The sequence below is a fragment of the Tauraco erythrolophus genome, chromosome 6, assembly GCF_009769465.1.
Source record: "Tauraco erythrolophus isolate bTauEry1 chromosome 6, bTauEry1.pri, whole genome shotgun sequence".
NCBI classification, from domain to species: domain Eukaryota; kingdom Metazoa; phylum Chordata; class Aves; order Musophagiformes; family Musophagidae; genus Tauraco; species Tauraco erythrolophus.
Window position 1 is genome coordinate 60,957,131 of NC_141470.1, and position 121,896 is coordinate 61,079,026.

Consider the following 121,896-nt stretch of genomic DNA (forward strand, 5'->3'; position numbering starts at 1 on the left):
ACCCGCTGGGTGGAGTTCATCCTGCGAGGACCACCAAGATCCATCAGGCTGGTTGGGCCTGGTGCAGCTACAGAGGAGAGAGTGAGATCTGACAGAAACAACAATGCACACAGCAAGGTCAGTGAAGATGGAGCAGGAGGAAGTCTGCTGGAGCTGAGTACCCTGCACATGAGACAGCAGGCTGCACCCCTGCGGCTCGTGGAGATTAATGGAGCAGAAACCCACCTGCAGCCCATGGAGGACCCATGCCAGAGCAGATGGCTGCGTTCGAAGGAGTTCACAGAGGACTGTTTCCCATTGGAAAGGACCCCACGCTGCTGGAGATTAACAGTGGAGCAGAGATGCATCTGCAGTCTATGAAGGACCCCACGCTGGAGCGGGTGGCTGCACCCTAAGAAGCCGTGAGTCTGTGGGAAGAGCCCACACTGGAACAGGCTGATGGGTAAGGACTGGATTCTGAGGGAAGGACTCATGTCAGAGAAGTTTGTGTACAACTGACAAAGGGATGCCGTGCTGGAGCAGGGAAAGAGCGTGAGCAGTCCTCCCTCTGAAGAGCAAGGTGCGGCAGAAACGACGTGTGACAAACTGACTGCAACCCGCGTTCCCCATTCCTTTGCATCGCTGGGGGCAGGAGGTAGAGCTGGGAAGAAGGGAGGGGTGGGGCAGGGTGTTTTTAAGATCTGGCTTTGTTTCTTATTATCATCTCTGATGTGATTGGTAATGAATTAAATTGATTTGTCTCCAAGTCGAGTCTGTTTTGCCTGTGATCGTAACTAGTGGTTGATCCCTCCCTGTCCTTGTCTCCACCCTCAAGCCTTTTGTTATATTTTCTCCTCTCCACCTCACTACGTGGGAGGAGTGAGCAATCCGCTGCGCAATGCCTCCTTGCTGCCTGGGGCTAAACTACAACAGGACATAAGAACATAGAGAAGAAACCTGTCAAGCAGTTTGAATCTGTGTCTAGAAAACAAAGCCAAACAGTTTAGCAGCCAGCACTGCAACGATCGAGAAATAAGCAAGCCCACTTAGACTGATGAGAAAGGAGGTTGCTCCCCATAAGCCAGTTCAAGAAGCAGACACCCTTGGAGTAAAACACATACATACTACTGGGTACTGACATGGATAGTTTAGACTCCCTGGCATGAGCTCTTCTTTTAATGATCAGACAAAGCCATATTTTCTCACCATTCCTTCTAGCAGAATGGTTTAGATCCCTGAGTAGCAAACAAATGACACTTCTGCTACTAGGGATAGCTGAAGAAATTTTAAGCATCAAGGAGGAGATTTCGGGAAGTAGAACCATGCAACAATCTGGAAGATGCACGAAGCAGAGCCACCAAGTCAGAAACATTCAGGAAGCAGTAGCGAATGAGCCAGTGTGGATACTGTCTTACTGTGCTCTGCGGATGTTGCTAAAGCTGATACAGCTGCCTAACAGATTGATGCTGTAGGAGACAAGCAGTGTGAACTTCCAGCATTTCCCCCATAGACTTTAAAGAGTAAATCACTAGGGCATATGACATCCCTGGTGCTACTATGAACACCTAACCCATATGATTAGCCTATATACTTACCCAAATGGCAAAAGAAATGTTGATGCTGGTAGCATGTTCAGCAGAAGTTGAAACGACAAAAGCCTTCTTAGAATCATAGAATCATAGAATGGTTAGGGCTGGAAGGGACCTTCAAAGGCCATCTAGTCCAACCCACCTGCAAGGAACAGGGATATCTCCAACTAGATCAGGTTGCTCAGGGCCTCATCCAACCGGGCCTTGAACGTCTCCAGGGATGGAGCATCCACCACCTCTCTGGGCAACCTGTTCCAGTGTTCTACAACTCTCATGGTAAAAAATTTTTTCCTAATATCCAACCTGAATCTACCTCCCTCTATTCTAAAACCATTACCCCTTGTCCTATCACAACTGGCCCTCCTGAACAGCCTCAGGTTCTTAACTCATTTGAGAAGAAAACGTTGGAGTCCAACTGCCTTTTGCACAGTGTTTGCATCTTGAACAACCAGAAAAGAGAAATACCCTGAGAAACACATCTCTAATTGAGAAAACCAAGGTATCCCACACATAGGCTTGATCATTGGGCATAACCTTCAAATGTTCTGCACAACTGAAATGAGACTTTGGAATAAATCCTCAATAGAGGAGAGGCAAAATGCAATATATTAATTGCAAAAGATCTGCAAAGCATTCTCTTTGATCAAGAGCACTTCCTTATATGCCATAGGCTGAGCAGCAAGGAAAGGAGCAACAGCACACCTCTACCAATATTGCAAAGACAAAATTTTAGATCTTGAATGCCTGGGCCATAGCAAACCCATCGCAATAGCTAACATTGACCCATTTCAAGAACGAGTGGTTCAGGGACAGATATTGGTTAAGACCAGAGGGCAAATCTGGGACTTCGCTTTTTTCCCCCAGCAACAATAACCTTTGAGGTAAAAAGTACAGCCTCTAAAAAGGTTGATTAGGCAGTAAATGTAAACAGCAGTGCTAAATATGAAAGATTTTTTTGAGGGGCCTGATTCTCAAAAAAACCCCAAAGATTTAGGCCAGGTGCCAGACTTAGAAGGGCAAACATAAAACTGGGGACTGTTGCTCATCAAAGAGACTATTGGATAATAGGGAAGTAACAGGAGGAAAGCCTAATTTACTGCAGCTGATTCTTCTTCCCACAAGGTAAACTGCATGTCTGTTCTTTCCATAAACCACAACCAACATACCATGCCTAAAACATTAAATTGTTCAAAGGAATAATAGCACACATTTATTTTTGGTTGCACATAGTATCACCCTAAAAACTGTCCCATGTCAATGCACATTAGGAATTCAGCGCTTAAATAGCACTGAAAAAGTAAAGAGTGCTAGATCGCTATACTCGATCACACAAAACCCCAGCCCAGATAACTTTTGATCTTTGAATGTGTCCAGCTGCTCACTGGTGTTCAAGGTCCTGCTCCTTATAAACAAGGTCAAAGCAGAAACTGTCATTAATTTCAATAATGCAGGATCTAATCCTACATGTAACACTAGACAAGAGACTGTCATATTTTCAGGCAGATCTTTAGTCAAAGGCTATTTGCTTAAGGACAGTATTTTTGCAAAAATCCTGTGTGAACATAATAAAGAGTTATGCAGAAAGATTTAAAATGAAAACACTTATCAGTTCTTCCCGCTTTTATCCGTATTCATATCATATATCCTCAAGAAATAGTGAATTACTTAAACAGTTGCAGCTGGTATAGAATGCATTTGGAATAACCATGAATTTCTGCAGATTCAGCAGCACATGCTTTGGCTTAAACAGTCAAAAAATGGCTCAAATTCCACTCATCTCTTCCTCTAATAAGTGCTTTCTACCTTGTGTGAAAAAAATTACTAATGTGCCAAAGTAGGAAATTAAACAGTTTGGGATTTAACAAAGGATTGTAAAAAATATGAACTACGTTTGATCTGATCAAAAAAGTAGAATGATCAATTAACTGAGTTTCTACACGAACTTAAAAGTTTGATGAACACTAATTGGCTTAATTAGTTCAATTCAGACTAAAAGCATATGGACAGAATAGGAGGAAGTATTATTGGTGATAAAAATTAGCCAGGACAGTCAAATTTAAAATTTACTGCTAGCATTTGCAGAAGAATTGTACTGTACTGAGCAACAGGAAATAAAATTCATTAACTACAAAGACAGTATCTCTGACTCTGGAATTTCCTGAACTGCAAACTGCTGGAGCTGGGGAGAATATTCTGACAAAGTAACAATACATGACTGCCTTGTTCTAACGTTTTCTTTCCAACAGCATTTTATTTAACCAGTGTTGGAGACAGGAAACTGGCCTAGAGTAACCTTTGGTCTAACCTAATATAATCATTCTAATGTTTTCAAAATGGATAATGGATGCATAAAATCAATAAAGGCAGCATAATACATAAGGTGAAAACATATAAAAAGATGATCTCTTAACTATTATCATAACGAGAGGTGGTCTTGGGAGTCATTATGGATGATTCTTTGGAAAGAGCAGTTCGTTATGCAACAGGATTCAAAAAGGCAAACAAAAGCTACTAGGAAAGAGACAGAAATAATTCTGAGACAACAGAAACCTACCATGTTCCCAACATCTACAAAGTATGCAGTTCTGACATCCCATCTCATTTAAAAAAAAAAAAAAAAAGACCCTACAAAACTATAATTTTAGTTTCTAAAAAACTATACCTTCTATGAAACTATAGAAAGAGTATCAAAGATAAACAGAAGTACGGAACGGCTTCACAAAGAAGAAACAAAATACACCAAAATGTTTCACTTAAAAAAAAAAAAAAGCAAAAGATGACTAATGTCAATGTTGAGATGACTAACGTCATTAATGTAATTAAGACAGATAACGGAGAAGAATAATCTGTTGTTTGTTACTCTGCAAATAATAAGGCTCATCAAACAAACTTCTCACATAGCAGGTGAGAGGCAGTATTAAGCTAGATGGACCTTTGGTCTCATTTCATGTGGCTGATTTTATATTCTAAATGACATGAAATGAGGTCAATAAGTTATATGCAAATATTCTTATGGAAATAATATAAATACAGTGGATGTTCACAATTATTATAATTATTTACATCCATTTAATGGAAAGAGCTACTAAAAGTTGAAGCAGATTAGCAATCAGATTTCAAGAAAAGACCAGTCACAGCTGTTTCCTGTAAAATTCTTACACCACCTTTTGAAAGCACAAATATATCGGCCATTTTCAGAGACAGGATACAGGACCAGATGGAATTCTTGTATTCAGATGAACATAAAGTGCAAGGCTTTGAAGTTCTAATTTTTCTCAATTTCTGAATAATTTTCATTTCATAGAGCCACAAATTATTCCAGACAATACATTTATGAGGTCTCGTTTATTGTTCTGTATTGTCAATGTTTCTCAAACCTATTTCCCAGGACTATTTCTTTAAAAATGTACTACTTGTCATGTCCCACTGCCCAAGCATACTCAAGTTTTATTTTTTTTTTAAATTCCAAAAAGACTTAGGCACACTGAGTAAACAGATTTAATAAGCTGAACTCAATCGTGACTTCTCCAGTTACATTTTTTGGCAGAAAATGCCTTTCTGAGTTTCTATTTCAGTAAGATTCACTTAATACAACCAAAGCTGAGTAGGCTTTGATCCACAATTACAAAGTTAAAATATATGGAGAAAGAATAATGCTGGGAAAATGCTCTCTTGGCAAATAAAAGCTGGAACAAATTAATCCCACCAATTTCCCACCTTTAATGAGTTCAAATCTTGCCATCGTTAATAATACTGAAATAATTATTAACATTTATATAAATATAATTAGAGAAGGTCTTTGGACCTGCCAGTAGGATCGGAAGCTATTGGAACTTTCATCACATGAGCAAGATCAAAACCAAAGCAGCTATATTCCTTTTTTTCTTTTGCATTAAGTACTTTTCATAGCCCAAGCATCTGACTATCGTCTTGACTTGAAGTACTTGGCTATAACCCAAAGACAGGTTCAAATAAGGTTCTGTGATTCCACACACATGCACATACACACATTCTTTCAGTCTGACCTCCTTGCATGCAGGAGTCAACAGGAGTTACGGGTGGTCAGTGCCTCAAAACATGATCAGCACTTTGCAGGATTTGGCCCTTTATCCTTATTTGCCCGCTTGTACTTGCTTAGTTCTCTTTTTGCCAGTTCTACTAATAATGTTCCTCTGCAACAAAAAATGCTGTCCAAAACCCACTGATGCCTACTGTCACCTGTCCTTGAAGTGCTATACAATCTATACGCCCAAGTTATTAAATGTAGTTTCTACATCTTATGCCATCAATTTTAGAAACTAAGATAATTCTGAAAAACAGGACAATAAAATTTTCACTAAAATTTGCAAGACTGGAAAATTCTTCAGTAAATACAGTCACAATTTTTCCCTGAGATATTATTCGATTGTAGTCTATAAGGAGATCTCTATTTATTTTAAAACATCACAGGACTGAATTCTCCTGGCTTGTGATCCTAAAATGCGGAGTAGAGTTTACCCTTGTCATCTAGCTCCCCTGACTTTGTTCAGATTGGAAAACTGTCCAGACTGAAAACTTTCTGCCTCTATCTTTAGGTTCCCATTCAACACAAATGACAGCATTAGACTGATTGGGAAACAGGAATGATATACACCTAGATCTTGTTCTGACAGTCACTTAAGACGCACATCCAGGAGCCCACAGATACCATAGTACAATATAATAGTTTACATACAGAAGTATGTAAAGAACTCAGAAAATTCATGAGTCTTCTGGACTTCATTTATGTATCATCAAATGAACTACTAAAATTTATTGCAAATCAGCCATTAGTGCCTGAAAGATGCATTCATGTTTAGATTCCAAAATAAAAGTAACCTGAACCTTTTGGAAGATACTCAGCAATTTGACTGTCAGCCTATAAAGGTGTTAAGGAACCACATTCTAGCACCTAAGCTTGAAAATATTAGTTCGAATGATTTGGACTTTATTCTTAGAGATCATACTGCATTTAACTATGTAAACATTTAGCTTATTAATTCCTTAAAATTTCTGTCATGAAAGCAGCAATACTAAACTTCCCACAAAGTTTTAGAGGAGTCAAGGTGGAAGATTATCCAATTGGAACCTGAATTGTGGAAACAGCAGTGCTGAAGGATTCATTATTGGCTTGTTAATCAGAAAACTCCTAACTTCAAGGAGCCACGTAAAAGGCAGAAGTCGTCCTCTATTTGAGAGACAAAGGTTGTCTAAAACTTTCGAGTTTTTTGCTGTCTACGTAAGTCAGCAAAAAATCACTTTGTGATTTGTTTCCAAGTAAATGAAATACGAATTGAGTTTTCACATCTTTCCACAGCTCCATTAGTAGCTATGGGAAGAAAGCACTTATCAAGACAGGTAAGAGCACACCTACTGTATTATTTGCCAGGTTAACATGTCCCAAATTCTTTAATGGATCTTCTATGTAGTGTTTGACAGTCACGTCTCCTTTGAAGGCCTCTGTTTAGTCATCTATAAAACAGATATAAAATCCTGATCAGAACAATCAGATGTTTACTTTATTAGTATTTGTTAAATGCTTACAGATTCTTAGATTATTGGCACTAAATAAATCAAAGATACTGCGCACAACTTGGAGACTCCTTATTTAACAAGTCTTATAAGGTAGTTTATTAGCAAATAGATTCTCAGTGAGAAAATGAGAACACTATCTACATATTAATGTATAAATTGAACATTTTAACAATTCCATTCTTAGAAATATTTTTTTTTTTTAAATCTGGCACTAGAAATTGTTAGCAGCAGCTTCGCTATTGGTATTTGCATTATAATCTATGCCTACTGCTTCATTAGTATTAATGCATTAATAAATCAGGATGTATTTTTATATTAGTAAGATATAGTTGATGACTCTTCTGTGCTTGTCAAAAAAGTTATAGTGTGCACACCAAATTGTACATTACAGAGGTGGAATGATATTACAGTATTCCAGTACATTGCATTAAAATACATTCTAGAATAGGAACTAAAATAAAAAGATGAGTTGAAATATCCTGTATAAACACAACTTTCCCAAAGTCTATCTTTTATACTGTGATAACGTTTTCTATTTTTAAGTGCATTTTAAGAGCTAGAATTCTACAATCTGTTTTAAAAGACTTAAAAGACAGATGTTAATGTTGCTTATTACAGAGTTTTGGAACTAAACAAGCTTTCGAGGCAAACAGTAAACCTGAATGGTCTAACAGTTCTTTTTAATCAATAAGTTAATGTCCTTATTCTGTATAAGAACTGTATTTTAAAATACTCCACAGCTCATTCCTTCCAATAAATCAGTCATAGGAATCATAGAATCATAGAATCATAGAATGGTTAGGGCTGGAAGGGACCTTCAAAGGTCATCTAGTCCAACCCCCCTGTAAGGAACAGGGATATCTCCAACTAGATCAGGTTGCTCAGGGCCTCGTCCAATCTGACCTTGAACGTCCCCAGGGATGGAGCATCCACCACCTCTCTGGGCAACCTGTTCCAGTGTTCTACAACTCTCATGGTAAAAAATTTTTTCCTAATATCCAATCTGAATCTACCTCCTAAACATGATGAGCACTCTCTTCTCAAATTTTATATTGTTGCACTATTGCTGATCTCAAAACATGTAACTGATCAACCTTAATATAAACGTACTTTTCAATCTATACCACTTAAAAAAATTATTGGTGAGTCACATATTTGTCACTAGTTTAAATATAATCAGTTTCCAAACAAAAGGCTATTTTCACACCCAAACACACAAAAAAATTCAGCCGAAAGCAATCACAAGAAAATAAAAATAGAAATATTTAAGTCTGGAATGAAAACCAGACATAAGTCCTAGACACACATATCCAGAATACCTAAGGTTATTAGGTTGTTAGAATTTAAAAGCAGATATTCTTTAATCTATACAGTTTCCCTCATTCTTGATACCACTCAGTTTTCAGAATTCTTCTTTGGACATGAAATAAATTCTTGTGTTTCACTGAAATCACTAAGGAATTCAAGCAATGAGGAGTCAATTGAGGGAAAAAAAAACCCCTGTGCATTTACATAATCTTCAAATTATATTAAAAAGATTAAAACAAAATTTAAAAAAAAATAGGTACTCAACGAAATATTAAGGGAAGTTAAAATATTAACATTCACAGAAAGAAAAACAGATGTTGTAACCAATAGTCCAAAAGGCACCTGATTCTTCATTTGCTGACTGGGTGTACGTACTCAATATTCACAAAGATAATAAAACAAGGAATGAAAGGGTAAAGAAAACACAGTAAGGATCTGATCTTGGAGTCCTTATTCAGGTGGTTTTCTTCTACTGATAAAATTTAATGGAACAGACATTTTATTAAACATCTCCTTTAATAAGTCTGCTACTCTAAGACACTTTTGGGGTCACATTTTGTGGTCCAGTCTACTCTTACTACATTGCTTGAACATCAGAAAAAGACTGGATACCTCTCTCTAGATAGAATTTTCCTGATCACAAAAATCACTCCCAACTGGCTGGATTCCAGTATAACCAGTTCCTACAGTCTAAGTTAGTAACTAGACGATCTTTAAGGTCCCTTCCAACCCAAACCATTCTATGATTCTATGGACTGGAAGCAAGCTCAGAACATGGGCAAAATAATTCCAGCTGATGGACTGCCTCGTGTGGATCATAACTAGGGTAAGGAGTTTGAATGGTCCCCTTTTTGTACTGCTGCAAGGGCTGATGTAGAAGTGAATTTAGAATCTGAAAGTTCTAAGTATCTCCCTGCTGGTCCTTTGCCATGAAAACCAGTCCATTATCATTACGTGCTGTGAACCACTGTTTCAATGGTTTTATCACACAATTCTTACACAGGCATTGTTTGCAAATCAACTTGGTTATCTACAGTAGCAAAGCCCAGATGCCTAAAATCCTCCCCTTGGTCCCTACTCAGGCATCCTCTACTTTAAAATACTGCTGATTCACAATTCCACTGTGGGGTTTTTTTTTGTGCAAATCTTACCTGCATTAGTAATTAAAAATAAAAGATGCTGTTTCTATAAGTAATACCAGCACTCTTCTACAAATCTCAGTATTTTTTTTAGAATGCTTTGGTAACTCTGTTAATGCTAATGAGAATTCTGCTTGTGCAAGGACAGCCATGTCAGGGACTAGTCAGGAATACGGAAAAAGCAGAGTACTGTGACTAATATTGTTAATGCCTCTTTACACAAGATTACAGAATCACATTCTCAAATCCTGAGGGGAATTTGGCTTAGTAGCTCACCCTCTTTGATACTTTTAAAGAACAGAATGTAAGGTGCTAAAAACATTTAATTGGCAAGAAAACAGTCTGAGACATTTCTGAGGGTAAAATAATTTCACAGTAAGTAGGTCCAGTCATAGAAAACAGTTTGGAAGGTTAAGAGGAAACTGAAGAGTGTTGTGATTAACAGACAGAATGACAATATGGAGACATGTTCTTCAGTCCTCGAAAGAAACATGATCAGTAACTCACTTTGAGAAACATGTCATGCAGTATCTACTTAACTTACTTCATTTGAGTAGTAAATTACTTAGAAAAACGATATTATAAACAACAGACATTTAATGAAAGAATGTAGAATCTTGTGGGGTTTTTTTAAATCTGGCAAAAAAAAATATTAGTAGCAATGAGTTTGGTTTAGAACCAAACAAGCAATCAAACACACATCATATAAGATCATTATTTAGCTAAATATTTTTGAAAGTACATTTGACTAATATTGCTAATTCCTCCATGCACAATCTGTATTCTCAAAGTGTAAAGAAGAATGTAGAATTTAATGATTGTTTTTTAAAGATATGTCAATGAAGAATAGGTATTCCGTCCTGAAGAAAAAAGGGATAAATTACTCAGAAAATTTAAGAATTAATATTACTTTAGACTATTAAAACACTACCGCACTATTTGGTTTAGGCAAAACAATCATTATTCTTAAAGCATTTAGTCCTGTCACACTTTGTTACCAGTAATTTTTGTAGCACTGTTTCCCAGGAGAGAGCTGTTCAAATACAGAAAAAGGCATTCCCTGGAAAAGCTGGGTGACTCCTCTGTCTGGTAGCACTTTTGTTACACAACATTTTGACCAAAATATTTATAACTCTTTCTTAATTTAGGATTTTTTTATTTCGCATCTGTTTGATTTGTTAACTTATTAAAATACAAACAGGATCTCCCACTCCAAACCAATCTACGGATCACTTTAGTACCATGTCCTTCCAGCTGTAGTCGGCAACTTCTATTCCAGAGAAAGCCAGTAAAGAAATATGCACCTAGAAATTGTGTCATTTACAACTTGAAGAAACAACTTCCCCCTCATGTCTAAAGGTTCTCAGCTTAAAACATAAGTCATGAAATTTAACAGCAAATGGCTCCCAGAGCCAGAGTACAAATTATTTTCCTTTTTCACAATGGTGAGGACTTATTCTCTTACATAGTCCCAGTGCAGCAAATAAGACTACTGATTTTTTATTTAAGTGGCCATGTTCTGGTCTTCTGTTCTACTTGGTAAACTAATAGTTTTGTCATTTCATACTACTGAAGTACGCAATATTATTTAGAATCATAGAATCATAGAATGATTAGAGTTGGAAGGGACCTCAAAGATCATCTAGTTCCAACCCTCCTACCATGGGCAGGGAAACCCTCCACTACACCAGGTTGCTCAAAGCCTCATCCAACCTGGCCTTGAACACTTCCAGGGATCAGGCATCCACAACTACTTGTGTTAGCACAGCAGAAAACAATAATAATTTTTTTTATTTAAAAGATGAGAAGTAGGGACATAGCTTCTTTTTCAATATCACGAGTCAACTTCTCTTTTCCTCATATAAGATTTGAAATCTCTTCATCAGAGTATATACCAGCCTGTACCCTATGTCTGTGCTGAATTCAAGGAGGAGCTATACCTTTCACAAGCCAAATTCTGATTTATACCAAATCTAGGGACATTTTTCTAAAAGATTGCAAAGTGAAAAAATTATTTTTTTCTCACAAATTACATTAAGGTGTACACTGAAAACAGTTTAATTTTCAAAAATCACAGCAAATGAATTGACACAAAAAAATATACCATCATATAAAATACATTATTTAGTGATAAAATTTCTTATCTCTAGCTTTTCTTAGTAAACACTTTTTTTTCTGATCTTGTATTGCAGGAAAGCACAAGGATCTTTTATTCTAGAAAGATTAATCAGTTGACAAAGAGTCTAACTTGGCAGAGGGATTCTGCTCTCTATAGCTCTACATTATGAAGACTACAGCTACACTTCATTGTACTTTACTGTTCAAATTTTTTAAGGCTCATGCATCCTACTCAATTCAAATAAATTCTCAGCACATGCTTGTATGATCTGTCTATTCAATTTATATTAAAAGTAATTCCTAATACTTTCCAGGTGTTTAGCTTGGGCAGAAATACACATAACAGTAAGTCAACACAGAGTTTTGTGTCAAATCTAAGGTGACAGTAACTGAAATCAGGGAAGACAGATTTTCAGATTTGTTGTCATAGCCACATACAATGGTCTGCTTTCTCTAACTTGAGATGTCAGGGCCCTTTTTTAAGACCGATTGCTTCCAGATGTATGGGATAGTGTCAGTGGAGAGAAAGAGAAGGCATACTTCCCACCGGCGTACTGTAATTGTAGTAAAAAAGTAGCCTCCACAGATCAAAGTCAATCTCTCCAATGTATGTTTCTTCTGTGCTCTATTACATACTGAAGTTTTCTTTCTTATGTTTTCAGTCAATCACCAGAAAAACAGAGATATTTTGCCTGTGCAATTTCTTAGCCAATGCAGCAGGACTCTGTTTGCTGCCTTATTCAGGGCAAGACAACATCCATATTCACACTGAAGAACACCTGCCCTAATGAATTGAATTCAGTGAAGCCATTTGTTAAGTGATGTCTTCACCACATGAAAGTTCTAATATTCTAATCATTGCATGCAGCATGCCATTGTACTGCAACAAGGGCTGGTTCGTGCGGTTATCAATGGAAATAGAGTACGACTGTGGCAGATGCAAGTTCACATTCTCTGCATCATTAGTGTGTAACTATTGTCTGCACGCAACATTATAGCTCTTTGGTGACCTGTGAGAAACACATCTGATGATTTTATTTCCTGTATTTCTTTACAGATTTCTATTAGAAGAGAACACTTTACCATTATTGTACTCTTTTTGTGCATATCAGCGGGCAGCCTAAATTTTAAATGAGTACATAAAATGAACCACGTTGTAGGTCAGCAGAGAAGGATATTATCCGAGGAGCTTTGGCTATTCTTCCTGTGGTATTTGTCCTGCTGATTCAGTTCTGCAGAGCTAGCAGATAATAGATAAAAAAGTTTGTGTTTATAACAGAGCTCTTCTAATGTCTATTCTATACTTCAGTGAAACACTGAAAAAAACACTGTGCTGGAATCCTAACCAATAAACCATTAGACTACAATGCTTCATAGCCAAATACAATATTTTCAAATGTTTCACAATAATTCTTAAATTCCTATACTTGTATTTAAGGTAACACTCTTGCAATTATGAACTTGTGAAACTGTAAATTATAATTAATATTTGGTTTATTGTACTGCTTCCGAAGAAAATTTTAAAAGGTTCCCTTTTTGAAGGCAAAATATGTTCAAAGAAAACACAACATATTCCAAAAAACACTGATAGAGTCATCAAGTGAGTATGTGTTTTTCAGTAACATAATATCCAATTAATTTGGTTTTAGTCAACAAGAATACTAAGACACACAATAACCCATATAACAGTAAACTCCATCTTCTTATGCCTTTAAGTTATTAGTTCTAGATACACAGAATCTAGAAACACAGAATTCAAGAGAATCAGGCAAGTAGAAACAGGAAGACAGAGTCATCCGGTGGTACTGACCTACTGAAGAGAACGTGGAGCTATGATCAAAGTTTTTTCACTTTCTACATCACAGGCTTATTTTAACATAAGAGATAAAGAGCATTATTTTGATCACCTATGATGTAGGGCCTGTCTTCATGCAAAGAGTTTAAAGCCTGTCACTAACACAGTTCCCTTTCACGGATCCCCCCAAGCACTTCCCCCACGACATCTGAGCATTATTTTCCCTGACATTTTTCGTTTTTATTTATCTGCAGAACACACACAGCAGAAGCAGAAATTCTCAGACTTCTCTGAATTTCCCATTGACAATGCTCAACTTTCAGAGAAGAACCAGAGGAAAAAGGATGATTCAATCTTCACTGGCTACTCAAACATTGTCAGCAAAGTTACTGGTTGGTGTTTTCCATAGTTAGCCAACCTGCGATGCAAACTTCTACCTATATTTTTGAGGGACTGGACACATATGGTTAACTCATGAAACACAGTGCTATGATCTGCCACTATATCATATTTTGCCACTAGCAATGTGAACTGGAATTAAGCTGATGAATCTGAAGGAAAAGGCTCCATAACTCACCACAAGCCCCTAAATAACACCTTACAAGTGCAGTAACAGCTGAACTCTTCACATGGCAATTTTAAAATAACACTGTTCGTTGCATAGTTACATCTGACCCTTAGTGGGCCCTACTTATACTAGTAATAGTTTTTACTGACATTTTAAAAAGTTATTTTCTTATTCAAGAGAATTGTTTCTTGACTAATTATTGTTCTGTGACTACAACTATGTTGTCACAAATTTTATGTTTTCACTCTGCAATTTACCACTACAGTTTATACCATTATAGCAAACACTGCTCAAGGGGATTGTGGAACAGAGACAAGACAATGACTTCTCTCTGTACGCATGAACTCTCCAGATCAAGAGTCTCCTTCAGCCCAAGTGCAGATCTCAGAGCAAAAAAAAAAGGTAATCAAATATTTTGCAATATAAATTGAATGCTAGGAAAAAGAACACTGCATTTTTATGGTTTTGCTTTTGGTTTTTAAGGACAATTCACATAAAAATTAAGAAAATATGTACCTTTAATTCTTTCTACAGGTATCAGAAAAACAACTTGGCACAATAGGAACGAATTGTAAATTACAGTAAGTTTATAAAGTACAAGTAACTTTTATAAATTCTTTAACACGTATCAATCTCAGTATAACCTCTTTAGTATCCAGTGGTTATATTTTATGGTGCATTAAGTGGTAACATTCAAAACCATCTCCTAAACATGTTTGCTAACTGTCTGGGTATGGAGAAGGGAAATTAAAGCATTGTTAAGCTATCCACACAGTCCTCTAACTGGACCTGATACACAAGTGAGCTGGCTGGATGTCAAATAGTCTTTGAAAGTAAAATCAGAACAATAAAAACATCAACATGTTCATTCCCATCTGTTCTGCTCGTCATTTGCAGAAATCGCTCCATATGAAAAGCTCGACATATGTCTTTAACTGGGTCTTCTCTGTTTCCTGCTTCCACTTTGCCTTGGATTTATGGGCCATGTGTGAATGGGAAGCATCATAATCTCTTTATTCCCAAAACACATTATGAAATACTTAGATAAAATTTCTTCAAAATGTGTCAGAGTATTAAAAAAAAACACAAACACAAAAAAAAAAAAACCCACACCATCAAAAAAGACAACTCTCATAGGACTTTTTACATTTCCAAACTTCCAGAGGAGGAACATTTTTAGAGGACAAGTGAGAAATCATTTAATTTTTTGTAACATCTATCTTCATAATAAGAAAATACATCTTCAGTCTAGACTGAGGTAGGTAAGTTTGAAAAACTCATGCATTGAAATCATAGAATCATAGATTCTATGATTCACAGATTCTATGAATCATAGATTCATGAAATCTCAGCGTTTATTCTCTTATACAAAATTTTGCCTTTCTCTATCTTACCTTAAGTTATACACTGGATTGTTGACATTTCAAACTGAAAAATGAAATTTATATGCTTGTGGATACCACCAACTAGAGACATTCTCACCATGAGTTACATTTTAGTGCCAGAGTTCAAGGGAAGACTAAAAACCAACTAGTGATCCCACCATGTTAAATGACATACCTATAAAAAAGCTTCCATAGCAGAATACAACTACGTAAGCTTGACAGTCTGGAAAATCACAAGAAATCATATATATACTCTGTTTTATAGTCACATGAAAATATATGTAGTGCAGCTGATGCTGGTGGTGAAGTATATATTATGATCACATTGTGTGCATTATTTGTTTAATTATTCCTCGTTATTTTGTGTAAAACGAAATTCTGAATTTATAAACAATAACGTGGCCAACCTTTTCAACACACAGAAACCGAGTCACATTGATGCAGATTGAGACTTGTGTTAACACACATTGCCACTAGAGGACAGTGTTGTCATGTTACCATGCACACGCATGAAGTACATAAACACCTGAAATTACTGTAAAGTTCAAGTTGCTTATTTTGCAAAGCCAGCAGAGAAAAAGAACATCTATATTTCAGTTAAGGATATTTTTACCTAACAAACCTTGAAGCCTTTTTTAAAATAAAAATGAGAAAAATCACATGGTACAATTGCTAATTAGTTTGTGTTTAGTAACAATGTTTAATATGCTATATTCTTTCGAGTAAGGGAAATGAATTTACCTCAGGCTGAGTGTGCTACCTGAGAATCTCTTGGAAGGAGACAGCCCTTGTGCAGTGGTCTGACATCCAGCAGGTAGCTGAATTTTATTGTAGAGGTGCTGGAAATACATGATCTATTTCTGAGGTGTCTCGGAGATGTGATGCAGATCGTGGCAACCTAAGATGGTCTCACTACTTGCTGCCACGTCTACTCTCTTGACCTGTGCTCTCCCAGGCTCTGTACTGAACCCTTTCAGCACATGCTTTAGTAAGTTTTCTGCCATTTGAGATCTCTAAACTGACTCACCATAATCAAGCAGGTAAGGCTCAGCACTGCCCTAGAGATGCAGCAAAGTCACTTAAAATTAAACTGCTTTGTAATCAGACTCTAGAAAAAGTGCTTCTCCACTTAAAAATCCATACGTTTCTGCTAATACAGTAAACCGATGGAAATAACCAATTTTTTATTGAGTTTAAAAATTAATTACAGAAATACCGACTCCAAAAACAGGTATAGATCCTTTCAACAAGCATCATATACAATAAAAAAGGTCTCTTGAAGAAGCTTACCTCCTTAAAAGGTTCAACATACATCTGGATGAAATGCCCGTGCGATTCTGTGCTATTCAAATTGTCTTTGTTTTGGCCATCTTAGCATGTTCCCACTTCAATGTAGTATTAAAATAATTTCATTTGCTTGATGAAAAGTGAGGCTATTGGTAAGAGTTACAGGTATCAGACTTGAAAATTGACTCACAGTCTACTGAGGACTAGGAACGAGATCAGGCCAAGCTCAGGTATACTCACTTATGGCAATAACAGGGAACAAGAAACTTACTCCTGGAATACATTGCTTACACCTTTACTTGGGCAAAGCAGAGATAAATCAGCTGCAGATTTCAATTAAAACATGCAGATGGAACTTAGAAAAAAAACTTGCACAAGTTCAAGGAACACGCTGTGTCAAACAAAAAGCCATAGTAAATGCTGTCATGAGCAATAAGAAAGGAAGGAAAAGAGAAGAAATGATCCCAGTCATCCCCTGCAGCTCTACCTGAGGCAGGACAGCTGTAAGTTTTTCCATGTGCAGAATAAGACTTCTGATTCCTGGGAAAAAAAAAATCAAAGTTTAAATTTAGTCTGGTGATCATGTGGACATGCTGCTTCAACTGAAAGCCAGAACATATTTTACACACTTGTTTTCAGCGACTGAAATCTACAGTGGAACACAGTCAGCCCATTTAGATCTATGCTTGACACATTGAACATTATACTGGTCAGAAAGAGAGAGTACTTTTCCTTTTCCTTTCCTTTCCTGTGATTTTTCCTTTCCACAGCAGCTTTCCAGTACTTAAAGGGGGCCTACAGGAAAGCTGGAGAGGGACTTTTTACAAGGCCGTGTAGTGAAAGGACAAGGGGCAATGGACTTAAACTGAAAGAGGGCAGATTTAGGTTAGATACAAGAAAGAAATTTTTTACTCTGAGGGTGGTGAGGCACTGGAACAGGTTGCCCAGAGAAGTTGTGTATTTCCCATCCCTGGAAGTGTTCAAGGCCAGGTTGGATGAGGCTTTGGGCAACCTGGTGTAGTGGAGGATTTCCCTGCCCATGGCAGGGGGGTTTGGAACTAGATGATCTTTAAGGTCCCTTCCAACCCAAACCATTCTATGATTCTATTCTATGATTCCTTAATGTCTAGTACTTGTTCACAATATGTGTTTATATTACTAACATGAAATACTTAAATTTATGTGTCTATTTATTCAGTTATTTTGTATTGCTTTAATTTAAAAAGTCACTATGTTTAGCAATTGCTAATATTTACAGAAGAGCTCCATCCAGAGAAGAAAACTAACAGTAAAACTGGCTTAGAAAATGAGACCTACAAGTCACCTGTCAGTGACTATGACCGGATTTTTCATGTCAGGGCTGCAACTGGCTTTTCTAGTTCAGACACTCTTTGCATAACCTAAAGAATGAAAACAAGAACATTTAATATCCACCTTATTTCCCACCTCATCTTTAATATAAAGGCTGTATCTGAGGTTGAGTTGGACTTCAGGATTTACTTACACCACTAAGTCAGTGAGGCTTGTGAAAAATATCCTTCTGAATGAGCTAGTTGTGTTGGTAAAAGCACTACAGTAGGTGTAGTAATACTAATACCAGTATTACCATAGTTTGCCTCACTTGAAGAATTAGAATAAGCATGACTGAAAAAAAATCTCCTCCTAAACCAGTTTATGATCCATCTGTACCTGTTCATGTATACACACTCTTCAGAGTTTCTTACAGAAGGATGAATAATAGAACAGAAAAGGCCTTGATCCTGGTCCTGAAGGTCAAAAAAACGAGCAGTCAGACCAGCAGGGAGACCAGTGTGTAGCAAATTCTTAGAAATTCTGTAATTCATGCTGTCAGTAACCTATGAGGCATTGGTTGCCATAGCTATAGCTCCTCAGTCCCTGTGTACTGCACAAATACAATCTTGAAGCCACAAAGGCATGAAAACTGCAGAGGTCTGTATCTGATACAAACAGCCAAGTCTTTGGGTGTTTTGGCCAGCAATACTGATATTAAAGATAAAAAAAATTTAAAAATCACAGATTTAAAAAGAACTTTTATTTTGCAGATATCTTGGATCAAGGACTACACCTGCATGTCAGTTTCTCCCAGACACATAATTAGTTTCCTCATGTATACAAACTGTCCATTCTAAGGGAAAAAAAAAACAGCAATACTTGGAAACAGCAAGACTTTCAGAAACATTGAGAACTTATCAGCTAACACTGTCTTGTTTTGGCTGCAGGCTTTAATTCTGACAACTTTTCAGATTATATTGTTCAGCAATTTAAAAACAAAACAACTTCCCCAAATGATAAGACTATAAATCACGGGTTTGAATGGCTTAAGTTCTAATGCAATGATTTTATTGTGCCTGGTGGAGCTGTTTATTAAAAATGTTAAAACACTGTCCAAACCACACAAAATTATTGGGATATTTTTGGCCATTTTTCAAGCACTGACATTCCCACTGACTTTGATGGAGCTGCATCAATTTATATCAGCATTCAGCTCCCCTAAATCCAAAACATTACCTTACGAATTTCATAGAATTAAGTGATTTATATTATAGTAGTAGATTAGTCTAGTTGTGTTAGATGTAATAAACTATGATACAAGTTACTCTTTTTTGCTTGGACTCCCTCTTTTGCAAAGGTATTTTGATGCAGTGATAAAACTTATTAATGTAGTACAGATTCTTATGCAAAAACTAAGTGACATTATACTCATGGATCAATTTTAATGTCACATCATATGTTTTAATTTCTTTTATCCCCTAAAACGGAAAACACGAAGCAACTTGCCGTGGCTACTAAAGACATGTTAGAGCTCAGAAGCTAAATAATGCTCAGACAGCTCGTGCTGGAAGAACTAATAGCAACATAAAAGCTAGCGCACAATCCATGAATACATTATTAATGATGTTTTCTTCTGAGATCAGCAGACGGACAGTTAACAGCTCAAATGACTGGTAACAGGATACACAGCTTTTCACCTCAGAGTAACCAATTCAGATCTGCCTCATGTTGATCATAACTGAAAGTTGCTATTTGACAGGTATTCAACAGCCAATACATACTAAGAGGTCTTAGTCTTGCTTTTCCTGCACAATCTGGTTAACAAAGCTGGCATGCAGTTTTCAAACTCTGGGTCAAGTAGGCCAGAAGACTTAACTATCCTTTTATGCCTAAAAGTTCGGCCCCTAAAAACAAGTTTGAAACTCAGCTGCAAGTGGGACAATGGACTTAGGACACACTACACTTATTCAGTGGTCAGTTTCCATTGGTGTCCATCAGGTTTTTCAATGACTAAGTTAATTTTTAAAGAAAAAAATAAAGAGAATAAAATCAATCTGAGAAGAACAGAAATAACTAATGCAATGAGATAGACCATTGCCTTCACAAAGCCTGGCATGAAGGACACAATGTGTTCTTCTTTCGTACACTCAAAGCACAAGAATTGTCAGTAGTGGTACAAACATGCAATATGGTTGCAAACATTTGCATTATCAAAAAAGTATTAATAAATTGATACGAACCAAGCATTGTAACTCTCTTTTGCAGGAAGCCTAGAGAAGGCTGGCAGCTACTCTTCTCAATAAAACTTACCCTATTCAGTGGTCTCCATGAACATTTAATTTGTTGTGGGTTTTTTTCACGTTTACTGAACAGAACAACACTTACATTTTCATGGAGCTCAACTGAAATTGGTAGGGTTTCAAACCAGACCCAAAGGTTGCTTGTATCATCTGGAACCTGACAGCAAAATTGGTCATAATGTAGAAGCACTTTTCCTTTGAAAAGAAAAATACCATCAGGGTGTATTTGGAGTAAGCCTAGCAATAGTCATCTGAGAAATAATTAATTAGTTGTTTTCAAACATAAGGTCAGTGTCATATAAAAGTGTTTTTAATTAGAACGTTTTTGAAAATGTATCAGGCCTGAAAGGGAATTATATGTGTAAAAGAGCTGCAGACATTTAGCTGTAGGTCATAGAGTTGAGTCAGAATTGTTAGAAACGCAACTATATTACCTGCTTGACATCCATGGATGTTATCTTCAAGACTAACTTCTCCCAGCTCAGTACAGAACAGGAAGATTCATAGATTCATAGATTTCTAAGTTGGAAAAGACCTTAGAGATCATCGAGTCCAACCGTCCCTAATCCCCATTAAACCATATCCCTAAGTAGATCATCCACCCTATTCTTAAACACATCCAGGGATGGTGACTCAACCACCTCCCTGGGCAGCCTATTCCAGTGTCTGACAACCCTTTCATAGAAGAAATACTTCCTAACATCCAACCTGAATCTCCCCTGATGGGTGCTAAAGACAGCTCTCTGACAGGATTCAATCCTTTAGACGGCTGAACAAATAATTTAAATCTGTATCACTGTATACCTATACAAACCCATTACAATCATACTTCAATACAATGATTGAAATGTACATTGTATTTAATATTATTTGTTATCACTGTCATTAGAATCACAGTCAAGATTGCCTCCCTCCTTTATTCTAGGCACTGCAGAGACCAATTGCAGTAAAGATAAACAAGAGAGATAAAAGATGTGAAAAACACTCAGAAACACAGAGATTAACTTGCCAAAATCACACTGCAAATCAATGGTCAAATTAAGAACAGAATCCAGATCTTTCAAATCCCAGTCCTTTGCTGAGCTCACAGCGTATTCCCCCAGGCTTTTTCTAAGACATTTTTGTTAACCATCAGTGTTTACCAGTAGCAACTAGTGTTAAACCATAAAAAGACCTTTTAAACACAAAGCAACTGAACTTACCATCTCTCAGAAACCCACTTCCTCTGCAACATTTACAGAATAGTCAAAAACTCGGCTAAAAAGCTCTTGAACATACCTACTGTGCCATATATATTCAAGGTTCACTCAAGCCTCCAACAGCCTGCTGGGCTAGCTGGGTACAGCATACCTGCTCCTGTGGCCAACAGCGTGCACGGGAACACAACAGCCAACATCATAAATCATCAACTCTGCCTCTTCAGGCCAAATGACACAGGACCTGTACACGGCTAAGCAGCCTGGAAATGCACAGTCACAGCTTGAACTCGCACATCTGAGCAACTACTGAGCCTTTGCATCTCATATGTAATGCACACACTGTGAATTATTTTTTTTTATTGTACAGCTTTTGATCATCTTCCTCTCATTCTGGCTTCAGGCCTACAACTTATGCACATAGTTAATTTAGCATTTAATTGAATAATACTATTTGTGAAGCATACCATTACAGAAGTACATAGCAAATCCAGACCTTTCCGTGAAAAGGACATTTCCTCACTAGCACTTCATATACGGTGCCATGACACTTTGGTCTTGAGTTAAAACCTCTGATTGGTTCCATAATACAAGTAATTTTTTTAAAAAAGAAATCTTAAAAGATTAGCTATTAGTTCACCTAGTTTCTAACATTTTAGATAAATATTAAAATGCCTTAACATATTTAGCAGAACTAAAATTCAAATCCAACTTAGTAAAATAGGTTGCAAAAATCCAATTAACTAAGGGTGAGGTGTAGGATTTATACATAAATGTATGTAAATATATCTTTATTTATATACCTTACATATATCTTACTTACCTTATCTCATTTATTTACATATTTTATTTATCTTATTACCATTATTCTCTTTACGTGTATGAAAAGAGCTTTAAACTTAAAGAGCCCTGGGAATTATGGACAGGCAGTTACCAATCTGCTTCATTTATATGCTAATAACAGGGATTTTCAATTTATATTGAAAAGCAGTTAACTTTAGTTCAAGTGCCTGCTAATTCCTTCTCTGAAACAAAAATAAAGGAGTCCATTGAGTTATTCTATAAGCTAAAAACCACAAGATAGGTAAAGGGCTGCCCATACAACTATCTTGGCAGCCCCTGTGAAAGGAATAGAAAACCAGCTCTCACTATTGATTCTTGAATTAATGATACATCAGAGAGTCTCCTGATAAAGTTGGAAAGAAACACCTAGGATAGCAAAAAAAAACCAAACAAACAAACAAAAAAAACAAACACAAAAGCAGAGACATAAAGCATGCTGGAGACACGAGCTGTTTTGTGGAAATGATAATCTGCAAGAACAGCTGTGATTAATCAGCTCTGCTCACATCAACAAATGCCATTTTCACAGACAGGAAAAAAACTGTGGACAGCAAGAAAGAGCATAAGGTTAATAAAAACATGAACCTTTTTGCAAAGGGAATGCATCAAACATACAGATCATGTGTCATGCTTCCATGGAAGGCATGGAAGCAAAAAAATCTGTACCAAAGGCCTTGTTTTTTGACTTCATGGTAATTGTCTTCCCATGTTACTGTCTCTCAGTACTTTTATTCACCTGCCTAGTGTTCAGAAGAAATCCTAACATGCCTAAGAAATGATGATATAAACGTAAATACAACTCCTACCGATGTAGAATTTTTAAAACAAATACTGAACACAAGATGCAGACAAAGCTAACTTTGGGGCAAAGTCTGTACAGGCACACCAGACAGTCAGTACGCAGCATGATGTAAATACAGATGGAGGAGAAATCTGTAGTTAAGTTTGCCTAACGCTTCCTATTATAGGGTTCTACTTCGAAAACATCCCGTAGAATCCACAGCTGAATTACAGACCAAGGCTCCCAACATAACACGTGAGAAGATTCTGAGTGCACCTATACTATCAGTTTGAATCATCACTTGTTCTGCTCCCAAGTCCTCTTCATCAGCATGCTTGATTATTCCTGGAATATACTTTCACAGAAAATAACAAGGCCTGCTCTCAGACGAAACTTAAGCCCTTAGGTAGCTAGATAGCTCTGGGAAACGGTTTGAGTATGAAGTCTCCCTCCACTTGGTCCAATACTCCAACGACATCCCTGCAAGCTTTTTGCCTGGCGTGCCCCCAGAACATGCCTCTCTGGTAACACGCTGTAGCAGCAGATATGGGATATGCAGAAAGCGTTTCTCTCTTTACCTTGGACAAACAAAAAAGGGTATTAACTGTTAAAGAATCTTTCAGAATCGTTGAAATGTCTCATATGCAAACATAAACTTCCAGGTGCCAAGAGGAGGTTTGTGTGGCAGAGGACTCTAGGCTACCACAGCCCTTGAAGAAAGGGGAATCTTCACAGCAGGAATCACCCTGGCTACCAAAAGAGATGTGGTAGGGCTGCTTGATGCTGAGGAATTTCAGTGTGGCCTCAGGCAACGATACTTCAAAACAAACTTTATCCATCTTAAGGTACACAGTAAAAACCAGCATGATCACAGGATGTGGGCATAGCAGAAGAGTGGTATTTGTGCTGTGTACATAAAAAGGCTGTGGAAAGGCCTGGAGAAGACCACAGGATCCCTCCAACCTCCGCACAGTGTAGATGCAGGCAGCCTGCCCTGGGGGTAGCAAGCCAAAAGCCGCATTGATGAAAGCTACTCCTTCCTTTCTGACCAGGAGGCACAGATTGCTCCTGAAGCAGATCACAAATCCAGCATATGCATCATCTGAGAAGCTGGACATTTCTAAGCATACTCAGAAGCAGACTCTCACACATGTACAAGCTTACGGTATGCGCAGGGTTAAGTCCTGAGTATGCCTTCTGAGTATGTCTTTCAACTCTTCCCACACCGAGATAAAAATATATAGCTATATTAGCTATGACAAATCCCCAAAAAGGCAGGAAAAAAAAAGTATGAAGTGTTGAAAGAGAAAATCTTGTATGACATCAACAGGAGGTACAATTAATTGGATCTCTTCATTCATTCTATAAATACCAACTGAAATATGATGAAAATGAAAATGCAAGAGTCTTAGCTGCAGTCACCTTTATGTTACTAGTCTCACTCATCTGATACAAAATTAATCTTCCCTTTGATATCATGTGGGAAGAGGGAATGACAGTATGACTAAGAACATCGCATTTCATGCAGCAAAAGCCTGGAATCAACAAGGACTGCTAAAAATTGCACCAAAACACACCATAATAAGACTCAATTTGGATTTAAAAAAGAGAGGAACTATCAAAAATAAACTTGTCCCTTATATCCTCTGAATGCTAGGCACATCCAATAAAATTTAAACAGATTACCGCATCGTATTTTAAAGCATTTCTCAACTAAATATAAATACAAAAAATAAACCCACAAAAATTAGTGGAAACATGAAAGCAGACATCCTAATTTCATCTATGTTACCAGCAGAGGTGCACCTCTTTCTTTGAGTTTATTTTCCCAGAAAGATCCAACTACATGACATGCAGCAAAGTCTTCTTTTATGATCTTTTTATTTGCTTCACTGAGGCAGAAGAACATCAAGTGACTTGTACAAAGTGTTTTACTGTTACTATTTTTGTAATTCCCATCTCTATGGAATTTGGGTACCAGCACACATGTGCAGGCGCTTTTCACAGGAAGCGGCATGCTGGATAAGACAAACGGTTCATCTGGCTTAACAGCCTGTCTACGACTTTGACCATCATCCGAATTCCCACATGTAGGTCATTTTAATACTTAATAACCACTGTGCAAACCATGGCCACAAGCAGACACAATATTTTAAATCAGTAGATATTATTAGATATGTTTGTTACACATCATTTGTCCAGAGTATTACTGAATCTCAGTAATGATGCGTATTGTGGCTGAACCCCAGCAGGCAGCTACGCACCACGCAGCCACTCGCTCTCTTACCCCCAGTGGGATGGGGGAGAGAATCTAAAGGGTAGAAGCATGTCATTTCACAGGTTGAGATAAAAACAGTTTGTTTTTTTTAAAGAAAAGAAAACAACAAAGGGGGGCTGGGGGTGGGGAGAAAACCAAGTGATGCAAAAAAACCTCAGACAACTGCTCACCACCAGCCAAGTGATGCCCAGCCAGTCCTCAGGCAAAGGCAGCCCCGGCCAACCTTCCCACCTCTCCATCCAGTTTTACTGCTGAGCACGACATCACACAGTATGGACTATCCCTTTGGTCAGCTGGGGTCAGCTGTCCCAGCTGTGTCCCCTCCCAACTCCTTGTGCACCCCCAGCCTACTCGCCAGTGGGGTGGGGTGAGGAGAAGAAAAAGCCTTGACTCTGTGTAAGCGCTGCTCAGCAATCACTAAAACATCCGGGTGTTATCAACACTGTTTCCAGCACAAATCCAAAACACAGCTAGCCCCACGCAAGCTACTTCGAAGAACTGTAACTCTATCCCAGCCAAAACCAGTACAACGCCTCAGTAACATTCTGTGCGAGTTCTCCATGCTCATTATTTATGTTTTTCACGTGCATTTTAAAATTAAGTTGGCCCAAACAGAAATCCAGAATCAATGTGTTAATGAATATGTACAATAGCTGCTGGCAGCATCTAGTACCAGGTCAGTTACCAGCCGCACGTGACAACATTTTCAGGTGGTCCCAGAGCTCTGTTTAAGCCCTGGTCTGGGCACCCAAACCTGGACTGTTTTGTCATAATTGTATTTGCTCCCAGCTCTGTCTCCTTAAAGCACGACTTATCGAATGAGCTTCCTAGAAAGGCCTCAGGCATACATTGCAGGTAGTCTTGCCTCCGGTCCCAGTTTCCCAGATGAGCCTTAGACCTATGTTATAAGCAGTCCTCTCTCTGGGCTCATCTCCTGTAAGGTCGGACTTGCATTACAGGCAGTCTTGTCTCCATCCTTGTCTTTGGCCCTGTCTCCTGCTGCTCCTGAGTGGATTTCTTGGATAGACTCCTGACTTGTTACCTTGCCTTGTCTCAGACCGGTGACTGCTGCTATCCTGACCCCAGGGATGGTTCCCTGGTCAGTGAGGTCCTGCCTTTGCTCTTTCTCTCTCATGGAGCAGCCCCGCTCTTGCTGCTTCTCAACAGAAGAGTCACAAGCAAGCTGGTTTTTGGTTTTGCCAATAAGCCTCTGGGAGCTTAGTGAAAAGGGAGCTTAACAGGAGCTTTCACTGCTTAACTGAAGGAAAGAGAGTGCTGAATTTTCAACAAAAGTGACAAATCTCCTTGCAAACAGTTTTTATAATGCTATAATTGCCTAAACAACCGATGTTATTCACTACATTCAAAATAAAATCTTATCAATCTTTTTAAACTTAAAAGGCAAGAAAGAGAATGGAAAGTTTTAAGAACAGGCAAAATGAAAAGAAATCTGTATTTCAATGCAATACTTCCACATAGTCACTGAAAATTCTTAAAGCTGACATTTAGATAATATAATTAATCATACATGAGCATTTTTTTCTTTTTTTCCTAGCTCAAATTTTGCAAAAATATCAAGTAATACGATAGCTAGAAGGTATCCAATACTGACACTGCCACACATATGTATGATTAATTATGGTCCAGAATGTGCACTGTTGGTTCTGTGTTAAGTGGTGCCAGTAACTGCCATTTGTAACTATGTGGTCACAGACAAGGCTGAAATATGTTGTTTAGATGCATGAAGCTCTAAAATTTTACCTGTTACTCATTACCTCAAAAGAGCCTAACTTTTATACAGCTTTGAAATTATTTTTTAACCTTTACAACAGAGTAGATCATGACAGCAGGGCATCCAACACTAATGGATAGTGAAAGAGCTGAGGAGAATTAAAGCCTTACACTTCAGATTGAGAGCAGCCCAAAATGATTTTATGTAATTCAGGGTAGGCAGAATAAATCCATGCCAGTGGAGAAGGTTTCTGAAAGAGGTTTAAGAGTTTTTGTGAAGTTGAATACATCGCCTTTGTAGCTTTTGACGCTAGGTTGCATAGAAGCAATAACAGGTGCTGATGAACTCGTTTATTCCCTCAGTTAGTTCTTTCAGACATTATCTGGCAGTTTCGCTACGTCCGACAGGAAAGTTACCTTAACTAGTAGTTTGGCCTGCACAAGCACGGAAAAATTGCTTAAATTTCAATCCAGCTATTCCCGTCTCTTTACTGCCAGTGGTGCTTCAGTTTTCAGTTCTCTTTTTACACCTGACACAGAGTGCCAGAAAACAGAAGATCTGCTTCAGCCAATAAAGAAGCGTTTCGGGAAACAGCTTGTCGATGTACAACAATTACGAGTTCACTGGCTTCTCAAACCTTGTCCACAAGTGCCGTTGCAGAGCTTCAGTTGAGCCAAACTAACAGCTTGCTAGCAAAAGGTCTCCTTGTCTCCCGTCTTCCCTGCTGTAGGGGAGTGTAAAAAAGCGGACGCGCGAATGCCAGTTGGGTCCATGGATTGAATGACTTTCCATTGATTAAGTAACGCTGCACTGATCGGTTGTTCCAGTTTTGCTTTCTCAGCCAGTACGCAACTGGTGATTTGCTAGTTGCAACATGGAACGTGAGAAGAGGAGAACCTTGCATGCAGCTGGACGGGACACAGGGTTTCAGAGCTGGCAGAACAGATGGGACGGTTCTAGTCCCAGCTCTGTACTGTAAGGGCACCCCAGTCGAAGATGGGACTATAGCTCAGCGGATGGACTGGATACAATGTTTCAGAACTGATGGAGCAGGACTGCCACTTCCCAGAACTGAGTTAGCAGAAACTTGGAACTTTTGGCAAACAAAGAGAAAGCAAATGTGCAAGATGTGAGAAGAGGAAGACTTAGTGAGAAAGGCGGACCACCAGGGCGACCCCTCAGCTGCCGTGCACAGGCACCAACAGTGGGCACCTTATCTAACAAAAAAGACAGAGTGTTGTCCCACTCCTTCTGCCATGTATGGGCCCTGCATGGAGGGACGAAGGGTGTAACACAGCCCACGCAGGGGTACAGGTTGAGATGCACTCCATCATCGGAGTCGCCGCAGGGATGCCTGTGACGTGGAGTGCCTGTCAGCCTCCACCCCAGAGCGCAACAACATCCAAGGGTCGACCATGGTCATGGCATCAGGAGCCGTAGTGCTAGCAAGTCTGTGAGTGATTTGGGTTAGAACAGCAAGTGGGCAAACTGCTTGTAGGATTTTCAGGTGCGCATATCTATATCTATATCTATATCTATATCTATATCTATATCTATATCTATATCTATATCTATATCTATATCTATATCTATATCTATCACATGTAATCAATATGCCTCTTATCTCTTGTATTCTGTCCTGTCTGTGTGTGAGTGACCGAGACGTACCTACAGTACAAAGCGAGTCTCGACCCGCGGTTCTGTTCTCCTGCGAGGGAGACAGCTGGAGACGGACGAAGCGATGGAAATATAAGAGCGAATGAGTGATTTTGTTGACTAATAGATAGTGCTGGTATTGAGCTTTACCACGTGTGTCCGTCTCCTTGCTGAATGCTTGAACCTACCCGAAACACCTGCTCAGTTACTTTTCTGCCATTTTAGCAAGCTGAGCTGCCGTACCACCCAATTAAACTAGAGAGAGAGCACGGAAAGCAGGAAAATCATACAACTGGGGATAGAAAATGTTATCCCTATCACAGTGACAGTGATCTGTTCAATAAACTCAGGCCAGAGCATGACTACTCAACCACTGTAAGGGGATTCAAACAAACAAAAAGAATATCCAATACAGCTGGAAAGCACTAACTGTGTAAATATTCCCTTTTCATTGGCACACTGGACACTTGGCTCTCCTATTAAATTTTATCCAGGTGTTTTACGAAAGACTTGAAATTATTTGGTGATTTAACTTTTGCAAGTTTAGACAACTTAATGCAGTAAAAAACCGCAAACTGGTAGCTATACTACATGCACTAGTTTTTGCTAATTTAATTACAGAGATAGCCTAATCAGTCTGAATCTGTCCTGGTTTTTGAAAACCTCTAGTTCGCATGAAACATGTTCAGAAGTCAATCCAAATATTAATATAGCCACATTCACACTCATATTACGTCGCTTTATTTACATCATTAATTCTACTCTGTAGCAGAATAATTATGTCCACAATGACATACCACTGTAGTAAAAATAAGATTTCATCTTAGTGCCGCATGAAAATGTAAGTCACTTGTCTTATTCTCATATTTTATGAAGACACTAGAGCATACAGATGGAACTATTTTTCTTGTAAACCACCTCCACCCACTGATTATTTCATATAATACAGCAGCCCTTGAAAAACACAATTGCTTTCTGTTACTGGTGAATGAGACTCTTTCCCCAGCAAGTGAGGTGAGGGGGAGTCAAGTTTTCACAAGCGTTTCTACATCTGTGGTCACAAAGAAAACCTAAATGTTAACTGAGTCAGTGTCATCTTTTTGAACCTGTATTCAGCCTGATGTATTGATTCTAAGGTTTCCCAACTAACAGAAAAATAAGGACAGACAATTTTTGCTGCTGCTACTTGGGTAACAACAATATTGACGGAGTTTTTCCATTATTTGGAAAAACTATGAGCACTAGCAAGCACAAAGGAGGCCAAGAGCCAATGAGAAACTCATTAAGCTGCTTAAACTGATCTAAATCTAGGCTGTTGAGGTCACATCCCGCCCCCGCTACATATTTCCACCCACTTCCTCCAGCCAATGCTAGTGTTTACAGAAGCAGGTGGTTGTGTGCCAGTTCAAGACAAAAAATAAAAAAAAACCAATACATTACTTTGCAGGGAGAGTTTTCAACCTGATCAGTTCTATGAACTGATTTAAGGAGCTGCACAGTACCAGCAACCGTGCAGAGGAGGGAGTTAGGAACACAGCAGCTAGGAATTAAGAGCAGTTTAAGCTTCTGTGAACCTGAAACCTAGCAAAGAACTGGAAGCTCTCGAGTTTATCTTCAGCTGTACAAAACCTTTCATACACTGATCAAACTCCAAACTACAGGTGGAGGTAGATTTCTTTACCTTACTGTTTCTCAGTATGTTCAAAACCCATGTTGTTCTGTTGTTCAGAAGTCTCATTTAGTAGCAGTAGTAATTCATTCATGACTGGCTCCTAATGGAAGCAAAATAGTGATAACTGCACCTCATTTCTAAATCCTCAAACCAGAGAAGATTAGGGAAAGGATAAAAGGCAGACATAATTTGTTTTCTAGCACTTAAGAAGCAGGAAAGGAAGGAGACTGAAGCAAGAGGAAACAGCTCTCCATCGTCAGTATACTTCTTTGCAGGGCCCGGAAAGGGGAAAGTTTCTTTGTCCTTACACCACAGCAAAAGCAAAGTGTTCAAATATAATGGATGCCAGCTGATGTTAGATATCATCACATCAGACACAAGTGGTTATTAGAAATCCCAGTTCCTAAAAATGAGAGCACAGCTGCTTGCTCATGTTGGCTTTAATATTCACAGATTGGGTAAGGAAGGAGACCAATTTCACTTTTATGCTGGTATTTATTAGGCTGTAATTTTTCTATCCTATGGTAGCACAGCATAATTAGAATTTAATAAGTACATCCAACCTAAATTTTAAATGCTTTATGTCTTGGCATTATTATAAGTATCAAGACTCCTTGTGCTTTTTCCTCAGCTAAGAATAATTTGCAGCTCAATCCGGCAGCGTGACAAACAGAGTTTGCAAATTTTCCAGATGAAGTATATGCATCTTTCTTCTTTTGTCTAAGATTGTTTTGATTTTTGCATTCCGGCTTTGAGAGACTAAAGAGCGATTTGTTTGAAAAAAACTATCGCTGGCACAGGTGGGCATCATGAAAACAAACACACCTGCACCCAGGCTTTTATAAACAAACAAGGGAGAAGGATACTATCACAAAAACAGGCTGCAACTACGCAAAGCTCACCTTTTCCTTATGCATGTACTGCAAGCATATATCAAAGTCCTCAAACAGATGATGGCCACACTGGATTTGCACGAAGGGGCCAGTATGCTTCAGACAACCCCTATATCGCTTTTGGTTTTTTTTCTTCTTTAAGCATTTGCCGCTCTCCAGCGAGAGGCTCCCGGACCCTACGCAGCACTCCCACCTTTCCCCGCATCCGCAACGGCGGAGCCCATACTCCTCACTCAAAAGCGGGCTCCGGTGGGCAACTCGGGCTCGGGGAGCTGCAGGGACCTCTCGCGAGGTGCTGCCGGCTGAGGGAAATCCTGCCGGACACCCGGGACGCTGAGCACACCTCAGCCCGCCCCGCGGCTTCCCCTCAGACAGGAGGCGGGCTTGGGGGGCCGGGGAGGAGCAGCTCCGCCTGCGCGGCCCACCCCGAGGCGTGGCTAGAGCCGCGGGGCCCGCCCCGCAGCCCGGGCGGGGCGGGGCAGAGCGGGGAGGGTGCGGGTCTGGGCCCGGCCCCGGGCCCGGCCCCAGGGCCCGGCCCCGCCGCCGCGGCCGCCGCTCGGGAGCGCGACAGGCGGGGCGAGGGGCGGGAGGCCGCCTCGAGCCCCGCCCGCGAGGTGACGCTCGCGAGGTGACGCTCGCGCCCGTGGCTCACGTGACGCGGGCAGCCAATGGGGAGGCGGCGGCGCGCTCACGGCGGGCGGGGGGCGGAGGAGGAAGGCGGTGGGGGCAGGGCCGGGGCTGCCGCTGAGGCTCGGGGGCAGCGGTAGCGCAGCGCGGGGTGGGCGCGGAGCGGGGCCGAGCCGAGCCGTTGGCGGTTGCGCCTCGCTCGGCCGCGGCGCGTTGGGCGGCCATGCCGAATAAAAACAAGAAGGAGAAAGTGAGTTGAGGGGGGGGAGGTGTTGTGGGGTGCAGGCCCCGCGGGGAGGAGGGGCCTGGGGCAGAGCGCGGCGGGGGGCGGCAGAGGCGAGCGGAGCCTGGCGCCGAGGGGACCGGTGGGGCGCTCCCTGCCATGGGGGAGAGCCAGGCGAGGGGCAGCCGCCTCCCCTCACCGCCCTGTGCCGGCCCCCTGCCTTCCCCCGGGAGCCGGGTGCTGGAGAGGGGGCAGCTCCCGGTGGGGCCTAGTCCGAGGGGTGCCATGGCGGCCGGGGGGTGTGCGTGTATCCTGATACCGTCTCGCCGGGCCACGGCGGTACGCCCCGCCGAAGCGGGGGCGCCGAGCCCGCGGCGGGCGGGTGCGGAGTTGGGGGCAGCCGGAGGGAGGGAGGGAGTCGGTGAAAAGAGGCTGTAGCTTTGGCGTGCGGGGGAGTGCTGGAGGGGAGGGGATGGGAAACGTGTCCTCAGCCGAGCCTGGCGGAAGGGTGAGCTGGGAGGGGGTGTCCTTTACTTCGGGGCTGGCCCGGTTGTGTTGCGGGGGGGAAGGGATGTTCTTCATGGCGGCAGGGCTAGGGGCGCGGGGGTGGGTCTTTCCCCACAGCGTCTTGCCCGGTCCCCGTCCCGGGAAGTTTCATTGCTGCGTGGCTCTGGCTGCCGTTGAAGTTGTGCCCAGGGGATCATCATGAGCACTCGAGGAGCACTAATCGCTGCTCGAAATCTTTTCACCTCCTTTTTCTGACAATGGCAGAGGATCCAGCTTTGGCCTCGCTTTGCCTCTTTCCCCGGCGCTCCCTGGAGTGATTTGTCTGGCAGCCGCGAAGGGGGCTTGCACAAGTAATGGTCACAGAAAACTTATAAATCCAACGGAAAGTTAACTGGATTGCACTTTATTTTGTGTGATAGACAATTAGCCGTATGAGTGGAAGTCAGGAACAGCGAAGTATACTATCTGCCTCATTCCGCTGCTATCCCTCTGGACCTTTTCTGTTTGATTGATTTCTGATTGTCTTTTAGTTTTCCAACATCGTTTTAAAATTAGATGTAGAGAGATTAGGTGTTACGGTTTATGAGGGTTGGGTTGTTTGTTTGTTTTAACTTTTCCCCAGTTAAAAGGGTGAGGAATGCAGGTTAAGTACCATGCTGAAGAGTTGTGGGCCTGCTTCTGATACTAGATGTTCTAGCCCCTAGAACAGACAAAATAAAGTGTAAATTGTGTGCTGTACTCATGCTAGTTTCAAACCTAAACTAAATATAAACTATTATATTCCTGAAGCTAAAAACCAAAGGCACCAAGGGTAAATTCTTAGATGTAGTTTGCATCACTTGCGTTCTTTGTCCCTGCCTGCTTCCTATACAAAAACTTATCTTTATATACTTTATGGGTGAATTTTGAGGCATAAATAAAATTCCAAAACATCTCTGCGGGTGAAAAACATTTAAAGCAGCTTTGTAGAGACTGATAGTTCAGTATTAAGATGTTCCAATAAAACAGTATCATTTTTGTCCTGTCAATTTTCATATTCTTAGTATCTAAAAAACTGCTCATTTCTTGACTTGAAAAAATCTATCTAGATCTCCTTTTCAGAGTAACTGAGATTTCAAACTCTTTTTTTTTTTTTTTAAAGGAACCTGCAAAATCCGCCAAGAGTGGAAAAAGTGGCAAAGATGGACAAGATAACCAAGACCATGAGGTAAATATTACTAAAATATGTAGGTTTTTCCAGGTAAAATTGTCAAGACAATTAAGTGGTTTAAATTTTTCTAGATTGTTAAAATTTTGATATGACGGGCGGCTGTCAGGAAAGTGATTGTGGAACTACTGCCCTGGTATTTGACAAAAAGAGTTTTTAAGGCTTAAGAGAAGATGCTTTTGAGGAAGTTAATTTTATTTAGAGTAAATAAGTGCTTGCTTGCTGCAGTTTTAAATATTCATCTATGTTCTTTCTGGTTATGAGATCTACATCTGTCTTATTTTCTAGTCTTATAGTGAGGTTTTGGTCTTGTCTTCTACTTGATCATTGCAGTTTTTATCATTCTCAGTAATTCTCAGCTCTCTTGTCTCAAACTGTCGATTTTGGCATGTCAGTTAAGTGTCAGTAGCCGGTTATATTGTCAGGAAACATTAGGCTTAATCAAAGGCTGCCAGTTGTTTTGTTGTGTGATTTCTTTTTGTAGGTATACAATAGAGTGTTCTGTTTCTGACTGATTATTCTGTTGTTGATGCTGGTTTATTTTTAACTATTTTTTTCCCCTTCTGTAGTGCTCTGTTTTGCCTACCAACAAGGTGCAATGACTTGAAAGGGAAAGCTCTTACAATGAAATAAGAAATGTGTCAGTGTAAATGTTTACAATGGTGTAAATGGGCATAGTTTATTGCGATATGTTCTGTCTTTACAGTATATTGTTGTGATGTTAAAAGGAGTATTAATTCTTGGCTGTAATTTTAGTTCCTGTGCAATTCTAAGGCTTGTCGTTAGCAGCATCTTTGCGGTACACTTGTTGAGTGTACTTTTTTCCTCAAGCTTCTGAATGACAAGCTGCTGAAACGAAAACCGATTTTTCTTATTTCTTCTTGGTACTTCAGGATAGAGTGTAAAGCTCCTGTAGTTAATTAGTGGAAAGCTTTGAATGTTAACTGAAAATGTATATGCAGCTTTCTTTGTAATTTCTTTCTGCGTTTGCAGATCTAGCTTTTTTTACCTTAAAACATAAGAGAGATGAATCTCAACAAGAGAATAGTGTTCATGTATTTTTCATTTTCAATTGTCCTTCAAAGTAGAATTCCCAATGAAAAGTACAGTTTACTTATGTTATCTATGATATTTAATTGTATGTGAGCAGAGGCAGACTGGGAAAGGGACTGGAAATATGACTGCCACATATACTATGATTGCCATTCCCAGTGGGCATTATTTAGTCTCCATACAATTTTGAACACCTCTGTGCTTGACTCATTAACTTAATTAATAGAATAATTGCACACAAATAGTAATGTAGACATTGCATTCTAATGTGGCTGGCTGTAATTGTGATGTACGTTAGCTCGTGCTTATATGAGCAGAAAGGAGGCTATTTGTTAACATAATGAAGATGACTAAATATAGAAATATTCTGGAACTGTTAATATGGTTTTAGGGTGCTTTTTTTCTTTAAAGGAGGATGTTTTCATGTTTCCTTGTATATGTGTTTTAATATGGCTTTTTAAAAATCTAGAATATGAGTAGATTTGGAAATATGCTGGTTAATTTCTTTTATTCCCTTCAAAATCCATTTAATGTGTATGCGTTTAATGCAAATAGCAGATTGTAAAGACTAGAAACTGTCTGCTATTCAAGGAACAGGGACAACACAAGCAGCAGCATCCCACAAATACTTTATTTATAGACACTTTTATAGCACTTAACTAAATTCATGATGCCTTGGACTTCTATAGATAAAAAAAAGTGCAACAGATCTTAATATTTACAAAAACGAACAAGTGTTTTTCCTGTCTTGCAGTCAGGGAAATGAGATTTTAGTTGAGTGAAGCTGTACAGCAAGTTTGAAAAGGAATTGAGATGATTTCAGGTATGCCAGGTCAGGATGCCCATGCTGAAAGGGGATGAAAGTGACTTAAGCTGATGCTTGTCGTGGATTGAAAACTCAGCAGCAGCCCATAAGCACATACAGAAGTACTAAATAGTAGCTGCAGCACACAGGTGACCTACTGAAGTAAATGCCTGGTCATTTAAATGTCGAAAAATCTCATTGTAGTTGTGTTGGAAAGCAAGGTTCATCTTGCCTATTTTCCTATTTCCAGTGTTCCCATGAAGCAGGTGTTTAGGGGAAAGAATACAAGATGATTCTTCTTGCATTACCTGTGCCTTGGTTACTCAATGTAATACCAAAAGAGCCATGCTATATAGGAAGAAAGGTCCATGTTACTTCATATTTGCTGTGTGGTTGGTAGCTAATGCTCAGGAAGAGAGATTCAGAAAAAAAAAGTAGACATATGGTCTTCTATCCTGGTGTGCTTCTCTTTAAGCTACTATGTGGCTTAGAAGGTTGCTTAGCTGAGGTGTTGTGTAAAACTTTTCATATTATTAACGATTTGATTGACTTTTTTATATGGCCTGTATTGATTTATTTTTTCCCCCCAAGCCCTGCGTAATCTCCCCTAGGTGGGAGAATTTCCATTACTTTGATTGTCCTTCTCTGTTTCCATATTCTGTTCTCCTTTTGTGACAGAGCTGCCACAATTTCACTGTATGTATGAGGTGAGGGCACCTTGTCGTTCTGTACCCTAAGGCAATTATTCCAGTTTCCAATTGCACATGTTGTCCACTTTTTGAACACTTAAGAGCTAATATGATTAAGCTCACATCTAACTGTAGTTTGTAACCTGTTAATGAACATTAATGAATTAGGCAAATTAGTTACTGAAACAGTTGAATCTGTTCATTTTAGCGTAACCTCTTAGTTCAGTAATTAGTCCAGGATATTGGTGTCTTCAAGTTATGAACAAAGGCTTAATCTGTTGTGTTGTTGTGTATTGTTTTTCCTCTGTGTGGGAGTAGTGTCTCCACTCTGGTAAAATACTTGAGGGGTTTGTTTACCAGTGCCCAAAACCTATACTTAGAACACAAGTAACACATACACACAAAAAAAACCAAACATAAAAAGTGCTGGAGTGTGAGGCTTGGCCATGGCAACTGTTAGTAACGTGTGGACGTGTTCCCTGCGACCTCACTGGCCTTTGCAGAAGTTACTTGCCTCACAGATAAGCTTTGTTGTAGAGCTCTGTTTTGTCACAGGGGTGTGGAGGTCTCCTTTTGAGTTAAAGCAGTAGTGACTTACGGTCAGCTTAATTTCTTTAGAAACAGGTGGCTTGGTAGTAGTTGATTGTTGAGAAACATTACCTTTTTCTATCCTTACCTAAAACCTAACACTTCTGAAAATTCAAGTGTTTCTTACATTACTTTTACAGTAGTTTTCAAATACAGCCATAGGGGAAGGAAGTTAAGATTTTAACCCTATAGACTCTCTATTTCTGTCTGGTTTGCCTGTGGGAATGTATGTGCTAAAACCTGCTCTTTTCACCAGTCACTGCAATTGTCTAGGAGCACTTGGACAATTCACTGTTGTGGTTCACCTTGGGGATAGAAGGGTCAGAAGCAGCTGGTAGCCTTTCATCCAAGGCAGTAGTAGGTGACTGGGAGTGATAGTATCTTCTAGCTGGACTGGTTTAAGAAGGCATGAAACTTCTAAATATAAAATTGTATTCATTTTTAATCTAGATGCTGAGTAGTCTCTAGAAGGGAAAGACTACTTTTGTTGTTTAAGAAAGTATTGGCTTCATAACTTTAAAGAAATGGGAACAGAAATCATAACTCTTTCTTCAAGGTCTTCTGCCATGCAGAACAGCAAACGGAAGACTGATGTGGTTTGAGGAGTGTGTGTGTTTGTGTGTTATCTCATGGTTTCTGTGTGCTGTTCTGGTTGGTTTTTCCTACTTTAAAGGTGATGTGTTTTTTTTTAATACAGACAAATCAAAATGTAATAAAATACAAACTGCATTGACCAGTTTTCTTGCTGTGCAAGAAATTGCTTTGTTTATTGACAACATGTTGCTAATGTCAGACTAATCACTGTTGAAACAAATTTAAAAAAAAAAAGTTAAAAAAGCTTTGTTAAGTACTGATCCATGCTTCTGTCCTGCTGCTGTCTTGCAGACACCACTTTTCAGTAGGCTTATTAAACACTGGAAATAGCTTCCAGTGTACCAATTTTGTCAGGCTTTTTTTCAGAAGTTTTTCTTCCCTGCTTTGTGAAGCCTTTTTTATTTAAAAGTTAATTTCTTAAGACATTCAACATAGTAGTAGTATTTTTTCAGGAATGGTAACAAATTACATAAATCCATGTTTAATGGACCATCTTTAAAATGCTTCAGCCAAATTACAGATTTTTATCTCTCTGAAAGAACCTTGAGAGTTTTCTGTGATCACCTTTCCTATATTAGCCAGCACACAGTGGGGAAAGACAGTCAGTATTCTCATGACTTCTTTTACTGACTCCTGATTACACGTGCACATACGATTGCCACTTTACTTAAAAAGTCAAAAAGGGATGCAGAGTAGAAGTGGTGCTGATGGTTCTGCTTGGGTTTATTAGCAGAGATCATATGTAGAAGTATCCTAATGTTAAAAGGAAAACAAAAGGAATAAATCCAGTGGTTTTTGTGTTAACAGGTTCCTGTGATCAGTAGCAGAAAGTTATTTAGAAAGCTGACTCCATATTTTCTATATACTGTTGCTTGATTTTTTTCTCATGTTTCCTGTTTGTGATTTTTCATTGCAATGCTATTTAAGGTACTGTACCAGTTATTAGTAACTCTGAGAAACAAACATACCCAATCTGATCCTGAAGGTGGTATGTGGAGACTGTTAGGCACTGTCTAGCTTGTGATTAGATTTTTCTACTTCAGGCTTTTTAAAGTTATACTTCAGAGTCTTAGCGCAGTTCAGTACTGATTAGGCAACTCATTAGGGACTGCAGCAGAGGAGCTTGAGGTTTGGGGGTTGGAGAGGGCAGAATACATTTCCAAAAGTTCTGGGGTAGTTTTCCCCTCCTTGTTCACATGTATTAGGACTACAATTGCTCCTGAATAATTTCTGGAAATATCTTCTTGCCACAGAACGTTCTTTCAATCAGCTGAGATTATCCTGGTTTAATTTTTTAGTATTCTAATTTGTACCTCCATGTGATTCAGTGTATATATATTGTCACTTCTATAAAGCATCTGATTTAGCTCTTTTCCGTTACTGTTGTTAGGTGAGTGATTGCTCTCACTCAGTGGCACAGCATTTTGGATGCATTGAGTTCAGCATCTTTGTAGTATAAGATTCTTCTGTATTTCTAGTTCTTCGTGGAAGCAGATGTCTTACAAAGATATATATTTAGCATAGATCAGATTTATCTTTTGATTAATACCTGAATGTAAGTATTTATTTATAACATAAAACGGTGTTTTAAGAGTTTTGATAGTACTCCTTGCTGTCAGTTTGATGCCAGTTACGTAGCCATCTGTATCAGGAAGGACTGATAACCTGTAATAAAGCATCCCCAAACCCCAAGTTTTCAGTTGGCAAAATCAATAAGCTATGTTTGTCTGGTCCATACAGTGCATAACAAACCCAGCTGTTTCTTCAGTATGTGTTCAGTAATGTGTTCTAGCTGGACTGATAGGCAGAGAATAGCCAGTGTTTTCATGAGTCAGATCCATGAAGTAGATAAAATTGATTTGGAAATTGGAGCAATACTCGTATTACAAAATAAAGCTGAAATTTGAACAACTAGTCCTCAAGTTTGAATCGTAGAATGGCTATAAACAGGCAGTGCTAGACTTTATGTTTTCTGAAGCTTTCTAGGGCTACTGGTTTGGCATTTTACTTCTAACATTAGTAAAACAGGACGTTCAACCAAAACTGCATATAAGATCAGGATGGATTTTTCTCTTATATCAGCTATGTCAAAGTCTGTGGGCTTTGGTTTTTTTCTTGTTTGTTTGTCTTTAAACTGGTGTGCCAACTTATTTTTGTTCATGGCTTGTAGTTCTGATTTTCCTTCCTAGAGAGAATTTTTAATGAATTGGTAGCAAGTGAATATACCCTTAGTACTAAATGAGGTGCTATTTGCTGACTAGAAGGTTGCACTATGTGTTACTCTTAAAGCAGCTATGCAATTTTTTGATTGTTTTTAACTTCTGTAATTTCCTATTTCCAGTTTTTATTGACATCTTGCCTTTTTGTGTTTGGGAATTGGCAGTTTCTTCTGCATCCAAAGCACATATAGCTTGATACTGAATAGTAGAAGAGGTTACCTTAGCAGTGCTTGTTATGTAACTTTAATATTACACTTTTAAAACTAGTAGAATCGATTAAAAAAAAATGTACGGAACACTGCTGTATACAAGTGTTTCATTACCTAAAAGGAGATACTTCTGAAAACAGGATCCTGTTGCCCTCCTAGTTCTTACGCAAGGCTGACAACTACTTGGGTAACGTATGGGGTGTGAGGTCTCTGGTTTGTGGTTTGTTTTAGTACTTGCTATCCTCTACTTCCTAATTGTGCTTTTAAGCTCTCTGAATCCTTCCTGAATAGAAACACAGCAACGAAGGCAAAAGCAGTTCTAACTGAAAGGAGCAAAGTGATCTTCAGAAATGTTTATCAGCAGTTTGTAAACAGAAAATATCCCTTTCATCTTTTGTTTCAAATCGCTTCTCTTATGTTTTTTCATAAAGAGTGGTAGGCCTTAACTCTTAAACTTGGAGAGGACTCAGGTGTTCATTAATGCATGTGTAATAGATAATTATTAATATAGTTATCCCATAGAGAATACAAATAGCGTGGAAAACAAAGTAGCCATTGAATCCACCTGTATGTTTACAGACATTGTCTAGTTTGGTTCCCCCCCCCCTCCCTCAATTTCATTTAAAGTCCGAATAAATTTGTAATTCTGCAAGTGGGGTGGTAGGCTTTGGGTTTTTGTTTGTTTCCCTGACTCTCCAACAGGCTTTAGGGCCCCAATTGAAGGGAAAAAAAAAAAATCTGGGATAAATATCCTGCCTTATTCCTGAATATACTTCTTAAAAGATGACTGCCAAATATTATAATTTGCTACACCTTTATAGTCACTGATTTAATACACCTCCTCATCGCTGCTCAGTTTAGCAGTCTGAAGTACTGAAAAGTAAACTTTTCTAGTGACATGTAAAATAAAAGCATGATGAGAGCCAAAGATGAAGTGATTTGGTGTAATAGTTCTTTAGAAGTGGTCAAGGTTATACTACTAAAACACCCAGGAACCTTGTCATGGACTGTAGCTCTCTTTTATAGCATCTAATACAGATACCAAATTGAGGGGCAGGGGGTGCTGCGAAAAAGATTTCAATATGAGCGTGTGAAGTGAGAAATTGTTATGAATGGATCAGGGAGCACAAGACAACAGACGACATTGGCAAAGCCACATACACAGTAGCCTTAGCTCATCAGTAACTTTATGTAATTAAAATCTACAGCAGAGTGTAGGAGTTGGGGCTTAATGCAAATGGGATGAGTGTGTGTGTGTCTGCCTGCCTTCCAATGTGGGAACCTTACACGTGTGTATATATATGTTTGTATATGTATTAAAAAGAAGCACAAGAATAGTCTTTGGGTTTTTGAAAGTAAAAAGAGTAGTTCAGGCTGCTCAGAAAGAAATTACAATTGAAAATCAAGAATTAAAGTAACTTAAGCCAGGCCATCTTTTATTCAGATTCTTCTGATGTACAGATCTATGTCTTTATATAAATGTTCTGAAATAATACTGAGGCCGTTATCTGGCTTTAATCATATTTAATTAGCTAACTGATGGTTGCAGGTAACAAATTTTACTTTTCTGAGGGCATTTGTTTCTTTGAAGTTTCATTATAGAAGATGCATTAAGAAACAAATGTTCCTTTGCTGCCTGTGTTTGTGAAGTACCAGGTGCTCGCGGATGGTGGTGTTTTAGCAAACACAAAACAGTATCAGCCTGTGTACAATCTTTGCCAATAGTCTACAACCTCAGGCTGCAGACCTGATCTCTGCCTGAAAGGAATCAAATACCATTTTTTGTCTGGAGTAAGCTAGTTAAAATTAAGTTTACAAGGAGCAAATGGAAACCAAGCCTTATGCTACTGATATTTAAGCGTGAATTTAAAATTACAGTGCAAGAATGTCAAGGATGCACTATACCAAGCTGAGACATCTTTGGCAATTGTCAGAATTGGTTTGATGTGTTGCAAGTCAAGTCTGTTGCACAAAGCTGTGATGATATGCACAATTCAAATTTTATTTTCTAAAGAATTGTATAAGCAGCTAACAGGAAATACAAGCAATGCTTTGTGTTGTGAAAAATGAACACCAGCAAGAAAGGCGGAAGAGCTTCAGCAAGTTGTAAATCGACTAGAATGGTCTGTGACTGTAAAACTTCCGTGGGCACCCCTCCACGATGTAGAGGGTCAGATGACCCTTCAGTGCTTGTAGAGAACTTCCCAGTCACTGATGTAGTTCAACAAACTCCATGTTTTCTGACAAAACACTAATGGAACTTCATAGTTAGACATCAAGAATAGCCAGCAGTAGCATTGCTATATGTAAATGCAAAATCACAGTTGCTGAACAAGTACCACAAGGTAAATCAGTGAGTGCTGATTACAGTGTGGTAAAATATAGAAACTTTATCATCACTACCCTGTTGAAAAGTTAATATTTTTGTTTATCCTTACAATAACATGGATCCTCAAAGCTTTAGGATGTAGCTCTTGCTATCTTACCAATTAAAAACACAGTAAGTTATGCTGAGACTGCTGCTGTACTACGTGCAGTGTGTCTCGTCCACAAAGAGAATCTTTAATGATAATAAATGTATTTGCTAGAAGGGCAGCTGCAAAGATCATTCTAACAGGCTCATCCAGGTATCATTCTGGCAAATGTTTTTTTTGAGGAAAAACAATAGAAATCTAACTTGTGCTCTGTGTGAAACCAACCAAAGCCTTCAGCAGCATAAACTGGACCTCCATAAGTTGTCTGGCCAAACAATCTTGTGGTGGTGAAACTAGTGAACAATAGTGGCATAAGTAGCAAGAATCCTCAACAAAGTGAGAACCCCAGAACTGTTTGCCATCCAAAATGATACCCAACAAGCATGTTGTTTCCCTGCTTTTTTTAACTGGACTGTTTATGGATCAGTGCCCCTTTTTATGTGTCCTCATGATTAAGAATCCATATAAAGCTTTGTATAGTTTGCACTGAGCCTGTGTAGAGTGAAGATACTGATGTTAAAGATGGTAGCTAGTTGTTCCATAGCAAACTCCTCACCAGTGATTGGGCACTACTTGCATGAGCTAGGATTACTGCAGACTCTCCAGATAGCTCTGTCAAGCTGTATACTGTAATAAAAGAGTTTATTCTGATGTTGTGCTGTTGGAAGGCATGTTGAACTGGTGGTGTTAACACAGCATTGAAATCAGCTGACAAATATTGCTCTCCTGGTAGCATGCTGTCTTGAACAACTTGCCTCAGTCCCAGCTGCTAATTTGCCACCACCAGCCCACCTCCTGCAGGTGTGCTGTGGGTACATTTACCAGGTGGTTGGCTACTGGGCCATATACCAGATGTGATGTGTCCCTGTTCCCACCCTCAAAACAGAGCAGTAAATAAAGATCTGCAAAAGAGAGAGCTCTGCGGCAGAGTTCAAGATTCCTGGAGTGTTCAGAGATTTTCATGCTACTTTGAAGTTACTACAGTGGGGGAAAAAACAGCATGGAAGGCTCTTAACTGCTCTCCACCCATTTTGACTCCTTGATCTTTGATTTCAGTTCTTGTCTCAAGAGAGTAAATTAAGTTCAATTTCTCACGCTAATTACATTGATTATGTATTGGGCCTCAACTTCTAAGGCAAATTATTTTGATTACATAGTTTTGAAAACAAAGTTGTAAATGTCCCTTTCATATTTTCCTCATGTTCTTTGTTTAGTTTTAGTAAATTGTCTTTCAATTTCATTGTAAGTATATTTTAGATTTAATCGAGAATGCTTTCATAGCCCCTTCTGAGGCCGCTTTGGCAAGAAATGAGCCCTTCTGGGTGCTACAGATCAGACCTCTATTTATCTTAATGAAAAATAAATCCATGGAGGCTACTTATTGTACCAAAAGGAAACAAAGGAAGGGATTAAATCTGCATGAGTATAAGCATTCTCCCTCTGTTCTCAGATTCAGACTGATGATTCTCATAAAAAGTGTTCTGTGCTTTTTTTCTTCTATGTACCTGCATTTCACAAGGAGTCTTTATTATGTGTTAATTGGTACAAATGCACCTATCCAGATCTTGCAGTCTAGTTCAGAGTTTTTTATCAAGGTTTTTGCTGGTGTGTGGCTTGTTGCTGCCCATCCTGGGATGGTGTACACACTGGTATAAACTTTAATTCATTGATGATGCTCATTAGAGGGAAGAAATGTGTGGATTAGTGTTAGACTGATCTGTGTCAAGAAACACCATACAGGATACTGCGTAGCACCATGTTCTCTTCAGGCAGACAGAAGGAATCTCTGTTAAATTGTGCTTAGGAGGTGATCTGATTTCTGTCACTAGTAAGCTATCCTTTTTTTTTTTTTTTTTTTACTCTTGAAGGACAGATGCATCCAGGTGATTTTATTGTCATCTTGAAATCCTTACTGTGCTCTGACCAGTTTATCTTAGAAAGCAGTGTGAAAGCTTGCTGCACTGTTACAGAGTTGACCTCACTGTAGGCTTGGCTTGGAAGCCCTCTTGATTTTGTGGAGCAGAAGACTTTGTGTGCTTTGGTCTAGTTCAGTTACTAGTGAGTGTGCTTTAAAAAGTAAGGTCGGAGTTTTCCTGATTGCCCGTTTTTGGTCAAGGTAGCTTGAATACCAGTTTTTTAGGGGAGTCTCAGAAAGGGAAGAATATGGTCTTCTGAAGGAGCTCTAAGGTAACAGACAAGCCTTGCAGATGCAAATTGATAAGACTTGCTGACATATGTGGGATCCAGGGTGGACCCTCCTTCCAGGTCCCAGTACTCTCTCTCTTATGTCTTAGCTGGCTGGCCAAAAGTAAAAGTTGCCATGTGGGTGGTTTGATTTAATTTGGAAAAAAAAAATTGGCTGTAACTTTAGATGTCCTTGATCTACTCATATCTTTCTTTGCCTGATCACAAACTTAGTGTTGTGCTCTGATTTATACTTGCCTGTTTACGAGTTGGAGAGTGAAGGATCCAACTTTGTTCAAAACAGTGATGTTAAGACAAAAAATGCACTGCTTTCTGCTTGGTGCAGGAGGACTCAAGGGAAGAAGGGATGTAAGGACCATCTGTATTGAGCTGTTGTGACTGGCAAGAAACCTCCTTGTCTCCTACCTGCCTTTTAGTCTCTTGAATTCATTTTAAGCTTATACAAGGGAACTAAGGAACATAAACTGTGTTTTTTCAATTCTTGAAAGCAGAAGTTAAGTCAAGAATCATACTGGTCTTGATTGTCTTAATGTTCAGAGAAGTATGTAAAGCTTTTAAAAAATAAACTTACCAGAAAACTCGAGGATTGTGTTTTTAATTATGATCTGAAGAAACACATTCTCAATCTGGTGTTTTTTTTCAGGCTAATTTCTACATGTTTTTAGGGGTTTATCAGCACTTTTGGAATTCACTGTGTCTATAAGTATATAAATGTTTGGGTAGGAGGGAGCTCTTTGCCAGAACAAGGGGAAAAATAGGTATTTCCCATTCCAGTCACAGACAGAGAATTGATAAAAATATGTCACCAAGAGCCTACCAATCCTTGTACAGTTCACTGACTGTTCTCTGCTGCCGCTGTTTCATGTGGACACCAGTGATGCAGCCAGGAGCAATCTGAGAAGTCTGAGTGCCTCTATGCAATCACAGGTAGCATGGGGAATAAATGAGGAGTTAGAGACATGCGCATGCCTGCAGGGCTGTGATTTTACTGGCATCATGGGATGTGGTGGGATGAAACCTGTGTCTGCAGTGTTGGAAAGGAAGGATACAGGCTGTTCAGGAAGGAAGGCAGGGGAGACAAGGAGGAGGTGTTGCCCTCTATGTCAGTGTCCAGCTGGAGTGCATGGAGCTCTGCCTGGGGATGGATGAGGAGCTGACCAAGAGCTTATGGGTCAGGATTAAAGGAAGGGCAGAGATAGATGACATTATAGTGGGGAGTCTGCTGCAGGCCACCCAACCAGGAAGACCAAGTGGATGAGGCCTTGTATAGACAGATAGGAGCAGCCCCACGTTCACAAGGCCTGGTCTTCATGGGGGGACTTCAATCACCCTGATATCTGTTGGAGGGACAACACAGCAGGGCATAAGAAATCCAGGAGGTTCCTGAAATGCACTGGTAACTTCCTTCTCCAAGTGATAGAGGAGCCAATGAGGAAAGGTGCTATGCTGGACCTTGTTGTCAACAACAAGGGCTGATGGGGAATGTAAAGCTCAAGGGCAGCTTTGGCTGTAGTGACCACGAAATGGTGGAGCTCAAGATCCTGAGGACAGCAAGGAGAGCACATAGCAAGCTCACTACCCTGGCCTTCAGGAGAACGGACTTTGGCCTCTTCAGGCATCTGCTTGATAGAGTATGATGGTATAAAGCCCATCGTAGAGAGAAGAGAGGCCCAAGAAAGCTGGTCAATATTCAAGGATCGCCTCCTTCAAGCTCAAGAGCAAACAAAGAGGAAGTTGGGCAGAAGGGCCAGGAGGCCTGCATGGAGGAACAAGGACCTCTTGGACAAACTCAAACACAAAAAAGAAGCCTACAGAAGGTGGAAGCAAGGACAGGTAGCCTGGGAGGAATACAGAGACATTGTCTGAGAAGCAAGGTATCAGGTTAGGAAAACTAAAGCCCTGATAGAGTTAAATCTGGCCAGGGACATCAAGGGCGACAAGAAAAGCTTCTATAGGTACGTTGGTGATAAAAGGAGGACTAGGGGAAATGTGGGCCCTCGCCAGAAGGAAATGGGAGACTTGGTTACCCAGGATATGGAGAAGGCTGAGGTACTCAATGACGACTTTGCCTCAGTCTTCACTGGCAAGAGCTCCAGCTGCACCACCCAGGTTGCAGAAGGCAAAGTCAGGGACTGGGAGAATGAAGAACTGCCCACTGTAGGAGAAGATCAGGTTCGAGACCATCTATGGAACCTGAAGGTGCACAAGTCCATGGGACCTGATGAGGTGCGTCTGCAGGTCCTGAGGGAACTGGCGGATGAAGTTGCTAAGCCGCTATCCATCATATTTGAGAAGTCATGGCAGTCTGGCGAAGTTCCCACCTACTGGAAAAGGAGAAACATAGCCCCCATCTTGAAAAAGGGAAAAAAGGAAGACCTGGGGAACTACAGGCCAGCCAGTCTCACCTGTGCCTGGCAAGATCATGGAGCAGATCCTCCTGGCAACTGTGCTAAGGCACATGATGAAACAAGAAACGTGATTGGTGACAGCCAACATGGTTTCCCATGCCCCATCCCCAGAAGTGTTCAAGGCCAGGTTGGATGAGACTTTGATCAACCTGCTCTAATGGAAGGTGTCTGCCCATGGCAGGGGGGTTGCAACTAGATGATCTTTAAGGTCCCTTCCAACCCAAACCATTCTATGGTATCTGTAGTTTGACTGTACTGATGTCAAATAAGTTGAATTGTTCACTGATGTAGCAGAATGTCTATCAGTTTTTCTCGGGAGTTGTGGTTTCTGACTTACTTGGTTTGTTACTGGGAGGAAGAAGTTAAGCTTGTTTGACTGTTTCATCTGAACTAATGAACACTGTACCTTCATAAAAACTTAAATATGTTACCTTGAAGTCCTCAGAAAATGAATACACAGAACTATTAGTCTGAAGTTTTCTTTTTAGACAGGTGGTTAAGATTGCTGAGCTGTGTGGCTTAAGTTGACTTAACTGACTTTCTTCAGGTGCCCTTCTATCCAAGGGCTGATTATCTCCAAGGTCTGGAGGCCAGTTATCTTGTGATAGCACCGTAGTGCCACTTGCAGAGGTCATTTGGTACAGCTGTGTAGTTTAGTATTCAAATAATAATGAACTGGAAACTGTTTTGGTAGCTTTCTGGTATGTGCTGTCTGAATGACTGGAGCTTGTCTGAAAAAAATGGGAATCATCACGGTTGATGGTAGGAAAGAGGAGGAAATCTGTTGGTTAGATTGGCCAGTGATTCAGGGCTAGAATTACACTGGAGTCATCACTGCTAGAGGGGAAGTTGCCATAGCAACAAAAAAAAGCAGCTTTCTTTTAATGTTTCTAATTAGAAATGTCACCCATCTTCTTAAATAACCATTTTTGGCTAATTTTAGAATTTATCTGCAATTTAGAATACTTGGTTCCTGGAGGTGCGTGCTTCCTTAGGACACTGTAGTGTGCGCATGCGTGCAGGCACATGTGAGCGCTTGTTAATTCAAAATTGAGAATTTGTCTGGGAATAGAGGAAACAGGAAAGCGGCTTTTCCTGTTCCAAGTAAAGGACAAAAAACAGGTGGCAGTGGAAGATGGCCGGTTCAGAAAAACACCATTAGACTCAAGCACAATATTGAAAATATAGAATCCTAAGCAGTAATAGTGTTTATAATTCATCTTAATTAGCTTTTATCATTTAATACATGGTAAGTCATTGCTTACTAATCTTTAGTGCTGTTTTTCTTTCTGCTTAGTCTATTCATAAGTTCATGTGAAATCCTTTTTTTTTTAACTTGAATTAATGGATAGAATTTAATTTACCTTGCAGATCACGTGTATTTCAGCAAAAATAATTTTAAGCGTTTAGAGTTTGGGATTAAAAAATGAAATAGTCTGAAAATGGCAATGTAACAGGTATTAGCTGCACATAAATGCTTTTAACTTGCTGATATATGCTGTTTTTACTGTAGTTCTGGAGTACTTTTGGTAACTTAAGTCTTCTGGCATTCAGTGTATTGTCTCCACTTATTTGATCTATAAGGCTGTAAGGAGTTTTGCTCTTAGAATATTGAATTTGCAAAATGGTAATCTTTAATGTTCAATGAAAACTGAATGCTGCTTTCAGTCGTATCTTCAATATATTAAGTACTGTGTGTATAACACAATTATTAATCTCTTCTTGAAGCATATACATTTCTCTCCTAGTTATGCTACTAGAACAAAATTTGAATAAGATTACTGTCTTAGGGATTCTAAATGTAGATAGATACATTTATGTATGGTAACATTTCAATGTGTGCCGAATTTGTACACTCCCAGACCGTATGGAAGTTGCTGATGAATAAGCTATTCTGGAAATCTTTTCTAGAACTTGAGGAAAAGTGGTTTCTGTTGTTCTAGCTATATCCCTATGAAAATACCATTGATGTTATTTCTTGCAGGAATGAAATACTGGTTTCATATCTACTATGCTAAACAAAACTCTAATTAAATCCATTCAAACTGCCAAAGTAGCAGGATTACAACTTGATTTCCATCCTGAATTCCATTCCCATCTGATTTTTCCAATTTCTTATCATGTGGGCACTTTCTGAAAAGGAGAATATGGTCTTCTGTGTAAGAGAATAGTGCCTAGGTATATTTTCAGATGTGTGTGCTAATTTGCAAACTATTTTACACGGAAGCACACACATCTGCTTTTACAGCAGATTAAGGTCCTGTAAAATGAATAATAAGACTTGCAAGTAAGATTTCCTGCTCAGCTGTTTCTATATTCTTAGTGTTGGTCACCTCTGGATGTTTTATCGTTCTCGTGAAGAACGTCATGAAATTATTCATATATAAAAAGTTAGCTATTACCTACTTTAAACCTGCTTTTCCTACTTAAAAAAAGGAGCGAGAAAGGCAGCATCACAAGTTCTGACAGGCTTTTGTTAATGATGCATTTATTCAATTTGAGAGAGAGCCCTAACAAGTGTAGTCTGGGAAACAGCAGCGAACTGGAAAGCTGTAAGTGGGAACGATTTTTCTGGTTTTATATTATTTACTTCATACAGAGGTACAGTGACAATCTGATAAGGATTATTACAGCAAAAGCAACTTGCTCTGAGTAGGCAGTAAACTGCTACAAATCTTCATGTATGTTTTAAAAGCTGATGAACCTACTACAATGACTTGCTCCTTTAATTTTATATCAAATCCTGAATGTCCTTAGCCAAGCTTAGGATGCCAGCAATAAGGCACAGTACAAATAGGCAGTGAAAGGTTCACCTGCTGTAAATGGACAAGGTCCTGTGATCCCTTTGAAGCTGAAGTTAAACAGCCAAATACCTTGGAGACCTGGACTATCCAGGAAAAAGGTTGAGAGTAGCTGAGGAACTACACTATTTGAAAATTTCTTTTCAATTGGCCGGTAACTTCAAATAAATGGACTAGTACATGTAACAAGGTGATCTATTCCCATCTGTATGAGCTGTGGTACGGAAATGAACACTGAAAAGATGGAACAGAAGAATGGATAGCTGTATGTTCAGAGGATGATTAATAGAGCATTATGATTAAAAGCTTATTTTGCTTAATTTATTTCTGTAACAAAAGTAATTTTTAGAAGATTTTCTCTTTAAGTTCAGCTGCAATTAACTGCTTTAATTTCTTTTTAAACAGGTGTCAAACAAAAAATCAAACAGCACTCCTCCTCCAGCACAACTATCTAAAATCAAAGTACCAGCACCACAGACAGTACTGAAGAAGGAAAAGCGGCAGAGTTCTTCAAGGTTTAATGTTAGCAATAACAGGGAGCTTCAAAAACTGCCAGCTTTAAAAGGTATGTCTTTTTAAATTAGAATTACTCTTGTAGGGAACCTTGGGCATGAGACAGAGAAATATGTCAACTATTATATTATATTATATTATACTACTTGTATCTGGAAAACGTGCATTATATATCAAGTATAACGTGTGCAAACTTGGACATACTCACATGCTCAAGCACACTGCTATTTTTTTTTTTCTTTCATTCGTTGTATGAGGACTTGCAGTGTGGTGCCTTCTTGGCAATCAGTATAGGAAATATCTATAAGTTTCTTCAACCCAGAAATGTCTATGTAAAAGTATGTTCACTCATCTCACGTAAAAGCAGAATATTTGGTTGCTCTATGCAAAAAATATGTCATCTGTCCTCAGTGCAGCATGCTCAAACCGTGCTTTGTTTGTACTAAATTATCTTTTGGTCTTGTGAGAAGACTTGGTCTCTTGCTATTTGTTGGTCCGGTTTTCCTGAGCATGGGTCAAGTGGAGGGGTCTCTTTTTAATGACTATGAATTTTTCTATTGTCAATTTTAAGCCTTTGTAATCTTTTAGAATTATATTTGCAGCCATCTGTGATGAAAAGATGATGATGATGCATCTTCTCTTACTAACGTGGCTTTTATCATCTTTATTTTAGCTACTGTCTCTTATGTAGATACATGTTTGCATAGTGTGCTTATGGTAGCTTGTAGTAGTGTTAGGATTGAATTTTCCAGGTGTGGTCAAATGTACTGATCAATTGCTTATAAGCAACTGATTTGCTCTGAAGGTTTATTAAAAACAACACCACAAAACAAACAGCAAAAGGAAACTATTTTGAAGTGTGAAGCATACTGCTTTCTAGTGTTCAAAGTTTGGAGTAAAAGCCTAATAGATTACTGAAATGTTGAGTAGTACTGTTGTAGGCAATGTGGAAATGTCAAGGCATAAGACTTTTTTCCTCCAGTCATTGTTTTCCTGATATAAAGCATTAGTGTTTTTTAAAAATAAGAAACCCAGCTTCTCAGTCTGTGTGAATTACACTGCTTTTCATACAGATCAAATTAGACTGCAGCGTTTTTCTCTTATGAAATATTGTGCATCATGTTAGTATAGCAGTCTATATACAAGAGGCTGCTAAAAATTTTTCAAGACCTAACTCCTGTTTATTTAATAAGTGAACTTCAATCTATTTTATCAAATTTGTAAATAAGAATATTTAGCACCACAGATTATGAATAATATGTCCCGTCTTCATGCACAAGCTGTCACATCCAGGGTGTGACATAAGCAAATGACACTAAATTAGTGATTTTTATAAAAAAATTGTGCATATAGCCTCACTGACAGGCATAACCTTTTGTTCAAAAACTCAGCTGCAAAGAAAATTTGTTTGTTACTTGGTCTGGAACCTCTGTTTTGTCCTATTTTAAATAGTATGTTTCTGATAGTGCCTGGGACTGTTAGCTTGGGGAGACTAGAACTGAGGGCTCGGTTAGAAGAGGGGGGCAAGTATTTTACAGTGAGTGAGGTGTCCACCTTAGCTCTGTTGCAGTTTATACTAGTAGGCCGTTGAAGGGCAGAATAGTGCCTGCTTGGACTTGAGGGGAAAAAAAAGATGTAGTTTTTAATTTTTTTTTTTGTTTTACTACATAAGGTGTGTTCTGAGTGCGTTCTGGTGTTTTTGATGCAACACACCTAGCTGGCAAGGAATGGTGCAGGTATTGTTGTGCATATGGATTATATTTGCCCTTCAGTCTGCAATCACTCCTCCTGCTCTCAAGTGAAAAAAAGAGAATAGAACTTTGAGCTTATCTCTGGTGGATGTCTGATGCTGTATGTGTGTCAACACTGATGCTGTCGAGGGTCAAACTCTGTTATGAAACACTGGTGCAATTGCTGATCTAGTACTGGGTGGTAATTAACTACGTGTTCTAATAAAACTACGTCCAGCCTCATGCATCGTAGCAGGTGTCTGTATAGTTGCTGTGCTCCCCACACGTGCTCTCTCGTGACTTAATTCCTACCTGTTAGGGTTGACTGGGAACGCTGTTGGCCAGTCATCCTGTTGTCCTAATGTGTACATATGTACGTGACTTGATGTGTGTTCGTTTGGTGGGTCAAGTGAAGCTGGGAAACCTTCTTTTTTGACAGCCATAAGTGTGCTTGCTGTTTAATGTCCGTGTCTGGACAGGAGTCAGAGCGGACTGGCAGGCTGTAATTTAAAGGACTGAGATGATGAAGGCAGCTTTGACTTTTATGAAGTGCTGAGAAGAATGTGACGTTCCTTCAGGTTAGTTGTGTTTAACCAGCTTCCAGCTTTCAAACTCCAGTTACTTGTTAACGGGTGGCTGTGTTTCTATGGCTGCAGTACCTGGGAAACCTTTCTTCTATGTGTAGTAGACCAAGAAATGTGCATAAATATATATAAATTTTGAGCTGACTACTGTGTGATGGGATGTACTTTACATGAGATTGTGTTTTAAACACAGCATATGGAATGGGGTTGTCTTCAGTCTGTAATAGGTCTGTGAAGGCTTGTAACTGGTGAGCTCTAAATCTCCTGCAGTATTGCTGCGATAACCACCTTTCTTCTGTGCCATTGGGCTGGAGTCGAGGTCAGCAGATCCCTTGAAATAATGGGAAGGGGAAGGAGGAGCTGCCAAAGTGGGTTTTCATCAAGGTTTCTTGTTTAGGAAATACTTTGCCCTTTAATCTGAAATAATCTCAATTTTTGGTCTTTGGGCATGCTACGAACTTTCTCTTGGGTGTTGTACTGAAGTGCTGATGATAGGCTTCCAGCAATGTTAGCCCTGGTGACTGGTGTTAGTGTGGTATGATTTATATTCGTTTGAGCAGCTTATGATTGACATTGTACATCCTCAGTTTATTCAGGAAATGGAAGAGCAGTATAGCTCAGATAATGCAAAAAGAGAAGGAAATAAATTTTGAGGTAAGAGACTCTAAAAATAGAGATAAACATAGAAAAGTCTCTGATGCAATCGGTTTGTGGAGCATCGAGATCCATGTGTTAGCAAAGCTGCAAGCTGATGAAGCAAAGTGCAACGCAACGTGATTTAGTTCGGGCAGACAAGCTACCTGTTCTACCCACAGATAAGCCAGAAGTATCTCTGGAGAAGTGCTGTCAGAACTATGTCAAATGTCTTGAAAAGACCTTACCTATTTTCACCAATGTTGCGTTAATTTCTGCTTATCTGGTACTCCTTGTCAGCTAGCATTTGTAGTACAGGTACTTCAGTTACAGAAAATGTATTTTTGTCTTCAGTTGTTTATTGGAAAAAAATTACTTACTGGCCTTAAAGGTGTGTTTTGTTGTATTATGATTTGAAAGCTTGCAGATTAATGCTTTGGTTACATCATATATAAATGGCAAAGCCATTGGTTTCAGCCTTCAGAAACTTAGCAGTTTCTTTATTTTTTGCTTTCTTGAGAAAACAGTTTGTAACTTAAGATATATTGAAATTGTTTACAGATTTAAGAATGTGCTATATGAGATAAACGCGTAAGTGTTCAAGATGAATATTTAATAAATATATTTTGAAAGTATCATATCTGAGCTTGTATGTACCTGACCACTGACACACTGAAGGTAGTTCATAGATTCATAGATTTCTAGGTTGGAAAAGACCTTAGAGATCATCGAGTCCAACCATCCCTAATCCCCATTAAACCATATCCTCAAGTAGATCATCCACCCTATTCTTAAACACATCCAGGGATGGGGACTCAACCACCTCCCTGGGCAGCCTATTCCAGTGGCTGACAACCCTTTCAGAGAAGAAATACTTCCTAACATCCAACCAATGTTTGTGTTCTTTGCAATTGCTCACTTCAACTTTATACAAGAAGCTTGAATTCATTTTTACGTTATGGATAATTTTTCAGGGTTAGTTAGCAAATAATTTCACAGTGTCTGTGATTTAGTTTGTTGTGTGTTGGCATTTGTTTCTGGTGATGTTGATGGGTCATCTTCATTTCAGTTCTTGATTCTAGGTTACCTGTATGAACTTCTGACATTCAAATACGTTATATACAGGAAAAAGCTCTAAAGATTGAGTGTGTCGTGTATGTGTGCTACTCATCTCGCTGTGTTCACTCAGTTTTGAGAGGAAGCTTTTAAGAGTGTCTTGATGTGGTAGGAATGGCATGCTTGTTGCTTGTGTGCTTGATGGCTGCAGAAATACATTTTCTTTTCAGCTCTCATGGAGTTAGTATCCAAAGACCATCATACAGATCAAATCTCTAACATTTTAAACAAAAAATATGACCTGGGTTTAATGCTGAGGGAAAGGAATGATATCTTTTACTTTATTTCCCCAAGTTCTTTTTTTTTATGAGGTAATTGCATTTACTTCTAGATCTAGCTGCCTTTTTTTTCTCTTCTTAAACACATTAAGAAAACTTTACTAAATAAACATTGGTAAATTCTATCAGCTTATTTTACTATCTAAACCATTAGGCAATCAGACTTACTGTTTTCTGAATTTTCTCTGAAATGTTTTTTGCAACAATTGGGTTTTGATTTTTTAAAAAAAAAAACTCTATTTTTCCTCTGATTTTACAGAGAATACAGTTGTTCCTTACCAAATGAGAGTAGTGTGTGAATGTTGACATCTGCAGGACTCAGGTTGCTGCTGTGATGGACTCACTGAGTAACTGACCAAGATCAAAAAGCAACAAAAAATAGAACAGCCAGCAGCATGGCATTTCATAACTGGTTAACCAGCAACCTAAATGTTAATGTATTTCACTTCTATTCAACAGTATTAGAAGTAAAACTTAAGTTGAGTGATTCCAAATGTAGATGTTGTTAAAAATGACAATTTATATTGATAAGAATTTTTTCCCCATGGTACAGTCTTGCTAAGTATGTATTTCTAAGATGCTTCCCTGCCCATTATGTACATTTAGTTTATATGCTACAAGGGATTTTTAACAGTGCAAACAGGTGAGCATACTTGTATCGGTACACGTTATTTTGCAGGGATTGCTGATTTTAGTAAACTGTGGAAATGCGCAGTGTTTGGATGTAACTGTTGTACAAAGGAGTGAGATTTTTAAGGATGTGGTCTGAATCTCTACAATATGTAAGAGAATGTTGCAATGAGAATTTTTAAATACAGTATTAAGATGCCCTGGCTGGGATAAAAGGTTTTATGCACTGTCAAATACAAATCTGTCACAAATCTAACTTTAACCTGAAAGTAATATTCATTAAAGGATAAAGTTCTCTGTCAGTCCTGGAATAAAAAATTTGGAAAAAAAAAAAGGCAGTGCTCCTTAATATTCTGAACTGTTGCAAAATTTCCTAACGAACATGTGTTAGTCATGCATATGTAAATTTGGGCATGATTCAAAAATATGCTTTCTTGTAGCATTTCTGTATATGTATTTTAAAGCTGGGTAGAAATCCTTTTATAGCCTTACAGAGAACTTCTATGATGCCAGTGTTGTGGTTTCGTTTGTGGGTTTGGGGTTGGGGTTTTTCTCTTTTTTTAGATAAAAGTGAATATTATTTTATGTAATCTTCAAGATCACAATTGGAATTCACCTTTTATTTTCAAATACAATTCCTAATTTATTTCCAGAATTACTGTTTACCTCTTGGAATTGGATTTTTGATCTCAAAAATGTGGGTACAATATTTTTATAAAGATATACATTGAGGTAGGAAGAAATGAGCTACATTCACAGATGTGGATATCTAGACTAACTTTTAGTACTGAGAAACATAAAAGAATATGGAATACTGTGCTGTTTTCTTAATGTAGAATAACTGGATGTGATATGATTAAATAGATTCTGGTATTCTGTTGTTGAAGATCGTGCCGTGCGTGTTGATCAGCCCTGGTTTTCGCCTTCTGGTGGAGATGTCAGTGTCTGTCTTAACATGATTTCAACATTAAAAATACTGTCAGGTGTATCTATAAAAAAAAAAAGAGAGAGACAAAAGGACAAAAAAGAAATAATGAACATGACAGGTCATAAGGGTGCCATTTTTATGAGCACATTTCATGCCAAGTGCATGGTTTCCTTTTTTTTTTTTTTCCCCCAAGCAGAGACTTCAGCGCTATGCCAAATTCTGAGTCTGTGCTGTACAAAAGGAGAATGTCAGGGTGGTGTCTCAACTTGCCTGCCTGTGATAGAGGACTCTGATAGGGAGGCAAGCATTATTAAAGCTTTCCTAATGTTTTTAAGTCATAAATGGCTGTCTAGGAGATAGCTCTGTTTTCATTGTCTGTACAGTATTAAAGTGTGATGAATCAAGATTGCAGAAGAGGTGATTCCAGTTTAAGATTCTGATACTTAAGAAAACAATTGGACCAAATTTTCATTGATAAAACTGTTGTAACCATGGGGAAGGAGGAAAAAGTGAGAATTTCTTGAGGTCAGAAATGGAAGGTTATAGTGTGTTTCTCTCAACTGTAGAGTACAGATAAGTAAGCAAAACTGATACCAAGGTAAGTTAAAAAGCAAATAAAGAATTGTTTTCTATGTTGCAGAGAAACTGAACTATGTATGTTGGTAACTTTCACAAAGTCATTATCAAAGTAAGTTCAGATTCAAGCAGAGTGTGTTACCTGTTCATTTAAAACTAGCATCTGTTTTCATGATACAGAACAGACTGATGGGATAAATGCAATATAACTGAATTTATGGGAATCATAGTGATAATGGACAACTTTGGGGTTTTGAGGAGCTCTTTTCTTAAAAGCTGCTGAGACTGCAAATCTCAATGTTTAATGTCACTTTTATTGCAGAAACCTACTCCTGACAGTTGTAAATAATGTAGAGAACAAAGGTGTAGTACTTCAGCCTTTCCAGTTTAATCATGCTTCTTGTGTGCATGCATGGCAGTTAAGGAGTTTTGTCCAGCTGTAAGGTGGTGGCATCACTGTTTAGCTAAAAGTATTTTATGCAAAGTGAGATAGTAGATTAAACAAGATAATGCTCCTATAAAAGATAATTTGCCCTAAGATGTAGTGCATTTGAAAGGCAAAACACTGAGGCAAAACAAATTAATTCCCATGCAAAACATTGATGAATACAGTTTTGTGAAGCAGATGATGCTCCTCTCTTGCACACAAACTCAGTACCCTAAATGCTGTCTTTCTGGTCCTGGCTGCATTGATGCTTTTGTAGTATTTTTGGCAGCCCGATATTGTATTGAATTTATTGTAGTAAAGGACTGTACTGCAGAAGCTCGCTCTTTCCTACATCTGTATGGTTAAACGTCATTGTACGTATTGTATCATGTGAGAGAACTGTGGAGACTTTCTTTGCCATGTTAATTTAGTAACTTTGGGTTTGGACTTTGATCTTTAAAACATTATCATAGTGTTGCATAAACAGACTTTCCTGTATTTAGTTTTCCTTTAAAATGTTTAGAAGAATTACTAACATGTTTAAGCATATAAATTTCTTAAAGCAAAAACTCGCAATTGTTTTGTGTTTATCCAGGAAAATGTGAACTGTCAAATGAGTAAATGTTTTAATATTTAATGATTATCAAATCATTAATATTAAAGTATTTAGGAATTATCCAGTCTGAATTAATTTGTAACATTTGAAAGATTAAGAAATGTGACAGTGAGAGAATAACTATGAAAAAAAGGTTACAGAGAAAAATACTTTGCTTGAGCGTGTGAATTTTTTTCTTTAGCTAGCTTTACATGAAATCATAGGCTTGGATTAATGAGCCATTTTTCATTTCAACTGCCCTATCAAACACCTACTCATTAGTCAGCAGCTGGAAGTGTTAGAAAAATGCTCTACATCTGTCTCTGGCAGCATTTCCTACCAAACTTGTTTCCACTGAAGCTTGGATGGAATCCATAAAAATAGGATTTTAAATGTGGTATTGTCTTATTTTCTAGATTCTAACCTGTCTCTTCTGAGTTTAGATCTCTGTTTTATTAGACCCTTATTTACAAAAAGAACATTTTGTTCCATTGCACAAGTCTTCATTATAATCAGACCTAAACATTTTTGCTGCTGCACTAAACTTATCCTGTCCTAAGACCTGTACTGATCAAACATTGAATGCAATATTTATACATATAAGTCAGTCTTTGGATAACTAGCACACTCTCAAGTGTTTACTCTTAAATGTTATTTTTTATGCTTCATTTCTTGAAAATGACATGTATGACCTATGTAATAACGCCGCAGATAGGAGTGAATTTGGTGGTATACATGTTAGCTTTTATACTGGGCTTGGTTAAAATAGTGTGCCAGTACTTGAAACGAGCTTCTGCTATTTGCCCTGGGAAATAGGTTTTTGTACCAGATGCTATCCCCAAAATATATTTCTTTTAAGGTAACTAATGATTTTTTTATGTTGTACAGCCTTCTGAACTCAACAGATATCTGCTGATTTCTCCCCCCCGCTTACAAAACCGTTTGAGTATATACTACTGGCTGAAGGAAAACTTGGCACTGTTGTGTCTGCGCTACAGTGACCATGCAAATATTAGGAAATCCAGATAGAGACAAATCCAATCACAAGCAGATGATTGCCAATTCCACTTTTAATCAGTTTTCTCCTGTACTAGAAGTGGTAAATATTATCAGTTTCTCAATGTGGAAGATTGAATAGTATCTTTTGCCATCCTTCAGTCTTGGGAATTCTTTAAGGAAGCCAAACAATAGTCCATACCTGTTTCATGTGTCCAGGTAGGGATTTTTTTCTTATCTGTTATTTCTTTTGATAGCCAGGTATTAACATGGTGTTTACTGCTTCTGTTTCCTTGAAGAATTTTCTCTTGGCTGTCCTTCGGAATCGAGTCAGAACCTTGTAGGAGAAGCCCAGTATCCTTCCTATTGCTGTGGTTTCTTCTCCAGAATGTGTAGTATCCAATGCCTTTTCTCCCCTAAAACAGGTGTTTTCCTCGAGTAACTCATTGTTCAGGGTTGTGAAGAGACCCTTATTTTCTGTAGCCTTACATCATTTGTGAGAATGGTAAGTTTCGCTTAGGCTGTAATTGGAGGGGAAAAAAGTAAATTAGGTTGGTCCTACTAGTAAAAACCAAGTCATGTTTATTCCCACCCCTTTTTTGGGTGGCTGGCTGGTGAACCAGATAGTGGAATCAACATGGCTCAAACTAACTCTTTTCCTTCTCATTTTAACTCTGCTCAGTTTCCTAATCTCTTTCAACCATGCAACTGCACAAGCCCTTGTACAGCGATTTCAGAAGGTTGTGCGTGTGTGCCTCAGAAGAGGTGGGATTGCAGCAGTAGCTCATATAGACTTAGCTCTGTGTAGTCTGCTGTGGAACGCAGTCTAAGTTAACACAAAACCAACCTCATAATAAAGTAAGTGGCTTTCTTTTGGATTAGTGGACTAAAACAACTCAGCCATGGGTCTGATGACCACTGAAGCAGATGAGAGCAAAATACAGCAGAGGGGAATGCAGGAAGGGGACTGAAGCAGTCTGCAACTAGGCTGGCTTAGGTTGCTGAGGAATAGGAACTTCAGCAGTTGTGGAATTATGCTTTTAGTTCCCTTAGAGTTCAGAATAAATAGCTCGCTTCTCCCCCAGACGAAAAATGAAAACTCCTCATATAGTCTGAGAGGTAACCAACTTTGTCCGAGGTGTCTTCATGTAAATAGAAGTTCAGGCAATTGTCATTATTTTGTATGTTGTTGAATCTGTCACTATCAGTTAGAATAGTTCAGAATGGAAGTAAAGGCAACCTGTTGGGAGGGTGGGGTTGGTTGTTTTTTACATCGGAACCCAAATGGAGTATTTGTTTTGAAAGAAATCCTACATAGCCTCCCTTGTAACGAGAATTCACCAGCTATAGTGCTGGATCCTAAAGTAATGCATTTAATTATATCCTGAGAACTTTATAGGATTTTCCTTCATTCCCATCATCAGGAAGTTAGAAGTGATGAGCAGAGTTCAGAGGAAACCTGTAATAGCTACAGTTTTGCTAACCTGTCAATATGGTTTTTTATTCATTTAATTCTAAAAATGGGTAGCCAAAGTTAATGTTTTTTTATTCTCTTGCAACAGCAATGTCATAAATTTGTTCAAGTAACCTCTTCCTCCTTCCATTGATATTCATTAGCTCCATTCCACTTGCCCTAATATCCTTTCCCTTCCCATTAGTAAGTCAATTCCTAACTTAATTTTCTTTGCCGTTTTTTTCCCAAATGAAGTTGCTCAAAATAATTCAACTTAAGTAAATATTTTCCTTTGGTGGTAAACCAAATATTTTGAGACTGAAGCAAAGGGAGGGTATACAAACCTCCTGAGCAGAATATACCTCTCAATCTGTACAACTAGTGAGAAGATACCAGATTTTGTTAATGAGCAAAAGATCCTATAGGGATTGAAGTTCTTCAGCTCCACTAGTGTCCTGTGAGAAGCACACAAGAAATGTACTGAATTATGGCTCTTTGAACTAGTTTCATGGTAAGTTTACTAAGTACTGGCCTCAGATGTAACAGTCCTGCAAAGACGAAAAATGAACAGGAAATTATGTGTATCTTGCAAGAGAAAATGTGACTTAGTGCTCTGCCAACACTACTGCTAGCACTGCAAATGTCATATTTTATATCTTTAGTGAAGAACAGTGTGGGGGAGGTTGACTCTTAAACCATTAACTACAATTTGCTAATGAATCTCCAGCTGTTCAAGTGATGCCTACCTATAAAATAAGAAATGGCACTGTAACTACAGTAACACTCCCTTTTTGCTCTGTTGTGTTCCAATACGGTAGTTAGGTTGTGTGCTGTCGTACCAGCAGTCTTCATATCCATTTTAATCTTGACAGGGAGTTTCAAAGAGACAGAAGCAGCAGTTGACCATTAAAGCAAAGATGTGAGTACAAAGGAAGAGAGAGAGAGCAGCTGCCTCTTAAAGATGCGGTTACCAGATAAACTGGAATTTTAAACCTAATTTTTGCTGCTTCATACTGCAGCTTATCACTGTAGAACAGTCTAATTGTACTTTAGGTGGAGAAAAGAAACAGAACTTGCTTACAAAATTCTGCATATGAAAATATTGGAAAAAAACTGTGCTGTTCTTCAAATTTTTTTTTGTTTCATCCATCACAATCTTGTAGAAAACTTTGTTTGAGGTTAGTCTTGGTTTTGTTTTTAAATCTAGTTTTATTAAAGGCATATCTCTAAAACTGCACAGGCAAGGTATACCCAAGGGATATACATATATAAAACCTGACATTTTTGAGAATACGCCTCCCCTGTTTTTGCTTAGACTGGAAGGACAAATTATGTGAATTTCTGTAGTCTTAGGGAAAATGTTTTAAAAGGCATCAGAAGTTCACATAGCCCATTTTGATGTTCTCAAAAGCAGAATCAACTGCATTTATGTCACTCATTATGTTTGGCCATTTTTTAAATTACTGGAGAGAAAGTTTGCAGTGTCTTATTTTGTTTTACTATGCTTATTGCGAGAGGATTTCATTTAATATCTAACCTAATCTTCCTTGATGTAGGAGGAGGAATTTACTGTCCATAGTGAATGTAGAAAAACTAATTCTTTCCATCTCCATAATTACTTTTTAAAATACTTGGATATTCTCAATCTAGTCCTTTCTGTCAAAAAAAAAAAAAAACCCACACAAAAAAAACCTAAACTGAAACAACACAACCAAACAAAACAAACAAACCTACCCCCACACAACCCACACCAAACAGAGCAGCTTTATTTTTTTTAACTAAGTAATATTTTCTAGATTGGTTGTCTTTGGGCTTTCTTGTCAGATTTATATCCTTCTTCGGCTGTGACATTGAAGAGGTAGTATTCAAATCAGGCCTTGTCAGTAATCAATATATCCAATTTATTTCTTCTTGTGTCTTGTGGTTAATATTTCTTGGTTTTGTATCCCAATTAGTCTTTTCTCTTCATCCAATTCAGTAATATTCAGTACAGCTCTGACTTACCTTTGACAGTGTATTATTGTAGTGCAATATAATTTTTCTAACCAGGTATTCATATGCCCTATAATTTGTTTTTGCTCCACATTTTCATCAGTAACTTATCTAATTGAAAAGTCTCTTCCTCTTTTTTCTGATGTACTCCTTTTTTGAGTAGATGTGAGTTAGGACAGTGTCATAGATTAAGTAATCTAAATGGTTAAAGGTGACATACTGGTACAAATAGTATTTGGGGAGAAGCACAGATTTGGAGATGGTACAAGTATAATATTGCCTGTTTTCTGAACATCGCTCCCAGAGGTGCAGTAAGTAGGAGGCAAAATGGTCCTTCAAATAGCTGCTTATAAAAAATGTTACTTCAAATAGCTCATTGTCAAAATAAATGTGCAAGTCTCATATGATGAAGAAAAGGTTGCTTACAGTTTTGTTCCAAATACCATAAGTAGTTTAAAAATTTTGGAAATGTTTATGCTGTGCTTTTTTTTGTATTTCTGGGGTAACAAACAGCAAAACTGTTTTCATATGCCTGTATATTGGTTCTTAGTGCTGCAATACTTTAGCTTTTAATAATAAGTTACTTATAACTTCTGAACTTTCTAGAAAGAAAAACCTGAGTTTTGCAATATCCAAGTTTAACAACATTAAGTTAAACTTAAGATACGTCCCTTTCTAGATTAGAAGAAATATTCAGATGATCATGAAACATGAGGTTTCAACTCTTGAATGTCATATATGTGTATATTTTTTTATTCATAACATACGTATTAGCAACCAGTCATAGAATACTTCATGGCAATACTTACAAGGTTTTGTATTTATAAATCACTACTACTACTAATTCTTACTATGAATCACCTTTTAATATGGCTTTTGAAAGCCGAAGTTGTAGATGTTTCTCTTAACACTGTCTTTTTCCGTGGTTGAGTTGAACTGCAGTTTGGTAGCTCTTGGCAACCTCACTGAAGGAAAGATTAAGCTTTTGGCTTTTCCAGGAAAGAAAAAAAAGAAGAAAAAAAAAAATGCGCGCGTTCTTTCTAGCAGGTGCGTACCGAGTATTATCTGTGGGGGAAATAATAGCGCAGCAATGAAGTAATCCTGGTTTAAAAATAAGTAAATAAATAAATTAAGGGGGGGGGGGGGGGGGCGAACAACCAACGAAAAAAAACCACGCAAAAGCCCCGGCAGCTGCAGGGGCCGCGGTCCGCCGGGCGGGGCGTTGCGCGGGGCGCAGTGACAGCCCCGCAGCAGCCCCCGCTCGTTTGCGGCCTCTGGGTGTCATTTGAAGTTGCTGCCGTTAGCCAATGGGGCTCCTCCCGCCCGCTGACATCACTGAGCAGCCAGTTCCCTCCAGCTGCAGAGCGCTTCAGTTTCTGTCTTTTTTTAAACTAAAATGGAGGCCGGTTTCTTGCCTTAAGGAATACACTGCCGTGCCTGCTGGAGCCTAGATGTTGACATGTAACAGAGCTGGCAGCAGGATGGTGGTTGACGCAGCCAATTCCAATGGGCCGTTCCAGCCTGTGGCCCTTTTGCATATCCGAGGTGAGTTATTGTGCGCGAGAGTGAATCGCGACCCTCCGCCGAGCTAATAAATGGCTATTGTGGCGCTCGGATACGGGGAGCAGGAAGCCCTTTGTAGCCCGGTCCCCTTCAGCTTGGTACAGCCGCGGAAAAACCGGGGCGGATCGCAACCCCTGTTGTATTAAATGCGTTTTGGGAAGATGTAAGAATTCGTCAAGGCATTGCATGCATAGTTAAAAGCAGGTTTTACTGCTTTCTGCTGTAACTCTCCCATCCCCCTTCCAAGCTGTGCTGATGTCAAAGGATGTGAAGTCACTACCCCAGAAAGGTGCTGAGTGGGGGGAGGGAAGAGCCAAGTTATCACTATACAGTTTCTGTAGAATAAGGGCGAATGTGTGGTGTGCTTCAAAGCCTTTTTTGTGTGAATCGCTCAGATGGAGCTACTTTAAAACCCACTGCAGCTTGTGAAAGAATTGGGAGTGTTGTTGGAGAGGAAGGGGGGGGGGGGAGAGATGTGACATTTATTATGAAAATATCCTTTATGTATTCAGAGAGCATTTCCTAGGAGAGATGCGGTTCGGCTTCAACAAGCAAGCTCTTATGTGCCTATCACTTTGTGCAGTTTTGAATGTTAAATTTCTTCACAGAACGTGTTCTTTCGGGTTTATAGAATTAGTGTGTTGCAAATCTACGCTTTATATATTCGTTGGGAAAATACATGTCGATATGACGCTTCGGCATTAATACTCAGAGCGTATCTCTTGTTCTGTATTTTTGCAGTTAGTAAAATTTTGCATTGCTATGGGGGTGGTTTGGTGTATTTTATTTTTTTGTTTTAGCTGACTGTTAACAAGCCAAAACTGCCTTTTTTTTTTTATGTCTGTCTTAAGGTGGTTTTGGTTCAGAACTTTTTAAGCAGAACATGTATTAGCTGGGATCAGCACACCTTGAACAATGACATTTATATGCAAAAAACACAGCTGATACCTTTCTCAATTACCTTTGCTTCTTGGCTTTCGCTGGCATGGGCCAGATGTTAGTACTGAAAAGAGTATTATTTTCGCTAATATTCCGTACAGTGAAAAAATTTTGCTTTAAAGGTTTAAAAAACCCCACCTGTTCAGAAGCCTGCTCCTTTAAGCAGTAGCACTGGTCTTCATGTATTTCTCTGTACCTTTTAAAAGAGCCATATCCTCCTCTGTCTGAAGTGGGATTGAATGTATTCTAGAAGACTCTTTTTGGTCTGAGTGGGGGGGAAATGCGATAAAATTCCCTTGAGTTAGAATAGGGACGGTGCTTGTTTTCAAGGGAATATAAATGCAACCTCCTGACCTGTAGATAGGCCTTCGCTTTTCACTCTGCATAAATCACCTTAATTCTCTGGTAGATGCTGTCTTTTGGAAGGGGAGAAGCACCATCTTTTAGAGGTGCAAGTCAGGAAAACAAATAAAGATTGGCATCAGAATGATGACATGTTATAATGATGAACCTAAATAATCCTTTGTCTCAATACGATAACAAGGTTCCTGTCAGTGAATTTATTATCCCTGTTGTTGCTCCAATCAAATACGTAATTGTGGAAACAACACATTTTAAGAAACTCTTCTGAAATTTACTTTCCTAAGACCTTAATTTTTGATGGACTGGATAATACGATAGTAAAGTAGCTTTTAAAGGGTTTTGTGGTTTTGTTTTGGTGTTTTTTATTTTAAACTGGTGATGAGAGTGAACTTTCTTGTTAGCTATTAAGGAATAACTGGGAGATTGTTTTGGATTTTTCAGATGGCAGGAAATTAGATGGTTTTCTGGTATTACAGCACAGAGGAGTTTCTTGGTGCTGGGAGAGGAAAAGCATCTCTTCCATACATATATGTATACAGAATTTGCTTGGGTTTTTTGTGTGTTCCTCATCTCACTAGATGCTCTGATGTTACCAGTACTGATCTGCCTCCAAAATTAAGCCTGTCAGAACAACACATGCAATATTAATAGCAGTAAAAATGAACTGGTAACTCTGAAGCCTAATGACAAACGCTTACCATTTGTCCAAATCCATGCTACTTTTACAGTTGTCCTTTTACATCATCTGTTGCAATATAGAATTAAATTTCTAGTAGAAGTACTCCTCTTTGCAGCTACAAGAGCTAAAACTTGAACGTCAAAGGGCACAAGCCCCTCAGTTGTTGCTAGTAGATCTAGTTTGTAGTAATGGAGAAGATACTGCTTTATCAACAATTTCATATAATCTTTAAACTAAAATTTTGAGATGATGTATTGTGTTATATGTTACCCTTATATTGTAGCTACCATATTTGGCCTTATTTAAAAAAAAAATATATATATCCGTGAAGCCGTGTAGGCTATGCTATCAGGACTCTTTTGAAAATAAAAATTGCAATCTTGCTTTTACAGTTAATTTTAAAGCACTTTTGGTACCTAGGTCAAATGGAGTATGTAATGTTTGCAGAATAAAAATAGAATCTTCTGATCTGACATAGAATGGGAGCTTGTTCCCTGTCTTCCTCTCCCTCCTGAAATGCAGACAGTTTTATTGTCTGGGCTACTTACAGCTTTGCCTAAACAACATGATTGGAAAAAATAGATGCAGGTGTTTTTTTAAAATGATGTTACGAGTCTTGTGAGAAGGAAATAAAGGTGTCAAAATTTTATTGACTTCTGTTACTGTCACTGGTATCTGCACAATCATCCATAAGGAGGAGCAGTAGGTATTTGTTAGGATAGGAGGTGTCAAGGCCCCAAATACCCTGTTCATTCCAACAGTTCATTTAGTTGCCAGTGCTCAAGGTCATCTTGGATGTGGTGCAGCCATGTAACCTTGAGTCAGACTGCTGTGGAAGGAGCTGTGAGAAGTCTTGTCGGGGATCCCCTCTCACTCAGATGTCTTGAAGCTCAGGCTCTTGGCTTTGGTGGTTGCCTCAGCTAGGTTGCAGCTACGTGGCTGTCCAGCCACATACCTCGCTGATCAGGATCCTGATGTGTTGACTACCCAGCTTGGTGTGCCTCTTCACTGTGGACTTGTTCAGGAACCACTGGACTGTTGGCTGGCCCTGATTATTGTCAGTACACTTGCTCTCCTTTCCTCATTCAACTACTGTGAGACTATGCCCTTTGTCACAACCATAGACTGTTGGCAGTTGTTCAAGACTGATGTGTAGAAATCAGATCTGCAGATGATGACTTTGTCCTGTTTTTGGAAAATACCAAGCACCAAAAGAACCTAATCTACACTGAAAGCAAGTGGTGTGGAGCCATTGATGTATGCTATTTGCTTGTGTTGAAAGCACTGGCTCAGCGAGAGCGTCTGGCCTGCTGGGGTGGTGAGCCTTTGGTCATTCCACTCACAACAGGCTTTCCAGGAAATCCGAGTTACACTCCTGCTGTGTTGATCTTTCTAGAACACAAAGATGGCACATATTGGTCATCTGAGCTGCTTGTCACTGGTTATTGTGGTGAACTGAAAACTTACCTTGTATTGGAATGATCCAAAGCATCCAAGAAAACTACAGTTTCAGTTTGAGCAGCCATTATGGCCATAGAATAACTACTGTGGTTGGTGATCCTGGGTTGAGGCTTGAGCTCGTAGCTGGCTGTGAAACAAGTGGTGTAGCCAAAACAACTGATCGTGGGATATCTGCATGGAGAGCTCCTTTAGAATCTTCATGCATAGACAGGTCACCAGCTGTGAAGATGACATTAGGACAGCACGTAGAAGAGGGTTATTACATATTATGAATTTAAGATTTTTACAGCAAGGAGAGAAGCAGAGCACTGAATGGCGTTTTCAAAATTTGTCATTCTCCTTATGGAGCCCTTCTGGCAGCTAAACCCAGAGGGTGAGGGAACTGCACTCCAGGCCCTGACAGGAGGATCCACATAAATGAAGTGAGGCCTAGGGGAAGGAATTGGGACCTTTTGATTTCTATCTCAGCACTTCAAGCAAAGAAAGCAGTTGTAAAAGGAGCATGGATTAGCAAAACCAGTAAATGTTCGTCACTAGGCTTCAGAGTTACTAGTTCATATTTACTGTTGTGAGTTGTTTTCCTGAAAACTGCAGCTGTAGTACGGAGTGTGGTTGCAGGTGGAAAACAATCGTAATTCATTCTGTAGGCAGATTATAAATGTTTATTCGTTGTGGGTGTGCACACATTTTAAATTAGAAATACAATGCAATGCTGCTAAGAAAAACATCTTAATACTGTTTTATCAGTAACATAGAAGTAACCCAAATGCCAGTGTTTTTATGAACTCAAGACACAGCTATTTGAACAAAATGTAGGTAAAACTCTGCTCTGATCTACAATGGCAGAATTAGCAGAATACAGAGGTTACTTCAGCGGCTTAGATGCAGACTGCCTGGCATTGGTGATGTCTGTTCATGCTTTTCAAAAATGGTTTTCATAATGTTTTGCAAGGCAGACTGAAAGTTGTGTGGGAAGGAGAGTGAGAACACCCTGATACTGTGTCAGCTCAAACTGATGCTTCCCGTAGGCCGTAACCTGTTTCAAATATCTCATTCTCCATCCTTCTCCTCTGCCTTCCAGAGCAGCAAATTTTTTTTGACAGATTCAACTTTGTCATTATTTAAGTCACTTCAGATTTTATGAAAGATGCTTTGACTTTTTTCAGAGACCGTGTAAGTGATGTTAGCTTTGTCCAGTCTTTCTGTGTGTTCTTTGTACGTACGGGATCATGGAAGCTAGTTCATATTCTGTCTTCACATAGTGCTTTTCTACAGGATATGGCTAAAAATGTCAGTGGTAATGTTTTTGTGATGTAAATATCTGAGCATTTAGATATTTCCATTCTTGTCAAAGCCCATTGAAAGATGGGTTGGGTTAGGTACTACTATAGCACCAGGCACCAGTCGGTGGTGTTTTCCCTGAGCTTGGGCCACCTTTGATCTGGAGCTGAAAGGTTACCTGATCGTCATGAACTACTTTCAGGTTCTTAAGCAACCAAGTGCTGTCTAGCTATTGCAAGGTGCATTTCCACTTCGTTTATGTTTTCGTACTTGGCCATGAAAGATCAAGTCCCTTTTGACAATGTGTAAACATAGAAACAACTTTTAAGTGAGCTGCATACTGCATTTAAACCTAAAGTATGCAATTTATTTCTTAAAGGAGAAAAGCTTGATGTTTTCATTTTAGAAAGAACCCAGCATGTAACTCTTTTTCTTGAAAAATAGTTGACCTGAAAATTCTTTTGTCTAACCATACTTGCTAAAAATCATGAAGGCTCTTACGTTACAGGAGTTGTTTCTGAGCTAAAAAAAAAAAAAATCCATTTTGTAATGAAATGGGAAGCAGAGACCAAAGCTCACACTTCAGAAGTAATACAGACCAAATTCAACATTTAGAATAGTAGCAGTTAATCTCATTATGTACAAAAGGAGGCTGAAAGAATTGGGTTTATGTGGCTCGAGGAAGGGAAGGCTAAGGGGAGACACTGTCAACTAACTGATGGAAGGGTATAGAATCATAGAATGGTTTGGATTGGAAGAGACCTTAAAGATCATCTAGTTCCAACCCCTCTGCCATGGGCGGGGCCACCCTCCACGACACCAGGTTGCTCAAAGCCTCATCCAACCTGGCCTTGAAAACTTCTAGGGATGGGACAGCCACAACTTCTCTGAGCAACCTGTTCCAGCGCCTCACCACCCTCAGAGTGAAAAATTTTTTCCTTACATCTAATTGAAATCTCCCCTCTTTCAGTTTAAAGCCATTGCCCCTTGTCCTATCACTATACGCCCTTGTCCAAAGTTCCCCTCCAGCTTCCTTGTAGGCCCCCTTTAGGTACTGGAAGGCTGCTAGAAGGTCTCCCCAGAGCCTTCTCTTCTCCAGGCTGAACAACCCCAGCTCTCTCAGCCTGTCTTCATAGGAGAGGTGCTCCAGCCCTCGGAACATCTTTGTGGCCCTCCTGTAGACCCGCTCCAACAGCTCCATGTCCTTCTTATGCTGGGAACATGGAGGACAGAGCCAGGCTCTTCTCAGAGGTCCACAGTGACTGAGTGAGAAGTAACCGATACAAGTTGACACATGGGAGATTGCAGTTCCATGCAAGGAGAAAAAGTTTTCACTGTAAAAGTGATTAAGGAACAAGATTCCAAAAGGGGCTGTAATCTCTGTGCTTGGAGATACTTAAAACAGCCGGATTTGTCTATCTCACTCTACTTTGGGTGGAAGATTAGGCGAGCAGAAATGAGATGGTCCATTCTTTGCTGCATGTGAGGCCAAAAATAACTGGCCTTACTTTTACTTAAAAATATTAAACTATGAATTTTAGTGTGCTTTTTTTAAATGTGAAGAGCAATATTCTTATCATGGCAGGTGTATGTTTTTTACATAACATCCATAACTCTAAAAGTATCTTCTGAATAAACTAGAACTCATAAATGTGCACTGTCAACTATTTCACCCACATTTCTTTACATTTATCAGATTTTGGAAAGATCTAATAGATTGAATCCATTTGCTCAGCATCATGAGATTTTTCTGTAGCTCTTTTTAACAAACCTTAAACTGACAGTGAATATTGCATTAGCAAACTGTGTGACCTCACTATTCATCTTCTGTGGTGTTTATGGAAATGTTGAACAGTATATTTTCTACCACAGATCCTTACAACATGTTCCTGGTAATCTTCCTGCATTATAAAAACATTATGCTAAAAGTCTAAAAATCCAGGGGTAGTTGTCGTTTACCAACTTTGTAATGCTTTCCAAGAACTTGATAAATTTCAAGCATAATTTCCTTTACATGTTGTCAGTTTGCCTTTTTTTGGCATATTAATATTTTATTACAGTCTGAAACTAGTCTATGCTGATTATGAAAGCATGTTTAAAAATCTCAAAGTCACCTTTTGTGCTACTGGTTTTTTGCTATTAGTGTATACTGCAGTGGAAAATGAATCTGGTTTATTCCTTCTGTATTTTCTGTGTAATGCTAATCTTCACGTTCACACACACCTTGCGTTTTCCACATAAGTAGGTATTTTTAAGGATGATGAATTTAACTGGTCTGAGCATGTATGTTTGTTTAAATATTAATTCCCTTTAATCCATCAACACATTTAAATTTAGTAAACGTTTCAGCTACTGTGATTCTTTGTTGTGAGAAGTGAGTAAAATCTTCCTGGGAAAAAAGGTACATAGCGTAGACATCTTAATTTTCTTCAGCAATACTTCCATCACAGTGATGAATCGTGCTAATTCTCTTTCAGTGAATTTAAATGAAAAAATTACAGCTACAGGTAAAATCGCGGGTTCATTTTTAATATTGTGGAAATATTATTGTGCAAAAGACCTTCAAAACTGTTTTCACCCCTGCTAATCCAATAAATGGGTTTTCCTGTGGCCAGCACACTCCTTCTGTCCTGCTTGTGGTTCATAGTTGTTGTTGATTTTGGATCAAATGGATAAACCTCAGCTGAGATTTAAAGAAGATAAAAATGCTTCCCTTTTCTTCTGTATGAGCCAATTACAATTTGATAATCTGAAGGGTTGAGAATCAGATGCATGTTTAGGCTGATACCTGTGCCTTCCTACCAAGCCACCCAGACTTCACTGATACTCAGCATAACTCCTGGAGTTCATAGTCATCCATCTTGTCAAAAGTTTTCTATATCCTCAGAGCCAGATCTCAGCCACTGCTGCTCTTTAACGTTCCTTAACACGTTGTACACTGAATTGTTAGCTTTGAAATCCATCCACTGTTCCTTTCTAAAAGTGTCGCTTCAAAAGGAAACAAGACCATCTTCCTCAAGAACAAGCAGCAGTCCTATTCTTAATGAACGTAAGCCTCTTGTATCTATAGGACTGTGAAATATTTGCTTAAGAGTTTCATCAGTTAGTATTAGATAGCCATCTGAATTGTCAGGACTGCTATTTGTACAAATGACTGCATTATTGTCTTGCTTCTTGTATGGTTTTGCTAGATTTTTTCAAAGGATACCCAGACGTAGCCACAGCACACAGCCAGACACAGACTGATTGTTTTTTAATGGTTTCATAGAATGGTTACGGTTGGAGGGGACCACAAAGATCATCTAGTTCTAACTCCCTGCCATGGGCAGAGACATCCTCCACTACACTAGATTGCTCAAAGCCTCATCCAGCCTGGCCTTGAATACTTCCAGGGATGGGGCATCCATAACATCTCTGGGCAACCTGTTCCAGTGCCTCACCACCCTCAGACTGAAAAATTTCTTCCCTATATCTAATCGAAATCTCCCCTCTTTCAGTTTAAAGCCATTGCCCCTTGTCTTATCACTATATACCCTTGTAAAAAGTCCCTCTCCAGCTTTTCTGTAGGCCCCCTTCAGGTACTGGAAGGCTGCAATAAGATCACCCTGGAGCCTTCTCTTCTCCAGGCTGAACAGCCCCAACTCTCTCAGCCTGTCTTCATAGCAGAGGTGCTCCAGCCCTCGGATCATCTTTGTGGCTCTCCTTTGGACCTGCTCCAGCAGCTCCATGTCCTTCTTGTGTTGGGGACTCCAGAGCTGAATGCAGCATTCCAGGTGGGGTCTCATGAGAGCAGAGTAAAGGTGCAGAATCCTCTCCCTCGACCTGCTGGCCACGCTTCTTTGGATGCAGCCCAGGATACGGTTGGCTTTCTGGGCTGCAAGCGCACATTTCCCAGGCTCATGTTGAGCTTCTCATCCACCAGCACTCCCAAGTCCTTTTTCTCAGGGCTGCTCTCAATCCATTCTCCGCCCAGCCTGTACTTGTGCTTGGGATTGCCCCAGCCCACGTGCAGGACCTTGCACTTGGCCTTAAACTTCATGAGGTTCTCACAGGCCCACCTCTCCAGCCTGTCAAGGTCCCTCTGGATGGCATCCTGTCCCTCCAGCATGTCCACACCACCACAGAGCTTGGTGTCGACAGCAAACTTGCTGAGGAGATATATATACATATACATGTATATACATATATATATAGTGAAGCAACTCAAGGTGAATGTTTTTAGTACTTGACCAAGAGCAGATTTAGAGGAGGTTGCTTACATATCACTCCGGCTGCATTTAACATGGTGACAACACTCTAACTCCTCACTTCCTGTGCATCACTTCGTATCAGAAGATGTATTTTACCTTGTTACTGCTTTTACTCTGTGTGCTCTGTCATTCATCTTATTTCACTTCGGGTTATTTTTACTTTTCTATAGATCCTTTGCCTATACGAAGAACATGTGTAAGTTCTGCTTCTTGAAGCAATGAGACTCTGAAGTATTCACGCTGCACTTAAACTTTCTAAGGGTATGACGTAAAATATCTCTGGAGGGGACTTTTTGTTGAGCTGAAAATTCCGTGAAATTATAGGAAGGTACTCAGCTGGAATTTTTAAGTTGCATTTACTGACTCATGGTGTAATTTGTGTGCCCTTTGAAGAAAGCAAAAATTACATTGGCATAAATGTGTAGTTTCCTTATTTTTTATTCATATATTAAAAACCTTCTGGTTTGGGATTGTTGCTATGAAATACATTTTAAGATTAAAATTCAGTGTCATCTGTTTCTGAGGAAAATTTTTATTCCTGTTTCTGTTCAATGCTTTTAATAATTAATTTCACCTTCTCTAGAGAGTCAGCTAATTCTCTCCATGTGCTATCAAATACTGTTAGCTACTGAAACTGCGTTGTAAAACCACACAGATTAAGTGAGCACCAGCAGTATTTAATCGATAGAGGAATATTTACATCATGCCCAGGCAAGATGTTTCTCAGGTGGCAGTGGCTTTTACGTTCCAACCTTTATGCCCTAGATAAACATCCTATCCTGATGAAAGTACAGTCTTGGCAGCCGAACAGGGCTGACACTTGGCTTCTGCACGCAGGGTTGTGTCTCAAATGACAAAATTGAGTTAAATGACACTGAGTGCGTGATGTTCTAAAGCCACATCCGCACCTATTTTAGTCAGTTCCGCTTAATGCACATACAAGGCCTGCAACACCATTTCTCTATAATTTGCTAATTAACTTTTCTTTTTCACGTGCAGTTAAAATTAGGGGTGGGGTCTGACTCTAGGTTGTTACCAGTAGTGGAAGTGACAGTTTTATGTCAGGCTTCAATTTTCCTAATTGCTCTTGTTACTGATAACGATCTGAATTTTATGAAGTAAGTATTTTCTTTATAAGTTACATAAAGAAAAAAATATGAAATGCAAAAGTTGTAGAAAAGTAGTAGAATTTTTCATTTGGGACTTTTGTAATTTGTAGCAGTCTACTAATTTGAAACACTTTTTCATTTTGAACCATTCTATGGAAGGTTTTTCATTTGCTTTTTTGGATTAAAACTGAGAGCTGTGTATCTTCATACAGCCCCTATAACTGAATTCTTGTATTGCTTTTGTATTTCAAGTGAAAGCATAATAATGTCAGTGGTGTTTCAGAGGTGTTCTGCGTCATTCAGTCTGTGTTGGAAAGAAGACTTGAACAAAATTGATCAAAGCTTGTAATCGCATAAATAGTTTAAGGGAAAAATGTGTAGTCTGTCCTTTGAGTATAATAAGTTTTTCTTCCAAAATAATTTTCCAAACAAACTAGTCTTAATTCTAGAATCTTTCTTCCAACCTATTCCCAGAATATTTTTAAATCTTTTGCTCCTGTTAAGTCTAAACTTCTATATAAATTATCTTAAAATCTGAAAACTGATGGGTTTTTTTGAGGACTGTCTGGTAAAGTTATTTGCATGCTATATAAAAACTTCTGTGTTGTTCTTGTCCCAGTAGGAAAATTAAAATCTTACTGACATTTGAATCAGAATAAACGCATCCTCTCTAAAGTAAAATTTTGAGCATATACTTCACTGTGTAACTCTTCTCTCTCCCTCTTGTTGGAAACTCAGTATTCATTAATGCATTTTAAGGAATAAAGAATATTAAATCTTATTTTACATAGAAGAAATTAAAATAATTTGCTTTTATTGCAGATCTAAATCTTCTGTTTAAAAATAAACTTGTAAATAAAATAGTATTTTGGGAAATGTGCTGGGAGTGATGTTTATAAACATATGCAGGACTCCTGGACGTGCAGTAGTGGGTCAGTCTTGGATTCATAGCTTATAAAGCCAAGAACTTGTTTGTGCCCTATAAATTTAGAGATTTGCTGGAGGCACTGACTTAAATGCATTACGTAATGAAATTCTCCACTCTTTCTGCTGTGCGAGAGGGGTGGGACTCTAGTGGAAATTATCAGCAGAATGTCAGCTCTTCTGGCAGCTAAGCAGGGACGCTTGCTAATAGGTGCAGTTTCTGTTCTTACTAGAATTCCTCTGTGAGACTGAAGGCATCTGTTTGAAGGGAATGTACATCTTTTCAGACAAATATGATGTGAGGAAAATAATGTTGGATTGTGCGGGAATGATTTTTGAGTTGAATGGGACATTTTTAAACGCTTCATTCCTGACAATGTGCAGGTAGATTATATCTGTAATCTTCTTAAAATACAATTATGTTGGAAGTGCATATTTTAGTACATTCTGAAATTGACATAATTGACTTTCTATCATATAGGAGTAAAAAACTTTTGTTACTGAAACATGATTTTGATTTCCCAGCAGGGAACTGCTGGTAATTGCTGTTAGCATTTTAAGTAATTATTAGCATTGGTCATGGGCAACATTGGCTGCCAGCTCTAAGTTTGTTTATTTTTCTTTTTCCCAAAACGTTGTTGCTGTCGTGCTTGAGTATTTCTTTTACCTGTCTCACATCACACGAGGTGCCTAAATTTCACAGGCAAATGGGACTAAGGAAGTGTTGCTTATGCTAAAAATGAGGAAGACTATGCGCTGAAATGGAAAGTAGAATTTTTCAGGGAATACACACACACACACAAAAAAACACACACCAAAAACCCCCAAACACCACCACCAGCACACACAACCCCACCCCCAACCCATACAAACGAAAATCCCCACAGAGGATGGGACTTACTGTCTGTTAACATTTATTAAGAAATTGCTCTCAAGAAACTCACAAAAAAGTCCTGGTGGTTATTTGGTGATACTTTTGCATATCTTGTAATGAGTGCTGGAAGTTTTAACGCTGTATGGCAATTTGGGATGATTGTAGCTGTTGATCAGCTATTCAGACCTTAGTTTGCGTCTTGGCCAGGTGTTACCCGCGCTGTTAAAGCCCTCCCTATGAACAGGCTTTTCAAAAGACTTCCCCTATTCCCCATCCTATTTCTAATTTTGGAAAGAGTGGAGAATTTAAAAGCCGATTTAGCGTTCTCATCAAGGAAAGGTTTTGGAAGTGTTTGTTAACTTAAAAATAAATACTAGCTTCAGACAAGCCGAAACATGCATGCAGTTGTGCTTACAACTTGACCAGAGTTGTGGCATGGGGCTGTGTGTTTGGCTTAGGTTGTATTAGAGCGTGAAACACTGATGTTTAACCATAGAAAACTATGGGGGCTTTTTTTCATGCTTTTTAATCTATTGTGTCATCTCTTTCCAGTCCAACACGTGACTCAGCATTCTTCCAAGTAATATCTTGTGATATCTGTTAGTAATTATTCTAAATTCACCTGTTTTGTCATTCGGAAGTATCCACTAGTACACAAGCAAAATAACCCCCAGGGTTTAGCATATGTGTGGGGAGTGAGGAGAGGAACATGTTGGCGCTTGGTTGTTCCTTGAATTGTATTTATCAGAGATGTGTGACAGGTAACATTGATTTCGCAATTTACTCAAGACTCATGAGTGGTGTCTAACTAGAATTAGGGGTTGGTGTTTGGAGTTTGGGTGTGTTTCAGGAAACAGCTCTTCTGCTTACAGCAGATGGTTCGGCTTGATTGGCTGACACTTATTTCAACCAAGTGTCCAAAGTGACAGTGTTTATTCAGTAGCTCATAGGTTTCTTCAATCTACTTCATACAAATCTTCTTCTGAATTACACCATGCACTTAAACTATGTTCTGTAATGCAGTTGAAATCTGGTCTCACCATGGTAGTGCTTCATTTTTTCGGAGTGATTGTTTTATAAAAACAATTCTAAAGTTTTCAAATGCTGTTGAAGGTGTTGCATAGAAAGTTTGGGTTTATGCCATGAGAATGGCTTCAAGGACACTGTAACGAGTAAGAAATTGAGGATTTTTCTCTTAAGTTTCTAGAAAGTACTTTGTGTTTAAAACTCGGTTTTGCTATCATATTAACTGTATATGTGCCAAAAAGCCCTACTGAGAGTTCTTTATCTGTTTGGTTTCTCTCTTCCCTTGTTAAGACAGGTTTTTTTTTTCTTCCATTGTCTGTTTGATTATCCTCCCTGTCATTTTTCTCCCTAATTTTCAGGTGGAATTTTTATTTCATTAGCTCAAGCCCATTTCAGCTTGTTTCACTTGTCATTTCCTGTATAAGCGTTCCTATTTTTCTCTTCATGGTACATTGCCTTTAAAGTATTTATACGGTTATCACTTTTACTCTTCACTTTCTATTTTTAAACACTTTAATATAGTCTAAAAATCCTTATTTCTCGTAAATGTTACTACAAATGTATTCTCAAGGATTTTTAAAATTTTTTATGACTTTAAGAAAATAGTTGACTTCTGATAAAACTATAACGCAGGAGCTTAGGTGCAGGGTGGTGTTGGCCTGCTTTTGAAAAATCGTTAGATAATTAGATGCACAGATTATTCACTGTTGATCTATTTTTATCATCATTAGACTTATGATGTACACCTGGAAAAAATGTTGTTAGAAGTAATTTCAGTGTCTCAGGTTTAGTATGTAAAAAATTATGCCAAATAGTATAAAATGGCAGCAGGCTTTTTTTCTACTTCATTACCAGTCAGTCCTTAAAACATCCCATCTTAAATCTTTGACAGTTAAGTGTCATTACTTAATTTCTCTATCCTCAAAACCACAGTGTAATCTTGTAGTTAGGAGGTAGCTGCCACCAGCAATAGCCTTCGGCACTGGATTCTCCAACAACTGCAGCTTTCAGAGGGGATTAGTGTTGTGAAGCACCTGATTTGAGCTTCACTCCAGGACTGACAAACATGTGCTTCTCATTCCTTTCAGGCTCTCTTAAACTGTGGGATTTTTTTGGGTGGTGGCTTTTTTTTTTTGGCCATTTATTTAGTCTGATAATGGCTTGTTTGATTCTAACAGTCTTCAATTTTTTTTTCCATTAAACGGAAGAATGTGTTGCTTTAAAAGCCTCGTACTCCAATGAAAAGCCACTTATTTGAACAAAAATTTAGCCAAGAGATTTCTTTATGTAGAAACCAAGACTTTTAAATGTGTGTACTTTTCTGCTTAATGAATTCCAGCATCTTGCTCCTGCCTCCCCTCTCCCCACTCTGTATCACGACAAAGACTAGTTTCATACACAAGCCGTCGTAGGTGAGGTAGCTTTTTTATCTCAAGTGGAGTTATGGCTAGATCCAAACTGCAGATCAGCATAGAAGCAGCTTCAGTGCTTTTGCGTTATTGAAAACATGACGCTTGAATGTTTGCTACTAACCAGGACTTGTTTGCTGGAAATAATTAAGTAAAACCACTGGAGTACCTGAATGTCCAAAAATTTGAACTACTTGAAAATAAAATAGATTGCTTTTGAATTTTAGGTAGAAATTATGTCATATATACATGATTTTTAAGTATTGTATTTAAAACTTATTTTCTGTCAATATATAGGGAAGTAGTTCTCGTATTTTGGGTGCCAGTCTTTCAGATGTATTACCGAACGTGAAACAGCAGCAGTCAGGAACAGTGCAGTTTCTCCAAATGCAAGGAAATTAAAATTTCCAATTTGCAATTTCCAACTACAAATTTCTGTTATCTGAAGAACAGCAAAAAGGTATTTCTGGCAGCAGCTCAGTTCCTTGAAAGCAAAGGAGTGAACATAGCCAGTAATTGCAGCTGGTTCTCATTTCCCCCCTCTCCGGAATGCCTGGGTTGCTACTGAGAGTCATAGTGCTGCGTAAAGGCAGCTGATGCAGACGGGGGTCACGCTTGGGAAGTTTGTCTGCTATACAAGTACTGCTTGAGATTGAGAACTTCCCGTGTGCATCCACCTACCATTCTCAGCTCACCTTCCAGCTGGCTTTGACCAACACAACTTTACTATGATAATAGCTGGTTGGAATAGTAAATGTTTTCTTGTAATACAGAAGCTCTAAGTACCTGTAAAATATTTTTAATTACTGATCAAGAGTTGTTTGGGAGCCATGGGCTTTGTTGTACATCAGACTGAAAGTCCACTCAATCTTCAGTGTCCTGTTTCTGACAGTTGAGAAATATTCTGTAGGAATGTTTACAATTATATTACATGGTATTTAGAGAAAGACCTTAAACTTACAGCTCAGTTCTTTCAGAGTAAGCCTGTGTTCTTTTACAACACTTCACATCACTTAGATGTGCATCCTTTTATCTTCATTAATGAGATAAAGAGTAGAAGTTTGTTCCTCTTCTATGGCACTTAAAATGTTTATATATCATGCTCTCTTGAGTCTAATAAAAGCACCCACTTTTTCCATGAGTGTTCCTGTGGCTTTGATCGCTGTGGTCTTTTTTCTTGTTTTAAGTGTTTCTTTTGGCAAAGAAATGCTGCTACAGGATCAATACCGTTCCAAATAAAACAATACAAACAGCAGTATGTTTTAATGTATTTTCTAGTCCAATGTATGCTTACAAAAATATCTTCCCTACTTTGGGATGTCTGCAGCCAAACTCCCACTTCTAGGGTTGCTAGTTATAGTATAAAATGTATCGCATATTGTATGTAATTATAGTACTTTCTTGTATTCCTTGAGTTTAAGTGCTGCTAGAAGTAATAGCTTTGATTTAACTTTCCATGCATGAGTTGGAAGATTTCTTCCCTGCACCACCCCCTTATTTCCAATATCATGTAGTAGGATAGAATACTCTTAACTGGTAGAGTGTCATCTCTAAGTAGTGTTAATTATTGTCATAATGATTTCAACAAAATCAGTGAAAACTGCAATGAGTCTGTTATATAATAGAAATGCAATAAAAATTAAGTTCTGTAGCTCGGGAAAGTACTCCTTGCTTGGGATTAGGATAGTAATTTAACCATTTCAAAATAAGGTAGATATTTTAAATGGAGTTTTATCAAATGTTAGACAAGCTTTTCTAACTTCCTTTCTAGTTTTCTGTCATTGTCTTGTATTCTTTTCTATTTAAGGATTTGATCACCAGGTCTGGAAAAAGTGCTAAGTCTGGTAAATTCATGTTTCGACACATTATGTCCTTTTTCCTATGCTCTGCCTTCATGTCTGGCAGTTTCTATTTCTTTTGCTCAAGATACTAAACTCCGCTTATTCTTTGAAAAAATGCTGCTGTGGTACTGTCAACTGAAATGTCTAAGAAAATATTGCAAGTATTGGACTGTGTTGAAGTACAACTGCATAGTGCAAATTAGAAAGCTTACTAAAGCTTTGATGCTGCTTGCTTTTCCAACGGACATGAATTTGAAATCCACCGGTAGTTGCTTTTGATCAGCAGAAAGTACCGTGTTATCAATATACTTGATGATATGTTCTGGGTAACACCCTGGTGCACAGTTGAATGTTGGGTTTTCCATATCATAAAAAACCCTAGCCCTTCGGTAGGTTCACAGCCACGGTTCGTAAGATCTCGTCTGCTTGCAGGCAGGAGTCACCTTACACACTCGGACTTTTACTCTATGCTAGTGTTTTAAGGAAGCAGTTACTTTTAGCATGTGATTTTTAGTTAATCTTTTTTTCTGTGACCTTAGTTCTGCACATGCTCCTTCTCCTCTGTATATGGTGGTCTGCGTGTTCTTTGACTTAAACCTCTGTGTTTCTGTATGAAAAAATCTAGCTACCCATTTAAAAGGAGAGGAACTTTTTTTACTGATGTGTGCATACATAGGCTGGTAGCTATGGGTATCTGACAGTTTCAAAGGAAAAAAGAGCTCTTTTAGTGAAACAGAGAGCTGTCAGATGAGCAAAACTGATGTTTCTGCTGAGCCTTTTTATGTTAGCAAGAAAGTGGTTACACAACTGAGATGAATTTTATCTTCTGTAGGTATTTTCTGTAAATTATCAGCTGTGTCTCTGGTTTTCTGCTTTCAGAATGATGTAACGTAGTGATTTTTACTGACCACAAATTGTATTTTGTGGTAGAAATTGTAAAAACTGTTCTTGCTCTCAGGACACGACCTAAAATCTTAAACTTCTTGCTTTATTTCAGTTCAATCAGTACTAGAAATCAACTGTTTTGTTTGACATCTCTGAGTCACCTATTTATCTTGCCTTGCCTTTTATCCTCCATTCTGCAACTATTAAATTACGCTGTTGATATAGAAAAATGGGCTTCTGTGAAAAAGATAGGGGATGGATCAATCATCAATGTCCAGTGATGCCACATTTACAATACAAAACTAAAAATGTAATTTTTGTATTTGAAGGAACATTTAAAAGTGTTATCCAGAGAACAGTAAGTTCTCTAGAGTCCTACAATGCAAAAATATTTATGTATCATGCAATTGAATGTATGTTCAGGCACTCAAAAACTGAACTTCAGTGTTTTCTGATTTATTTTTACTTTTTCTAATTTTCTTAAACCAGGCAAAATTTGTTTTAATATGAAGGCAGGAAAAATCTTTATTTGTTAGAATGCAGCTATGTTTTAGTTATTTAGCTATGCTGTACCTTAAAAAAAACCCTGGTTGTTTCTCAGGGTGCCATAGTCCGTCCTGTGTACAGAATGATGCCACATCCTGGCTGAGAAGCAAGGACAGAGGGAGGACAGTACCAGTGTTGAACAGTTCATTTGCATTGAGCAAATTTACCTTTAAGTTGCAGGAAGAATGGCTGAAGACATACCTGAAGCTTCCGAGCAATTGGTTTTCATAAAAAGTTGACTGTTTAAATTTTAGCTTTTACAACCAATCATCTGTGTTGTGCTAAAGGCAGTTGGTTGCTGAGTACTTGTTCTTTCCCTGGCTGTTTCAAACTGAGATACGGGCTGGAAGTGCAGCCTTTGAGTGAAATACTGGTTTATTTAGTCTGATAGTGAAAGCACAGCTTGTATCAGTTATTCAGTGGAAAGAAACATATTTTATACTCATCAGCAAATTTACATGGCAAGGCCACAGTCTGAGATGATGTCGAAGACTTTAAGCTGAATAGTGACTTCTGTATCTATGCCATTAAAATAGAAGGGGTTGAGCTTCTGTAGGTTGTTTAAGTTGATTTGACAGTTATCCTGGGATTGGAAGGAAGGAAACCCTGAAAAACCTGACCAGCACAAAAAGCTGATCACTCAGGCCCACAGGCTTGCCTTGCTATCATAGTACCTACCTTCTTCTGATGTTTTTTTCTAGTGTATTTTTCTGTCTCACAAAAAAGACAGTAGGATAAATAATGCAGATTTAGGCATAAAATATGCCATTACAATATTTGGTTTTGTAAGTCTGTGTCAGGAGTTATTGGACATCCAATCCAAATGTAAGACTGGATTTTTTTGTGATTCTGAAAAACTATGCTCCTGTTCCAGTAGAACCAGAAACATTACTAGTTTAAACTATGATTACTGATAGGGATAAGTGTTTGGATTGAATAAAGAGCCTTAAGATTATAGGAGTGCTAGCTCTGTTTCCACTGTTTAGAAACAAATTCTGGGAAAATTATGTAAATAGTGGCTAGCAAATCAAGGTATGGGGGTTTCTCTTATGTACGTTTTTGTGTTTGGTTTGTTAAAAAAAAAAACAAACACAAAGACAACACATTGCCCAGTGAAGAGCTCCGAATGTCAGAATAAACATGGCCTTCCTGTGATCATTGGAGGATGGAGCACCAGAGTTGCTTAACTATGGAAACTTTTACCTAATGGCACTCTCTCCTAATTGTGTCAGTTAACTTCAGCAATTGGAAGCTGGGAGTTATTGCTTAATTGAAGTGGAAGGTGATGTACAAGTCACCATGCAATTAACTGAAAGAACGTAGTCAGATAGTCCCTGGCGTGTGGCTGAGGATAAATGACTACTTGGGCCATCTTGGAGTTGCTCTGCAGTTGTACGAGGGTTCTCCACACAAAGATTACGATCTACTCAGGTCAGCTGCTAAGCCACCTTCTGTTTTTTGTCATACTGAAATCAACCTTTCAAACCTTAAAAGCAGGGATGAACTTGATTTGATGAGAAGTACCCCAGACAAGTACTGCAAGAGATTTGAGATCCAGACACTTGAAAGCTATTGATGAACATGCGTAAAGGGGGAAAAAAACCCAAACAAACAAAACACAATTCCTTACAAGTATGTGAGGTTCTCACTCTGTATAAAGAACATATCTCTCCGCTGGAATAACAAGGATGACTGAGGTACTTGAAATAGTTAAGCCACCTTAAAATAAATGGCAAGGGAGGTGGCTTGCTTTGTGAGGGTGTTTCTTGACCCTTTTAGTTGTCAGTCTTTAACTTCTGAGATTAGTAGTAATTACAGCTTTAATGCTTCCTCTCCTTTCAGGTTAGTGTACTGTAAATCACTATAATTGTATGTCCATTACTTGTATGATTATAACCTCTGTTTAGACTTTGGATTTTGTGGAGTATATGTTCATAGCACAGTATCCCTAAGTGAAATTGCGTTGTTACCCTTCAGATTGAACCACTTTACATTTTACAGTTAATTGAGAAAGGTAACCACTCCAACCATGTTGTGCATCTAAGAATTTTACATTCAAATCATAAATTTGTCTGACTTACAGTAGGCAAAGTATTTGATTAAATACTCTTTTTCCAGGAGAAATTATTCATTGCTGTAGTTTTTAATCCAAACAGACAAAAGTGTATGTATTCAGATACAAAATTTGTGTGGTTTAAAGTACCTTCAGCTTGTTCACAGCAGTGGACAGGAATTTTGGTTTGTTTGCCAGAAAGCTGTTGCTCTGTTTAGGAACACCTGTCATTTAGCACCTTCTTTCTAGTTCTTGAAGTCTTCACTCTCCCAGGTGTCTTGGTGATGCTGAAGTCTGTAACTGGTTATGGTTTCTTTGATGTATGCTACATTTTTATCCCGTATGTTCTTCAGGGCTGTTACTTTACAGTGGCTTTTTTTTTTCCTGGAATCAATCTTCAGAGCAATTCAGTATACATAACTTGGAGAAAAAAAAAAAAAAAAAAGCCAGCTGTTTTAAACCAAATATGTCTTCCAGGTTTGTTATAACAAAAGTACTTTTGAGAGCAATTTCTCTTTGTGAGGGAGAAACTACTCCAGCTTTTGTTATCTTAAGGAGAAGTTTGACTGGCACTTAAAGCAGAGCAGCTCGTTGTAATTAACTTATCAACTGGACTGTAGGTCTCTGTCAGACATTGTTTGTTAGATTCTGTGTGCATGGGTTAAGTTGTGTGTGCTCGTATTCAGTAGTACCCTTGGAATTCTTTGTTTGATGGTAGCTCTTGCCGCTTGTGTTTAAGAAAATTTTAGCGTTTTACGATACTCTAAGGAAAAAGAAAAGTCATCAGCTGGAAGAAGTGGAAGCAAACTGCAGAAATATTTACAAAGGGAATCTAGTCTTACTCTTTTTTTTAACATGCTATTAATGTCTTAGCACTTCATGTCTAACAATAACAAAGTCATTATGCAGAAACATAAAATGTATTATGGTGTTAATTTACATTACATGACTTTGCAGTGTGTTCACATTCCTTGTCTTAAGCTTAATGCTGTAGTTATGTGGCCATTTTAATGGAACATGAATTTTTGCTGCTGTCAAAATGTGGTACTGCTTTCTCTACTTCTGGCCAGTTACTTTAGTGTTTCCTAAGTATTGAAAATTAAAGTCCCGTTCCTGGAAGTTTTTGCTGTGTATAACGATCTGCGATTTCACATGCGTTAGTCAACTACTCGTGGAATTACTTAAGCAAAAAATAAAGTATATGCAGAATTTTGTGGCATCAAGGCTAAAGCTCTGTAGAATTTAAAAGGCCTAACTTCTGTTCTAAAACTATTGAAATGTTAGCTACAGGAGGTATTTTAATTTGTAAACATATGAATGTTTATGAATAGCAGTCTAGTGTTAATTCTTTATTAATAGTAACCAGAACTTAAACTTCTATATATTTGGACTCAATGATTTAGGCTTACTTTAGTTTCAAATTATAATTGGTGATTTTATGTCAATGGTGAGTGCGTATTTAATTTTTTGAAAGTTCATTATTCTGGAAAATACTGATGGCAAAAGTAATGCTGACTTTCTTGCTTATCATTTCTGTGTATTATTGTGCAGTCTAATTACACTTCACATACAAGCACTAAATAATTTATTGTAAAGGATCAGCAGGGAGGATTAAGGTGTAAAGCACAGGAAGTTAAAATTGGAAGGTAAAAACTTTAAACTCTTTTTTATAACCTAGATATCCTTGTCAAAAAAAAAAAGCAAAAATACCACCGCACAAAGACTGTGCAAGGCAAGACAACCTTTGTCTCAAAAGGCGAAGTGTATAACAGTGTTACAGACAATGAATTATAGTGTTTTACCAAAAGAGTACAAATATTAACTTTTTTCTTCATTTGTTATTGAAGATGAGTCTGTCTGCTCTCAGGATATCTGAAGCCTGTGAGGTATTTTTAGTAGATATCACAGAAGAGAGAAACCAAAATAGTTTCTTATCAGCTGCCATGTGAGTGATGATTAAACGAGTAAATACCAAACGAGGTATTTACTCAATTTGTTTTAAAATTTACAGTTAATTTTTTTCATATCTTACGTTCATCGTGGTGATTAAGTATGGTCTTTTCTAGAAGGCCAGTGTCGTTTAATTTTATGGTGCTGGCCAGAGGTAACCAGCCTCCTGCAAGTGCTTAAATAGATTGATAATGCAAGTCTCACACTTGTACGTGTGAAACAAACATTCTGAGTAGTGTTACAAATTGACCAAATAGTTGAAGATCCTAAGTGTGTTGCTCCAGTTTCTTATGTTAATGAAGTATAAAAAAAGTCTTGAATAGTTGATCTGTGCCTAGATGTGGTTACTGCAGCCTGTTGTGTTGTAGGGGGCACTTGATACAAAAATGGCATTTGTGAGGTGGCAGCTCCAGGGTTTAAAAAGTGGCCCTGGTTTAAATCTAATGCTGAAACTGAAGATCCACCCATTTATCCCATTTATCTGTAATATTAAAACCAAAATATTTCCGCAAATGTGACATGACATTTTTTTACACAAACTGAGCTTTTTCTGTTTGGGGAATTCCTTGATGCATTTTTTCAAGTGTGTATTTTTTCCATGTGGTACCTATTTCTGGCAAAGGCAAGTATGCGTCACTGTTGCAATTTTTTTATATCATTCTGCCATATACAGTGTATTTTAGTGGAGCTCATACTCTGGACCATTATATTTTTGAAATTTGTTTGAAGATTCAGAAGGTTTGCTCGTAATCTTAAACACTGCTATGCCTATGTCTCGGGAAATAAAAATGGGGAGAAGAGTAAAGTCCACTACAGTATCATTTGTAACCAATTATTTTCACTTTTCAGATGTTCCTCCTGCTGATCAAGAAAAGCTTTTTATCCAGAAGTTACGACAATGTTGTGTACTTTTTGACTTTGTTTCTGATCCACTAAGTGACCTAAAGTGGAAGGAAGTAAAACGAGCAGCTTTAAGTGAAATGGTAGAATATATCACACACAATCGCAATGTGATTACAGAACCTATTTACCCTGAAGTAGTACATATGGTAAGTCATTTAACAATGGGAACTATTTTGAATCTTTTTTAATTCACAGTTGCTTCTTCAGCTGTATCAATTTATCTTAAGAAATCTTACTGAAATCTTCAAAAAAGATCGACTATACTTGCACATCTGCAAAATTAAAATATAGCAATGGTTTTAAATCCCATTGCCAGTGTTGATTCCTCTTGTTTGTAAAATAGAAACTAGACACATATAGGAAACAGAAGTAAATTATGGTTTAACTTTGTAAAAATGAAGTCTTGCATTTAAAAAAAAAAAGTGGTTGCTTTTTCCCCTCTACAAATCTTTTTTGGAATAGATGTTTATAAAAATAGAGAGGAAACTTAAATACAACTAGCTGTTACAAAAAATGCAGATTGCAAAATTGAAAATGTTAAAAAAAAAAAATCAGAAGATTAGAATTAAGATCACCTGTGCAAGCTTGACACTTAATCTGATGTAATCTCATGCAGTACCAGCGATTGATTTTATTCTGTGTTCAGAGGTGAGAATAAGAGTCAGACCTTATTTAGTATACCAGATGGCAGATGAGGATTCTGCTGGAAGAAGCTCTGTGAACCATTCAGACCTATGTTGGTTCTCCCTGCTCGCTCTCCAGCTAGACCTGGTTTATTTTTCTATCGTGCATAAGTCCATTCAAGGGGAAGAGGCCATGAAACTATGAGAATCTTTCAGCTCTCGTTGGGATGACTAGACACCAGTTGCCTGGAGTAGCAGTTGGCTTGAGGTCTCAGTCCTTTTAGCTGTTGCCTGCAAGTCACTGACAACAGAAAGCATCTTTTGAAATAGCTGACTATTAAGCCTACAAGAAACTTTTGACTCTGTGTGACATGATGGTTTTTCCTGAGACTTTAGAGCTTGGGTTGAATTTTCAGGGAGATAAGAAAACAGTACCTCTTTAACATAAATATGAACTCAGTCAAATTCTGAGGTCCTCCTACAAATCAGAAACTTCAAAGATTCTTCAAAGATTCTAAGGATTTATAGTATGAAAGATGTTGCTTATTCTGAAGATTGCTTGTTATCTAAATCAGCCGTAAGTGTTTACTGATACAGAAGTCTCTTTCATGAGAACTTCTGGGTATGTGAGGATTACATGTAGCTCTAGATGTCAAACACATACACAAAGCATTGAGGATGGGTAATGAGAAGATGTGGGTCAGGGCTTTTCCCATGTCTTGATAGCTTATTTATATCTCTGGGTTTTGCTAATTGATTGCTTGCTTTGGAATACTTGACACTGATGAAAGGGGAGTTACGAAAGAGAATGAGCTTGCTGAGGCTTCGTTTAGATGAAATGGAGGTTGTGATGAGTTCTTGAGTATCTGTGTCAGACATTAGTGTTTACTCTGCATAAGAAGTCTTAACTGCCCATAATTTCATAACTTCTGCCATATGTGCCTGCGTTATCTTCCTCCATCAAACAGTAATGGCCAGAGTGTATTTGGCTGAGGGAAATATATACTTTCTTCACTTTCAAATGTAACTAATGGTAATAAAGTCTGCACTTTGGTCAATTTAATGAATCTCTGTACAGAATGTGGCTGCTATCTTAATCACCAGTGTTTTGCTGGGAGCACACAGCATGTTTGGCAACTCTTTCAGTGAATTTAAAACGCGTTTTTATGCTCGAGATTCTGAAGGGTGTGGGGTTTCCTTGCATGGGACCTGCACGGCACGGCAATAGACACTGTCAGGGAAGGCACCGAGCCTAGTGTTTGAGGTAAAATTCAATAGTAATTTTTTTAGGCTGCTTTTATGGAACAGTTTTCTTTTGGTCACGTGTTTGGAAACAACTGTATTCCTCCTGCAGTAGTGTTGTCAGCCTCTTTCTTTCAGGCACGTACTCGTAAGTCAAGGTGTACTTTTGTTAAGTTCCTAGCAGTAGATTTGAGTTGATTGTTTGGATTTTAAGGAAGAATGCCTTTGTGTATTTTAAGACTCTTCCAAGAGACACTGATAAGTTGCGTGCTGCTGCTGTCATTGAATTATATTAATAACAAATAGTGTTTCTAGTAAAATTATGAGAGTGATCAAGAAATACTCAAATTTGAGAGTTGCTCTTGGTTTGGAAGGTTTGTAGAGTTGATTGTTGGCATAGGAATTAGGACTTTTCTGTGCCATTCTGTTAATCTTCACAACTTGGAGGTTACTCATTTATACTTGAGTATATATAGATATACATGCATATATACACGTGTGTCTGATTTTTGTTTGGTTTTGTAAATGGATTATTTAGGCCAAACACTTAGGGCAATGAATTTCACAAGTTACCTGTTTAATAATAACAATAGTATTCCTTTTCAAAAGCTTCAAATCTTCTTTATCTCTGATAGGAGAAGCATCTACCTTATCATCTGGTGGTTCTTTATTGTTTATAATTCTAGTGCTTGTGTCATGTCCATCCACCCCTCACCCTTCTTTTTTTTTTTTTTTTTTCCTTCAAGTGTCCTGGGCTAATTTATAGTAAGATCTTGTATTTAAGCTATATATTAAAATATTAGATTAGTTCAGTTATTTAATGTTAATCATAAATTTCCTTTTCTCTCATACAAGAGAAATAAATTTCTAAAATGGATTTCATGTTATTCTGCAGAGTGGATGTGTTGAGTTCCGTTTCTTCCTCAAAGAACCAGCTGATATGTCCTTCAGATTCTTTTTGTAATTGTAAGCAAAGATGTGATGGGAAAGGAAATGTTTTTATTAAATGCTTGTGTATCAAGTTCCATTTTTCAGGTATAATATAGTAAGATTGGATTGATTAGCCTCAGAGCAGGAACTTGCCTCTTCTCAAAACAGTAAGACATGTAGTCCAATGTCTGAATGAGTCTTGTAAATATAAATGATAAATTTAGGGGTTTTGATGAAAAGCAGCTGTTACAGATTCTTATTTAGGAAAGAATATATGGGTTTTGGTTGGCTTTTTTTTAGCTTGGCTTTTGAAGAAAACCGGGCTTTATGAGAATGTTCTGTTGTGCACTAGTTTGTCGAAAGCACGGACACTTAGGATATCAGCTTTGTAGAACTTTGTGAGAGTTGCTAGCTATGTACAGACCCAAATGAGTGCTGCTTTCCACCTCAGGGAAGGACGGGCGTGTAGTGATAGGACAAGGGGTAATGGCTTTAAACCGAAAGAGGGCAGATTTAAATTAGATATAAGGAAGAAATTTTTCACTCAGAGGATGGTGAGGCACTGGAACAGATTGCCCAGAGAAGTTGTGGATACCCCCTCCCTGGAAGTATTCAAGGCCAAGTTGGATGAGGCTTTGGGCAACTTGGTGTAGTGGAGGGTTTCCCTGCTCATGGCAGGGGAGTTGGAACTAGATGATCTTTAAGGTCCCTTCCAACCCGAATCATTCTATGATTCTAAGATCAATATGAATATTCCCCACCTATCCAGCCAGAGGGTATTGAGGAGAGATGACAGGAGGTTAGGGCACTACTGGATGTAGAGGTTCAGGGTTGTAGTGTTCTGAGAAAGAAGTAGAGCAAAAGCTTGTATAAATACGGCTTACTTATTTCTGTAGCTCCCAAAAAAACTTCCGTACTAATGATGATGATGAAGTGTTGTGGATGGTAAATTAATGTTTTTGTGAAGCATATAAGCTAATATTACTTTTTAAATTGTTACTATATAGGAACAGATCTAATTCTATAGGTATTTTCAGCACCTGAAACAGTTTTCAGTGCAACTTTTCAGGGATTATGAAAATGAAATCACATGCTCAGTTATACACATGGAGAGGTTGATTTATATTTTTTTTTATTTCTAATTTGGAGGGGTTTGTGAGTGTGGTCTTTTAGTTTGATTTTGCTTGGATCTTTGGTCTAGAAGAAGATATGTAGCTGTGAATGGAAGTGTACTACTTGTGGCTCTGTTTAGCTAATAGGATGGCTTAGTTCACACGAATGTAGAAGGCACAGACTTTCAGATTATATAGCTTGTCATTCAGAGCTGTTCATGTGAGGCTTCACTCAGGCTGCTCAGCAGAAGGGAGGAGAAAACGTGTAATGATATCTCTGATGCTTACGTGCTAGAATATGTTCTCCAGTGTTAACGCAAAATGGGCCACTAGAAAAACAAGGTGCATAACTACCACTACAGCAAACATATCTGTGAAGCAGTAAAAATGCAGATTTGCTTTTCGTCTTTTGTTCTCCCATTCTTGTAAGTTTTGTCCTTCGGAATCAAGTATTGTCAGTGCTAACAGCACAGAGAGAATTTTGGCACACTAGCCCAGTTTTCATAAAGAATGACATTTCATAAATTGGGGAGGGGTGGAGCCTTGTGGAGTCTTATTGCAAGGTAGCAGGTGGGATGTAGCTGAGGAGGGGATGTATTTAAGTTATGCAGTGTTTACTTAGTACTTCTGTGGGAAATTGGCCTTAGAGCAAATTACAAATTTGCAGCTTGGGGCTTATCTGTTTGGTCAAAAGACTGAGAAGTTACGAAAAAGATCAGCCATTTGACAGAAGGTAAAGGTCTCACTGATACTAATTCATTGTAAATTTTCCTAAATTTCAGTGGCTTCATAGACAGTGTTTCAGGTTTGTGCCTTCACTGGGAGATGCTGCACCTTTATTTGAGCAGTTTGTGTTCTTTGGTCAAGGATACAAGTTTTGTGTTCTTTGGTCAAGGATACAAAACACAAAACAGATCAAATCAGACTTCATTGGTTCCATTGCTCATGGAACAAAGTATTGTGGTTTGGGGTTTTAATTCTTTCCATTTGATATTCTCAAAAACAAAAAATATAAAACATTGTACCTAATGCCATACATGACTTGGCTTTTCTTTCTTATAGCAAGAGCCTGAGAGTTTCAGAAAAGGCTGATTATTCTTCCATTTGCTTAACAATTTAAAACTTGCTCAGCAAGTTTTAAATTTCAAGTCTAGACTTCCTGGGTTTGTTTTCTTGGAAGACTATTGTAAATTTTCACCTTTTTTTTTTAAACAGAGGTTGGAGGCTGTTAGTTGCTTGGTGTCCATGCTTTTAAAACGGGGAGCATAAAGATATTTTTACTTTACTTTTAATTCTCTGAAATAGTAATTATGCTGATATGCCAGTCTCAATTTGTATCAGACCTACATCTCAGTTACTGAAATGAAGGAATATTCTGAAGAAAAATAGAGCATGAGGATGACTTTTCCTTCATGGGAATATGATGTAAGTCTTGCGGATTTAGCTGATGCAGTTTGATACTGCCTCCCACTGTCTGCTCTGCCATCTGTCAGGTGTGAGATGGCAGGACAGCACATGCATATGCTCCTTAGCCCTGCCAGTTAATAGGTAATTCACAGCATTATTTTAAACTGTGAATGGAGGTGTTAATGAGAAGAAGTCAGAATGTGAAGAGGGAAACATGGCATTCTGTTGCTTTTCCCAGAATCCCACCAAAGATGGGTGGAATGCATTCCTCTGTGAAGTAGCATCTTTAAACTGAGACAGTTTAATCTTTTAGAGCTTTTGAGTAATCTTCAAATGATGAGCAAGAACACTGTGATGCTATTAAAAAAAAAAAAGACCCTAACCAACCAACCAACTTAAAAAAAAACCCACCTCAGTAAAACCTGAGAAAAGAATAAAAATGTGTGTATGGCACATGTTGTTATCTGCAGTGGAATTTGAACATAATAAAGACTGAAATTGTGACATAAAGAATAGATTTTAAATGTGATATTGGACTACACCTTGCCTTCTGAATAGCTACATTATAAGTAATCTCAAACTTGTAGAATTTAGGGATTTTTCCTTAAATTAAGCTGTATTATAGACTTGTTGAAAGCACAGGAACCTTTCAGCTGATGAAGTTAATATATTCTTTTGCATCCTTCAATAAGATGTTCAGTTCAGTGCAAGTTCCAACAATCTCTTTTTTTTCCCTAGCTCGTCCTGGAGATGCCCCATGCAGGCATGTTTGCTGATCCAAGTATTGGTTTTCTTGAAAAGGCTCTGTAAATATTTCTGCTGCTCCTGGTGATGTAGCCTTTTGCAAAGAATTTTCTTTTTCCTGACAAATCACCTTCTCTGCCCTGTTGTCTCTTCCATTGCCAGACATGGACATGTTAGCCGATTTTCACCTAAATACTTGGAAAAAGACACTTCTAATCTGCTACAGCAATAGCATATCAATAGCAATGTGTAGGTTAACTCTTACCAGTACTCGTGGTACATATTTAGGACAGGGTCTGTGTATGCCTTACGCTGAAGCTCTGCGTAGCCAGCTGCAGCTGATTTGGTAAATCGTTTTTGTGCAGGATGTAGCTCTCCATTCAGCATAGCCACCGTTCTCGTGGTGAGCAAACGTTTACCGAAATTTACTTTAAAAATTCTTAGTATTTTTGTAAAGCACAAAAAGATCTGTGTATTTGAAAGCGGAATTTACTTTAGTATTGTAAGTAGGAATAGACTTGAAGAGAATTTCTTTATGGAGCCTGATAGGCATTTTCTGAAGAGTTAGGACAGTACACCGCTGTTTTTATTTTGGCAGTCTTCTCCGTTTCTACAGTGTGTTCAAGCTGCTGAGAGGCTGAGGCATTTGTCTCAAAGGATCATTTTGAAGTAGTGGAGGCGGTTTGGGACCATAACTAATTTGAATTGATTTTTTTTTCTGTACAAAAATAAGTTTAGACTGTTTGGTACTGGTCTGATAATGAGTAAGCAACAAAATAGAAGAAGAAAGTCTCTATTGGATGCACTTACATGGCTAAATAGATTGTTTTTCTACTTACTCAGCAATTTGGTTGTCTCCTACCAAGGTCTACCCTACCTCATATTCTGGATTACAAGTGGAATTGAGGAATTTGTCTCTTTTTCAGTACTGACAGCTATAGCTGTCTTGCATATACAGATAAAGGCTTTTTCAGATTTTCTTGCTGGAATGTGCAGAAACCTTTTCCCTCTGACTTGCTCAGTAAAGTTTTAATAATTGACTCCTAGGGTGTGAGAACAACCATTTGAATCACCGGCTAGTTGCTCCTTTCTTATCCACAAAGAAGCTAGCTGGTTTTGCTAACTGTCATTTCAGGTGGAGACTTTAGGATACTGCAGACCTTTTAAATCTCTGCACCATTCTAGATAAGGTTACTCTTGATAATGTGTGCTAAATTTATCACAAAAATCATGTAAGTTTTTTTTAGCCAACTAATGTGTTTTACTTTACATTTGTGATTATATACATTGTATAAATTGATAACAAAGCAATTATTTCTGATCATATGTTTTTATTTTAAAAAATTTAAGCTCCATGCATTTAGTTATGAGGTTGTTTTGCCTAGAACAGGACCTCGTAGGAAAGTTTTCTGACCGTATGACAGGGAATGAGGTTTTTGCCTTTGTTAGGGACTTTGAAACTCTATTCATGGTAAAGGGGTTTGTGAAGGGTGCTACTTGGGTTCATATACAGTATGAATCTGCATCTAGACAGGCACTTGGAAACACAAAAATAATTTATGTGTATATATCAACAACTTGTAAATCAATTCATTTTGTATAGTCTGCTCCACTTCCATGAGGATGCTAAATGGTTTTCAGGGGGTTGAGAATTCAAATGAAGTGAAAGATTAAAGGATCAGGATTTGCACTTCTCCCCCCTCAATGCCTCTGTGAAATCAGGTAGATTGACATGGTTTAAGAAAAATACCACTGAGAGTGGGAAGGAGGAATTTGGTTTTGAAGTGTTTCCACGTGTGTATACCCGCAATGTGAAATGAAACTGATAATATTTTACGGAGAAGAACAGTTGCAGGTACTCTTGGTTTTGCATCTCTGCCTCTGACTTACACTTCCGCAGGTTGTTGCAAGGCCTTGTAAGGTGTATATATAAAAAATATTTGGGTAAATATTTTGTGTACAATTGTTTAGGCTTGTAAAATGTGTGTGTGTAAAGAGATGAGAGCAATATCCTCCTGAAGTGTGTCCTGACAGGTTTGTGCTTTAAAAAGTACTGCTTGGGAAAGTATTCTAGTTAGAAATATTTGAAGAAGAATGAATGTGCCTCATTATTGTTTAAATTACTGGGTTATATAGCTTGTATTTTTGCAAATGTTAATTAAAATAGTTCATGTAAAGAATTCTCAGTCAAAACAGTCTTTGTCTTTGATCATTCGCTTGCTTCAGAGTTTTTAAAGACACATGTGATTTCAGTTTGCAGTTAATATGTTTCGAACATTACCACCATCTTCCAATCCAACGGGAGCAGAGTTTGATCCAGAGGAAGATGAACCAACCTTAGAAGCTGCATGGCCTCATCTACAGGTATTTAAGGAAGGCACGGAATTGAGAGTCTAACAAAATTTTGACATTAAAATCATTGTTTATTGACTCAAAATACTTTAGTTTGTGTCATATCAATTACATTTTGCTGGAATATTTAAAATATTTCTTGAATTTAAACTTAGAATCTTTTTTAAAAATTTCAGTTAGTATGTTAGAGGTTAAAGGCTCGTTTCTTGCAGTACCGATGTAACTGCTGTGATTTTTAAATGAGCTTCACCTTGTCACTCTGCATGCTTTGATCTGACCCTGACAGAGCTCTAGCTTTCGGAGGTACCATGACAAACAGAGGAGAACAGAGAATTTTCAAAACACGTACTTCTGGGCATGATGAATATTAGATTACTGTGTGCCATTTGAGTAAAATCTAGTAATGGAGCTCAGCAGAATTTTAATGCAGTTTAAAGAACTTCAGGTTCTTTTACTTTGTCAGGAGAGCAAGAGCAAAGCTTTTACTGTGTGCTATATAAATAAAAACATAGTGCAGTTCTGAGTAACTAATTAGTAATTCTGGTAATGTGCTGCTTATAACATGGATTCCTTGTTTAAAAGACTAATACTGTTTTGTTTTTTTCAGCTTGTTTATGAATTTTTCTTAAGGTTTTTAGAATCTCCAGATTTCCAACCTAATATAGCTAAGAAATATATTGATCAGAAGTTTGTATTACAGGTGAGGTAAAAAAAGAATTTTAACTTTAAACTCTAAATTTACAGTGCACTAGATTCAACTAAAGTGCATCTCTTCTTTTCCTTCTTTGCAGCTTTTAGAGCTCTTTGACAGTGAAGATCCTCGTGAAAGAGACTTTCTTAAAACAACTCTTCACAGAATATATGGGAAATTCTTAGGCCTAAGAGCTTACATCCGGAAACAAATTAATAATATATTTTATAGGTATGTCAGTATCTGTGTATGATGGTGCATGTGATCAGATATACCACTGAAAATACTCCAAGACGGTGCTAGCAATTTTTAAAATTCTTCGTAAGTTTATACCCAGTATTGCTGCATCTAACAATAATTAATACTAGTCTGGGAGATTTAAATTAGGGTAGTCTTGCACACAGCGTGAATGTGTCAGCTAAAATTTTAGTTTGTCAGTAAGTCACTGACAAAGTGAGTGGTTTGATATCTGTGAGGGGTTTTTTTCTTATTGAGTAGTAGTATTTATATTACAGTAGTGCCTTAATAAAGTGTAGTTCTTCATAATGCAGAAATTGGGCTCAAATCAAATGACTGAGAAATCTGGAAGTTTCTTGCAGGAAAAGATTCACTACCTTTTCTTTCCTCACAACTGAGATGTTCCATTTAGGGCTCGTGGATTTTTTTTTTTAATTGCCATAGAATAAACTGTAGCATTATCCTCAATATAAAAAATACAAAGATGAAGAATTAATCCACTCTATTACCAAAGGTCTTCAGAAGTGTGTTATTACTGCTGATATGCCAAGCGCGAATGCAAAATTATGGTGCCTTTGTTAGTCTTTTAGTTTGATACACTTTGCTTTTCTACAAATAATTACGTTGTGTAGCAGTTTTACACTTGTTCCATCATGCTTCCCTTTTTCTCTGCCACTGTTGTTTTCATCCCAAAATGAATGTATGATGCTACCCCTTTAAGAAAACAGCAAAAAGCTGCCACTTAGTCGGTGCCATCTCCTGAATGGCACCCATCAGTACCAGCTGTAGAGGGAGCTGATCTTCCCGGTCTATGGTAACAAGTAAGCCTTTAGAAGAGATATAGAGGGGCTACTTTAAAATAATTAGTAAGCCTTTAGTGTCTTGGAGACAATTACTCTTGACTGGATGTTTCAAGAGCCAGATGTCCTAAGGAAAAATTACAGGTGTATCTTTCAAACAAAGATGTAAACTCTTTTTCCCTCACGCATGGACTTTTATTAAATTAATTCCAAAATGTATGATTTTGTAAAACATCTGAACTAGATGGTACAACAGCATCATGGCGTATTTTAATGCACTTCTGAACAGTGTTTTTATTTGCCACTTCTTGCACTTTACTTTCATGGATAATGGAAGAAAAGTCTTCAAACACAGATAGTTCCGGTGCAAGACTATTGAAAGACTAAGAAATGTTCTGGTCGTTAGATCAACTTTGTAATAGTTTGTATAAAAATATGTTTTCAATCTGAAATGTTTTATGGGAGATTATATAATTTGCACTGTAGAGACTACCTTTCTCTACCAAGTTGTAGGGGAAAAAAATTAAACAGAAATCCTCGCTTTGTTGTATAATATTTAGGAGCTAGAAATTTGAAACATATTGCATCCAAATGTAAACTAGTGTTCCTGGATATGAGCACCAGGGAGGAGAATGTTTTTTCCACTTCTGTCTTGAATTAGTGGATTGTGCATGATAAGCTGTTCAAGTATGTGTAGAATTCTTCAAAATATTTCCTTTTCTCACACTTTTGCCTGCAAGTTGTCAGTTAGTTACTGTGCTTACCGAAGAAATGTGTGGTCTTTATTTGTCTTTTAGTGTGGTCTCTGTCCTGATAGTACATTAATCTTATTTTTTTTCTGATGTTAAATATTATTATTTTTGAATGATTAATCTCTTGTTCCTGTTAATTCAGTTCAAATCTTTTTGTATTTGTCTTTAGTTTGCTTGGAATTGTTGTTCTGAATTATATGGAAAGGGTCTTTAAGGAGAAAAAAAGCGTCACAACAGCTCCTTTTAATCCAGAATATTTGATAATATGTCAGTCCATTACAGGTTTTCAAGTAGAAAAATTCTTTCTAATGAGTGGAATTATTTTCTCATAAGTGTAAATTTTTACAACTCTTTGCGAAATACCTGAAGTTGTACATAGAACTTTCTCAATAAACGTACTCTCATGATTGAGAAGAGGTTGGAAAGGTGATTGCCTAGTAAATTACAGTGCTCTATCAAAAGAAAATCCAGGAAAATTTGACTTCCGCTGTTAATTACAGAGCCTTTGTATGCACAGAAGTCCATAATGCCAAAGAGCTTTTTAGATCCATAAGTAGTGACTGTATGAACACCTTGTGCTTGCATGAGCTATTGAAGCTTGAGTCATGGCATTTGATTATGACAGCTGCTCTTGTGTTATTTTAATATTTAAGGTGTTGTTTGCTGCGTTCAGTTTTGCATTATTAAAATGGCATAGAATATGATTATTGGAAAAAGCTCAAGTGTGTGCTGCCTTGTTAAATGTTGGGGAAAAGAGCAAGCAAGTGTGAAGGCTGAAATCAGCTTGATGTGCTATTGATTTATGTTTCCACAAAGTCTCCTTTCCACTGTGTGTTTCTGTTTTCTTTTTACTGAGTGACTAAAACCTGGGAGGTCAAGGCTACCTGTAATGTTAGATGGAGATCTCGGTATTGGATTTGTATCTCTATTCAGCAGTAACTTTTCATTTATTTAGGTTTATTTATGAAACGGAACATCACAATGGCATAGCAGAATTACTGGAAATACTGGGAAGGTAAGTTGTAGGTTTGTTTAATTAAACTTGCTTGGTCTTCAGAAGAGACTTTAAAAATCAAGTTGGGGATTGTAGATTGCTTTGAGACAAGATTAAAATAGCTTCATATCATATGACAAAGCTATAACAGAGAATAAAGTTTGTGAAAGATTGCAGAAACACAGCAAAAACTTTAACTCTGTGGCAATATTTTGGGATGTGACAATTTTTTAAACCTTACTTTTTAAATCTTATTTTCTAGCATAGGATCCTTGTAATAGGTTGTAAAGCAACTACAAATAACATGTAAATAACTGAAAAGTATTCAAAAATCCTTCTAACATCACTGAATCCATAGCAGGTAAACAAAGGAAGAATAGGTTATAAAACTTCAGAAATCTTTTGTTAATCCCATTGTATAGCAGACTTCAGTGATGCATCTGAAAGCCCTTCAGACTAAAATTTTACAACTTAAAGCTGATAGCCTCATCAAAACTAGCGTGTTTTTTATCAACTGATCAATCTATGTGCAAGCTTTCGGTTTTTATACATTACTACACTTTAAAAGCTTAGTTAGATTTATTTTATAGTGTTTCCATATCACGTAAAAATAACAGGTCAGCGAGAGCAGGTTGTGTCTGGTTGGGCTTTGGATATCTCCAAGGAGAGAGACTCCACAACCTCTCTGGGCAATGGGTTCCCATGTTTGACCACACTCACAATAAAAAGGGTTTTTTCTTATGTTTGAATGAAATTTCCTGTGTTTCAATTTTTGCCTGTTGCCTCTTGCCCTTTCACTGGGCACTACTGAGAAGAATCTGACTCTGTCATCTTCTCACTGTCTCTTCAGGTATTTGTACACATGGATAAGGTCTCCCTGAGCCTTCTCTAGGCTAAACAGCTTCTTCAGCCTTTCTTTGTATGTCAGATGCTCCATCCCCTTCATTATCTTTGTGGCGCTTTGCTGGACTCCCTCCAGTATATCCACATCGTTTTTGCCCTGGGGAGCCCAGAACTGGACCCAGCACTCCAGATGTGTCTCACCAGTGCCGAGCAGAAGTGAGGGATCACCTCCCTCAACCTTTTGGCAATGCTGTTCCTAATGTAGCCCTAGATGCTGTTGAAATTGGAGAGATGTTTTAAAATTTTCTAGGTCTACGTGTCTGCCCAAAAACTTTCAGTGAAATTTTCAATGATTAAAGGAGTTACATATCCATCATTACTTCAACATACTATAATCAAGTAATACTCATCAAGATATACTGATGACCATGTAAAGCTTAAGTACTAGAACTGGAGCTAAATCTTCAAAACTGTTACTTAAGTCACCAGCTTTTTCATTCTTGGTTTTGTTAGGTTAGCTTTTAGTGTCACTTTAAAAGTTAAGTGGTTTTTTTCCCTCAGGCTTCCAAATAAAAATTTCTACTAGCTAAGTGAGGTTTCTGAGCTATAACAGTTCTGTATTGGTTATTCTTCTAGTCCATTAAAGGTTTCACACAGCATGCTGTTGGCATAGAGCTTCCTATGAGTAACAGTTTTTTAGTTGGGTTCCTGGGTTTTGACTTGTCAGAAGTAAAGAGGAATTGAATTTCATGCTGAAGAACTGGATTTTGTTCTATTCCTTTGCTAAGTGCTATATAATACTGGACAAATGAACACTTCCAGTAGGAACAACTAATGTGGTTATGTTTTTTTTCTGACAATCATCTCTTGACAGGATTGCAGAATTTCTTCACGCTCAGTCGAGGCCAAACTTGCCCTATAATTCTGCTCTTCTTTCTGGTTAACAACCCTTAAAACATCTTGGAGAAACTTTTTTTAAATTAAGTTAATATATATTTGTTGAGTATCTGGAAGTTGTGGCAAGAGCACCATAGAAATGTTAATATAGAAATAAGAGTTTTGATGTTAAGCACTAAGAGGCTTCAGGAGGAGTAACCTTGTATCATCAAAATAGTTGTGCATTTGATAGTAGTGGAAATTATTTTAAGCATATGCAGCAAGGGTGAGCGAGCATTATTTAGTAAGCTTTAATTCTGGGACATTATCTGATTTCTGAGCTCTGAATACATGTAACTGAATTTTTTAGTGTGGGGGTTTTTTTTTAGAATAAGTTTGGCAGATTCCTTTTGCCTGTGTGCTTTCTGTTCTTGCTAGTGAAGAGAAAAGCATTAGAATGGATACAGTAGGATTTCAAACAGTAAATGGACAATAGGATTGTGGATGTTTTAACTGATGTTAATGTTAGCAAAGTGAGTGAACACAAAACACTGTTATAGTGTTTTGGTTTTAGGCAAAGGTGCCATTGACCCAGTTTTGAGCCACATCTGCACTCACCTGCAACTGAGATGTAATGTTGAGCTGCAATTTGGTTATATGCTAGGGGCCTGCAGACATGGTAATATTTTAGCAGAAGCCATGTTTTGACTTGTCTGCTGTCCTGGATTGATCTCTTCTACATCCAGTCTCTGGTTTATTCTTTAATTCCATTAAGAAGCTGGGAGAAATACGTATTCAAACCTTTGATGAAAGTGAATAATTATAGCAAAAGTTGGAAGTGTAGGTGTAGTCATATATGTTGCTTGGAAGAAGAATTTGATACCTGTGAAAGACTTGTGTGAGGGATGGGCAGAGGTTGATTTGACTATTACATTGATTTGTAAAATTTAGACAAACTGGATCAAAAATTAAATAGTCTTTGGTGCATGCTTAATTTGTAAGCTTTTCTGTTGCGTCATGTTTTCCAGATCACGAAAATGCAATGAAAAGAAGGGGTTTGGTATATCCTGTAGTCGTGCAGATTTTGTGTAATTACTGATTTTTGTTTTTAAATTTCTTTCCCTGGCAGCATAATTAATGGATTTGCCTTACCATTAAAAGAAGAGCACAAAATATTCCTATTGAAGGTTTTGTTACCATTGCACAAAGTGAAATCACTCAGTGTCTACCATCCACAGGTAAGTTTTGTTCGGCACTTTTCATACTAGTGTGTTTAAAGTAAGTTCGCCAAGAGAGATCAGGAGGAGTCTAGTCGTTCTGATATGGATACTGTTCTGAGCTCTGACATTTGCCTGCTAAGTGGACTTGGGGAAATTATTTAATATATGTACCTATAATGCTTCACTTGTTGAGGGAAAAAAATAAATATGTATATGTTTGTGTATTTATATAAATAAATACTTTTTTTAAGTACTATAGTGTTTGTAGATGAAACACATGAAGTATTTGATCTTGTTCTTGTCTGTAATGTTTAGACATACATAAATTGCAGAGGAGTATGATTTTAATGACTGTCAGCTATAAACTTTTTTTCTAAAGTACATGGAGAATTTCAGCTGAATTCAGTTTCCTACAACTATTGATGTTTTGAAAGGACTTGGGTGTTTACTAGAACATCATTATTTAATTCAATAGATCTTAAGACGTAGAGGAAAAAAAAGGGGCATCTAAGTTGTATTTTGTTTTTAAAGCAGCTATATAACTTTTCTCTGCTGAGTTTAGTTCCATTCAGAATTCCTAGAGGAGTGGGAAATCATACAATGTTAGAGAAAACACAGTGGTGCTCTGATATGCTGAAGTTTTCGCTATAAGAGGTTGTTAAACAGCTTTGTTTTTTTAATTTGAACGTTCAACATTTTCTATACAAGTTTAAGTTACTCCCAAGTTTTAAGTGCCGTTTCTTCAAATAAAATTCCTAACAGCTCGTATATTTAAGAATACTAGTTGCGTAATTACAATTCTCTAGCAGTTAGAGATGCTTATAAGGATTTGCTTTGAATCTTGCATACTGGAGCTCACATCAGTTCCTGTTGAAGTAGTAGGCTAGAGTGGCTCCCATCCAACTCTAACCATTCTATGATTTCTAAATTTTTTTCTTTTTTTTTTTCTAATGCTATGAACATAACCTGTTGAAGTGTGGCCAATCAGACCTCTCTTAATAATCTCAACTAGTGCAGACATCTGTGATTGCCACCTTTTCATCTTCCTACTTGAGACTGATTGGTCTTTATTTGTTCCCTTTAATTCACAAACTAGTTCTCTGAAATCTTTAGGTGATTTGCACCAGAGTAAAACGACAAAAATCCACATTGAAACAGTGGCAGATACTCAGAAGGATCTGCTGCCAAATCCAGATATACACAAAGGAAGCTAATTTCTATGTTCAATTCAAAGTTACTTTAGAATAGTGGAGAACACCAGACGTAATAATCTACGTACATTCCTCAGATTACCTAGAGACATTCCTGGTAGCAACCATCAAAAACAGGAAAGGAATTAGGCTTACTGACTGAACTTCCATAAATGGAGAGACACCAGAAAAATGGTTTAACAGTTCATGACGTGTGCAGCAATCCTCCCAGTTACTTTGGGACTAGTGGCCTATAGAGTGAAAGAGATGTAATAGTTTACCATTGAGGCACAGGTAGACAGTCTCATTCTCAGAACAGAAGTTGGTAAATAGTGTAATTCAGCATCTGCTTTACATCGATACCCATAGTTATCATTAGTTCTCATAGATAGAAAATCTATCTATGAAAGGTTTACAGCTTCAATGCATTTTTCACTAACTGAGGTTATGAAACAGAAAATACTTACGAAATCAACATGGCACACCAAAATGTTAGTGAGTGGAAAGCACGTTAGAGGATGAGATTGTGATTTTTAAATCCTGTGTTTGAAAAGATAAAGTGTGCTGAAATGTGAAGTACTAGGTCTAAAAAGAAAACGTCGAATTGTGTTTGTCTATATTATAACCCAGAAAAAGGTAAGGACAGACTTGGGAAGGTTGGGAAAAATTGGTAAAGCATATTTAGCTTTCTGTTGTTTAAATGGTCAGCCAAAAATTTTTGTAAAATTACAGAAAAAGTGTTTTCATTTCAATTCGGTAGTGTTCTCCACTTATGCTAGTGATTTCAAAGTGTGTTCGGTTTCACAGTGAGCATTAATAAAAATATTTTTCTTTTACTTTAGCTGGCGTACTGTGTAGTTCAATTTTTAGAAAAGGACAGCACACTTACAGAACCAGTAAGTTTATCTTGCTATTTTTATATATTTTGGAATATTAATATCCCTTTCATCTGTAGACTATTTACAGAGGGTTTAGGAACAAAGTATTGATATGTAATTCTTTTTATTAGGAAGAGTCAAATACGTAACCATTTTGATCCATCAAATTCATTTCTTCAGCTGTTTTGAATGTCCAAAATGAATTAAAACGACCTTAAGAGTGTCCCTCTTAAAAACAGACCAGAATTTATTCTGCTTATTTTGTTCTGACTGACTGGATGTGACGTAGTTGATCCAGAAGCAGTTTAGTCAGAAATTAGCTTGCCTGAACTGTTGCTCTGTTGAGATTGATGTTGTGATGGAACACAGATTTCTGGCACACGGAGCTGCCTACTGATGCAAGGCTGTTGAGTCAGATCCGGTTCATGTCTACTGAGTTTGGACTATAGACAAAACCAGACTTTGGTCTGGCTGCACATAATTGCATAGATGAATACGATTAATTGTCCTCAATAGTATATAGTGTTTTGCCTCATTACACCTAATATTAAGTAGATAAGAATTAATATGTTTAATCACTAAGTAGCAATCAGTAAAATGCATTTTACTAGATTATAATCTAAAATGGCAAGTGGGATTCTTAAAACAAATAAAGTATATGCAGCTGAGCAAGAACTCTCTTCTAAATGGAGCTTTTAGTGGTTGGTAAGATCTCAAATCTCAGATGTTCTGTCATTTTCGTGCTGTATGAGATCTTGAAATCTTAACTTTCTTCCAGACATCAGCTAGGATTTTACATGTTTCCTAGTACAAGGCTGAACTAATACGCATCCAAGTCTGTTTCCCTTTTTGGTCCCAAATTAGTACATGATTACAACATTCTTTAAAAACTTAGCACATGCATCACTGAAGTATTAAGTTCCGCTTCAAAAATTTTGGTCATTGCAAAATAAAATGCTTTGTTTCCCCTTATAATTGTCATACGAGACTTTTTGACTTCTTACTTTAAAAATCTGCATAAATTTCCTAAGGCTTTGTTGAGGACATAGTGTCTGCTTTCATGATTAAATAATATGTACATGAAAGATGCACTGATTTCTCCCGAAGTTGTCTTGTCAGTGATGATATTAAATATTGCTTATAGTTTTTAAATATAAAAAGTTGGACTTCCATAAAAATGTCCTCCATTTCAGAAAACAAGAGACTGCATTTTTTTTCCTAAATGAGAGAAAAAAATTGTTGTCTGAGAGAAAGGTTAATGGATTGCTGCAACTTTTAAACTGCATAAAAAGACAAATACAAACTTTAAGAGTTTTTTTTCAAGAGGTCTGTACTGTTTTGTGATGTTTTTTTCTCCAGTTCTACATGTAGGACTAGGCAGACTCTATTGTATTTTTTGATCTTTATGTGGCTTTTTAATCTTTAACCACAAAACAAAAGCATTATAAAAGTATAAACTTACACGTTCAAGGTTGTATTAATTTCTCATTCAAAATATCTAACTTTAAGATTCAGTACTATGCCAGTCATTTTTAAGTATTTAGCATGGTTTAAATATCCTTTGAAGGAAAATGTCTTCCTATTTGAATATTGTTTGGCACCAAATTGCCACAGATGAAAAACAGTTTTCACAGTAAAAGAAGGGGGCGGGGGGGGGGAAATTAAAATCTTACACTTTGGTTTCAAAACTGACATCTTTGGGGGGAAAAAATTCATCCTTTCATACCAAAAACATTCATGTCTACTTGCGTTTTCTTTGAATCAGAAATTGCTAACGGCACAAGAGTCGTTATTCCTTCAATATAACTTCATGTGGTTTTGAAGACTCTTGAATAAATTATGATGTAATGATGATGTAATTGATAACTCCACTAATAAATACAATGTCTAAATATATTGAACCGTTAAACTAGTATCTCTTTGCAGTCTTAAATTCTTCTACTTATATATTTAGTAGATTAAAGAATTTGATTTTTTAGTTAGACTTCAGAAACATTTCCCACAGATGTACAGACTCTTTCTGACGAGTTGTGAGCCAACTGGCAGATTACTTTTTCTGTCTCTTTTTTATGGATCCTTTAGTTGTCTTCTCCCTTCCTCTCTCCGCCTGCCTTTTCCTATCTTTTGAGTGTTCATGGTTTACTAGGCAAAAACTGCTTCAGCAAGCTGGATAAATAATTAAATAATTGTGAAGAAAGTTAAGACTGTGATTATAGTAATACAGTCAATTAAGTAAAAGTCAATGTTTAAGAGCAACATGCCTAGAGTAGTCGATCACCTGTCAATTTGAGTATTTATAGTAAATCTTTTCTTAAAATATGATAGAACTTTAATTTCTTGAGCTTTGGAGTACGCCTCCAAGAAATTAGAGATTGAAAGCAGCTGTCACTTAAGTGGCAAATAATTTTCCCCATAGTATAGCAGCAAATTTGCACTTTGATTTGGTGATCATGTTAAGTTAGATGTCAGATTACTTCCTCTAGTCTTTGTTATTTTTGAACATGTCTTCTAAGTGTATAACTTTGTTTTCTGAATAAGTGGGTTTTGACCTATTAATAGTTATTTCTGTGACACTGAACCATGTCTGATCTCTGCTGTCACATGGGAGAAGAAATCTGAGTTTTGCGTTCTGTATAAAATATCAGACTTCTTAATGAGACATAATTTAGTTCAAGGTAGAGTCAAATTATCGTGAAGGTCATGTTCACTTTCTCTCCACAGGTTGTAATGGCACTGCTGAAATACTGGCCAAAGACTCACAGTCCAAAAGAAGTCATGTTTTTAAATGAACTAGAAGAAATTTTAGATGTTATTGAACCATCTGAATTTGTAAAAGTTATGGAGCCTCTTTTCAGACAGCTAGCCAAATGTGTGTCCAGTCCACACTTTCAGGTCTGTACTTACTGAATGTGCAATAATATGAGGGTTTTTATAAAGCAGACTTGTTAATGATATTACCTACTATTATTTACCGTAATTAATTTTATTTGTTGCAAAAAAAAAAGTAGTCTTCAATTCTGTGTCAAATTTTAGGGACCTAAATGTTACTTTTATTGTTTCTTTTTAAGGATGCAGTATGTGCTTTTGTATTGGGTGATTCACTTCAGTGTTACGTTGAACATAAAAGCTTAAAAGCTCACTGGTCCCTTTCAGTACATAGTGTTTGCCTTTGACTGCTTGTAACAGAATTCTACAAATACTCTTTCTTTGGGAAAACATCTCTTTGCTTGAATTTTCGAGTTTGTAGGTTATAGTTTGAATCGTGTCCCTATCAAGGAAAAGCTATTTTTCCATTTCTCTTTCCATCAGCTCCATGACTCCCATTCACACTAGAAAAATCCAAATCTAAGTTGCAACTTTTCTTACCTTTGCCTTATATGTGCCAAACATTCCAATTATTTGCTCTTTAAGAAATTGTCTGAAGAAATATTCCTTTTTTCATGTCTTCTTAGGTTGCAGAGCGAGCATTATACTACTGGAATAATGAATATATTATGAGTTTAATTAGTGATAACGCAGCAAAGATTTTACCCATCATGTTTCCATCCTTGTACCGGAATTCAAAGACACATTGGAACAAGTAAGAAACACTTGTACAAGTAAAATTCTGGTACTTCACTTATGTTTAGTTTTAGGCTTAAAAGTAGTTCAGGTCTTTGAGTTGCTAGTTTTAACAGTATGTTGAACTGTTTATTCTATGACATTAAAGTTGCTCTATGAGGAGAAGATTACCATTGTTAAAATATTTTAGAAATATTAAGAACTGAGGAAGATAGTTTTTCCTTTCTTCATTAAACAAGAATCAGTGTTTTAGTGCATCTAATCCATGACATCATATTTTGATTAATATGAGGCAAATTTGGCATTAATCTGTAGTTCAGATGCTTCTAAAGACTAACTTTGATTTCTGATCTCTAACCTCTTTGCTGTTTTGCATTTCTTCTGCATTCTAATGGAACATGTAGATCAGGTCATTTTTAACTTTCCTTTCTTTTATTTTTTTTCTTTTGGTTTATTTTTTTCTCTTCTTTCTCCATTGACTATTTTCACTTTTTTCCCCACAATAACATAGTACTTACACATGAAAACAGTCCTGGCCAGCTCCTTTCTGCAGCTGTTCCATTGTAAAGTGCCTCTTTGTTTGAGCTGTTGTTGAGCTGCTGGGATGGTGAAAGTATCACAGTCGAGCGCTGGCCATGATTTGAGGACTGCTGAGGGGTTGGCCAAGAATGAGTAATCGATCTGCCACTGAACACAGGAAAAGAAATGAAAAATAAAGTGACGTTAAAGTGATTGGTTACTGTCACTGGATGTAAGCAGTAACAAATGATGTACTCATTAATAAAATTCTGATTCAGTGATGCAATTGCACATAGTAAATGTGGATTGTTGTCGGTTGTTTTTTCTGGTTTTCAAGGCCGTGCATTCATTTTATTCTGAGCAGAAGTCACGCTACCCAGTACAGCTGCACTCTGACTCGTAACTCACATGTGTGATGCAAAGTAGTCATTTAACTGATTGCTTTTTGGATTTGATGATCAGTAATAGATTACAGACTGGAACTGTAAATTACTCAGTAAAAACTGCTTCATAAAGCAGATTATTTTTGTTTAGTTTTTCTGATGTTTTACACTTTGCTTTTGTAACACTTCTAGAGTCCTGGCATAATTGTGTTGAAGTGAGTGCTGTTTGCTGTATAGCGGTTTTCAAAATGAATGGAGTCTTTTCTAGGCTCTTTTTAATCACTAACTTTAGGTTTTTCTGGAATTTGTCAGTTGCCAGTAAGTTACTTGTATCAAGATCTTTAATGTCATCTTGCATTTTCTCTAATAACCATAGTTTGATTAATGTCAGTTACTAAATTTCAAAACTAGTCCTGTATTGATACACATAGTATTAAAAATGAAGTTCAGACATCAAAAGTGGCAAGTAGTACTATGGAGTAAGAAAAACACATTCAAAGTTGGTAATTTTAGTACTTGTATTAGCCCTTTTGAGGGTAAACTGAAACTTCCGCTAACTAGTTTTGTTTCCACTTATTCTGAAATGATGTAATTTTCCAGTTATGTAGGCTATTGGCTACTGTTGACCAGAAAAAATAGATTTCAAAGTTTAAAGTACTCTGAGTTTCAACCAGAAGTTTTACTTATAGGACAATACATGGCTTGATATACAATGCTCTGAAACTCTTCATGGAGATGAACCAAAAACTGTTCGATGACTGCACACAACAATTTAAAGCAGAAAAACTGAAGTAAGTTTTCATGTCAGTGTGTCTGTCTGTTCTTGAATAATTTGTTCAGAGTGCTTTAGCTCTTAAAACCTACTGTGTCTTTAGTGGGAAGCTGCCCATTTGATTACAGTATAGCTGTCTCAAAATGGACTGGGTGAAACTTCTTGTTATATATGAATTTTAAAATCTTCTTGATAAGATGCTTCATGTAGTCTTTGACCTAATACTGCTGAGGGTCACCATCTTCCTAAAAATTAATGCGAGAGGGACACTGCTAATCGTGGAGCCCAGTGTAAAAGATCTGTTAAACAGTTTAGTTTACATTCTGTGTTTATTTTAGCATACTTTATTTCCCCAGTATTATTTTCTTTCATGTTGTCACTCAGTTCTTCCCAAAACAATTTTACAGTATTTTTCAGCATTGCATTGTGTGTGAGCACATGTGCATGCTTTTCTGAAAGTTACCTGAGATCAAGTTGTCACTGTGGTGTAATATGGGATGTCCGTACATTATTTGCCAGAAGAAACCCGATGAGTTTAGTATATTCTTGCATAGGCCAGTGAACAGAGCAGGGAATTGGAAGCTAGAATTTTTCTGGTTTATGCCCAAAAATACAGCTAACTTTTACGATCATAAAGTCACTCAATCTTCTCTGTTCCTCTATTTCCAATTTTGTTAGATATAATTTTGTGAATATTAAGTATATTTTAAAGCCTGCTGAAGTGAGATTGAAACATCCCCAGCCTGTTTTAGGGACTGGGGAGCATAGTTAGAAAGTGGGTACTGAAAATACCTGGATTTCAATTTTATTTTTAATTTCAAAGTGAACAGGGATTCCCGTGAGTAGTGGTTCAAATTACACACTTATTTTAAATCAATATACTGGAAGTAATGCAGACTCTTAATGTACATTAATTTATCCAAGTTTTGAAATTCCTTATTACAATTTAAGTAAAAATGAGCTTGTAGTATAACTTTTTTTAAAATATATGTGTGTATGTAGATAACAAAATGTGAACATTTGCTTTTTTAAAAAACACTGTGTACATCTCTTCCTTCATAGCAAATAAGTAGAATCCCTTTCAAATGAGAAAACAGTCTTTTCTGTTTTGTTTGTTTGTGGGGTTTTTGTGGCAATTTGTTTGAGTACAGATTAAGGCAGGCTGAGTGGCATAATAACAAAACAAACTTCCCTCCAAAAATCCCCCACCATATAAAAACTTAAAAGGGGGTGGTTAAAGAGTTCTTCCACCCCAGCCTGAACTTAACTTAATAGAGAGATGGAGGAAAATTGTGTATATATTAGCATATAACTGCTAATATATACACATATAAATATATGTGTGTATATTTATATATGTATACACACACAAAATATTTTTTTTTTAAGTTTGGATCATCTGCTCTATGCATTGAAGCCTGAGAGCACTCTTAAGTTCAAAGCCTTTTTAAACTCCACCACCTTTCAAAGACAGGTGTCTGCAAGAAGTTGTTTTCTGCAAGAAGGAAAGGGAAAAAAAGCACACTAGATTTTATCGGTTTTTAATTACACTGGGCATAAGGAAACAATTAATTTAAAAAAAAAAAAAAGGCATTCCATGTTGTCCCTCTTGGCTTGTCACTGCCTTGAATGAGTGTGTTTTTGTCAGGTAGTTCTCTGTTAGTGTTTAATTCAAAATGTCTCTGGGCCTTTTACTTCGAACTATTAACTGACGCCATTGGACGGGCAATGAGAATCCCTGCTCTTTTTTATGGTCAGATATTAGTTTCTTATCTTTCAATATAGAATTCAAATATGATAAAGTTAAAACGCAAACACACTTCAACGTAGATCAAGACTTTCTTCTGGTTTAATTGTAACCCTTTTTATCATGTACGGTTATAAAAGATGAACTGGTAACAGCCAGGTTGTAGCTTCATGAGAAAATAATTTCCCCCTGCAATGTTGCTTTGAGATCATGGGGTTTTGATATGGTGCAAATTGTCATGTCAACAGTGATATTTTGGGCCATAAGCTGAAACAGGCATAGCGAAGTAATTGATTATGTTGAAATTTTCTAGTGAATTTCTTCATGTATAAGAAAGTAAACAAGTCGTGATGCAAGATCCACCAAGCTGCTTTTGCCATTTTTGCTTTTAAACTTATTTTTTTTCAGAGAGAAGCTAAAATTGAAGGAACGGGAAGAAGCATGGGTTAAAATAGAAAATCTAGCCAAATCAAATCCCCAGGTATTTAGAAAAGATTAACATGTTCATGTTTAAATACTTTAGTTTTGTTAAATATCAGTGGGGAAACAGGTCTGACTGATCGTGAAAATAAAGCAATTTCACTACTTGTATTATGAAAGATATACAATAAAAGTACTTTTAAAATTTGTAACCTTTCTCTTGTGCAAGTAATTATTTTTTTCAAAAGGTTTCTGAGAAGTATGATGTGAAGTACTTTTTCCTTTTCTTATAATAGGAGATATACTGTATTGTGGTTTGAAAAGTTACTGTGCAAAATTATGTAAAATATAGAGATGCCATAATTGGTTTCTCTTGAAAAGCTGTTTTGCGAACAGTATATTACAAAAGAGATCTTTCTGCAAACTGTGAGTTATGACTGGTCAGTTTTCCTCTGTGTCAAATGGATTAAAAGAATATTGTACATTCCTGTCTGCTGCATTTCTTCTCATATGGGCCTTGGGCCGGTCTTCTGGTGAACCTGCACCTCAGGTTCTTAATAAAAGTAAAACATCCTGTCAGGCATTGCTTGATGTAACTGATATTTTGATAAAGAAATAAAAGCTCCTTTAGACTATTCATTATATTTGGAAATTATGGGAAAAGAGGATGGTTTGGCTTGGGCTTCCCCCCCACCTCCCCTACTTGCTTTGCTTGGAAAATGCTGCGGTTTTCTGTTACCTCAATCATACTGGTTGCTGCTATGGGGGGAAAAAAAACCCAACCATTTCAATTACTTTGTAGCCAGAATTTTACTATACTGCAGCAAGAAAATAATTGTACTGTATCTTTCCAACATCCTCTGTCTGAGTTGAAAGTGGTGGAAGATGCGAGTAATGGTACTCTATAAGCAGAAGTGGGACACTTTATGATCTCAGTGCTATTTTAAAACAGAAGGTATCTTTTTTTCTAAGGAGAAGGAAATTCATAAGTGTTGTTTTCCTCTTCTGACATTTCTCAGGGAACATTACTAAACTGCTCAAAATTTGTTAAAGTTAAACAATATGTCCGTTGACAACAGATCAGTTAAATTAATCAAAAAAGAACCATTTGTATGAAAGCAGCAATTGACTTTCAGTGACAAAACATTCCTCTAATCACCTGAGCCATGCAAAAACCTTGCTTGAAGTGTATGTGATATACGTGGTCATTTGCTATCACAAATTATGAACTATTGCTTGTCTGTCTAAATAAGGGGATTGACTCATAGTAGTAAAATTTAGAGTTCTACAGTGTAAATATCCTTTTCTTCCTAAGTAATTTTTTGGAACTATGTACGTTTTCTGAAACTAGTTGAAGCAACCTGTATACAGTATATTCTGCACAGTATGCTTGAAGAGAGCTAATAATTGGAAGCAATTTAAAACAAAAATTATTAAATTGAACACTGAGTGCTCCACTGAATTGATGTAATAATAGAAATGCTTTTAGCACTCTGTGTAATGGATTTTTAAGGTGGCTTTTTTCCTGGAATTTCTATTAACTTTTTAATTTGTCTAATTACTGACAGTTCTTGTTGTTCAGAGCTATTCCTGACTCTCCATGACACAAGAATACATTTTAAGATTTTTAGATCATGATAATTATATTTGTTAAATCCTTGCTGCCAGTTTTTCTCTCTCTTGTTTGATCTGCATTAAGTTACTGGTGCGCTCAGATACTAAAGTATCTGAGGAAAAATGGATTTAAAAGTGGGTGTGTTTGTAAATGAGCTTTGATTTCAAGACCATATACACCTCATCTGAATTAAAATAGAATTTAAAATACTGAGATACAGGAAGCTTTACATACTAGACAAGTGTTTCTACAAGATGGTTTTTGTTCCCAAAAGACACTTATGACTGTTTTAATTTCTCAAGACAGAAAAGTTTAATACTTTGTTTTGAAATTATTTTAAATGTATATTAACCATATTTGGCCTTTTAACAGTGTATTTTCTCTTCCAACACAAAATTGCACCAGAAAGTAAAATCATTGTGTTTGAGTTGCTACACTGTTTAACAACTCACTAGACAGTGTATTAATAAGGTTTCAGATGAGTGATTGCCAAAGTAGACATTCAATATCGGCAAAATCTGAGTATTTTGAAATTCGGTCTCAGATAATCAAAGCATATTTTTTATATTCTGACTGTACTTTTCAACAGGACATTTCTGCCAAATGAAAGTATTGGAGTTCCATTTTAGAATTTATTACTTGGTGCCTGGAAGCATAAGATATTGAAGCTAATCTCAAATAACTAATCATAGCATTCAAATACACTCTTAGTATTTAAGTATTACTGCTAAGAATGATTATTTTAACACTTTGCATTTTATTAGTACCCAACATATAGTGACACGAGTTCGCTGAACAGTCCTGTTGCAATGGAAACAGATGGACCTTTAATTGAAGATTTGCAGATGCTGAAAAAGACAGTGAAAGAAGAGGCTTGTCAGGTAAAGCCATGTGAAGATAACAACATACTCTAAATTATTAATAATTTTTTTTTAAGGAGATTGTTAATTGTGGACATAAACTTAGGTTATATTTTCAGCCCTGTAACCATTTATCCTAGAGTAATAAACTTAATTAGAGGTGCTACTTCTAAGTGATACTGCAGCAGCCAGGAATACAGTGTTCTGTTTCTAATGCCTATGAATCTGCTGTCTAGTCTCTTTTGACTTTTCTTCTACAGAAGCTTCCATTTTATTTTCACTTAGAAAGAGCTTTTTGTCATGATGGGAACAACGATTATGCTTTAAGGCTAGTTAAAAATATGGCTAAAATCTACCACATCGTGTTCTGTTCTCTTCTCTATATAACAGTTTTGGTTTTTCATAAGGAAAACTTTTATAAAACATAGTCAGATTCCAGTGATGACATTTTTGTTTGTTTGCTGTTCAGAGCCTTCTTAGTGGCTAAAGCTACTGTGTTTTGAAAAAATGTGTAAAGTATGCATTTGCCTTGCCCACTCATGGGTCGTCTTCCTCAGTCACCATCTGTCATGGTCCATTACCTACTGCAGGGCAAGGACTGTCAAGGACATTCCAGTCTTTTTGTCTTTAGCTGATGTTTAGTGATCTTCAGATATTTTCAATTTAACTTCAGTTAAGTGGAACAAGAATCCTGACATTCAAACTAGAGATTTAAACTTGGAGCTGATGGAAGATGGAGAGGTGCCAGGGAGCATTGCAATATCACTAAGATGTCTGGTAGGAGTATCAGTAACATGAATATCTCTAAATCCAGCGAAGTTAAAACCAGAGAAAGGGACCTGGAGCTGAAAACTAGTTGAGAACGGAGATAAAGTCTGTTAATTTGAACCAACATATCAAACAAGAAATTTAATGAAAATAAGCATATGGTCAAGCTAACGTCCCACATTACTCTTAAAATTCTAGTGTCATCTTGCAAGATTATATTTTATTTATTATTTTTCCTATAAAATTTTGGATGAAAGTCAAAATTGAAAGACATGCTGCAATACCTCCAAGAGGTATTGCTCAGTGATTGCTGTTTTTTAAACACTTATCTCTGGATGCATTACATGTAAATCTTGGTGGTTGAATTACATGCCTATCCAGGGCAGTGAATGAGAGTAGCATTCCCCTGAGTGGGAATGCTGGTTAGAGCTAATCAGTGAGGAGCAGTGGGCTTATTAGAGTATAAAAACCTCAGCCTTGCTTCAGACCTTGGATACCTTAGCCAGGCACACGTGATGGGGAAAGGGTCCTCCTTTCAGTAGGTCCAGACGCTAGAACAAGTTCTGTTGGAGAAAGGTACATATGAGATTATTGAAAAAAATGAGTACTGCTTAATCTTAAGGGTTGTGTCCATCTTTACTATGCTGCATCATAGCGCATAACCATTTTGTCAAGATTTATGAGACCTTGGTTCACTTTCCATCCTGGCCAGGGGGAATTCAAACTCCTATCTTCTAACTCTGAGTGCTCTAACGTTAGTTCTATAAGAAAAGCAGCAGAAGTTGGCTATATACTACTAGTTGGAATAAGCAGTTAAGAATAAAGCTCCCAGTCCCAGCTGCTGGAAGTGTCTGGGGATTTGGGCCAGTATTATGCAATATAAAATGCTCAAAAAGTAATGCCAGTCCAAACTAAAACCCAGGACTCTATCTAGGTCTTACCTTCTCTTCCACAAAGAATTGAACTTCAAGAGCTATAATGTAGGGGCTATGTACAGCTTCGTTGATACCGTTCCAGCTGGAAAATTAGTGCATCACATTTGTATGGATGAGCTTGATTTCACCCACCTCCCTGCCCCAATTTTTAGAAAGAGTGGGGATTTAAAAAGTTATGCTAATAGAAAAGAAACAAACTGTAAACTAAACAAAATTCTGAAACTTGGGTTGGAACTGTTTTAAGCATTCTTTAGCCGTCTCTCCAAGTGCATGCTTTCCTCCTTTTCTTGCTCAGAAAGTGTTCAAGTAGTAAATGAGGCGATTAGAAGGCTATAAGCCTGTTTTTCAAAGATAAAGATCCTGTCCTAGCAGAGCTAATAGAATGGTTTGAAACAGGAATTCTTAGTATCAGAAAAACTTAAATCTGTGAGAAGTACAAAGCTTGCAAGAGGATTGATAAGTCTGAGTCAGCAGGCAGGAAAAGGATTGATTAAAAATTAGGGCATTGCAGAGAGAAAGCTAGGGAGCATTCTTGTATCAGTCTTGGAGAGTACACTGGAAAGACAGTTAAGTATCCATTGCTAAGGACCTGATCAGAAACTGACGCTAAAACAAGAGGTATTACAGTTATCAGTTAAAAATAAAGAAATAAAAAAATAAAAAGGCAAGTCAAAAGGACAGCTTAGTTTATTTTTTTAAATAAAACTTCAGAAATGAGGAACTATGTAAAGATCTATACCGTTTCAGTGAAAGTAAGGTTTATGCCAGAGGTTAGCATACTGAAGAGGTGAGGGAATGACCGAGGAAAGTAGACCAGGAATTTCTTTCTGTACTAGACTATATGAGCGTTTTTAGTGAATACTTTTGCTAAAATAAAATTTGACCACCATGACTTAGTAATTTTTTTAACATGCTAGTAAATCAATGGCTAAGTAAAAGCCAATCAGTTTTAATAAAGACTTTTTAATAGAAGAACATGAATAAATTTCATTGATCTGATAGACATATTAGGGTAGATGAGACAGACATGGGAACTATATAAAGACACCATTATATAGTTTAAAGGTGCTTTCATAGGAATAGTGTCTGATTTTGAGAGAGCATCAGTAAAATAATACACCGGAACCTTAAATTTTCAGATATTTGAATAGTGCAAGTAAGTAATTAGAAGCATGAAAAAAAATCATTCATCTTGCATGTAGAGACATACAAAATGAAAAATAAGTGAGAAGATAGATGATCATTTTATTTTCAAAATGTTACCAAGTTATAATTGTGGTAGTAATGATTGTTAACAGCTTGGAATTTGTTAGTTGTTCCTGATTTTTTCCTCTTAGCAAAAAAATGTTTTCAAGACTTGAAACTGGGTAGCTGGTGGGGTAAAGATGAGAAAGGATAAACTTTTTCCCATAAATGAACATACTGATGTGCAAGAAATATTTTTAAATAGCTGTTTAGTGACAAATATTTTTGGCCAACTTTGTTCTATTTTTATTTCAGGCACAGAAAGATCAGAAAAAAGATCGTCCTCTTGTGCGACGCAAGTCAGAACTGCCTCAGGATATCTATACCATGAAAGCCTTGGAATCACATTGCAGAGCTGATGAATTAATATCACATGATGGGCATTAAACTTTTACAGTGAAATACTATTTTGGAGGAAAAGTGTTTGGTTTTTTTCTGGACTCAGTTCTACAGTAGAACTTACTTTTTTGTGCCATACCAATCAGTTACACACAAAGTCAAAGCTTTCTTCAACCCAGTTCTGTAGGCAATAAATAGAGTATGCAGCTCAAGATTAGTAGTTCAAACAATGGTAAATTACCCAATTCCATATGCAGAATATTGGGTTGACTATAATCAAGTGGACACAATTTCCTGGAGGTGTTATCATAGTACCAGCTAGCTGATAACATCCAGTTTTTATAGTCAGTTTCAGAAGAGCATTCTATAAACTCTTTCCATCTAAGTGAATGACCAGTAGTTGGTACTAATGATAAATGTGTTTTCAAAAGTAAAGTTATTTCAAATTTAAGTATTAAACTTTTTCTAGGATTTCTCAACTTTACAGCTGTTTCCACGTTATTGCTGTCTTGTAATATACCAGCAGTTTTGAAAGTACACAGTTGTTCTTTCGTATTCTAAAACACAGCTTACAAACTGGTAACTTTCATGACAATCCTCAATCATCATTCCTTTCTAAGAATTCTGTAAATTTTTTTCTCCTTTAGTTAGGATAAAGATACATATCTATATATACCATGTCCTGATACTTTATGTATATTTAAAGCCATATTTTCCAGTCTCTAGTGTATAATACGGCACCAGTATTCCAGATATGAACTGGTAGAAGAATTTTTCCTAAAATGAACATTTGTTTACTATGACTGGGAATAGACTGAATATAAAATCTCATTTTAAGTTTTTTCAAGTCAATAAAATACTCTTTCACTGTTTTGTCCCTTATCTGAGCTTTTAATACTCAGCATTTTTCTTGGGCTCTAGGAGTTCAGTATTCTGTGGCAGATATTACGCGTGATTTCAGTTGCTTCAGTTTTTATCTGGAAGATGAACATAACCTTTCAGGAAACACAACATTACGAGCTTATTAAAACAAGCAAAAGAACAGACTTTAGAATTCCATTCTGCTTCTTTTTGGATGAGTCTAAGAGCTGAGGAGATAGTGACCATAATTTTACCGTGAAAATATTTTTTGTTGTTGTTGTAAAGAGCACATGTGCTGCAAATACACCTCACAAGTGAACTGAAAATGCATCCGAGTTGCTGATGATCTTCAAATGCTGCTATATATTCCACAAGATTACTTGCATGTAATGAGCTTTTTGTTGTAGATGGAAAAGCACGGGAGGAAAATCTCTTTAAAAATATAGTGCTTTGTCTTCAATATTTGATTTCTCTCAGGGTGGCCAGTATTTTGACTTACTTATCCTGCTTACAAGCTGTTTGAAAGGTGTTCTGCTATTCTAAATGGGTGATTAGTTTCTTTTGTCTCTGGCAGTAACATGATATAACTTAATGTTTAATGTCTTGATGCATAAAGAGATAAAAACGTGGCTTCTTTAAAAATAGTTTTGTTTTACTTTTTAAGGAAGTATAACGTCTCCTGCATCCATTGAAAAGAAAAAAAAATCGCAAAGCAGACATTCATAGTAACCTTGTGCAGATGTAGTGCCTGCTGTTTGTTGGTTGCATTTAACATTCAATTTCCAATATTTGTTACGTTGTCTATTGGAAGAAAATTGTGGGTGGTAAATATTGGCTTACAACACCTAAATTTAAAGACCAACCCAACCTTTAAGTGGAATGTCCACTGTGTCTGAAAACATTTCCTGTAAAACTTGAAAAAGAATATGCTTTACCATTAGGATAAACTATATTAAAACAGTTTAAAGATGCCTTCTCCTTTTGAGGGAAAAAGGGTGCTTTTTTAATTGTGTAAAGCAATGTCTATGTTTTTTGATATACCATTGTTTGAACTTCCATCTTTAGCTGGTAGATAATCAGTTACCTTTGATTTTGGGTGTTCAGTATGTTTGTGCAAGAGGTTGCTGAAAGGAATTGTTACCCAAGGGGGAAAAAAAAAAACAACCTGTGTATCAATGTTTGATTGATTGTGTGATGCTCAATGTATAAGAACATCTTTCACTGTCTAGATTTTATTTCTGTTCTTTATTGAAGATAAACACTCACCAAAAAGGGAAATAATGATATTTTTAAAGGCTTAAAGTTCACCGTTTATGCCACTGAACATTTGCTTAGGCAATATTCCAAAATCTATCACCACTAATGGTTTAGCATGTTTATTATCAATATTTATATACTACTTATATTCTGTACTAAACCATTCTAAAACTAATACATCCAAAATAAAAAGAAATAAAAATTTTGGTGACTGTTGTTCTTCATAAAGTTCTGTGTCTGACACCTTCCCTCATTTTCCAAAATTACACCTGTACATCAGGAATGTCAAAAGTAATATTACAAGTGTCTTTTTAGTGTGGCTTTAGTATGGCTTCATTTTAATATTGTACATACATTGTACCTTGTTTTATGGTAATAAGTAATAAAAATGTAGACTTCATATTTTGTACAGAATCGTCCTATGTACAGAATAAAAAGTTCCTAGAAACAGCAAAAATAGGTAAGTGGCACAATTATTTTTCATTAGACAATATCTGTAACATTATGTGTTAGTGGAATGTTAAGTTCAAATGTACCTACGTATTTTTTAACATTTTGTAATTCAACTTTTTGTTCTGGCATTGTTTCTGAAGAACTTCATACACCGGCCATTTAATATGCTTTTATCTAATTTTAAAACTTTAAAAAAAAAATGGTGTATTATATGGACAAATAAAGAACATGTGAATTTTACTTGCTCATCATGAAGCTAAATTTAGCACAGGGCATTTGGGGGTGTGTTCAGATTATCATTGTTTGCAGAATCAGCTGTACAAATGAAAATAGTTGCATACATTTCACAAAAGCAAAAAAAAAAAAATATGGAAAGGCCATTAGTAAAAAAACAGGAATAATGGATATTCAGTAGGAAAAGCAGACTTTTAGAACAACTATCAGTACTGGAAGGAATTTGATAAATCTCCAGTCTACGAATATGAAAGACTCGCCTTTCATACCATAGGATTTTCCTCTGTAACACTTCTATATTGACAGGCTTCAAGCAAAGTAGCCATAAAATTAGAGATTATAGTTTGGTAGGTGGTACCTGGTCAGGTGGCAAGGTTGTAGGAAAACACAAGTTTGCCATAGGAATTGTCTTCCCTCTGGAATCCGTAAGAGTCTTCAAAAGAACTAAGGAAATTACATAAAGCTGAATTTCAGTAAGTGGTGGGTTGGGGGAGGGCGGGGGGCAGTTGGGATTGTAAACCTGGGATCTATCCAAGTACTGGCTTGAGTTATAGATGTAACGGATTTGAGTTACAAATGAAGCCTTTGAATAGGGAAAGAAATAGTTTTCTGCATGAGCACACAAGTGAACTGATCACATGCACTCCCAAATTTAATCATGAATCAAAAAACTAGGCGCTGAAACAACTGAAGATTCAGTCTTTTGGTAACAAAATCAAATTCCTCTCAAAATACAATGGTTTTAAATACTGGCAATTGTGACAGTTTTTTCTATCTAAATACTTTATTGAGTTGCAAGCATTTTCAGGAAGCGAACTTTAATCCTTTCTCTCTAAGGGAATTAAGCTCAGGGGCTTTGACCAACAACCTTTTTTGGTATTGCCTGCTTGGTTTGGCTTTTCAGAAGCGGAAGGGAAGGTGCTACTGTAGCAGAGGTATGCTTGTGTTTGGAATTTTATTGGTTTCCTCTATGGAAACTATTTTAGTACCTTGGAAATGGTCCTTCCAGGAGATAGCTATGTATCCAGATTATCCAGAGTATTGCTCTGGATCCCATTATGGACCATCCACCTAAAAGTGGAGCATTTCTGCTCCTTGAATCTTGTCCTTAGCTGTGCGTAGTGATTGTGGAGACCAAGGCTGAATACAGCTAATTAAGAAATGCCATTCTAATTACCATATTGCTGTCTCCCTGGATTATAGTTTCATTTATATGGTGAGACTTGGCTGGAGCTGTCTTTACCTTATGAATAAAACTTTGATGTAGTTTAAAATTTTGTGCAAGAAATTGCCCAAGGGAGAACTTCCTGTGGAGCTAAAGGAGATAATACGTTGTTCCTTCCTCACATAATTGAAGAGCAGCATGACTGCACCTGGCTTTCTCTAAACCCAGTCCTATTGGGACTGCGTTCCGCCCACACCAAGCGGAGGACTGCACATACAAGGAAAACGCCGTGTTTCCTGAGCACCAACCCTACGGTGTTGAGGGAAGAGGGCTTGCACTGTTCTGCTACAAGAGGGAGAGGGTATTCACATAATCTGCCTCAAGCTATTTTAGGCATTTTTGTGATTCTGAACACGATGCTAAAATGGTTCATGCTAGTGTGAAGGCCTTGCCATAAGAATTTTTTCCACCAGTCTGGCTGTAGAATCAGAGATGCAAGAGGATTAGCGGTGGGAAAGCAACTGATTAGCTCTGATTGTGGCTTCTTTGGGTTTTTTGCTTTGTTTTTGGCCTTATAGACTACTAAATTATTAAATATAGGAAAAAAATACTTTTTTTGCCCCCTGAAGTTTTTTTCTTTTATAACTTTTGCAGAAGGTTTTCTTACCGCATATGTTGTATGACATTTGCCAGAAGCAAATCTCGTCTGTCTTGACAAGTCCTAGTTCTCATTTTGATTCTCTGGAATACTTTTAGTTAAAAATGTGTCATATTGGCATCTTGCCTTTTGGATGGCTGATTTCAATGGCTTCTCAGATACTTGTGAGAAGGGCCAGGTCCTTTGTGTGTCCAAGAAAAGGGACATTCAGAATTAACTAGAAGTGGGTGAAGGCAAACTATTCTTCTCCCTGATTGAGCAAGGTAAAGCCTTTTCTCTTCATCGGCTTTAACTGAACAAGAGAACTTGTGCAAAAAGCTAGTTTATCTCGTCTTTGCTTCGTTTTCCTTTAACTTAATTTGTGACATCTTCTTGCCACCTTTGGCACAGTAGATAGGCTGAAGTGATTAAAGGAATACAAAGTGTATTACCTACACTGGCTTTTAGTTCCAAGTAGTTTTGCCTTTAAATATCAGAATCCTAGACTTGTTCTTTGTACCATAAAGTCGTGTCGCACACAGAGTCCTTCTGTTTTTAAAACCTAAAGTAAGATGAGACTTGGTTTTTTGACCCTGCGTTCTCTGCAATTCAGCAGCAATATAGAATCATAGAATGGTTAGGGTTGGAAGGGACCTTAAAAGATCATCTAGCTCTAAGCCCCCTGCCATGGGCAGAGACATCCTCCACTACACTAGATTGCTCAAAGCCTCATCCAGCCTGGCCTTGAACACC

General features: G+C 37.7%; 1 protein-coding gene across 6 annotated transcripts; it reads left to right on the top strand.

Annotated features, from left to right (window-relative positions):
• The first annotated feature begins 32,169 nt into the window (after window positions 1-32,169).
• On the top strand, window positions 32,170-119,347 carry PPP2R5C (protein phosphatase 2 regulatory subunit B'gamma). 6 transcript variants are annotated; one of them, XM_086614030.1, is made up of 16 exons: window positions 32,170-32,242; window positions 33,864-33,929; window positions 50,380-50,539; window positions 86,428-86,627; window positions 94,793-94,903; window positions 95,499-95,591; window positions 95,683-95,813; window positions 98,327-98,386; window positions 101,214-101,322; window positions 103,337-103,390; window positions 106,094-106,264; window positions 106,825-106,952; window positions 108,525-108,626; window positions 110,763-110,835; window positions 113,154-113,270; window positions 116,453-119,347. In XM_086614030.1, exons 1-16 carry the CDS (start codon window positions 32,216-32,218, stop codon window positions 116,582-116,584), a joined length of 1,734 nt encoding a protein of 577 aa, XP_086470156.1. In that variant the 5' UTR covers window positions 32,170-32,215; the 3' UTR covers window positions 116,585-119,347. The 6 variants fall into 6 exon arrangements, with proteins under 6 accessions (XP_086470156.1, XP_086470157.1, XP_086470161.1 ...); XM_086614035.1 differs by lacking the exon at window positions 32,170-32,242 and adding an exon at window positions 33,045-33,072; XM_086614031.1 differs by lacking the exon at window positions 95,499-95,591.
• The last annotated feature ends 2,549 nt before the right edge of the window (window positions 119,348-121,896 follow it).

Excerpts from the sequence above, each read along its gene's own strand:
- PPP2R5C (XM_086614030.1), top strand. The coding sequence starts at position 32,216 with ATGCCGAATAAAAACAAGAAGGAGAAA. Across the intron at positions 95,592-95,682 it reads ATCAGAAGTTTGTATTACAG|CTTTTAGAGCTCTTTGACAG; the intron begins GTGAGGTAAAAA and ends CCTTCTTTGCAG. Across the intron at positions 98,387-101,213 it reads TTACTGGAAATACTGGGAAG|CATAATTAATGGATTTGCCT; the intron begins GTAAGTTGTAGG and ends TTTCCCTGGCAG.